At 43.3% G+C, this 144,179-nt stretch overlaps 2 protein-coding genes across 2 annotated transcripts; one reads left to right on the plus strand and one right to left on the minus strand.

Moving 5' to 3' along the window:
• Positions 1 to 24,406: 24,406 nt before the first annotated feature.
• On the minus strand, positions 24,407 to 86,413 carry EIF2AK3 (eukaryotic translation initiation factor 2 alpha kinase 3; the record flags this gene model as incomplete). The annotated part of the gene is made up of 17 exons (XM_079721444.1): positions 24,407 to 24,607; positions 25,913 to 25,975; positions 30,556 to 30,657; positions 34,590 to 34,757; positions 37,054 to 37,831; positions 39,285 to 39,434; positions 42,298 to 42,420; positions 45,747 to 45,859; positions 46,240 to 46,460; positions 47,999 to 48,121; positions 49,142 to 49,282; positions 50,258 to 50,420; positions 51,006 to 51,240; positions 52,855 to 52,985; positions 55,040 to 55,234; positions 71,516 to 71,645; positions 86,094 to 86,413. 17 exons carry the CDS (start codon positions 86,411 to 86,413, stop codon positions 24,407 to 24,409), a joined length of 3,357 nt encoding a protein of 1,118 aa, XP_079577570.1.
• Positions 86,414 to 108,901: 22,488 nt separating this feature from the next.
• RPIA (ribose 5-phosphate isomerase A) lies at positions 108,902 to 141,124 on the plus strand (the record flags this gene model as incomplete). The annotated part of the gene is made up of 9 exons (XM_079720600.1): positions 108,902 to 109,174; positions 114,752 to 114,812; positions 116,963 to 117,018; positions 128,858 to 128,917; positions 131,123 to 131,187; positions 132,424 to 132,492; positions 133,190 to 133,331; positions 134,957 to 135,056; positions 140,349 to 141,124. 9 exons carry the CDS (start codon positions 108,902 to 108,904, stop codon positions 140,441 to 140,443), a joined length of 921 nt encoding a protein of 306 aa, XP_079576726.1. The 3' UTR covers positions 140,444 to 141,124.
• Between the last annotated feature and the right edge of the window lie 3,055 nt (positions 141,125 to 144,179).

The raw sequence follows: 144,179 nt of genomic DNA on the forward strand, positions 1-144,179 counted from the left end.
ATGTTGCAGCAGCACCAGGACTGTGCTTGTCTGACCTTACTCCCTGGCCTGCCCCAGGGTGCAGCATCCCCACCATAGGAAGAGAATGGGAGGGAGGAAAGAAGGAAAACTGGTATGTATGGAGGGCCAGAATATGTGTGCTGTTTCATTTTAAGAGCACTGCTGTAAGGAGTCTTACTGTTTTAGTCATTTACTTACAAAATGGAAAAAATCAGGTTTCGCATAGTCATCTGAATGTTGGGTGTGCTTGTAAAACTTGAAATGATATTGGATAACTTTTCACCTCAATACTCTTAATTTATTCACCACTCTCACCCTTGTAACAATCAATGGTAACCATTTAGAGGGCATCATTTCATATTTTTCTTCTTGCTCAGTGGACCTTAGTGAACACACAATGTATGAGTCAGTTAAGAGGGAGGCTAAGCTGCTGTAACAAAAGGAACCAAAGTACAGAGACTTGAACAACATACTAGTTTCTCTCCCATCTAACAGTTCAGAGGTAGGCAGGTGAGAAGGGGGATGGGAATTCTTTGCAGTGGCTTCCAGCTCCGTGTTCAAGGCAGCTGTTATGTACTAAATTGTGTCCCACACCCAAATTCATATGTTGAAACCCTAACCCCCAATATGATTTTATTTGGACATGGGGACTTTAGGAGGTAATTAAAGTTAAATGAGGTCATAAGGGTGGGGCCCTGATCTAATAGGATTGATGGCCTTCTAAAAAGAGGAAGAGAAAGAGAGCTCTACACACACACACACACACACACACACACACACACACACACACACACTCCGAGGAAAGGCTATGTGAGGACATAGCAAAAAGGTAGCCTGTAAGCCATGAAAAAAGGTCTCACCAGAAACCAAACCCTGCCAGACCTTAATCTTGAACCTTCCAGCCTCCAGAACTGTGAGAAAATAAATTTCTGTTGTTTCAGTCACCCAGCCTGTGGTATTTTGTTATGGCAGCTGAACAGACTCATACAGTGACTGACTCCATTATTGATATTTTTTAGTTAGCAGAAAGCAAGAAACAACCAGGGGGATTCAGGTCATTTCCCTTTTAGGGGAACAATGCAGAAATGATACCCTTCACTTCCAGTCTTGTCCTCTTGACCAGAGCTCAGCCACCTGGTCCCACCCAACTACAAGGAAGACTGGGAAATGTCATCTTTATCCTGGGTGGCCATGCGCCCAGCTAAAAGTGAGAAGTTAGTGCAGAAGGAAAGATTGGATTTTGGTAGATGATTACCATTTTTGCCACGATACATGAGAAGGCTTTCCCTATATAGGATCACGCTAAACACCAGTGCTTCCATAGGGAATCGTGTTACAATGCAGATTCTGGTTGAGTCAAGGATGGGGAGGAGATCTGCGTTTCCCACAAGCTCCCAGGTGAAACCAGTGCTGCTAGGAGATAGTTCACGCTTGAGGAATGACGCTATACGCAATACTCTGCATCTTTCTTTCCACACATCATTACTTATAGATCTAATTATTTTTAATGACTGCCTGATATTCCATTGAATTGATGGATTTTATTTATTCAACTATTTTCTTATTGGTGGATAGTCATGCTTTTCCAATTTCCTCCCAGCAAATACTGCTGCAATAACTATTCATGAACATGTATCTTTACAAATGATGCTTTGATTTCTGTAAGGCAGAATCATACAAGTAGCATTTCTGGGTCAAACCATATGGCTATGTAGTGTTAATAGGTACCACCAGAACAGCCCCCTTCCTATCAGCAGTGAGTATGAGTGCCTCCTTTCCCATCTCCTCACCAGCATATGGATATTATGGATCTTTAAAATTTTTGCCAATTTGATAAGATGGAAAATGGTATCTCATCATGGTTTTAATTTGGCTACTAGTGAGGTGAAGGATCTTTTTTACATCATTAGCTATTGGATCTTTCTCCCTTGAGTTATCTTTTTTTCTCATCAATTTACAGGAGCTTTCTGCACATTGGCCACAATAACCCTTTATCTAGCACATGCTTCAAATACGTTCTCTCTTGAGTTTTAAATATAAACATTTAAATGTGTAATCTGAATGTATTTTTCTCTAATATAAAATTCATAATACTTGCATTAGAAAATGTTGTAACGTGAAGAAAGGTTTGAAGAAGAAAAAGAAACTGCGAATAATCACACTGCTCAGTCAGTGACAACTTCTGTTGACATTTTGATGCCCAGAGTGGCAGGGTAACAGTTAAATCCTTGGGCTGTGGAGCCAGACAAAACTGGAGTTTCACCCACACCTACATTTACAACTTACCAGGTGAGGGGTATTCTAGAAAGTTATTTCATCTCTCCAAACAGCAATTTCTTCATCTGTAAGAAGTATTAATAATGATCATATCTTTGAGTGAACACAGCGCCTATGATATAGTTCGTGCTCTGTGAGATCTTTTATATGTATATTTTACTTATTTATATGCATATTTACAAATCATACACTGAATACGTAATTGTTGCATTAACTATAAACAGTGCTACTCAACCTTAAAACCTTATAAATATTATTGAATGAACATACCATAATTACTGTTGTTCAACATCCGAGTTTCCAATGATGTATTTTCTCTTACAAATAAGGCTGCAGAATAAACTTTTTTCTCCAATTAGGTAGAAAAAGAGAGATAAATCTACTGGGTCAAAATGTATGAATAGGTTCTTGATACATATTACCGAACTGCTTTCTAAACAGGTGTATTTTAAAAATTTTATTGAAGTATAGTTAATTACAATGTTGTGTTAATTTCTGCTGTACAGCAAAGTGATTCCATTATACATATATATACATCTTTTTTCATATTCTTTTCCATTATGGTTTATCACAAGATACTGAATATAGTTCCCTGTGTTCTACAGTAGGACCTTGTTGTTTATCCATTCTGTATATACTAGTTTGCATCTGCTAATCCCAAACTCCCAATCCATCCTTCCCCACTCCCCCAACCTCTTGACAACCACAAGTTTGTTCTCTATGTCTAAAAAGGTGTATTTTTAATATTAAGGGATCATTACTAATTTTGTTAGGTGTGATCATGGCATTTTGATTATGTTAGAGATACTTCATTTTGAAATATTTACAGGAGAGATGATATCTAAAATTTACTTTAAAATGCTCTAGCAAAAGAAACAGCATCAGTAGGATGAAGAATAATCAGTGAAACAATTTTAGTGACAAAATAAAAGTTGACCTGGGTGATGGGTGTGTGGAAGTTCATTACCCTACTCTCTCTACTTTTGTGTATGTTTGAAATTTTCCATTATAAAACATTAGATCAGAAAGGTAGGGAGGGAAGGTGGAGGAAAAGGAAGAAAAAAAGGGAAGAAGGAAAAAAGAGGGATGCACTCCTTTTTTTTTTTTTTTTTGCTGTACACGGGCCTCTCACTGTTGCGGCCTCTCCCGTTGCAGAGCACAGGCTCCAGACGCGCAGGCTCAGCAGCCATGGCTCACGGGCCTAGCCACTCCACGGCATGTGGGATCTTCCCAGACCGGGGCACGAACCCGTGTCTCCTGCATCGGCAGGCGGACTCTCAACCACTGCACCGCCAGGGAAGCCCGGATGCACTCCTTTTGACTACCCCTAGCCATTTATAAGTGTGTCTAATTCATAATATTCTTGTCATCCTCACTATTCTCATTAAGAAAGAAAAAGAAAGAATGAAATAAAGAATGAAAGGAAGAATAAAAGAGAGAAAAAAAGAAAGAGGAAGGAAGAAAGAGAAAGAAAAGAAGGAAGGAGGAAGGAAAGAGAGAGAAAGACTGAAAGAAAGAATGAGAAAAAAGTCTGTTAGTTTGATAGTATAGCCTTTTTGACCTATGGGGAGGTTGAACAATTTTTTTTTTTTTTTTTTTTTTTTTGCGGTACGTGGGCCTCTCACTGTTGTGGCCTCTCCCGTTGCGGAGCACAGGCTCCGGACGCGCAGGCCCAGCAGCCATGGCTCACGGGCCCAGTCGCTCCGCGGCATGTGGGATCTTCCCGGACCGGGGCACGAACCCTTGTCCCCTGCATCGGCAGGCGGACCCTCAACCACTGTGCCACCAGGGAAGCCTCGAGGTTGAACAATTTTGCAAATGATCTTTATCTCTTTACTGAAGTATAGTTGATCTACAATGTTATAGTTGATTTCAGGTGTACAACATAGTGATTCAATATTTTTATAGATTAAGCACCATTTAAAGTTATTATACAATGTTGGCTATACTCCTGTGCTGTACGTTACATCCTTGTAGCTCATTTATTTTATACATAACAGTTTGTACCGCTTAATCCCTTACTCCTGCCTCTTGCCACTCCCCCTTTCCTCTACCCATGGGTAGCCACTAATTTGTTCCCTATGTCTGTGTGGTGTGTGTGTATATGGATACAATGGAATATTACTCAGCCATAAAAAAGAATGAAATTTGCCATTTGCAACAACATGGATGGACCTGGAGGGTATTATGCTTAGTGAAATAAGTCAGACAGAGAAAAACAAATACCATATGTTATCACTTATATCTGGAATCTAAAAAATATACAAATGCATGAATATAAGAAAACAAACAGACTCACAGCTCTTTATCTCTTCATCAGTTGTAAAATGCTTTCTTGCCTGTGTGTTCCCATCTCCTTTATCTGTTACAATCCTTAGTGGATCTCCTTTTTTTTAAAAAAACTATGCTATTTCTTTTTTTTTAATAAATTTATTTCTTTATATTTTTAATTTTTTTGGCTGTGATGGGTCTTCATTGCTGTGCACAGGCTTTCTCTAGTTGCGGCAAGTGGGGGTTACTCTTCGTTGCAGTGCGCAGACTTCTCATTCTGGTGGCTTCTCTTGTTGTGAAGCACAGGCTCTGGGTGCCTGGGCTTCAGTAGCTGTGGCACGCGGGCTCAGTAGTTGTGGCTTGTGGGCTCCAGAGCACAGGCTCAGTAGTTGTGGCACACGGGCTTAGTTGCTCCACAGCATGTGGGATCTTCCCGGACCAGAGCTCGAACCCCTGTCCCCTGCATTGGCAGGCGGATTCTTAACCACTGTGTCACCAGAGAGGTCCCTTAGTGAATCTCCTTTATCCATGGTACCTTCCAAGATGTCCAGAAAAAAAGTATCTGGGAATGAAATTTCACTACTTCTCAATACTTGTTAATAAATAATATTTTCGGGAGGGAGGGAGATGCAAGAGGGAAGGGATATGGGAACAGATGTATATGTATAACTGATTCACTTTGTTATAAAGCAGAAACTAATATAATAAATAAATAAATAAATAAATAAATAAATAAATAAATAAATAAATAAATAATATTTTCTTTCCAGTGTTGAGTCAGGTAGATCAGCTGACCATTTTGAAACATAGTTACTTCCACAAAATGACTTAGTTGAGGTAAAAACATTAATAACAATAGCTACCCTTTATCAATCACTTATCGTACGCCAGGCTCTGTGTTGCACACATCACGGGCAGTATTTCATCCTCACACACAAATAAAGAAACAAAGGTTCAGGGAAGTAGGTTCAGTGCCCGGCCCGAGGCCACACACGGCAAAGCCAGAATGTGAATCCCAGACTTATCTGAGTCCAACCCTAAGGTTTCATTTGGGAATGTCATGTGTCATTCTCTTTTTTCTGAATGAATGATGGAAAGCCCCTTAGTACCATAGTTCTCTTGCTCCTTTATGTCCAAATTTCCTTGATAAACCACCCATTGGTGTGAATAACTGCCTGGACCAATAAGATGGGCCAATGCGAGCGGTCTTTCAGGAGTTCTTAATCCGAGGTGTTCAGGAGGTCATAGCCTTTATCTCAGCCTTACAAGGGGTGTGAGTGGCTGTGCTTAAGATAGAAAATGGATCACCCAGACATGCCTGGACCGCACCATGGGAGTGGACAGGGCAAGAAGGTTAGCTGGGCCCTGGGTCCCTTGGAGCAGGAGAGGACAGGGGAGGGGAGCCCAGGAGGGATCTGCTCAAGAGAGGAGGATGAGACCCCAACAGGCTGCATTTGAGGTGCTTGCCCCACCTTCCCACAGAGAGGCCGGAAGGCTGATCAACTGGTCTCTGTCTCGGCAACAGCCACTAGAGTCCCAAGATCCTGCTCCATGAATCTCTGAATTGGCCCTCTGTCCAGAGGCCACTGCAGAAACATCCAGCTAGCACCCAGGAGCGCCCCCTGCAGGTCCTCCCCGTATTCCTCCCAGAGGAATCGGAACACAGGACAGATTATTTCTCATCTCCCTGCATAACCGCCCCTATGGGGTTGCCACTGCAAAGGCCCTTCGTATGTGGCATCAACCTTTCCAACACACACACACACACACACACACACACACACACACACACACACACTTCCCACCTCTGTGCCTTTGCACTTGCTGTCTACTAGAAAGCCCTTCTGTTTCCCCCAGCTGCATTTCTGTCTCTTCCAAAAGGCCTGTCTTGATAATCTCTTGTCCCCATCAGTTTGGGTTCCCAAGTCCCTTCATTCCTCCATCCCTTAGAGAAGTGCTATGAGGATTACATGAGTGAACACCTAGAGCCTGGCAAACAGCAAAGTCTCAGTAATTGTAAGATATTTTTCATTTTTATTCTCTTTAGAATTGTTGCTGTCTTATTTATCCCTGAGAGTATTTTATTTATCTTGGTGGCTCCTGGCACCTGGCACATAGCAAGTGCTCGATAAACACTAAAGGGATGAATGGTGGAGATGGGGCTTTCCAAGGGGAGGCACAGCAGTGAGGTGGCCCCAGGCCTGACCTCCGGGCATTTCAGCAGCTGCTCACCAGCCTCTGGCCTCCAGCAGCTTCAGGCTCCAGGCGAACTTGTGCGTCCACCTTCAGCCAGGGAAGCTCTCTGCCCCTGGCCATGTCAGGTGAAGTTACCTGGGCAGACGTTCCCAAGGATGGCCCACAACTTTGCCACTGAATTCTACTCTCTACCAATCAGAGTCATCTTTGGGAAGAGCAGGATGGTGGGAACTCCAGACTGGGTTTGGTGCCCCCCTCTGTCCCCACCCCGTGCCTTCCCAGTCCTGAAGCTAGCCTGGACTGTCTGACCAACGGACCCAGGGAAGCCTGCTATGGGTCAACAGATATTTCAATATTCTCAGTAGAAGACTCTTAGCTCCTTGCCTAGTTATTCCTGGGGCAGAACATGCCTGGATGCCAGCAGCCACCCCATCTGTCTTCATCGATCTGCGTTTTTAGAGCTCCCTGAGGTCCCTGAGCATAAGGGTAGAGCACAGAACCTGGAGAAGGGGCTGTGGAGGTGCACCCAGTGTCAAGCCAGGCACATGCCCTATCTTACCAAATACCCATCATAACCATTGAGATAATCCAGCGGTCACCCCCCTTTATAGCCGAGGAGACTGAGGGATCAGGTGATTTAGCCAAATGTCACAGGACTTGAAGCTTGGCTTCTTTCTTCCGTGAAATCTCACTTTCATGAAAATCTTCAGTTTCCTCATCAGTAAAATGAGGATAATTACACCCATCTTACAAGATACAAATAAGAATGTACATGATAGCACAGGGAACTATACTCAATGTCTTGCTATAATTTATAAGGGAAAAGAATCTCAAAAAGAATATATATATGTATGTATAACTGAATCACTTTGCTGTACACCTGAAACTAACACAACATTGTAAGTCAGCTATACCTCAATTAAAAAAAAAATAGGGCTTCCCTGGTGGCGCAGTGGTTGAGAGTCCGCCTGTTGATGCAGGGGACGCGGTTCGTGCCCGGTCTGGGAATATCCCACATGCCACGGAGTGGCTGGGCCCGTGAGCCATGGTCGCTGGTCCTGCGTGTCCGGAGCCTGTGCTCCACAACGGGAGAGGCCACAACAGTGAGAGGCCCGCGTACCGCAAAAAAAATAAAATAAACAGGTGTACTTAAGAGAAAAAATAAAAGAATGTACATGAATGGACTTTTAAAATTTTTTGGTAAAAGTTAATAAAGCGTTTTGCTGCACTTGCTTGAAGACTGGCCACTGCCCGACACTGTGTCCCCCATCCCCACCATGATGTCAACCTGATGGGATGTTTTTGTCATTCCTTGGCCTGGGGAGGGGCCCTGATGATGAGGCTGCAGAAACAGGACTGGGAGGCTCCTGAGATAATGCTAACAGCCCTTACATGTGTATATCCTTCAGAGTTTACAAAACACAGCCGCAGATGTTATCTCCTGCGATGCTCATTTCATCTCCAGGAATTCTTACCCCCATTTCACAGAAGGATAAGTAACTAAGGCCAGGTGGGGATGCAGAGCCCAGGCTTATATTGCAGTGTGCCCTCTTCTGGATCAAGTGGCCACCCACTGCTGATCGTGGACTCTGAAGACATGCCTAGCAGGCGATCACATCTGAGCACCTTGATAAGATGCTGATTCCTCAGCCCCACCGGGTGTGGATGGAGAGTCACCGGGTCTGGAGCAAACTCCAAGCATCTGCATTTTTATCCAGTTCACCTGGAGGTTGGGTCGCTGGTGCTCTGAGAAGCAGCAGAAGAGGATGCAGCGTCCCTGGAAGTGGCAGTGGCAGACAGTAGTAAATCTCTGCTGGAGATAAATCACGAAGCGGGTGTGCAGGGTTGGCATGGAGGGGGTGGGGGTGGATCAGAGCAACACCTATTGTTTCTGGCTGCGCTGCCAGGCTTGTGGGATCTTTGTTCCGCCACCAGGGATTGAACCCTGGCCCTTGGCAGTGAAAACGCCAAGTCCTAACCACTGGACTACCAGGGAATTCCAACACCTATTTAAATATCTCAAGAGTGTCTTGGCTAAGCAACAAGCCAGAAAGTGTGCATTAATTTCCAAACATCAAAAAATATGTATATTTCACTTATAAGAAGTACTTAGTGTAGTTAGACTCAGAGACAGAAAGCAGTATGGTGGTTGCCCAGGGCTGGGAGAAGGGGGAAAGATGATGATGAAAAAGTCCGAGAGATGGATGGAGGTGATGGTTGCACAAAGTGTGAATATACTTAATGCTACTGAACTATACACTTAAAAGTGGGTGAAATGGTAAATTTTATGTTATGTGTATATTTCATCACACACACACACACACTATATATATATATATATATATATATATATATATATATATATATATGAAAGGGAAGCTGTGACATAAAACCTGGAAACTATAAATTTAAAAAATTAGCACATTGCCTACATAATAATTAAAATTTCTGCATGGGAATAATACCATAAACAAAATCAAAAGGCAAAGAACAAGCTGGGAAAATATTTGTAACACAAATGACAAAAGCATCCGAGTCCCTTACACACCAAGAAGAAAAAGGCCAACAATGCAGAAGAAAAATTATTATTATTATTTTGATTTTTACTTAATTTATTTTTTATACAGCAGGTTCTTATGAGTTATCCATTTTATACAATATTAGTGTCTACATGTCAATCCGAATCTCCCAATTCATCCCACCACCACCACCCCCCCACCCCCTGCTTTCCCCCCATGGTGTCCATACGTTTGTTCTCTACATCTGTGTCTCTATTTCTGCCCTGCAAACCGGTTCATCTGTACCATTTTTCTAGGTTCCATATATATGCATTAATATACGATATTTGGAGGAAAATTATTTTTGAAATCAACGATTTACTCATTTAACAAATATTTTTTAACAGTATATGCCAGGCACACGTCTAAATGCTGGGAATACAGCAACAATAAAAATAATAATAAGACAAAGAGATTCCATACCAGATGGGAAAAATGACAATAAACTAAATAAGGGAAGTATATAATATGTTGGAAAGTAACAAGCGACCTGGAGAAAAGTAAAGCAAGCCCAGAGGGTAAGAGGGCTGCGACCTGGGCACAGGTTAAATAGTTTCGTCAGAGCAGAGCTCACTGAGAAGGCAACTTTTGAGCAAAGCAGGAAAGGGGAGAGAGACCTTCTCACGGAATGAGTGGGACCTACTGACCAGGCCAAGGCCCTGAGGGGGACGGGCCTGGGAGGCCAGTCAGGGCAGCAGAATGCGGTCAGAGAAGACACGTAGGACTGTCCACAGTCCTGAGCCGTTGCAAAGGCTGAGCCGTTGCAAAGGCTCCGAGCCTTATTCCAAACGAGCCGGGGGCCACAGGGAAGTAACAAACAAAGGGATGACATAACCCGACTTCTGTTTTAGAAGGATGACTTTAGGGACTTCCCTGGTGGTCCGGTGGTTAAGACTCCGCTCTCTCGATGCAGGGGGCACGGTTCGATTCCCGGTCGGGAAACTAAGATCCCGCATCCCGCATGCCGGCACAGAGCGGCCAAAAAAATAACAATAATAATAATAATAAATAAAAGGATGACTTCGGCCGCTGGGTTCAGAAAACCCTGGGAGGGCAAAGGCAGAAGCCGTGGTTGATTAGGATAATCCAGGCAAGGGTTGGTGGCGACTTGGACCAGAGTGGCAGTTGCCAGGTGGGGATGGTGGGAAGAGGTGGGTCTTGGGGGCGTGTGAAGGTCCAGCCAATGGGGTTTCCAACAGATCGGGGGTGCGGAGGGCGTGTGAGAGCAGGAGACGTAGCAGTGGTGACTCCAGTTTTGGGTTTGTGCAAACTGGAAAGTTGAGCGGCTGCTCACTGAGTTGGAGAGGACAACAGTCAGAATGGGTTTGGAGGGGAGACCAGTTTGGCTTTGGAAATGTTAAGTTTGGAACTCCAGGAGGACATCCGATTGTGGATTTGAGGAGGTGGCTGGCTACGCTGGGGGAGAGGTCGGCGCAGAGGTCAGGGGCGGCTGGAGACAGAAACGTGGCAGTTAAGAGCCTACGGACGGTACTGCAAACCAGGGCACCTGACCCCATTGGCAAGGCATGGAAGTAGCCCAGGGACTGAGGTCTAGGTCCAGGTTGAGAAGTCACGGAGATGGGGAGGCGCTGGGAGGCGGGAGGAAAACCAGCGGAGTGGGCGTTCTGGACACCCCAAGAAGAGACGTGTCAGGGAGGAGGGAGCTCTCAGTGGACCGGCTGGGTCAGATGCCGCCGCTGGGCCTGGAAGCATGAGGCCTGAGGACGAAACTTTGGGCGCAGTCACAAGGTTATGGTGACCTGGCAAGGAGCCTGGGCGTGAATGGGGGAGAAGAGAGGGTGGGCAAGAGGGAACGAGGCAGAAGAAATGGGGGGAGGAGATGGGCAAAGACATGGCAAGTTCACAGAAAAAGACATATGCATGGCTTTTAAACAATGGAAAGATACTGAACTTCATAATCAAACAACAGAGGGAATTCCCTGGTGGTCCAGTGGTAAGGACTCCGCACTTTCACTGCCGAGGGCCTGGGTTCGATTCCTGGTTGGGGAACTAAGATCCCACAAGCCACGTGGCAAAAAACAAAAAACTAAACAACGGGGCGGGGGGGAATTCTTTTTACATCTATCAGATCAGGAGAGATTAAAAAATTGATACTATACTGTGGAAACCCAGAGAAGCCAACTGTCACCCATTGCTGTTAGGACTTGGTATTAGTACAGCCTTTCTGTTCAGTAAACTTAGACTTCAACCCAGTAATTCTGCTCCTAGGAATTTGTCCCAATGGACAGAGTCACATGGATGCTCAGTGATTATGTACAGGCATAATCACAGCATTATTATTTACAATAACAAAGCCCTGGAAGAAATCCAAATGTCCACCAACCGGCCATCAATGGAACACAAGCTGCGACGGACTAGGAAACAGGAAAGTGAGTGCGTATCATCTCCTCCCATCCATAAGGCCTACTTATCCTTTTGCACTGTTGGAAATTTTGACCGCACACATGTACTGCCTTAAGAATCAAATTTAAAATAAAAACGTACACAGTGGGGTCACATCAGGTAGATTTGGAAGGGACTTCCAGGTTGTCTAACCCAGTGGTTCCCCGTCCCCCTGTTCCCCCACCCCCATCCATGGCTGGGCTGCATCCAAATCACCTAGGGGCTTGTTAAGATGCAGAAGTGATGTGCAGAGTCAGTATCTGGGGATCTGGATTACACTCCTCAGGCTGTTCTGAAACACAGGCAGGAGAATGCAGTGGGCAGTGGACTCACCACCGTGTACAATTCCCTGAAGAAACTGAGGGCCTTACAAGTGTCAAGCGCTGTTCTGGGGGCTGTTTTCCCCACAGCGAACAGCCAGGCAAGAAGGCAAAAAGATCTCAGGGGGCTTCCCTGTCCATAAGAAGAGACACCTGATACAGTGATACAATAGCTAATATTAACTATTTTACAGAAATAACTTATGCACTTAACAACCTTATAATGATAGACACTATTCTTTTTTTTTTTTTAAGATATTCACCATGTATTTCCTCTTTAGTTTTTTTTTTTTAATTAATTTATTTATTTTTGGCTGTGTTGGGTCTTTGTTTCTGTGCGAGGGCTTTCTCTAGTTGTGGCGAGCGGGGGCCACTCTTCATCGCGGTGCGCGGGCCTCTCACTATCGTGGCCTCTCTTTGTTGCGGAGCACAGGATCCAGACGCGCAGGCTCAGTAGTTGTGGCTCACGGGCCTAGTTGCTCCACGGTATGTGGGATCTTCCCGGACCAAGGCTCGAACCTGTGTCCCCTGCATTGGCAGGCAGATTCTCAACCACTGCGCCACCAGGGAAGCCCTAGGCACTATTCTTATCCCCATTTTATAGATGAGAAAACAGAGACACAGAAAAGTCACACAGCCAGTGAGGGGCTGAGCTGGGACTAAACCCAGCAGTCCAACTCTTAAGGTTATAAACACGATGAAATAGAAAGTATGTGGACTGACAGAGGCGGGGGTAGTGGGAGCACACCTCTGGGTCTGGTGCTCAGAGTGGACCCCTCTGAGAATCAAAGGACAGGAGAGACGCATGGCAAACTCAAGGCCATCTGATGGGGAAGACAGATGGCTGCACTCATGGAACAGAAAGAAGGCCAGTGTGACTGTGGTGGCTGAGAATGAATAATTAAAGGACAGACGGAGTATCTGCTCACTCTAGAGCAGCACTTTTCCACTGGTGTGATTCCTTCTTCAGGTGGCAGGGAGCACACTGCCTCTTCCATTACACAACCGTTCTGTTCTTTAGGAAATCCTTCCTTGGGTTGATTTCCTCCAATAGCCATTTTCTCCTCTGTATTAACAGAGCCCCCAAGTTTTCTAGCTGAGCCACAGCCACCTAGAATAAAGACTACATTTCCCAGCTTCCCTTGGATAAAACGTGGCCCTCTGACTACATCCAGCCAATGGGCCTTACCCAGAAGTGATGCATGCATCTTCCCCTCCTCCACCCTGTAGTTTGGACGAACTGTGAGCCAGTTGGACCACGTGGGTGGGATGAGGAGACTGGATTCCTGAGTGGTACACAGCAGTCACATCAGCTCTGGAATGTCTCATGGGAGAGAAATAAATCACCAGTGGTTCTCCACCTTGGTTGCACATTAGAATCAAAGGGGGGGGCTTTATAACAATACTGATGACTGCCCGCCTTCCTCAGTTTCTGATGTAATTGGTCTGGGGTGTACCCTGAGCTTTCGATATTTCAAAAAGCTCCCCAGCCAAAGTTGAGAACCCTTGTTTTATGTTGATCTGGGTTTGTGTGACACACACCTGAACTTCTATCCTGATATGTCCAAGGAGGGTTGGCTCTTAAAAGCTGTGCCTGTAAGACGGTCCCACTGCTCTCACTGGACAGGCCTTCAAATCTGAAATCAGGTGACACTCCTCCTAATGACATCATGCTCAGCTCTTCACTGGGATGAGGACTGATCAGGAGAAGAGTCACAGACTGAAATCCTGAGACTTGATCTGGGAGGAGGACTTTCCAGGGGCTGAGGGCAGTGTGGGTGACTAATAGAGAAGCTGGGGACACAGCAGCTTGAGGGAAGCCCAGTGGTTCAGTCATTATTCCTGAACAGAGTTGGCACATGGAGGTTCTCCAGAGTTGAGGCTTAGCTGGGTCAGTTGGTGGAGGGCTTAGTATGCCAAGATCATGAGTTTGACTTTTAATGTGAGGATGCCCAAAACCTGTCAAGGATGGTAAGCAGGGAATAAATAGCATAGCCAGATTTGTGCTGTAAAACATTCTCTGTCGTGTCATCATGAATTGGTTCAAGATTGGAGGTGGGGAGACCAGTTTGGGGATCTGGTGAGAGGTGATGGAGACCAGTGAATGACGGAGACTCGAATCTGAAGTTTCACTAGATGCCTCACATGGTTGATTTACTTTATGCTTTTAATCCACCTGGAGTTCGGATTGTCTGCACTTACACTGCTTCCAGGCCAGTCCTCCCTCAGCCTATGCTTGTCCAGATTTTAGGGATCTGGACAAAGAGGTATAGCTCCCTCCAGAAAAGCCTTTCCCCTTAGGAGTGGATCAGGAGATGTTGGCAGAATTAACCATGGCCCAGCTGCTTTTGATCTCGTAGGTGGCAGCCCAGAGTTCCAACCTGTTCTCCAAGCTATCAGAATGAGGTCAGGCTACAGGAGGGATGTTGAAATAAATCTAAAACCTCACCCCAAAGCAACCATACTCCAATCAAAATTAATTAAAAAGAAAAAAACTCACCCACATCTACCTCAAACATTAATTTGCATATGAATCACTGGGGGCTCCTGTTAAAATGTGGATTCTGATGCAGCCGGTCTGAGGTGTCGAACCTGAGATTCTGCAGTTCTGCCAATATTCATGGGCCAGCAGCTATACTGTGAGTGGCAAGGCCTGTGGCTCTCTGCCTTGACTGCATCTGGGAATTACCTGGGAGCTTTAAAAAAAATCCTGATGCCTGGGCCTCACAGACAGAGGGTGTGGTTTTCTAGGGCTAGAGTGTGGCCTGGATATTGGTATTTTTAAAGGTCCCAGTATTCTAACCTGCTGCAAAGACGGAGAAAGCAGAGCTTTCAAAATCACCCAGGGAGTTGTTTTTTTTTTTTTTTTTTTTTTTTTAATGTAGGTTCTAGGATAACCACTCCTAAAGCTTTTGTTTCTTTAAATCTTGGAAAAGGCCTCCAAAGAAATGTGCATTTTAGTAAGCATCCCTAGAGATTCCGCTGCCGTGAACAATGCTCAAACTGGAACCCTACCCTCACCCCGCCTCCGATGTTGCCCAAAGGCAGAGATTATCAGAATCAGATACAGTGGGATTGGACCCCCAGGCTCAGTCAATAGCTGCATAATAGCAGGTAAATCTCTTTAAAAAAACAAAACAAAACAAACAAAAAAACTTATTTGCCTTTCCCACTAAGATGAATATACTTGTGTGGTTATTTCTGTAAAATAGATTCCACAAGGGGAATTTCTGTATCAGGAGGAATTTGCTTGCAAATTTTGACAGTTACCCAAAATTCACTGAAATGCATTCCTCTTTGCATTCCTAACTGTGTAGAGGAGAACTCTTTTGTATTACACTTGCACCCACACAGGGAAATCTTTCAAATTCTTGCCCTCTGGTAGTGAAAAAATGGGATCCCCGTTGCTGCTCTCATTTGCATTTCCCTGATGAGCAGCGAGGTTGAGTTCTTTTCATTCATATATTTACTTTAAAATATTTACAGGGCTTCCCTGGTGGCGCAGTGGTTAAGAATCCGCCTGCCAATTCAGGGAACACGGGTTCGAGCCCTGGTCCGGGAAGATCCCACATGCCGCGGAGCAACTAAGCCCGTGCGCCCCAACTACTGAGCCTGCGCTCTAGAGCCCGCGAGCCACAACTACTGAAGCCAACGTGCCACAACTACTGAAGCCTCCGCGTCTAGAGCCCGTGCTCCGAAACAAGTGAAGCCACCGCAATGAGAAGTCCACGCACCAAAACAAAGAGTAGCTCGTGCTCGCCGCAACTAGAGAAAGCCCACGTGCAGACAAAAATAAATAAGTGAAAAGATTTACAATTCTCCTTGTTTGCCTGATTATACCTATTAGGGCTAAATCCTCCGACTTAGTAAGTTTCAGTTTCCTCCTCTATAAAATGGAGGCGATAATATCTCCCAAGGTGGTTGTAAAGATTAGGTGAGATTTCACGAATATACAGTGCCTAGGAGAGGACTTGGTATACAGCAGGCGTTCCAGAAATGTTTGCCTTTGTAACTTGCCAAGGCGACCGGGTCCATTTAACCCCAGGGAAGGTGGGCGGGCGGGGCCTGGTAATTCACAACGGGCGGTGGCCCGGCTCCCTAAGCGCAGCATCCGGGCCGCATCACACCCGCGCAGCCGAGGTGCCCGCTGCCCAGTCCGTCCTCCTGCATCTGCCCCACTAAGGGACGGGCCACTGGACCCTCTCGACGACACCCAGGCAAACCCCAAGGCCCGCGGAGCCCCCCGCCTTCTCTCGGTGTCTTGTCGCCCCCACGTGGCCAGTCGGAGCTCTTCTTTCTCCCAGACCGGTCTTTGCATCAGTAATTCCTGGCGCCGCTCCCGGCTTCGCCCGAGCCAGACATCCGGCCCCGGGCCAGAGAATGATGTCTCATCCACATATCTTTGATCTCCAAACCCTCTGGCCACCCTGCGCCACGGCTCCCCGCGGAGTCAAACGGGGAGGGGGAGGGGGACTCGCAGGCTACCCTGTTGACCCGCAGCTTAGCGTCAAAGTCCTGAAAGAAAGGGAATTTTCAGCATCACCCCCACCTGCCCGGCCCTACACTACACCCCTCAGCTAACAAAAGACGTCTCTTGATTACTTTAATAATAATCATACTTTCATCTTAACCTAACACGTTACCCTCATATAATCAACTGTCAGCCTCTGGTCCTTGTCACATGCATATTCAATGTCTGTATTTTTGCCGAAACATTATAAAGTTTTATAAGCTACATATTTTGCTATGTGATCTTTCCTTCTTCCTTCACCTACTGTTTCCTTTCTATTCCTTGAGGACAGTAACAGCCAGGGGTTCTTTCTATACCTCCCCACCCCCGCATCGTGTAATCGTAGATTTGCATTTATGCACATATTTGTATGACTCTTTAACCCAAATTATGTCACTTAATCCTCACAACGACTCTGCGACAAATTATGCCCATATTAGAGTTGAGGAAACTGAGGTTATTTCATTTTAAGCCTCTGTTTATTGAATGCTTACTACTTAACGGGATTCTACGCTAAATGTTATATATTTTATCCCTTAATCTTCACAACGTGTTACTTGCAGTTGAGGAAACAGATTAGAGGGCTCAAGGAAAATTATAAACAAGTAAATAGTAACACAGCTGATTGTGACTCCAAAGCGCAGTGTCTTGTCACACATCACTCCCCAAAATGCCCTCTAGGTTGAAGGGCATTCAGAGAAGTGACACTGTTATGTTAAGAGGGTGGTGGGACGATAAGTGGATTATTAGGAGCTTCCTGTTGCTGTTGTGTTATTTTAATAATTGTGTTGTTTGCTTACAGATAAAACAGCAATGAAAATATCCAAGTTGCAGACCACATTACAGCCTTCTAAACTATAGAGCAGGATACAAAGATGAGATCAATTAAAATGTAAATATGGTTTATTGGTTTCCTTTTTCTTGTTTTATTAATTTAATATTATTAATCCTGAGAGTACTGCATCAGTAGTTGGAAGAGGTCAAACCATAGTGAGATGCAGGTTGGAGTTAATAATCTCCCTTGGGCTTCCCTGGTGGCACAGTGATTAAGAATCTGCCTGCCAACGCAGGGGACACGGGGTCGAGCTCTGGTCCGGGAAGATCCCACATGCTGCAGAGCAACTAAGCCCGTGTGCCCCAACTACTGAGCCTGCGCTCTAGAGCCTGCGAGCCACAACTACTGAGCCTGCGAGCCATAACTACTGAAGCCCGCACATCTAGAGCCCGTGCTCTGCAACAAGAGAAGCCACCGCAATGAGAAGCCCGCGCACCGCAGCAAAGAGTAGTCCCTGCTCGCCGCAACTAGAGAAAGCCTGCGTGCAGCAATGGAGACCCAACACAGACAAAAATAAATAAATAAATTTATGGGGAAAAAAAAAATCTCCCTCGACCCTCCTCTCCCACTCCTCTCTCCTAAGGTAACCGGTGTGGATATTCCTAAACTTTATGCCCATGAAAATATTTAAACAGATACAGGGAATTCCCTGGCTGTCCTGTGGTTAGGACTTTGTGCTTTTACTGCCGAGGGTGTGGGTTCGATCCCTGATCGGGGGAATAGATCCCTCAAGGCGTGGGGTGCAGGAAAAAATAAAAATAAACAGATATAGAAGCCATTACATTTGTTTGCAATCATACTATTCCCACTCCTCTGCAACCTGCAAATTTGTCATTTATCTGCTGAATAGACATTTTAATCATTCCATGAGGCTGCTGACTCATTTGCATAATATCCAGCCATTTATCTATTCAGCCATTACTGTATTTCTTCAAAAGCTCCTTTTGGAGACAGAACACCCTTTCCCCTTCATTACTTCTCAGTATCAAAGCCTTTCCCTGCCTCTGGACACATTTGTGACCTTTCTGGGAAGTGCAAATTCCCTCAGGCTCTTCCTGGAGGCGTCTGAACTCTGGGCCAGGGAACTCTGCATTGTCTGGGTTCCTCTTCCTTGCCCACATTCTGGCTGCTAACAAGAGATGGGCTGATCCCAACGTCACCGTCATCTTTCCTGACGTGCTCTCTAGGCAAGCTCTAAAAGCTCCCGTCTTTTCAGGAGGTAGTAGACAGGGAGACTCCCACTGCAGCAGCCCCTGAAGAAATCCTTCCAAACTCAACACTAAAGAGTGGTGACAGACGAGCCTCCCCTGGGCTCCTGGGGGCCGGCACAGCTTTAGTCGCTGGACAGGGGGTGTCTTCTGGCCCCCACTGACCAGGCTCAGGCCCTCTGCGCCTCTGCTGGGTGAAGGCCTCTCTATCTCCAGCCACCTCTCCCTCACTTGCTGCAGAGACCCTAAAATCTCATCACATCCTTCCCCGGCTCAGAAACTTTCAATGGCTTCCCATTTTCTCCCGACTAAAGCCCCAATTTTTTAACCACAGAGACCTAGGAAATTCATCATTTTCGAAGGGAAACATCTGTCCCCAAACCACACCCTCTTTCTTCTAGACTCTATGGGAGTTTCCACACCAGAAATTCAAGAGCTATCTTCTCCTTTACCTATTACTCACTTAATTCCAGTGTCCTGGGCTTCCTGCCTCAAAAATAATTCTCAGGTTGCTCTAATTCTCTCCACTGCCACTACTGACAGCTCTCTTTCTCATTCCTACCCTTCCCCACCAAGCCTTCGCTAGGGCTGTTCCCACTGCCTTTCCCATCGTTGTCTTTTTTGTCTGTCGAAGATAATTTTATTTTTTCACCAGATGAATGTTGAGCCATATTGTCTGACAGTAAATAGCAAGACATGCATCTATAGAACTACTTTTGGTTCATGCTGTCAATGACTTAATATTTGCCATTACAGAAACACATGGATCCAATTAATTTAACTGCAGGAAATTGCAAAGAAGAACTAAAACAGTCTTATTTTATTCCACTAGAGATTATGATATGGTGGATGAAAATATTCCTCATGACCTCCAAAGGGTTTACAAGTCCATCTTTTCTTAGCGCACCAGCCCGTGCAGGGGAATCAGAGAAGGAAGCTACTCTGCTGCTCCAAGAAGCAGCGCTGAGCCAGGGATGAGGGATGCTAAGGCTGTTGGAAGTAGCCAGGCGCATAATGTCCTAGGTTTATTGTTTTAAGTCACTGTCTACTTGCGGAATTTAAAAGAATCTCATGGCAAAAGCATTATGGGACTTGGTATGGTTGAATTTTTTCGTATCTGGTATGTTTATGTCAGTCACCGTGGACCTGCTTGTTGTGTGGTTCTCGTGATGTCTGGAGGAGGGGAATACCTTTACAGGTGGAAGAGTGTTTTCTTTTTTAAAATTTACAATGTATTTTTATTGCCATCTATTTGATACACAGTATGGATCCATATTTATTTCTTATGGTGCATCAAGCAATTCATGGGTATGGAAGAGTGTTTTCTATCCCAGCCCTCAGCTACAGATCTTCCTTGACTTAGGATGGCATTACATCCCAATAAACCCATAAGTCGGAAATGCATTTAATACAGCTAACCTACCAAATATCATAGCCTCACCTACCTTAAACATGCTCAGAATATTAGCCTACAGTTGGGCAAAATCATCTAACACAACGCCTATTTTATAATAAATTGTTGAATAGCTCGTGTTATTTATATATTTATTTATTTGGCTGCATTTTGGGTTCTTCATTGCTACGCTCAGGCTTTCTCTAGTTGAGGGAAGCGGGTGCTACTCTTCGTTGCGGTGCCTGGGCTTCTCATTACGGTAGCTTCTCTTGTGGAGCACGGGCTCTAGGCTCGCAGGCTTCAGTAGTTGCAGCAGGTAGGCTCAGTAGTTGTGGCTCACGGGCTCTAGAATGCAGGCTCAGTAGTTGTGGCGCACAGGCTTAATTGCTCCGCGGCATGTGGGATCTTCCCGGACTGGAGCTCGAACCCGTGTCCCCTGCATTGGCAGGCGGACTCTTAACCACTGCGCCACCAGGTAAGTCCTACATGTCATTTATTGAATACAGTACTGAAGTGAAAAACAGGATGGCTGTCTGGGTACAGCACTGTTGTAAGTGTATCATCGTTTCCCCTCCTGATTGGCTGGCTGACTTCTGCTGTCCAGCATCATGATAGTTTATCTACCACTCGCCTGGGAAAAGATCAAAATTTTAAATTCGACGTACAGTTTCTACCAAATGTGTATCACTTTTGCACCACTGTAAATATGGAAAATCATAGGTGGGGAACTTCTGTATTTACTTCTAGGGGAAAAGGTGAAAATGAGCCTCCTGGTGGCAGCTGCAGTAGTTGCAGGGCTAGAACCTGAAGGGGGAATAAGCCAGAAAACGTCGAGTTCCTGCTTCGCCCTTGACTTACTCCAGGAGTAAGACTGAGTCGCTCTATGGCCGGTGGTTGGATTGGAAGCTTGTTCTGTCCCCATTTACTCGGAGAAATAGAATCACTTTCGGTGTAAATGCATCCAAAGTATCACTGAGAAACAATCTGGAAAAAGAAAACTGTCCGAACATCCCAAATGTCTGCTTTTCTGTTCTCCTAGGAGGCAAAGGGCAGGCTTGGTAGCTCGTTTTCAGAATTTCTCACAGTCTTCCTGGCCTCTGGACCAGCACTCCCATGCTGCTGCCTTCCTGAACGAGGGAACCTGGAAACTAGAAGCCCTGCGGGCTTGCGTGGCTCCCCCATGGGGATCTCTTCCCTGCAGGCCAGGTTGGCGGCCGGGGATGTAACGCACTCCAGTAAAAGATGGAGAGGGAGGTAGGCTAAAGCAGACAGCATCAGACAGAGCCACATGGATGCTGAGTGTCCCAGCCCACTTCTCCTCTCATTTAAATTAAACCCTAAGGTCCCGTTCCTTTAGAAAACTTACAGGATTTGAGATTTTTATGTTTTTTTAAATTTTTTTAAAATTCAAACAGAAAGTCACAAAAATTATAATCATCCTCATCTGTTCACTCAGTCCCATGTAATTAATTTTTTTATCTTGATCTTTTGTTAGCACTTTTATGAATTCATCAGTCTTCCATTAGAGTTCTGAAAATGCTTATTCATCAGTTCAGCAGTATCGTCAGTTACCAGAAACCTGTACTTGTCAGAGTCTTTTCCATGAATTCCTTGAAGATGAAACCCTTTTATAGGAACATTTTTGCAAAAGCATCAGAGTACACCCAGAACTGTCTGTAAATGACAAAAGACTTAAAAATGGCCACGGTTAAAGATTTTATGAAAGTTCATAATAATTTATCTGTTTTTAACATCAGGATTGTTCAGCCATCTTTTCTCCTTCACTTTGCCAAATATTTATTGCAGTGACTGGTGCATTTCTTTTCCTCCTTATTTGGCTATTTCCTGAGGGCTGCAGCTATGTGAGTTACACGTTATGTTTTCCAAATTCAATTCGACAAATATGTAATCAAGTACCAGACATTATGATAGATGTTACTGGGCTTACAAGAAGGTGTGTCCCTACCCTCTGGGACCTCAGCTATTTAGAAGATTGATTTGCACCAGCTACAGGCTCATCGGCAGTCTGACAATGGTTAAGAGTTATTAAGTACAGGGCTTCCCTGGTGGCGCAGTGGTTGAGAGTCCGCCTGCTGAGCCAGGGGACACGGGTTCGTGCCCCGGTCCGGGAAGATCCCACATGCCGCGGAGTGGCTGGGCCTGTGAGCCATGGCCGCTGAGCCTGCGTGTCCGGAGCCTGTGCTCCGCAACGGGAGAGGCCACAACAGTGAGAGGCCCGCGTACTGCAAAAAGAAAAAAAAAAAGAAAAAAAAAAAAGAGTTATTAAGTACAAAAAAAGCGACAACTTGAAGGGAGGTAGGGTTTGGAGTCGGGAGAAAGGGCTCTGGGTGAGAACGCAGGAGACTCCATTCTGGCTACCACTGAGGAGTTGCTAGGTCCTGCTGGCCCAGCCCCTTAACTTCCCATGGCTGTTTTCATCCTAGTAGCCAGCAAAGGCACAGGCGGAATTAAAATGAAAGAGGGCCTGATTATATCATGTAAGATATTTGCAAACCTTTAGACAACTTGGTGCAAGGGAATAGACAAAACCCTGACTAGGAATTGGAATTCCTGGCATCTGATCCCAGTTCTGCTCTGATTGGCTTTGTGATCTTGGGCAAATTACACCTTTCTGGACCCGAGTTTCGCCATAAGAAGAATAGCAATAATAACACCCACCATGGCGTTATTATACCATTTTCATAGCTAGCTCTCAGGGTGGTCGTGAGGGTCAAAGGGTCCACAGCCGGGACTGAGTGGGCAGACTGGGAAGAAATCAACAGGATCCCTCACTGGGGTGAAGAGGAAAAGGAAAAAGGTAACTGGAGCAGGCCGACCAAGAGATGACGAAGAGAGATGGGCCGGTCAGGAGCCAAGCAGAATGGGGAAGAAAGACAAAGTCAGAGACTCACAGCGAAGTGAGAGTGAGGCCAGAGCACACAAAGATCTGTGACATGTGCGTCCAGCTTAAAAATCGCTCCAACTTTGTGGGTCAGACATTACGTATCAGTAAGGTGGAAATAATCATGCGTTTGACCCTTAAAGGTTGTGTCTAGCTGGTTTGTGCCCTCATGCCACATGCCTCTCCACCGTACACGTCAGACACACTGTGATCCCAACACAACTGGCATCGCCAGAGCCTTTGCTCTTCGAGGTCTGCCTTTAGGGCAGGGTGTTCTTTATGTCCCTGGCACCGAGTAGGAACTGAGCTAGTGTCTCTGGATTATGAGTCCAGTGAACTGTGAAAAGGACTTGGTCCTGTCAAGTCCTTGGGAAATGACAAGATGCCTGTTTAGAACAGGTTAGGAGTAAGCTTTCTTGAGAGTAGGGTTATGACTGTTCTTAGACCTATGATCCCATTTTATAAATTTGAAAAGCTACCATTTCAGGGCTGGTTCCCCCCAAAATAACAATCAACCATAAATCATTTTTTGAAGTTTTATTAAATCATTTAGACTTGAAAGAAGTCACAATAGTTAACGCACTTAAGTGCGTTCTATACACCACCAACCCAAATGGATTGAGTTCAGAATTTTTATAAATAAAAAATAAACATATTTACAGTGAAAAATAAAAACATGTTAGCAAGTTAGATGATTAAACTGTTATCTACAGTCAGTTTGGGGAAAATACCAACCTACAGTATTATATTTAAGACACTTAAAGATTTCATTAGATTTTAAAAGTCCATAATTGAAGAAGTTAGTTATAATACATGATTCATTTCTTACTACGGCTTTTTTCCTCCCCAAACCAGAACTTTTGACCAATTTACACAAAAAGCTTCATTTTCCCTTTACTGGAGGTAAAAGTACAAAAAGCTCTTAAACTCTCCCTAGAACCATCTAAGGAATAAAGCTATTTAATGCTACAAACGTCACTAGAAAACTAGCTATGGACATAAACCACTATACAATTTGTGCTACTTGTCCTCCAAAATAATGCAGATTCCTCATTTACCCACCAGGGACAAAAATGGAGTCAGCTTTTTTGGAAATCAGTTTCAAAATCACCACTGTATCTCTAGAAAGTGTATTTCTAGAACAGTCTAGTTACTACATGTAGGGACTTTCATTTTTCTGTACTACAAAAATATTTCCATTTTATAATTCTCTCTATACATTTGAGGGGTTGCTTCCACCTCCTTAGACAAAACGTGAGGGCTAGGATGCTTGGCCGGCCGATTTCAAGAGACCAACAAAGGAAAAGGACCACGTGTGATTTAGTGACAGCCCTCTCCTTGAGCAGAGCAAAAATCAAGAGTTGGCTCAAAGGTCTGAGCTCCAAAACCCAGTTTAAATTTGATTTAGAAAAAGTAGTCCAAAATGAAACCGAGCGAAGAACGAAATTTTCAAGTTCACGATTTTGGAAATCAACATTCCTTCGGAGTGGGCTATTCCGTGTCACCCGTTAGGAAGGTGAGCAGAGCTTAAGGCTAATTGCTTGGCAAAGGGCTATGGGAGCTGCTGGAGTGTCTTGACTGTTTTGTTCCTGATGAGCTCATGGAGCGAGACCTCTGTCTGAGAACTGTTTTTCCTGGAAACTCCAAGTCCTCGAATATAGCATTTTCAATAATGTTTGCAGCTTCAGGCCGTTCCGTAGGGGATGGGGACAGCATGTCTTGCACCATTTCATACTGAAAGATAAAAAACTGTTTTGTAATAAAAGGGCCACTAACCAGCTGCCTAATTCAGAAGTCAGCCAAATGTTTCTATAACTATATTAAGTTTGCGAGCCAGTTTCTGACACAACTTCTCAACTCTGCTACTGAAATACAAAAGCAGCCACAGGCCATATATAACCAGGTGGGCCTGGCTGTGTTCCCATAAAACTTTATTACCAAAATAGGCAGCAGGTTGGATTTGGTCTGTGGGTCATAGTTTGCCCAACCCCTGCTCCAAACACACATGGACCATTTTGGGGTAATTGGTTGTTTTCTAACATATAATAAAAGGTCTTCATTCACATCTTTGAAACGCAGGCATACACTGACTTTTAAAATAAATTCATCTTACAATTGTATGTGAATGTACAATTATCTCAAAGATTTCAATTAAAAATTAACCATGCCAGTGATCAGTACCTAGCCCTGTTTACTGATTTTTTGAACCCCTTTAATATAACATGGATTCTGATGAGCCCCCCCAGGGATTGATTCATCGACTTTGCAAAATACATAAAAGAATAGTTTTTATATATTTCATTTTAGGCCGGCATATCTCTATATTGTTATAAAGTTCATTTTAAACGCAACCCTTCGTTATAATACTAAAAGATCATTTAGACATTTTCCAACTTGATGATTAGCCACACAGTCTCATTTACCTAAACTTAATTTACTAAGAAAATTCAAGATTTATCAACACATAAATTTTAAAGTGAAATCTTTATGGACATATTATGAAATAAACAAAAGCTGCAAAAAGAAACTTCAAAAATTCATTACACACAGTTTTCACCATCAAGACCAGCTTAATTTTCCCTTTCCACTCTTCTGGACCATTTACTGTGTCACTCTGAGGGGCATAACTCCAACACACAAAATCAGTGGAAATTAGTGACTTTTTAAAAAAAAACAAGCCAGTTTTTAAGATCTCTCCCAAATTCACTAAGATAAAGAAATTAATGGCATGATCATAATGGCAACTCTACGGCTGTGAGGACGAGCTAGGAGTCCAGCCTTATGGAAACGCAAGGTTGTTACAATTCCCAGACGGGATGTCATGCAGCTTGGAGCACAGTGCACTGGGCTCAGGACCTGGGACCGAGTCACAGCCTTTGGTTTTAACAAGTTGTGTGTTCTTGGGATCAGGTCCCTTTCCTCTCTAGACCTTAGGCTTCCTCATCTGTAAAACGGGGAAACTGATGAGCTGACTGCTAAGGACGCTTCACGCTCTAAGTAAGATTCTAAAGAAAAGAAAAGATGAGAATTAATACCAACCTCACGAGGATATTTCTGAGTAAAGAGTGGTGGAAATTTGAGATCTCTTACATCAGTTAAGATCTGAAAAGAAAGAAAAGTATTACTTATCTTTAAATCTATTTTGATATGTGGATCTATTTAAACATAGAGAGATTTTTTTTAATTTTATTTATTTTATTTATTTTTGGCTGCGTTGGGTCTTAGTTGCCGTGCAAGGGCTTTCTCTAGTTGTGGCGAGCAGTACTCTTCGTTGCTGCGTGCGGGCTTTTCTCTAGTTGCGGTGAGGGAATTCTCCAAGAGCCCTATTCTTAAATATGAATGGACAGCTAAGGATTATCAGCATGAGAAACATACACACACACAAATCATTAAAAGACTCAGAGACGTTGGTAGGGAGGGAAGTAAGTGTGACTATAAGGGGGTAGCAAGACGGAGTTCTCTGTGTTGATGTGACACTTCTGTATCTAGACTGCAGTGGTGGTTACACAAACCTATACTGAAATAATATAATATGGAACTATATACATACACTGTACCAATGTCAAGTTTGTGTTGTACTGTAATTATGTCAAATGTAACTGTCAGCAGAAAGTGGGTGGAGGGTATCTCTCTGTCTTTGCAACTTCCTGTGGATCTATAGTAATTTCAAAACAGAAAGTTAAAAAAAAAAAAAAACCCAGAGGAAAGAGACAATATGGGGGAAGAAAACTTAAAATATATACATACACGTAATTGAGATTCTCAGCAATGTGAAGATACTGAATTCATGTAAACAGAGCAAAATACTATAAAAATGGAACAATCTTGGACAATAAAAACTGGATTGTCAAAATAAAGGACTTAGGAAAGTTAGAATAACAAGTTAAGGAACTCCTGCAAAAAATAGTACAGTGCTTCCCTGGTGGCGCAGTGGTTAAGAATCTGTCTGCCAATGCAGGGGACATGGGTTCAAGCCCTGGTCTGGGGAGATCCCACATGCCATGGAGCAACTAAGTCCGTGCGCCACAACTACTGAGCCTGCGCTCTAGAGCCCGCGAGCCACAACTACTGAGCCCATGTGCCACAACTACTGAAGCCCACACGCCTAGAGCCCGTGCTCTGCAATAAGAGAAGCCACTGCAATGAGAAGCCTGCGCACCATAATGAAGAGTAGCCCCCGCTCGCTGCAATTAGAGAAAAGCGTGCGTGCAGCAACAGAGACCCAACACAGCAAAAAATAAAATAAATAAAATTTTTAAAAAATAGTACAAAAAGACACAGATGGAAAATAGGAGGGAAAAAAATTAGGCATTTTTAGGATTAAGTCAGGAGTTCCAGGAAAAGAAAAAAAATAGAAAAATTGGAGAATTTATCAAAAATAATATAAGAAATTTACTAGAACTGAAGGATTCACCTCTTCTAACTGAATCTACCAAGTGCTAAGTACAATGGTGGGAGGGGGAGAAGATCAGTGAAAGGACTAAATTTTATAACAGCACTGATAAAACTAAAGCCCTAAAGATTCCAGAAACGAAAATGTAACAGGTCCAAGATACCCTATATTAAAAAATCAGGCATCAGAATGGTTTCTGCTTTTCAACAGCAGTGCTAGAAGCTGTAAAGAAATGGGGCAATGCTCTCAAGGTTCTGAAGGAAAGTTATTTTCCATCTAGAATTGGAACCTGGCCAATTTATCAGTTATGTATGAAAGTGGAAAAAAAAGGTACATTTTCAGATACCCAAGGACTCTAAAAATTTCTTTCTCATACATTGTTTCTGAGGAATTTACTGCAGAATGTGCTCCAGCAAAATAAAAGAGTAGTGCAAGAAAATAAAACAAAGCAAAACATGGAAGCTAGGAAACAAGGGATCCAAGCCAGGAGAGTAGGGAAGTGCATCCTTGGATGACAGCTTATAGGAGGTCTAGGGGGCAACTGGTCCAGCCTGGAGAACAAAGCTTTGAGAAGAAAGACTCCAGGGGAAAACAAATCAAATCAATCAATCAATCTATCAATCTATCTATCAATCAATCTATCTATCTATCTATCTATCAGGATAAGCTATACTGAAGCACAGAGAAAATATTGTTTGATACGTGACAGACTTTTGCACATTTGTTAAAAATTACAGCAAAGGTTCATAGAAAACTAAGCAATTGAGAAAAGGCAATTCTGAAAAAAAGGATTGTATCAGAAAGAAAAGAAAGTCACGGTACATTATCTGGTCTAGCATAGAACAATATTTGCATGGCTTAATTTAACCAAAAAATTTTTACATAACTACATATTTTAGAAAATGTGTTTATTGAAATAAAATTCACATAAATAAAATTCACCATTTTAACCATTTTAAAGTGTATGATTCTGTGACTTTTATTCTATTCACAATCTTGTACAACCATCACCACTCTCTAATTCCGGAACATTTTCATCACCCAAAGAAAAACCTTGTACTTATTAAGCAATCACTCTCCATCCCCTTCTACCCCCAGCTCCTGGCAACTACTAATCTACCTTGTCTCTATGGATTTGCCTATTCCGGACATTTTGCATAAATGGAATCATCCAGTATGTGGTCTTTTATGTCCGCTTCTTTCACTTAGTGTGATGTTTCCAAGTTTTACCTGTGCTGTAGCATGTATCAGTATTTCATTTCTTTTTCATGGCTGAATAATATTCACTGTATGGGTAAACCACATTTGCTTTGCCATTCATCAGCTGATTGACATGCGGGTTGTTTCTACTTTCTGGCTATTATGAAAATGCTACTATGAACATTTGTGTACAAGTTTTTGTGTGGACCTATGTTTTCATTTCTCTTGGGTATATACCTAGGAGTAGAACTGCCAGGTCATATGGTAATTCCATGTTTAACTTTTTGAGGAGCTGTCAAACTGTCTTCCACAGTGGCTGCATCATTTTACATTCTTACCAGCAATGCACAAGGGTTCTAATTTCTCCATCTCCTCGCCAACACTTCTTTTCCATTTTTGGTTTGTTTTGTTTTATTCTAGCCATCCTAGATGGTGTGAAGTGGTACCTCACTGTGATTTTGATTGCCATTTCCCTGATGAATAATGGTGTTGTGCTTATTGGTCATTTGTAATCTTCTGCAGAGAAATGTCTGTTCAAGCCCTTTGCCCATTTTTTAATGGGGTTGTCTTTTTGTTGTTGAACTTCAATAGTTCTGTATATATTCTGGATACTAGAACCTTATCAGATACATGATTCAAAAATATTTTCTGTGGGTCGTATTTTCACTTTCTTTTTTTAAATAAATATATTTATTTTAATTATTTATTTTTGGCTACATTGGGTCTTTGTTGCTGAGCGCGGTCTTTCTCTAGTTGTGGTGAGTGGGGGCTACTCTTTGTTCCAGTGTGTGGGCTTCTCATTGCAGTGGCTTCTCTTGTTGTGGAGCACGGGCTCTAGGTGCACAGGCTTCAGTAGTTGTGGCTCGCCGGCTCTAGAGTGCAGGCTCAGTAGTTGTGGCACATGGGCTTAGCTGCTCCGTGGCATGTGGGATCTTCCCAGACCAGGGCTCGAACCCGTGTCCCCTGCATTGGCAGACAGATTCTTTTTTTTTTTTTTTGGCAGGCAGATTCTTAACCACTGCGCCACCAGGGCAGCCCTATTTTCACTTTCTTGATAGTGTCTTTTGATGTCCTTATAACTACACGAATTTTTTTTTAAATACTTGGTTTTTTAAATTCATTTAAATTTATTTATTTTTGGCCACACCGTGAGGCATGTGGGATCTCAGTTCCCTGACCAGGGATCGAAAGTGAACCCGTGACCCCTACAGTGGAAGTGCGGAGTCCTAACCACTGGACCACCAAGGAATTCCCCATAACTACTTAAATTTTGATGCCATATGATTCCTGATCCTTTAACGTATGTTGGGCCTGTTTTATTTTCCTTTCTGGAAGCTTTTAGTGCCTTTACCTCTGGTATTCTGAAATTTAGCCACTTTGATTTTTAAATTATTTTCTTTTTTTCTATTTATTGTATAGAACACTTGGTAGGTCCTTTTGGTTTTATGTGAGAACTACATTCTGTTCTACCATGGCCAGGAGTCAACAGATAAGGTCTAACACTGATAAATTAAGAAATGGTGATAAGGACATAAACTTTGCAAATACGGAAGTAAGTACAGGGACAACAGCTGGAAAAGTGGAGGGTAACCACTTATGAAGTATGGGGAAGAATGCGACAGAGGTCTACTTTGAAAAGACTTTCAGTACTGTTTTCCTTAAAGGCCATCATCTTGGTTTATTTTGAGAGGGAAAAAAAACCTAATCATACTTAGTTTGCCACCTTTTAAGTGTGTGAGTGTATGGCCACTTGTCCTCTGGAAAATGCTTCTCTGACCAACCAACACCGTCACCCTCACTCCCTTACCCTGTGCTTTGCACTTACTGCAAATTTGAGTGCAAGATATCGTTAAGTTATGATGAATTTAAGCAACAACAAGGAACAGACAACTCAACAATTTTTGAAGACTGAGCTTTCTGTGGAAGCAAACAGTTGACAAATCCTTTCTGCGTCACTCACGTGACCTCTTCTACATCAACCAGTCTGCTGGTATTAGGAGTAAGTTACTCTTCTTCTAAAACTCTTTCTTTTGTGAATTTAAGATTTAATATTTTCTTTCTCTACCTTTTTTGAGGGGGGAACACTTACCCTGACCCTCTCCATATGAGTGCCGAATGGGTACAGCAATTCAAAGAGAATGAGGCCTAAAGAAAAGATGTCCACTTTATGAGAGTAGTTGTTGCCATGAATCTGAAATCCCAAACAAAGAAGAAATATTAGGAAAACATCCACGGAGATAGTACAACGGATAATACGGCATCAGTGAATCCAGATATTCACTCAGTCTCTTCTTGGTTTAAGTGTACGGGGAGAAATGTTAGCTAAGAGTTAAGCATCTCTCAAGCCTCTTTTCTTCAATTCACCACAGCAAGAGTAATTAAAGTACTCAGCATTACAGAAGGAAGCCCAGGTATAGCTCTGAGATATGCATCAGTAAAATAGGCCCGGCAGAAACCTGGAGCCAGGAGCCAGGAAAAGCTGCTCCCCCTACCCCTGGGGTGAAGTTTTTCAAAGCGAGCACTATCTAAAGCAAATCTCTCATTTCTAACCATCTTAGTCCTCACCTATTTTTATGAGAAAATCTTCATTACTCCAAACCACTAATCAACCGTGGTTAGCCCTCATTACGGCACTTAATTATGGACTTCACTGCATTCTTGGTTGTATTTTTCATGTGTGTTATTTCTTATTCTTCACAACTAGATTATAAAGTCCTGGAGGGAAGGGAACTGCTTCTTTTGAATTCTCACCATCCAGCATTGGGCTAAGTACAGAGAAGGCCCTCAATAAATACTTACTTGTTAAAATGAACAAACGAATTACAACCCAACTACTCTATTAAACAAAGCCTCATTCAAATTAGAAGTGACCTCCTGGGGACTCAGAAGAACCCTTTTATTTGGGAAAATAACTCTAGGCACATAACGACATTTGGCAAAGGCCAAGGAAGCCCTCCCTTTGGGAATACTCACACCAGCATTTCTTGTTGGGGGGGTCACAAGGTATTTGTCAGGGATGAGGAACCCTTTACAACCTCCTCTCTAAACTACACTTGATACCTGTCTCCCTGGTTCCTTCTGAGACCCAGCCTGCCTTTCTGCTTATAGACTATCAGGTGGGAAGTTCCAGTGACTGCATCAGGCTACACCATCTTCCTCTCTTGCCTTAGCTGTTACTGGGGTCTGGGAAGTATTCAAAGAAAATATGTTCAAAACAGAGTTTACAGGGGTACAGTGAAAAGGACACCTCATACACTATCTGGAGAATATTAATTAACACACCTTCATGAAAGCAACCTGGCAATAAATGTTTACTACCATTTAATGGTTCTATTTAAATTTCATCCACCCCAGGGGTAGATGGAAATGCAGACAGAGATTTGTACACAGGGATGGTTATCACAGTGATATTCCTAACAGCAAAATGTCTAAGTCACTAAAACATCCAAAACAAATGTTTCCCTTCTTAAACTCACTTTTAATAGGTAACACATTCACATGATTCAAAAAGAAGTATACAGTCAAGCTTCCCTCCTGTCCATCCCTTATCTGCCCAGTCTCCACCAGTCACTTCTCCTCTACCTACCACCCCCAAAACTATTTGTTTCTTGTACATCCTTCCAGAGTTCTTTATATAAACATAAGCAAGTATATAGCTATCTTTCCCTCCTTTACACACTATACACACATTTCTGCCCCTGGCTTTTTTCACTTAAGAGATTCTTTTTTAACTTTTACCTACCTAAAAATGCCGAATTTCTTTTATACGAATAACTTTATGGCCAGAAACATGATTTGTGGGTCACAGCTATTTTTCATCCAAACTGTAAATGTTGATTTATTGTCCTCCAGGGTTGAGTGTTATAGAAAACAAGCTCTTTAAGCTGTAACGTGCTTTTTTTTCGTACCTAAATACTTACATTATTTTTCCCTTATCTTGAAATTCAAGATGTCTAAGTATAGGGTTCTATTAAAAAATTTCTTTAATTAAATAAAAAAAATAAAATTTACGCATAAAAAAGAAAACACGTGAATAATGCAAACAACTCAAGAAGTCTAAAAGGATACTGTACAACAGTAAAATAAAGGCCAGTTCCTGTGACTGGTCTCTGATATAACCTTCCAAAGATAAACTAATCCATCAGTTCTCAAAGTGTGGTCTGTGGATCCCTGGGGACTCCAACACCCTTTCAGGAGGTCTACAAAGTCGAGACTGTTTTCATAATAATTCTAAGACATGATTTGTCTTTTCACTGTGTTGACATTTGCACTACTGAACCAAGGCAGCAGCACCGAACCATACTAGTAGTAATTATGTTCTTCAATGAAAGGAAGGAAGAAAGGGAGGGAGGGAGGAAGACAGTTTCACTTAAAATGTCCTTGCTGAAGCAGTAAAAATTATTCATTTTATTATATCTTCCCCCTTAGGTATGCATTTTTTTAATATTCTGTGTGACAAAATGGGCAGTATTCATTAAGCATTTCTGCTCCACACCGAAGTACAATGGTTGTCTCAAGAGAAAGCATTTGTGCAATTGTTTGAGTTACTATATGAACCAGATGCTCTTTTCATAGAGCTCCATTTTGACTTGAAAGAACAACTGGTAGACAAACTGTGGTTATTCATACTTGGATACCTGACAGATATTTTCTTAAAGATGAACAAAGTGAGAATGGAACTTCAAGGAAGACTGACAGTATTTGTTGACAAAAATAAAAGTTGAGCTTTGAAGTGAATGTCAGAATTTTGGAAAATTTGTGTCCATCACTGGGAACCTGACAGCTTCCTAATACTTAAAGCCTCTTCTGGTGAGATTGGTGGTGATATTAACCAGAGTGATTTTTTTAATACTGTATAGTGAATTGTGACAACTTTTGGAAAAGATGCATAACTTAGGGAACCAATAGTTTCCAAATGACCAATGCACAATTTTATAAAATCATGTGTGGGTCAAAGGTCCATTCAATGTGCAAAATGGACCAACGGACGTTAAAGTAACAGAATACAAAATGTTCACTGCTATGGTTTTAGATTCAGGGCAAATGACTCTTCAGAAACTTTTGCTTATTGTATTTTGATATGCTGTCAAAGAAGAATGCCCACAACTACCTGAAAATGGTATTAAAATATTCCTCCTTTTCCAACTGCCTATCTATGTGAAGTCAGATTTTCTTCATATACTTCAACCAAAATAACATAGTGCAAGGGATTAAATGCAAGAGCAGATATGAAATCTCTTTTAAGTCAGACAGTAAAGAGCTTTACAAAAATGTAAGTAAATGCCACTCTTCTCACTAGTTTTCTTTTGGAAAATATTTATTTTTCAGAAAATATCTTGAAGATGTGATAGATTTAATATTGTCATTTTTAACTGAATTAAAAATTTTACAACTTTCTGTTTTAATCTCTAATATGGCAAATACTGATGGATAAAATTCCTTAAGAAAAATTCTTGAGCTCTCTATCATGTTTACAAGTATAAACAGGCATTGATCAGAAAGTCTGAGAACCGCCGATCTAAGCATATGTAAGCTTGTGAATACCATCAGCGTAGTGGTGGCCAGGGATGCTGTGCTGAAGCTCCCAGGATGCCTTGCTCCCACCACTCTTCCAGTCTCTGTTCAGTTTATGGAACTTTTCCTTGGAAGACTAAGCATCCCACAAGGCAACATAGCTCAGCCTGTCCACCTTTATTTCCTGCCATGGTTCATTCTGGAAGCTGCCTGTGGATTATTGTAGAGAACAGCTTAGAACACTACCTCCAGCTGGCTCTGAAAACAGTTCCTGCATAGTTCACACAGGGTGAATGACAATTAAGTTTGGGAGGAGGACATTCAAAATCTCATTCTAAGTTTCTGGTTGCTGTCAGGTTCCAGTTCAGAGGGTGAGCACATTTCATGCATTTTTAGTATTTTTCTTCCTCCACACCCCAATCCACGTTGTGGAATTGTACCCTAGCTGTGTTGCCTGTGGAACACTTCTGCCAGTTTTCATCATTTTCAGCTTTTATTTTATTGGGTATTTTAAACACAGCACGGATGGAGATTCATGGAGCACATCTAGCTTGCTGCCACCCTAATTAAAAATCTATTTATTCCTCAGAAGGAAAACGAAAGGCGCACCTGTTCTGGGCTCATATACAGCTTGGTCCCCACTTGTCCTGTGTGTCTGGGGTACCCTGGCATTGGGGTCAGGACCAGCTGGTCTTCTTCATCCTGGTCCATTGCAGTCACCAATCCAAAGTCTCCAACCTTGACCACATCATCCACTGTAAAGAATATGTTGGAAGGCTGGAAAAAAATGAAACAGACAAAAGCATGGTGGGTGTGTATGGAGGAGAGACAGTGAAGAGAATTATTTAAATGACTACAGAAAATAAACACAAGACACTAGATATTCTCAAGCATGTTTCTCTTTACAATGGGCTAATATGAAAATAAAAACAATCCTTCAATGCTAGACAAGTACTGTGAGTAAAGAAGAGGCAAGGGTAGCAAAGGGAGTGAATATTTATTGAACATCTATTTATTCATTTAAATTTTATTTATTAATTTTTTGGCTGTGTTGGGTCTTCGTTGCTGTGCACGGGCTTTCTCTAGTTGCGGCGAGCGGGGGCTACTCTTTGTTGTAGTGCGGGGCTTCTCATTGCGGTGGCTTCTCTTGTTGCAGCTCTAGGCTCTAGGCACAAGGGCTTCAGTAACTGTGGCTCGCGGGATCTAGGGCGCAGGCTCAGTAGTTGTGGCGCACGGGCTTAGATGCTCCACGGCATGTGGGATCTTCCCGGACCAGGGCTCAAACCCGTGTCCCCTGCATTGGTAGGTGAATTCTTAACCACTGCACCACCAGGGAAGTCCCTGAACATCTATTTAAATAAATTCTTAGAGATTCACATTCCCTAGGGTCTAGGGTACTTAAACCTCAATCTCATTATTCTATATACTCTCCCTTGGCAAGCTCCTCTATATTTGTGACCTAAGCCATGATAATAATAATAATAATAATAATAATAATAATAATAATAATAACAAATGCATATATAGCACTTGCAATGAGCCAGAAGCTGATCTAAGTAGTTCATTACTATTAACTTATGTAACACAACGCTTTTAGTCCTAGTGGTCCCTCATTTCACAGATGTGAAAACTGAGGCCCAGAGAAGTTAAGTAAGTTGCCCAAGGTCACCCAGCTAGTAAGGGGTAGAGCAGGGATTCAAACCCAGGCAGTCTGGCTCCGTGAGAAAAGCACTTCTGCTCCACTGCCACGTGTCCAATTCTTGCCCTACGGTAGCTAATCACTACTATTTGGTGAATGAACGAAACAGACTGATCTTCGGGCTTGTGTCTGAGAGGGGAAGGTAGGCTGTCAAGGAGAATAAGAGCTCTTAACTACAATCTTGTGTTGCCTCTTCTAATACTCACAGGCTCCCATACACCCCACAACCCCCGTCCCGAGTTCTAAACTCTCATATGCAACTGCTCATAAGATACATCTAACCACAGGCTCCTCAAACCCAAAATCCCCTACATGAAATACATCGTCTTTCCCTAGAGCCTACTCTCAGCCCACGTGACCACCATTCATAGCCCTTGAAATAAGGGAAAAGGAAGCCATTTAGCTCACAAAAGTGACTTTCACTGGGCTTCAAATACTGCCAGACAGAAAACATTTTATTTCAAAACTCCAAAGTGCCATCATACAGTTTGGACTTTGAAACAATGAAGTTATTGCATACAACCAACATCTATAGTGATACCCTCCTACTTTCCCTCAAATAACCTTGTAAGAGAGACAGGATTAGACTGCCTTAAATTTCATCTTTCCTCCCCTCTCCGTGCTCTGCTGTCAGCTCTTATTTACCCAACACTAACAGACTTTTTTTTTTTTTTTTTGGTTCTCCAGCATCTTTCCATCCCCCTACGCTTCCACCAGAAGTATCCTGATGTGACTTTGAGGACTCTCTTCTTCTGGGCAGCAAGTCCATGGTTCATACGGGATGTTACCTAGAGGTTGCATCCAGAACTTGCATCCACCAATCAGCATAATCCCAGCCTCTGGCCAGGCGACTGGTTTAGGGATGCATATGTGTTCCTGGCTTATCGATTAGAAGAAAACCAGGTAAATCAACTATACTCCAATAAAAAATTAATTTAAAAAAAAAAGCTCATTTAAATGAAAAAAAAAAAAAAAAAGAAAACCCAGGACTTCTGATCAATAGCGGGGGAAAGTGATACTTTTCTCCCCAACATCTCCAAAAGACTTAAAACACGGAGCCCTGAGAACTTCTGGCAGCTATGTTGAGACTGATACGTGACAAACACGTGACCAAAATACAAAAAGGTTAGAGGGCCTAGAAGGTTTAACATTAGGCTCAATGATAGGTCAGAATGAACAGAATACATAGGTTTTCAACTGAGAATATGTATATATATAAAAAACTGAATCACTTTGCTGTTCACCTGAAACTAACACAACATTGTAAATCAACTGTACTTCAATAAAAATAATAAGTAAATAAATAAAATAAATGACTTTAATAGGAAAAAAAACCACATTGAAACCCTTGGGTGATGTTCCACAAAAACAGACCTTGAGGTCCCTGTGCATGAGCCCTTTGCCGTGCAGAAACTCCACCGCCTCCGCGATCTGTAGGAAGATGTGCAGACACACGCTCCTCTCTCTTTCCTCAATGGTGCAGCGGCTGTTCAGCCAGTCTTTGAGGTTTTCCTTTCTGCACAGCTGCATCTGGATGTAAAGATACACCTTTGGTGAACTGGGTTGGAGTTTTTCCACAGAGTTTTTAGTGAGATCTAAACTTAAAGTGGTTGGTCTTGAAGGAGAAACAGACAAAGGAGGTTCCGAGGACGACTTGCTACTGGAACGCGGGACTGCAGTTAGTTTATCAGCACAATGGTTGCCAATAGGCGGTCGGTTCGTTTTGGGCTCTTTGCTGGATGCGTTATCACAGCCGGAATCTTCAAATACTATAGAAGAGGAGGTTCGCTCCCTTGACCTTACATAAGGGGAAGCTTCAGAAGGACAAAGTTCAAAGGAGTGTCCCTCATCGTTGCCATCCCTAGTACCGTCTTCCCCCTCGCAGTCTGTAAGGCAGCTGTCCTGGAGGTTGCACGCCGCGTCCACCGACTCACTCGTGTCTCTGTGGCCCATTCCGGAAAATTCCAGAGGAGAGAACTGGCTCTTGGATGAACCTGTCTGGCCACAGGAAATCCCGACCGAAAAAGACCTACTGCTTCTTGGAGAAGGGGCTATGATTTCAATGCGTTCCTTTGTAGAGAAAGGATCCATTCTGCATATTTTAACGGATGGTGCATCCGCGGGACTAGGAGAGCTGAGCGGCCAGTCTGTGCTAAGAGTGGGAGAAGTACAAAGGGATGAGAGTGAATACATGTTGATTAAATTATGTGAGCTACATCCTTTGTTTGCTTATTTTTTTATTGATTGATTTTTATTGAAGTACAGTTGACTTACAGTGTTGTAACTACATGCTTTGTCTCCAAAGCTTCAACTATAATAAAGCCAGTTACCAAATGACAACATGGAAATTCAATGAAAACATGCCACAGGAGACAAAGAACATCACAGTCCATCCATTCCTTAATTGGAAATCTTGGTTTTACACTGGAAAACAGTTATCTGGGACTGTCATGCTCAGAACAGCCAAGGCCTATGTGCAAAACACAAAGCACAAAGGAACACCAAGGCCAGAACCCCTTGGTGGCCGTGATTCGGAAGCCCCCATCCAAATGAGGGCTTGAGACACAGGGTCACTTCACCTGGTCCTTCTGTGGTTTGGCTACTGGCTGTGTATATAAGTGTCACTGTAACTAGGTACCTCATGTGGATCTAGGGCTGTGTTTGGTACTTTCAGGCAGGAATTTTACTCCAGCTCTTTACTAAATAGTCTATTTGTAGCCTGCTTCCTTTTTGTTCTCATTTAGTAGTTTTTAAAAGGGCCTTCCTTCCTAGAGAATAGCATATTTAACATGGGAATTATCTTCAGGTTGCCTAAGTTCATGGGGTTTTTTTGCTTTTTGGTTTTTGGCCTCGCCGTGCGGCTTGCAAGATCTTAGTTTCCCGACCAGGGATCGAACCTGCGCCCTTAGCAGTGAAAGCGAGGAGTCCTAAACACTGGACCACCAGGGAATTCCCATAAGTTGATGTAATTTTTTTTTTCATGTGGACCATTTTTTAAAGTCTTTATTGAATTTGTTAAAATATTGCTTCTGTTTTATGTTATTTTGGGTTTTTTTGGTTTTTTTCGACTGCGAGGCATGTGGAATCTTAGCTCCCGGACCGGGGATTGAACCCACACCTCCTGCATTGGAAGGCAAAGTCTTAACCACTGGACCACCAGGGAAGTCCCAAGTTCTTGTAGTTTTAACTGCAAATAGTTTAAAACTACTTTAGAAAGGAGTTGTAAATTGCTAACTACTAAGAAACGAAATGAAAATTTAAAATAAAAAATGGAGACAAAAGCAGACAATATCTCTTATTGAGAAAGGCTACTGTAAATCCTTCAATGAATTATAAGTCATAGAGCTCTATCTACCAATGATTTTAGAAATTCATGTTCTGGACAAAAAAGAAAAAAAAGTTCATGTTCTAAAAACTAAATCAGCTTTTCACTTAACAAGTGACTAGAGAATGTTCCAAAACATGATGACAGAAACAGTAATCTGCTGTTATTTTTCTTTAAAAAAAATCATCTCTAAAGTTATAGAAAGGATATTTTGTTCATGTAAGCCAAAAACTAGCCTGAAATAAATACTAGTTTTTAAGTCTATATCTAACCAAGTTACCTTTCATCTTTCAGCCAAATTTCATCCATTTTTTCTTGCCACTTCTCTGGTGGTGCTTCCAACCAAGCATTGAAATATCTAACAATTCCTGGGTGTTCAAGCTTGGCTAAGGCTTTCACTTCTCGCATTACCTTTTCCCGAGCCAATTCCCTGAAACAGAGAAACAATGAAGACACTGAAGGTTGCTCGGATCTAAGAAGCAATCATATCCAAAGACAGTACGAAACAATAAAATAAAATTCTCCCTTGTTCTAAAATTGGAAACAGACGAGTCAGCCTAGTGGCATAATTCTAAGAAGCCAAAGAGTAAATAAGTCTTGTATTAGAAAAAAATATGTGTTTATAGTATTTCTTTTTTCTTCTAGAAATAAATGCTTACAAGTACATCTATCCATTCAAATAAAGAGTTCTTAGCTGACTAAAAATGAATGACTGAAGACCCTTGAAGACAATTGCTTAATGCTTGTTAATTAATAGGGGGATGAATAGGTGGAAGTGAAGTATTCAGAAAAGAGAGCTCAGCCTGGCAGCTCAGGAGGATGGAGAAGGACCAGCCCGACAAGGTACATACAACAATCCAAAAGGCTTGTACGAGCGCCTTTGTCTGTTTAAAGCCTCAACTACTGAATATCATAGGCAATGATGTTTATAACCAGAAAAGCATCTGGATTTGATCTTCTGCTTTGACAGCTTTTCTGATGGATCTAAGCTCACATTCTAGGGATCCCACCATCACCTGAAACAACATAATAAATATAAGTTATATCCTCTTCCGTCCCCAGGAGACAGTCAGCTACTCCCACTTTTCTCTCTGTGTTTCATTACTGTTAATGGTCCCACCCTGAGAATCCTGGTACGTTTCTGAATTTTCCATATTCAGTGACCAAATCCTATCAGCTCCTCCTTTTTAATTCCTGATACTCATTCCTTCCTCATCTACCTCCACGTCTGCTGCACTAATGCTCTGTATCTTAGGACTGAACTTCTGCAAAAAAAAAAAAAAATCTCCTAATGAACATGCTTGTCTCTTACTACATACCACCTCCACTTTGATCACGTTGTTCTTCTGCTCAAAGGCACAACTGTCTATGGAATAAAATCTAAACTCCTCTGCTTGGCATTTAAGGTGCTGGAACCCATCTTTGCCATCTTTCTTCCATACTCCCCTTCATTCTCTCTCTTTTTATTTTTTTGGCTGCACAGTGTGGCTTGTGGGATCTTAGTTCCCCAACCAGGGACTGAACCCATGCCCGCTGTGTTGGAAGGGCAGTCTTAACCACTGGACCGCCAGGGAAGTCCCTCCCCTCCATTCTTACCCTTGCTGCACTTGTGCCAGAATCCTCACTAACCTCTACATGCCCTGCAAATGTTTGCCTAGAGCCTATGCTCAGGCCATTTCATGTACTTGGCCATCCCTCCCCTACATGTGTGTCCACCAAGGGACAGGTTACCCTTGAACACGGCGCAGACAACTCTACCACCACAAGGCTGGCTTTCCTTGACTGCCTTTTGGCTACCTCTGCACTTTCTTCATGAGAAGCTACTTACTAAACTAAACCACAAGTCACAATCTTCCTGGCTTTGCAGTTATTTGAGTATATATATAAAGGTCTCCAATAGTTATAGATTCTTGAGGGCAGAAGCCTTTCTTAATCTTATATCCTATGTGGTACTTTGTACATATGAATATTTAAACTACTCAAAAATTATATACCAAAGCAAAGGATTAGTCCCATAGTACTCAGACTGTCCCATTCCTATGTCCCTATCTGTTGGACAGCATGTTTAACTGCTAATTAGGAAGACAGCCCAGAAATTAGTGCACATTTAATCAAGAATCCACAGGAGGCTTCCACAATAGATGAAAAGGACGGTGTTACTGAAAGCCCATCGTCTTAAGCATCACACTGTTCTGAGCCCAAAATTCCACTTCTAGGAATCTATCCTAAGGAAACAGATGTGATCAAAATTTTATATAAAAGATGAACAATGCCAAGTTTTGGGGTTTTTTTTGCCGTGCCGAGAGGCATGTGGGATCTTAGTTCCCTGACCAGGGATCAAACCCATGCCCCCTGAAGTGGAAGCACGGAGTCCTAACTAATGGACTGCCAGGGAAGTCCCCAAAGTTATTTATTTATTTATTTATTTTTGCGGTACGCGGGCCTCTCACTGTTGTGGCCTCTCCCGTGGTGGAGCACAGGCTCCGGATGCGCAGGCTCAGCGTCCATGGCTCACGGGCCCAGCCGCTCTGCGGCATGTGGGATCTTCCCGGACCGGGGCATGAACCCGTGTCCCCTGCATCGGCAGGCGGACTCTCAACCTCTGCACCACCAGGGAAGCCCCCCAAAGTTATTTTTAATTGCAACAAGTTGGAAACCTAAATATTTTAAAATAAGAAATGGTTAAATAAGATATGGCACAAGTATTAATTGGACTATTTTCCAGTCATAAAACACTTTCAATATATTTTAGCATTTCAATAACATACTCTTAATAGCAAGGAAAACACTGAGAATACAATGAAGGAAGCAACAGATAAAAACTGTACTGTATTGATAACTGTGCTACCAACTAGGTAAATTTATGACCAGAAAAAAAAAAAAAAACGAAACAAAAGAAAATACCCTAAAATGTTAGAAGTGTTTATTACTGGGTAGAGTAGACACGGATTGGTTTTTGTTTTAATACTATTCCTTATTTTCCACAATAAATATAGATTATTTTTAAATGGTGCTATGTATTAAAGTCTATAGTTATTAAAATGCACTATGAGAATGCCCTGAGTTGTTAAGAATCAAAAACAAGGGCATATTTTTTAAGTAGATACAAAGTGGTCAAAGTAGATGACATTTTTAAAAGATAGCTAGTTACCGGGTAGCACTGAGAATGTAAGATTCAGAAGGTCAGAAATTCTGTCTTCTATAGTCTCTATGGAGTATAGTAAGGACATATTGCCTATGAGATTAGATAATATAGTCCTAACTCCAAGTTTACTAAAAGTACCATCCATTACCTGTTGGGGAGACGGATTCTCTTGATAGCATAATTGCAGTCATCAACTTTGTTTCTAGCTTCAAAGACAACTCCAAACCCTCCACGACCCATACACTGAATCGGTTCAAAATCTGTTAGATAGCTTAAGAAAAAAAAAAAAAAAAAGTAAATTTTAGAAAGTTTGTAATAGTTTTAAATTTTGTACTAATAGTTCAATCTTATTTTATGATATATAAAAATGTATAAACTAAGTTTCCTAGAACTTATTTTAAGAGAGTGCAGTTTAAATTCTAATAGCATTCTTTGCTTTTCTGTCTGCATAAATGAAGCAAACACATTTAAATTTTGCCCCTGGGAATTTTATAAAAAATTTAAAAACGTCTGCTTAGTGGGGAGTCACTTGTTAATCACTTATTCTTACAGCCATGTTAGTACTGCTCTGTCCTATCCAATACTTTCCATCATCCATCAAAAGTTTATCCTTAATTCTCTAACCTTTTACCTCTTGTGGCATTCTGTATTCAAGTAGAAAATGTATTTTACTCTTATGCCAGTGCCTGTATATTTTATGGAAAAGATTTAATCAGTCCCATTACACTTATGTACGTTTTTAGCCAGAAATCTCTCTAGGAACCAAAGCTATCTGAAATTCACTGGGGTGCCTCAGGAGTCAGTGTGCTCATCACCAAAGGTATTTGGACAGAAGCTAACTCACCATCTGGCACTTACAGATGGACCTCCACTTTGTAGCCTATCTCCCCTGTTGACCTCTCTGATCTGCTCTGTATATTCCAGCCAACTTGCACCAGGCCCTCTCACAGCTTCAGGGCTTTTGCTTCTGCTATTTGCTCCAGTGGGATGCCCCACTTCTTTGGACTTAATAAAAAAACACTATTTTTTCTTTCATTCTGCTCATCTCACCACCTCTATAAGGCCTTCCTAGACCCCTATCTTAATGTTCTTATAGCACTTGGCACATACTACTTGGAACTGTTTAAACTTAGTCTCAATATTTTGCAGTTATTGATAAGCAGCTTTCTCTCTCCACTGCTACTGAATTGTAGGGACCTGGACTGCAGGAAAGAATTCTTTTTTCTCTTTGTATTTCCAAAGCAGCCTGGGCTCACCTGGCAAATAGAAGGTTTAACAAATATCTATCGAATAATGGATGAATTAATAAATGAATGAATGCATGCATGCGTGCTGTGGAAGACATTCTTCCAGCCATGTGAGGGGGAGTTGAATTAGATGATCTTTGGTGTCCCTTGTAAGGCTAACTTGATTACTTTATGACTTGCACACTCATATTCATTTAGCGGTTGGCTCAGCTTTAGAGCATGGTGTTAAGGAGGAGAGACAATAGATCCCAACCCTCCATGGGCCAATTACCTTCACAGAGAATGAAGAGTAATGATCTGTATCCCTAAGAATAGCTAGGCAAGGTACTTGAGTACAAATCCATCTCCCCAACTGCAAAAGCCCATGAAGTTCTTGTCCTACTCTTGGAGAGCCAATTGAATTATCTTCCTACATTAAAGAAAACACTCATATGAAAATGGATATATCTTTTGAAAGGAGAAACATCTTATATATGATTACAGATTTTATAAATATAAGTATCATCTTGCCTCAGGTCCCAACTTAGGACTTAAATTCATGACTGAATCCAGAGCTCACGTTCTTAGTAAGGCCTACAACATAGTAGGCACTCAATATACATCAGGTATTATACAGAGCTCCTGTATTTTTAAAAACAATCAGCTGTTCTCTTCATAGCGAATAACATGGAAGGAAAATTGAGTCTAATTCAATTTTAGAGGACATTATTCCAATTCTCTTCACAACAGCCTTACAAACATATGCTTAATCACCATACCCCACTCACCCTCCCATCTCCACCTGTCTCTTACTTACTCATGATTTATCATGACGCCCTCTTGAATCATCACAGCCAGAGTTAGTTACTTATAGCTCATGGCTTTTTTCCTTATATGTTTATGTTTTCTCTAGTATCACCTTCCCCTGTAGACTTTAAGCTCCTCCAGGGGATAGAACCAGTCTTTTTATGTCTCCCAAAGCCTGAGATACTGCACACAGTTGTTCAGAAAGATGTTGAATGAACAATGAATGGCTTGGGTAATGAACTGCCCATGGAGTTGATGGGCCCCTCTCCTCTCCCTCACTATAAGTCAGCATATTTATTAGCAAGGGTATTAAAGTCCTTACCACTTGCTAGTCACCTAGTACGTTTTGCTAAAACATACGGATTACAGCCAATTCTCAATTTTTGAGAAGATGGTATGAATGCAGCTTAGATTAAGTCCATAGATAATCAAAATAACCCACATTTTAGCTGTAATTTTCAATCTTTTCTGTCATAAAGCCATTTCCCTAGATAGTTATTAAGCAGTAAGTTTCATATAGAGCTTCTCCTTGTCCCTGTATCATGAAAGTGCTAAGCATGATATCAAAACGAAGGGGAAAAGTAGCAATAATCCATGTAAGAAAATTGAACCGCAGCACCATTTCTTGTCCCACAGAGCATCAAAATCTGTACACCTGACAGATCTGCTTACAGATTTCCTACTTTTATTTTACTTTTAAATTATTTGAATTGGCTGCTTTTTAAGTAACCCAACTCCCTCTTCTGTTTTTAAAAATGATCTATTCTATTGGTGTATTTCTCCCCAGTTTTCTGCTTCTTATTTTAGACAGAATAAGGATGAAATAAATAATTGAGGATTAAGTAACATAGAAGACTTATGCCATAGTCCAATAACATAAAAATTATTATTTGGTATTAATGCCAAGCCCAGTACATGGTAGACCCTCAATAACTATGTCATCTGAATAACAACTCAGTTTGGTGGCTGTAATTCTTTTCTTTTCCTTCCAGTTTTATTGAGAAATAATTGACATACATGGTGGCTATAATTCTAAACTTTTATGACACTCTACTTCTATCCCTCTTCTATGCCACCTTGAATCAGTTTAAGTAACTTGAGGGATATGCCTGTTTTATTTACCTAGTCATACATTAAAAAAAAAAACATTAAACAATATCCTAGTTTAGAGGTTGTTTCTTCTTTCTTAAGTGAAATACAGTCAGCATACAATATTATGTAAGCTTCAGGTGTACTACACAATGATTTGACACTTGTATACATTATGAAATGATCACCACGATAAGTCTAGTAATCATCTGTCCCCATAGAAAGTTACCGCAATATTATTAACCATATTCCCTATGTTGTATATTACAATCCCTGCGATTTATCATATAGCTGGAGGTTTAGAAGCAGATGTTGAATGAACAACTATTCTATTCTTCATCTATGTCACCCACCACTCACCCTCTCCCTTCTGAACCACCCATTCCTTCTCTGTATCTAAGGCCATTTCTTCCTGGATTTGAACAGTCAGCACCAGAAGCTACAGCATACATATATTTTATGAAAAGGCTCATACCGTGACACATATCCAGAATTTTTTATGTCATTCCAGCTACTGTCATTAGCTTCTCCACTGACAGAATCATATTTATTTTCAGTTTGACACTGAGTTTCAGATTCTTTCCTTTGCTGATAAGGTGGGGGAGAAAAAAAAAATCACTCTCAGTACAAAGCTGAATTGAAGTTAGCTAACAATACTAGGCTATAAGATAACACTGAAGAATAAATAATATTGAGAAAAATAAATGCATTACAAGAACATAAAACAACAGCATTTCCTTTGTCAAAGGGAAAGGGAATGATCAGGGTGGAGCCAGACTGCAATGGGTTGAGGAGTGAAGGGGACAAGGACGTGGAAGCAAGAGTATGGGCGACAATGATTTTAGGGTAAAACTTAAGGAAATGGACCCCTGGGTTCTCACATGCACACACGCACACGCGCACACACACCCTAAGTTTTCTATAGTCCCAACACTTTGAAAAAGATGAGGTTCTAAAAAATGTCTTACTCTGTGAGGATGAGGATGGAAGAGTCTGCGCACAATGAAAGTTGTTGCTACAATACAAAACAGAATGGTTCCAACTATTTCTTTCCACCAGTGTAAGAGGAGAACGGGATCCTTTTTGCGGATATTCTTGCTGTAATTCGGGTTGTCGAGAAATCTGACTGTGATCTGTGTGCTCCGTTTGTTCCTTTCCCTCTTGTAGTATGGCAGGTAATAACCATTATCTTCAAAAACAAACATTAAAAGGGTTTTTTTTAAAAAAGATAAACCAATATAGTTCCACCTTTAATTGCTAAAAATGATCTAATTTCCTATGACTTCTTTTTTTTTTTTTTTTCCGGTACTTGGGCCTTTCACTGTTGTGGCCTCTCCCGTTCCAGAGCACAGGCTCCGGACGCGCAGGTTCAGCGGCCATGGCTCACGGGCCCAGCCGCTCCGCGGCATGTGGGATCTTCCCGGACCGGGGCACGAACCCGTGTCCCCTGCATCGGCAGGCGGACTCTCAACCACCGCGCCACCGGGGAAGCCCTAATTTCCTATCACTTTTAACACGAATTCCTTTTTCTAAAGTTTCATCTCTTCTTTAGCACATTTCGACAGCCTCATTTATCCTACTCTTTCTTCTTTCTACACAAATATATTTTCCTTTATTCCATAAGCATCATACATTTTCTTTCTATTGAATAATAAGACTAAAAACAACCCTTAAGGGCTGGTCCATTCATTATCTCATTAATAATTCAATCCTTTAAATGCAAAAAAGAAAAAAAATTAGACAGTACTCAAACCTCCTCTGAGGATTTGAAACTTTACTTTCATTTAGCATCAATAAAATATCAAATTTTACCATGATGAGGAAAACATCTCCACCATGCTCTCTGGTTCCTTTCAGGCTGTCAAAATGAATTTGTCCTAGAAAGCAGCCTGTCCTTTTTACCTTCTATTTTATACCACATGGGCAGATTACACAATTCTCTTTTACCTTGTACTTTGATCAGTATCAGATAGACAGCTGTCTGTAGTTCAGAGCTCTCTGATTTTTGTTAAATCAATTTAAATTCTACAATAATTTCCCAGTTTTATCATCTAGGGTAACTGACGAGGAGTCTATGCTTTTGCCTAATGCAGATCTGAGCAATTTTTTTTTAATATCCAACTGTTCAAAAAACGTTCATATCTGAATATATCCTAACTTTAAATACACAGGAATGTGTTTCACGTCAAATTTCACCTATTGACTTTTGTACTAATTTTCCTCGTCTGAAAACAAAATTAAAATGAACCTGTCTTATAGCATTTTCACATAGCTCTATGGGAAACACCTATCTTCTTCATTATACAGACTGATATTATATAGACTATATTATATAAGCTCATATATATATATATATATAATGCTTATTGAACACTATTATTTGTCAGGCATGGTGCTAATTAAGACTGTGCATTATCTCATTTAGACCTTACAACAACCCAATAAATAGATATTAGGATTACTATATCTTTGTTTTACAGATGAAGAAACAGAGACACAGGTAAGTTAGGTGTGCCCAGCCTAGCATGTGGCAAAACCCTGGCAATCTGTCTTTGAAGCCTTGTACCCTTGGCCACCATTCACAGTATCTGCCTCCCAAGACATTTATTTTCTACCCTCCAACTGACTACTTTGCATTTGAATTCTATTCATTAATTTCAAATTAATAAGTTAAAATAAACAGAAAAATAAAAACAGCATTTTCAATCCAAGTGGAATCACACTTACCATATGGATACTGCAAGATTGAAAGTGCACCATTACTGTACTCTTCGTGAGAAAACTTATCATTACTAAGACATTTGTCAAATTCATCAGACCCCACCAAGACAGGAGTTCTGGAAGGAGAATCTAAAAGAAAATGGTAAAATCTTAACTGTTATGACTTTCATGAAAATGTGTGTGCCTCATTCATCCAAAAAACAGATACTCAAATAGCACAGCTCAGTTCAAATATGTAAGTCAAACAAATGGCCCAACGTTCTTTCTCTTGAAAAGCACCGTCTTGTAGAGAGATGAGTCATTTAAACGAGTAATTAAAATATGATGTGATATATGTGATAAAAACATATACATATATGTATATATATATGTACAGATATATATATGTATCTGTACATATACAAGGTACAGAAAGATAGCTGAAGGAAACAGATGGTTTAGTCTTTGAATTCAACTCAATTTGAGTGTCTCAGAGAACATGATGTGATAACCAGATGTCTCATAAATATTCTTTTTTTAAAAAAATAAATGTATGTACTTCAGGCTGCTTTTGGTCTTCATTGCTGTGCGCAGGCTTTCTCTAGTTGCGGTGAGCAGGGGCTACTCTTCACTGCAGTGCACGAGCTTCTCATTGTGGTGGCTTCTCTTGTTACTGAGCATGGACTCTAGGCATGCAGGCTTCAATAGTTGTGGCACGTGGGCTCAGTAGTTGTGGCTCACGGGCTTAGTTGCTCCGTGGCATGTGGGATCTTCCCGGACCAGGGCTCAAACCTGTGTCCCCTGAATTGGCAGGTAGATTCTTAACCACTGCGCCACTAGGGAAGTCCCATAAATATTCTTAATATAAATATGTTAAGAGCTAAATGATATCAAGGCATGGTCAGAGAATGGTTAAAGAGTTTTTCTAAGCTGTCTAGAGAAATACTTTATTGCCATTGATTTCTATAGAAGTAGCTGCTGTTTCAATGAAATCATGTTCTAAAGGATAATTAAAATTCATTAACGTCTGAAATACCTTCCCAGTTTATCAGAAAATATAGAGTATATAATAGTTGTGATCTCTGTGATATTCAAAACTAGGGCAAAGACAGTCATGATTAGGCCTCTGAACATCTTAATAACATTTATAAAAGTTCATAATTCACTTACGAATTAAGGGTTTCCATTTGATTGTTGGCAAAGGAATAATTGCATTTTCACTGTTGACAGATTCCAAGGCCTTGGGACTCGTAGGAAACTTTTCTGAAATTCTGACTGATGACTGCAGATACAGCTGGCCTCTGTACATCCCTGAATCAACCAGAACACGGTCAGTTAGGTTTAGAAGCAAGCACTGATGACTTTTTTTTTAAAGGTTCATTTTGATTTAATAAAATTAGATGAATTCCAGTTATTTATTCATGTGCTACATAGCTCTTTTCAAAGAATCATGCCTGAAGCACTCAAATTTGACCCAAAGGTTATTCAATAACAACATGGGAGGAAAGTTACACACAAGTTACAATGTTTCTCACTATATAATTTTTGGTAATTACTGAAAAACTCTTCCAGTAGGAAAATTCAAACAAAAGAAATCGTTGTACTCTTATGAAAGTAACAGCTTAGATGAGGCAACCTTTTCCTTAAGAAAACCTAAACACCTATCATTCAAGAGATACTGCTAACAATTCAATTAAATACTATCATAACACGTGTGACATGTTATTCTTTCAAATTCTTGCATTTCACTGAGATTGAGGGGCGGGTAGCACATTGACAGAGCTTAAAGAATTTTATGTGTATCTGACCACAAAACTAGTTCAAATAATTAGATTCGAGGGTTTTCAAAATGTAGTACATTGAAGGCTTTCAACTGCCAAGCAGCACACCAGAATTTTGTTTTAATTTTTCAGATAAGTTGTATAGATGCATAGAAAAAAATAAACATACTTTAAGGGGGAGCAAATTGATACAGATGCAAATACAAATGTAGAAAGTTTTAGACTCTGACGATACATAAGTAATGTGAAATCATAATGGCAACATTTTTAAGCCTTTTAAATATAGGTCTCAGAGAAAAAGAACCCGCTATAGTAATTAAAAGTTTCAGAATTGGATAAATGAAAGAAAATTGCAGGAACAGAAATCAAAGTACAAATCTTAAGGCCAGAGAAGGTACTTAGGAATTAAAACTACTACAGGCACACCTGAAGTAGGGAGAGACAATGTAGGAATAAAATCTAGATGTCAACATGTACTATTGCTAGATAAGAGATATCCACTCACCCAAGTAAACACTGTTTTCTGTGGCTCCTCGGGCGGCTTCTACGATGTCTTCTTCATCTTCTAAAACTCCATCATTAGTGACGTAACTTGTATCATCAAAAAGACTGATGGGAATGACTTTGCCATCCTTAACCAACCAGGCAGATGCAATGGGAGTACAAAACTAAACAAAAATGGAAAGGAAATTTTAAACCATTTCAAGCAGCATTTCTATGTATCCCAACTCCTGAAATACCCTTTAAAACCACAAATTTCTTTACAAATTTTCACTTTTCCAGCTTTACTGAGGTATAATTGACGAATAAAAAAATGTATTTATGGTGTACAGTGTGATATTTTGATATATGTATACATTGCGAGATAATTAGCACAATCAAGCTAATTGATATATCCATCATCTCACAGTTATTTTGTATGTATGTGTTTTAAGAACATTTAAGGTCTATTCTCTTCATTTCTGTTTAATATTCTGAAGAAACTCCATGATGTTTTCCATAACATCTATGCCAATTTACTTTCTCACCAACACTGCACGAAGATACACTGTTGTACACTGTTCACCAACATCTTCACCAACCTTTTGACTTTTTCTTAAAAGTCATTCTAACAGATGTAAAATCACAAATTTCTTAGAGCACAGAGAACAAGGTGAAAATCCAAAATGGCAGTCACCTCCTTCTACCCAACATGTTTGGTCAAACTGAGAAGGAAAGAAACATATTTATAAATTCTCAGTGGTTCTAGGTACCTGGTATTCCCACTCCAGATGTCCTCCTTTCTTACTAAAGGCCATAACTTTCCAATCAGCAACGGAGACCTTTATCACTGTGTCCATCACGGCAGCTTCCTGTTCTTCCACGTCTGAAATAATTTTAGACTGTTCTTTGTTTCCACTGGGCTTTAAGGTGCTTTCAATAAATCCGGCTCTAGCTTCCATGTCTGGAATATACCGAAGTTCAAAGTGGCCAACACTGAAATTCCACCTTAAATTTACAAAGGTGTGTTTTAGAAATTTACATTTAAATAAAGGACCAAATAATTAAAAACTCTTCTAGAGTGAAGAAGCAAACACTAAAATTTGGTGATGAGAAAAGGAACAACTCAACACAATCTTCTGGAAAGGAGCATGCTTGCTGATTTATGCCACAAGAGGGCGAAACTTGGTCCTGACCAACAGCTACAGGACAGATTTTTCTCTTGAAATTAACAAATGTTCACATTTCCAAATCAGGGTCATTTTCTCAAAACACATCAGTCACCTAAAATAAGGTAGCTTGCAGTCTGCCTTACTTCTTAATTAAAGCCTGACACATTTCGTTCAAGTGCAGAGAAATTAACATATCCCAATAAACCAATGCAAAAGGCAAGACAAAAGCTACTGATTTTAGAGTTTTATGAAAATACAGCCTCGAAAGGCAATGTGACCCAGTATACCAAGCCTGAAGGTCATATCACTTCAGCTTCGATCTCAAATCTCTACTGACTGAGATCTGACCAGTCATTTAACCTTTTCTGAGTTTCAGTGTCCATATCCATAAAGTGGTATTAGCAATGTTTCCTCTATAACTAATACATAGGAAAATCACTTATCTGTTGACACTATAATGGTCTTGACACTAAGATATAAAATGGCCCTAGAATTCTGACATCTGTTAAAAAATAGATACTTAACGAATATGGATCTTAGATGCCAGACTCTTCCCATTCTGATAACTCAAATTCTGTTAAGTTGAACATCTGCTTCTATGGTAGCTGAGCACCCAGCAAGCACGCAAACACTTAAGGAAACAGAATCCCATCAGGATAAAGAAGGTTGGGTTGTCAGCAGATGAAAAGTCCAGGGAATGGAGAAAGAATACATTCTTCACTGAATTTGAGAAAACAGTTTTCAGGAAAGGAAACTGAATTATACTGCATCAGATTAGACAACATCTGAAAGTCTGGTTCACTTTCAAAAGATAAAGATGGGATCTCAAATTCTTTTTACTGTACAGCAATTTAAAATGTAAATATTAGGTTTTGAAAAGTCAAGCATGTGATTTACCACCAGCATATCTAATTCAATCACATTACTTTAAATGTAAAAATTTACATTATTTGAAAAAGGAAACAAAACAGTATTTGACCAAATAAATTATACTTTAACACTTTAAGAAAATACACTGAAATATTATTTTATAATTGAGGTGGTAGTCACACAAACCATGAAACTACCTACTAGAGAGAACTGCAGGGTCAAACAGACCCAAGTGAAACAAAGCACATCAGCTTTGTCTTAAGCGTTTTCTGCATTCAAAGAACTTTGATCAGTGAGATTGCTATGAAAAATATCATTAACCTAAGACTAAGCTAATATATAGTCACTGTATGGGACTCCTCTTTGTTACCATATCCTGAAGCACATGGTGAGAAGTTCAGTTCAGGATCTGTTAATAATCATGAAGCTGTTTTAAATTTAGGGGCTTCATTTCTCTTAAAAGAGTAGTATGCTTTTGGGGAAACAAAATAGTTCAGAAAATCTCCACAAAGAAAAAGCTGATGAATGCTGGCCTTGCTGTACTTCTAAACATCAACAGCAACATTATCTGAATACACACTTCTCACTGCCACTACGAGGGCCGACGGCTCTAACGGTTTTCTGGGTGCGCTGCAGAAGCAGGATGTCTTCTTGTTCCATTTCATCATTATCCCATTGGCGACAACCCAAAGCTGAACAGATGTACCTCACCTGAAAAGACAGATGTAAAATTAGTAAAGAGAACAAGTTACAGGAGATCAGAGACAGTAAAAGACTCTCAACAGTTTTATAACAAGTGAAAGGAAATTGAGGAAATGTGTAAAAAGTAGCCAAGCATGAAGAAGCAACAGCTAGGGGGCTTCCCTGGTGGCTCAATGGTTAAGAATCCGCCTGCCAATGCAGGGGACACGGGTTCGAGCCCGGGTCCGGGAAGATCCCACTTGCCGCAGAGCAACTAAGCCAGTGCGCCACAACTACTGAGCCTGTGCTCTAGAGCCCGCGAGCCACAACTACTGAGCCTGCGTGCTGCAACTACTGAAGCCCACGTGCCTAGAGCCCGTACTCCACAACAAGAGAAGCCACCGCAATGAGAAGCCCGTGCACTGCAACAAAGAGCAGCCCCCGCTCACCGCAACTAGAGAAAGCCCACGCGCAGCAACAAAGACCCAATGCAGCCAAAAATTAATTAATTAATTAATTAATTAAAAAATACACAGTTTCTGTAAAAAAAAAAGGAAGCAACAGCTATACTGTATAGCACAGGGAACGCTACTCAATACTCTGTAATGGCCTATGTGGGAAAAGAATCTAAAAAAGAGTAGATATATGTGTATGTATAACTGATTCACTTTGCTGTACACCAGAAACTAACAAAACATTGTAAATCAACTGTACTGCAATGAAATTTTTTAAATAAATACACAAATAACCTGAAAAAGAAAAAAAAGCAACAGCTAGATTACCACCAACTCCTAAAATTAAACATTTAGAACCATAAAAGTACCAATGAATGTTTATTTTGGGGAATAAGTCTTACTTTGAGCATTTCCATGGAAGAAATGGATAACTAGTTGTGATCTCTTAGTAATAATATCAGTAATAAAATTCTCGGTGAATTAAAAAAAAACACATCAGAATTTCCATATGACGGAAATATTTAGTTTTAAAAAATCTGAACCTTTTCTAACAGCTGCAGTATTTTCAAGTACTTCCTTCAAAACTTCACTCAAAGGAAAAGGAAGATTCTTTGGATGATGTGACCAATATCCTCACAGAAAGAAGCATACCTGCTAGAATACCAGAATTTTGGAGCAGCACATCAAATCAGAGAACCAGGTGACGGGGTTCAATTCCATTGTTTTACAGATGAGAATACTGAAGGAAACAAAGGATCACAAGGCCGCCTCAATACAATACACAAGCAGGTGGCTGGAGAGGGCAGAGAAGCTTGCAAAGGGCCTACGGGCCTAACACTCAGACAAGGGATCCTTAAAGTTTGAAAAACTTGAGGGCCAAAGATCTTTTTTCTATTCTTCCTTATTTTCGTCTTACGTCTATATACAAAAAATATTCAAGTATCAACGTATTAGGGGGTTAAAAAGAGATTTTTACCTTTCCAAAAAGCATGGTTTTAATTAGTTATTCCCCATAATGGAGTTATAAGACCCAATCTTAGAAGTAGATCATCTCCTAAGAGCTAATAATGGAGAAAGTCTAGGTCATTAACAGTATGACTTTTTCTTCACACAGATCCAAGTCAAATCTGACCTTGGAAGATTCTGAACCTTTGAAAGCCTTGGTTTTCTCATCTGTAAAATGAGTACAAACTTGCCTCTTGGATCCTCTTATGATAGGCTCAAACTAGAGAAATAAGTAGTAGCAATTATTCTTATCATCAGGATTATTATTATTCTTTGGAGGTTTCCTCATCTATCCAAATGAAAATTATAAAATGTAACCATTAGAAATATTGTGATGATTTCAAAATAAGGCATGAAAAATGCACCTGACATACAGTAGACCACAGTTATTAATTCTCTTCCTCCTGCTATTCCTGGCTCTGCTGTTCATTCTGTTATCTTGGATAAATTTAGTTTCTCTTAATAATATTCCCCCTTTCTACTTCACAGTTCTTTTATCAAAAGAAATGATATCCTCAGGGGAAAATTATTATAAAGCTCAACCAGTAATAGTATAGTTTAAGAAATTATCTCTTCTATTCCTATTTATTTTGATTTCTCCCCAAACTGAACATTTTTACTCACCTTTCCGCTATATGCACTGAGTCCATATGTAGTGAGAGACTTTCCTCCAACCAAGACAACATCATCTCCAAATTTATAAGAAGATTCAAGAAGCGATTCAACTGTAAATGGAACTGTTTCCATCCTCTCACGGTCCCGGTCCCACTGGAAGAGGTCTCCATCCAGGGAAGGAATGATCATCTTATTCCCAAATACCTAAAATAAAAAGCTAACTTTTAAAAGGATTTTATGAATGGATAAAGAAGATGTGGGTCATGTAAACAATAGAATACTACTCAGCCATAAAAAAGAAAGAAATACTGCCATAGTAGAGATAATCATACTAAGCAAAGTAAGACAGAAAGAGAAAGACAAATATCATATAATATCGCTTATATGTGGAATCGAAAACACGACACAAATGAACTTATCTACGAAACAGAAACAGACTCAGAGACATAGAGAACAGACTTGTGGTTGCCAAGAGGGAGAGTGGGTGGGGAGGCATGGTTTGGGAGTTTGGAATTAGCAAATGCAAACTAGTATATATAAGATGGATAAACAACAAGGTCCCACTGTATAGCATAGGGAACTATATTCAAGATCCCGTGATAAACCACAGTGGAAGAGAATATGAAAAAGCATATATATATGTATAACTGAATCACTTGGCTGTACAGTAGAAATTAACACAACACTGTAAATCAACTATACTTCATTAAAATAAATCTTAAAAAATAAATTAATAAAAGGATCTGAACTGTAAGAGTAGGAAGTAAGAGCCGTAGTCTCTCACCGGAGGTCCTCAGGCCTCCTGAGCAGCATACGGAACTGCTCAGTTCATCCACCAAAAGCAACTTAAAAGAGCCACCCATCTCTCCTGGGACCCACAGGTACACTCCAGTCTCGTTTTCCTCAAACTCTGTTTGCCACGAGCCAAGCGTGTTCCATAACAATAAGGGAATTACTAAGGAGAGTTCTGTGACCAAGTGAGTTCAAGAAGAGGTTACTGGGCTTCCGTGGTGGCGCAGTGGTTGAGAGTCCGCCTGCTGATGCAGGGGACACGAGTTCGTGCCCCGGTCCGGGAAGATCCCACATGCCGCGGAGCGGCTGGGCCCGTGAGCCATGGCCGCTGAGCCTGTGCGTCCGGAGCCTGTGCTCCGCAATGGGAGAGGCCACAACAGTGAGAGGCCCGCGTACCGCAAAAAAAAAAAAAAAAAAAAAAAAAGTCAACGTCCATATATACACTACCAAATGTAAAACAGATAGCTTGTGGGAAGCAGCCGCATAGCACAGGGAGATCACCTCGGTGCTTTTTGACCACCTAGAGGGGTGAGATAGGGAGGGTGGGAGGGAGGCGCAAGAGGGAGGAGATATGGGGATATATGTATACATATAGCTGATTCACTTTGTTATACAGCAGAAACTAACACAGCATTGTAAAGCAATTATACTCCAATAAAGATGTTAAAAAAAATGTCAACGTCATACAAGATAAAGTCTGTGGGGAAAAAAATCCAGATTAAAAGAGGCTAATGTAACAAGTAAATGTATTACCTGACCCTAGACTAGATGCTGTACTGGGAGTGGAGAACGCTATAAAAGACATTATTTAGGTCAACTGATGAAACTGGAATATGGACGGTAAAGTGTCAGTATAAATTTATGAAGTTGATAACTGTACTGTGATTATGTAAGAGAATAGAGAAATTTCCTATTTCTATTAGGAAATGTACACTGACGCATTTAGGAGTGAAGGGCTACAACGGATATTTATCTTTAGATGTTTCAAGAAAAAAAGAATATGTATGGGGGTTTGGGAGATAAGAGAGAGAGAGACAACTCAAATGATAAAGCAAACACGTTCTGAGCAGATAAATCTGAGTATATAAGGGTTGGGGTTTTTTCATACCAAAAAGTGTACAACTTTTTGTAGTGTGAAATTATTTCCAAATAAGAGGTTAAAAAGAAAAGAAAGATACTCAAGAGGCTTGAAGGGGCTCTGTAATTAAACTCGGAAGGCTAGACCATTAAACTGAAGGCTCATCATAATTCTGGATATTTAAAGATCTCCAACTACTACTTTTATTAAAAAAACATTTGATTTTTAGTAAGCTCTCAAATGACATCAGTATGTATGTATACCACCTCATATTATCTTAGAATTTTAACATTACTATTTTATTCTTTGCTTTCTTATATTTCTTGATAACAACAAATAAAAGATTATATTTTCAAAAATTAAAACTTTTTATTTTTATCTTTTGTAGAATGTCCAACTTGAGGTTGTCATTAAGAACAGATTTAGGTCATAGTTTATATACCCTACAGTAACAGTATTGTAGTATTTAGCCAATGTGATCTCCCATTTTAAGTTACATATCAGTTAGAAAATCAAGTGTTTACTGTTCTCTACCTTCCATATCATGTTAGGTATTCTCTATTCCATTTACTAGAACAATAAATTCAAATTGTGATAAAATTTAAAAATAGGTATTGTCTGGTAATGTCAACAGTAGTACTGGTTGAGTACAAATAGGGACAGCAGGTGTGCGTCACTACAAGAAAGAGGAAGAGGGGTTAGTGGGTCTCTAGTAAACAAATAACATTTATTTTTACTTGTTTCTTTTTCCATTAAACAACTTCTTTTCCCCTAAAGAAGTAGCAGGCCCTTAGGGAACACAATGGCTTCTAAGTGCAACCGCCCCCAATCCCCCCAACAAAAAAACAAACCAGAAAATCCATCAAACAAATAGGAGCTAAAATTCATCATTGCTTCCCAAATGTAAAAGAAAGCAAACTTATCTGCAATTAAAAATATGGCTTAAACAACCAAGAAGATTTCACGTGACTGACCATGTTGAGAAAAACTGCCTTATTTTATTTTTTTAATTTTTATTTTTTTGTTTTTTGCGGTACGCGGGCCTCTCACTGTTGTGGCCTCTCCTGTTGCGGCGCAGGCTCAGTGGCCATGGCTCACGGGCCTAGCCGCTCCGCGGCATGTGGGATCTTCCCGGACCGGGGCACGAACCCGTGTCCCCTGCATTGGCAGGCGGACTCTCAACCACTGCGCCACCAGGGAAGCCCAACTGCCTTATTTTAAAAGAAGAGTGCAAAACCCAAAACAAAAAAGCATTATGATCCAATACTCAATCATGTCATATTCCTGGACTGTGATTTTAAAGTTTACTTTTAAATAGCTGCTCTTCAATAATTGGCTGCTAATGACTCATACCCACGGCTGCTAACCTCTGCACCAATCGTTGTGAAGTCTTTCAGGCTGCATCTGTGAAAGCAGATGGTGATTTTTCCTTGAGAGCCACAAGAAGAGATATATGCCTGCAGTTCAGGTAGAGAGATGACATCACCCCTCAGAAGAGCATTACCTCACCCTCCCAGCATAGGAATGAGTCACCCGGAGAGTCAACTGCAAATCTCTTGGTATAAAAAAATGTAGGTTATGGTGATGCATTTTCACATTCCACCGATTTGCCTCTGGAAGCAGCTATTTGTTCTGATTCGCTGCTCTGCATCTCAAACTAATTATGTGACTTGCTTCCCACTTCAGTCATTTTTAAAAATACAAATGCTTGTTATTTGGGGGTTTTTCCTCTATTTGTTTTTCCCTGTTAATAATTTCAAAATAAAAGGTTTGTCAAATCAGCTGGCAAACTCGGTCCCTAAGATCCAATCAAGGTCTTTAACCACGCAATCACAAAGCAGTTTAGTAAAGTAATTCAATTACCATTTCTGAACAAACTCTAACTGGCATAATGAATACCAGTGGCTCATGTAATCAAGGACTCTATTTGAAATCAGAATGTGAGATAAGAACTCTATTTTCAAGTGGCAGAAGGAACTTCAACTGAGAAAATAAAGGAAGTACTACTACTAAAATGAATATAACCAGCAATAAAAACAAAAATTCTTCTAATATGCAAAAATATATTTTCATTCAGTTCTTCCTTCTTTTTCTATGCAACTACCTCCCCACCCACCCATCCCCAACCTCCCACCATCAACACATACACTTTTGAGGGTATATTCAACTTGATTTTAACTTAATACGAAAGTTTTGAAACATAAAATGTAAAGAGATGAATATAATAAACCCCCATGTATCTGTCACCCAGTTTCAACAATCACTGACATTTTGCTACTCTCCACCCATCCACTACACATATTTGTTAATGAGAGTATTTTAAAGTCAATCACAGGCATCATGTCATTTCACCTATACATACTTCAGTATTCATTGCTGAGAAGTAACTACCATGCCAATGTTATATCTAACAGAATTAAGAGTAATTCCTTAAAATCATCTAATATTCAAATTTCCCTGATATTGCAAGACATACTATATAACTGGTTTGCTTCAACAAGGAACTTAAACTCCACATATTATACTTGATTCTTTTTTTCCCCTATAAAGGCCCCTTTCACTCCTTTTTCCGTGCATTGATTTACTTGAGAAACCAGATTATTCACCCTACAGAATGTCCCACAGTTTGGATTTTGCATGTCACTTAACTTGTTCCTTTATTCCCTGTATTTTCTAAAAAAGTGTAATTAGGACTGGAGCTTTGATCTGATGCAGGTTTGATTTTTTTGGACAAGACTACTTCACAGGTGGTGCTATATATACTTCCTATTATAACAGAGGTCAGCAAACGACAGCTCACGGGCCAAATCTGACCCAGTGCGTGTTTCTGTAAGCAAAGTTTTATTGGAACACAAGCATGCTCATTCATTTCTGTATTGTCTATGACTGCCTTCCCACTACAACTACAGAGACCATATGGCCTGCAAAGCCCAAGATATTTACTATCTAGCCATTTACAGAAAAAGTTTGCCAACCCCTGAGCTGTCGTATTTGTTACTATTAATCAATCAGTGGATTTAAGGGAGTCAGCCTGATCCCTCCATTTTAAAGTGTCCCACCAACTTTTCACCATTTTAGTATCAACTGATGATCTATTACTTCAGTAAAATAATAAAATAATGACTTCTAATTCTATCCTTCTTTCCACATTTATTAGCTAGAATTTTTCTATAAAGAAGAACTTTCCTCACTCGGCTTTGGAAGCTGGATTTGTATACACTCGCATTTTCTCAAGTAGTGACTCACGTTAAATACTTTCAAATCCACAAAGTTGTATCCAGTGTGTACCCTAACCAAGAAAGAGGGAAAAGGATCACCCTGGCCCTGGCAGTTATAAAAGCCAAGTCCCAAGTACAAGCTAAGCAGCAGTAAGAGTTAAAAGGGAGGAAGGGGGAAGAAACAGAGTGAAAAAGCATGTGGAAAGATGCAGATTCATGAGACAGAGATAAGGAAAACTGGGCACAGACTATCTGGGAAAAGGATGGAAAAAAACCAACTACTCTATAGAGTATTCAGGGAAGGGACACCCTTTCTCCATCCTACCTCAGGAACTCCAAGCATCTCTGGTATAATACAACAAATGATGCTTCCAATGATGACCTCAAGGAATTAGTTAAACGGTAAAAGTCACCAAGATTGGGAAGATGTAAAATACATGAAAAACATTCCACTGAAAGTGTTAAATTGTTGACTTTTTTTTGGTACCTGGAAATCCCCTTTGCCCAGAACAATTACTTTCCTTGCCATGCTAGCTGTTTTGGAAACCGAGGTAGGGCGAGGCAACAGCAGGCATCCAACATATGAAATGGAAACGTGTCCATGGGGAGGTGACTGCGGCTCATCCAGCCCCATCCCTGGGTCCCTGACTCCACCAGCCACTCACTAATGTGACCTTGGACAAAAACTTACACTTCACTCTTTGACAAAATTCCTCAAATTAACTTACTGCACTGGATCCTCTAAAGCACTCTCCACAGCTTTATGAAAAGGTATGTCTTCTGGTCCGTAAACTACCAATGGATGTTTCTACCACTCTGGGGATCCACAGGCCTCCTGCTCTTCTCACTCCTTCTAGTGCCCCCCTCAATTCTTCCAGAATCAAAACAGAAAGGGTTTTTAACATTTTCTTTGGCTGTAAGACTTTCAATGAGACTTTGATGAATCACAGGGTTCTCTTAATGAGGCATCTGCATTGTTAAGTATCTATATTTAGAGAATATTTATAAAGAATTCACACCAACCAACCATTGGGGAAATGTGGAAGAAAGCAGGAAAATCCCTAAAATCCTACTAAAGCCAATCTCTCCTTGAAACCCTTTCTTCTCTCTGACTCCTCACTCTCTACCTGAATTTTAAAATGTTAGGGAGGGACGTCCCTGGTGGTGCAGTGGTCAAGAATCCGCCTGCCAACGCAGGATACATGGGTTCCAGCCCTGATCCGGGAAGATCCCACATGCCGCAGAGCAACTAAGCCCGCGCGCCTAGAGCCCGTGCTCTGCGACAAGAAAAGCCACCACAATGAGAAGCCCGCGCACCGCAACGAAGAGAGAGTAGCCTCGCTCGCCGCAACTAGAGAAAGCCCCCGCGGCAACCAAGAACCAACGCAGCCATAAATAAATAAGTAGATAGACAGATAGACAAATAAATAAACATACTTCTAAAAAATTTTTTTTAAATGTTAGGGATTCTGAAAGTTTGGTTGGAGGTCATCTTCTCACCCTACCCTCCTTCCAGGTGATTGCTCCTCTCAGCTCCCAGGGCACTAACACTTCTAACTTTTCTCTTCAGCCCAGACTTTCCTCTGAGAGCACCAGACCCACATATGCACAGGCTTTCTTAACATCTCTGCTTGGAGAACACTCAAGGTCACTCGGCACTCACCGCATTTAAACAAATTCATTTTCTCCCTCTCTACACCTGTTCCTTTTCTTTTTTTTGGAGCAGTCTCGGAGGACACTTTTATTTTTATTTTTTTATATATTTTTGGCCACACCAGCGGCTTGTGGGATCTTAGTTCCCTGACCAGGGATTGAACCCGGGCCCTCGGCAGTGAAAGCATGGAGTCCTAACCACTGGACCGCCAGAGAATTCCCCCACCTGTTCTTAATTTACTACTAATTCCTCCTTTGGTCTTTTCATTTCATAAAGACGTCCCTCCTTAAACTTCTCTTCAATCCATCATTTACTTCACTCACTTCCTCGGTCACCTTATCATCCCCATCTGTACTAGACTGGTCTCTTAACTAGTCTCCCCACTTCTGCTCTTCTTCCTGTTCCAGTCCATTCTCCACGGTCAGTAGAGACTGACTATATATGTAGTCAGTAGTCAGTAGACTACAGGAGAGACTGATTTTAGAAGGATTTTAGGGATTCACCTGCTTTCTTCCAGATTGATCATTCCTGCTGCAAGGCCTTGATGCCAGCTGTTTCCTCTCCCAGAGCAGTCCTTCCCAGGCTCTCTACCCATTTCTTGCAGCTCTTTCTCCTCACAGGATCTCAGTCGTAAACATAATTTCTTCTGAGAAGCCTTCTCTGACTTCCCAGCTTGGGAGGTCAGGTATCCTTGCCAAGTCTCTCTTAGTTCTACCCGTCCTTGTGACAGTTACCACAACTCAGTTATGATACTGACACTATAATCATTTCACATCCAGCTCCCCATCTGGCTCCACAGTGTCATGTAAGTTCCATGATGGCAAGGATCTCATCTGTCCTGGGCATTGCCGTACCCCAACGCACAGCCCTGCAGGATCCCCTGCCCCCTTAAAGACCAGTCCAGTTTTGGATGTGGTAAGTTCAAGTACCTTTGAGTCTCCCACTAGGGTTAAGAAGCAGTTACGTGCTCACAATGGGCTGAGCGCCATGCTAAAGTCTGCTCTCTATATGAGGTCTTTGAGTGATTATTCCTGATAAAGCACATGAAGAATTATAATGATTAGAACTGAAAATGCAAACACATTGGTAAGTATTGAGGTATTTCAAAAGGCATGAAATATTGGAAAGGGGGCAAGAAATAAGCACAAGGATCTAGGGTTGAGTGTCCGTTTTACTACATCAGACAAACCTCTGAACCATTTTGAGCCCCAATTTTCTCATGTGGAAAATGGGGGTTAATAAGAGTATTTTATAAGGCTATGTTAAGGAATAAATAAGAATGGACTTGATGTCACTTTGCAAACTATAAAGTGCTAGTCAAGCAATACTTGTTAAGTAGATGTAATGATCCAGGGCTGCTATTTTGAACCTCTAAGGTAATTCGTGTGTGAGTGCATATATACATATACTTGTTAAAGAAAAAAGTTAAAAACGAAAATGCAAACTCTTAATCTGACTATCTATAAATTCATCATGAGCCTTCTTTTATTCTCAATAAGGAAACTTCAGAAATGACTATGGTTCGTTAACACTAAATTTCACATATTGCAAAAAAGCTTTTAGAATTCAAATAGTCGCTCCAAAAGTAAATTCAAGGAGAGAGCAGAAAGCTTAAGTATGCCATGTCAATAACAGTTGGCCCTTGAATGTGCGTTTGCACTGCATGAATCCACTTACAAGTGAATTTTTGTCACTAAATACATACTCCAGTACTCCATGATCCACGGTTGAATTTGCGAACGTGGAAACGTGGATACAGAGGCCCACGGAGAAGTTATGTAGGATCTTCCACTGCATGAAGGGTTGGCACTCCTATCCCCAAAGCTGTCCAAGAGCCAACTGTATCTCTTTCCCAATCCTGAATCCAGAACATCCATCTAAAAACAAAGTCTTAAAACTATATGAAGATGAGTTTGATATAAGAATTAAATACATCAAACTGTGACCAGTCTCTGACTCACCAGAAATCTCTATCAGCCCTAAAATTCTCCTTTGAATATAGAAGTCCTGAATGTTCATAAAGTACTTTATTGGCCAAAAAGACAAACAATATTAAAGAGAAGTTAACAGGCATATCTTTGTATATTTTAATTCTTCAAAAATGTTACACTGTATATCGAACACAAAATGGTAACTCTTAAAGTAAAATGAGCAACTGACCAGACTACTAGTTAACAAAATTGACTATTTGTGACTTTATGAGAAAAAAAAAAGATGTTCCAACATTGTTGTGTTGAGGAAACAATTTTTTAAACATTTCCCTAGATTTCAAGGAAAACACTGAAATTACCATGACGGGGAAAGTAAAAGAAGCTTATCTGCTGAAAGTAAAGTGTTCCCAGGAATCATACCTCAAAGACTAAGGAGGAGGCATCATGGTTAACAACTAGTTACGTGATCTAAACATGAGGGATTATGAGATCTTTCAGTAGATCTGGATATTAGTCGAAGAAGGCATCCCATGTGACATGCTTAAAAGGAAACGTAGGTTAAAAAAAAAAAAAAAAGAAAGAAAATGCAGAAGAAAAAAGAAATCCTGAAGTGAGTTGGTATTTATGATCATCAAAGACTGAATTATTGACCAAGAGCAGTGAGATACCAAGTAGATAATTATTATTTCATTCTTTCTTTCCTTAACCTATAGTCAACCTACAAAACAAAATACCTCCAGGAAAACTACCAGGTTAACTTTTGAAGTATACTTTTTGCATTCACGGTGAAAAATACAGATTTAAGTACCTATCTTTGCCATCACTTAGATTACTATTCATTCATAAAGGAGATAAATAATGTGCACGAGAAGTCAATTTTCTACAAAACAGAGTCAAATCAATTTCTCACTTGGCAACATGCGTGCTGGAATAAATAGATTTAGTTCACAGCACTGTTTTCAGCCATGCTAAGGGATTAATAAAACAAAATTAAATCAAAAAACTGTTTCATTTCTATAATTAAAAGAAAAGCAATTAACCTAAGCAATTATTTAAATATTGACTTGCTCCGTGACTGACAGTGACTTTTCCAAATAAACCACCATCTTAGATGGTGTTCATCCAAGGCTCAAATTGTGCTAGTTTATGTACAGATGAAAAACTGCCAAATGACCAGACATCTTTCAGTATAGACTATCTTTAAAACAGATTACAGATCCTCTTTTAATAAAGCAATATTCAAAACGGTCTACTAATGGACCCTTGGTGAACAAATCAAGTAGCCATTACAAATGTACTCTTTTCAAAAGGTCCCCCCCAACCTATGAAGGTCCTTCTTCATGGCTGCAGTCTGACTCTGCAGTGCACAGGCTGCAAAGCTTCAGCATCAGAGTTGTCTGTTTCTGCACCTGTCTGAAACAGAAAGGCGGTGTGTCCCTTGGGGAGAAACATGCCTAAAATAAAATAAAACAAAACCTCAAACTCTAACTATAGACTTATAAGAGAGTTGTTTGTTCTTTTTAAGAGGAAAAAAAAAAAAAGGACATTTTAACAGAAAACTGAAACAAAAAACAAATATGGTATCTCTAAATAAAGAAAAGGTAAAGGTATTGTCTAAGGACAGACTAGTTATATATACACAATTATAATATGCATTCTAAATACAGATAAGGAAGAAGGTCTTTGTATTTACAAATGTGTTCCAAAACACAGAGAAGTAGACAGTTCAAGGATATTATGTCTACTTAGATTTGGTGAACTATGATCCAAATGCCACCCAGAGACCCCAAAGAAAAACTATGCTAATATGTCACAAAACAGAATTTTAAGACAATCAATGAGGAACCACTGCCAAATCTCCTTAGTGCTTTTTCAAGGCTGAATCTGCATATAAATTAACAGTGGAAAGCAAATCAGATTTTACCTCAGGTGGTCCTTCTGAAAATTAAGAACAAAATTCTTAGCTATGATCAAAAGTATTAGATTTAGAACCTAGGGGCACATGTTAAAGGTAACAGAGTAAACCTTAGGTTCATCGTTTATTCTAACACACACACACACACACACACACACACACACACACACACACACACACACAGTTTTAGCTTGGTTTATATCAGTATTCTTTTGAGGAAGCTTATAAATACCTAGTCACGAGGAAAGGGTGGCAAGTCAGATCTGTGTCCCATGGCACCTCAACCTCCCTGCAGCATACAATGCATCATGGAACCGTCAATCTCTCTTATCCTTTGGGAACTTATTTTTTCCTTAACATAATCAAAACATGACTAAAGCAAAATAATAAACTATTTTATATGCTTTTTGATCAGAAAAGCTTAAGGACATCATGAAAGCAGGCTGAGAGGCAATGAGATATGTACCTAATGGTAATGAATTTGTGCCATTTTTAAAAGAATCCTTAAACATAGTAAAAGGGGACGTTAAAAAATTCCTCTAGATAATTTATATGGGTGTTTCATGTGTTTGATGGTACCTGAGTCCTGAAGTTAGGACAATCTTTAGAAATTTAGTCCCTGGTGGTCCAGTGATTAAAACTCCGCGCTTCCGCTGCAGGGGGTGTGGGTTCAATCCCTGGTCAAGGAACTAAGATCTCACATGCTGCACAGCACAGCCAAAAAAATTTTAAAAACAAGAAGAAGTAATTTAGTCCAATCCATAATTTTACAGAGAAGGAAATTAAAGCTCTACTGAAATAATTAGTCGGGTCACACAGCCAGTTAACAGCAGCATCATGACTAGAACTGAAGCCTCTGAATCCCAGTGCCTCCTCCACACCACAAAGTTCCTGTGATGCTTTTACTTTATTATTCTAGCAAAAGTACATGTGATCCATAACCAATTCCTCTATCATTAATAACTTAAAAATTATTATACAGTCTATCAAATCCTTTAGCCTTCAGCTTCTCATTAGATAAGTCACTTTAAGAATCACTGCACAGAGAATACATCTTCCCTGGCCTTCTGGGTTTAATTGGTTTCATCTTTGTACCACTCTTGATGAAAGGGTGGAGAAACTGACATTCTAATAGAGGAGTCTCCAAACGGAGCCTCCAATTGTCACCTGGGTGGTTCCTGCTCCATCTCCCCACCAGTTCCTGCCTGCTGTACCCAGCTCTCCTCGGCACACTACCTGTCCTAGCAAACGCTGAGCTTCAGACAGAGAAAATTAACTATTTCTCCCAAAAAGTTAGGGACCGTCATAAAATTGTCTATCAGCAGCATTTACAAGGGTACTGCATCCAATCCGGGGCATTTCAAACAGCAGTTTTTGTTCCTCTTTTGGTGGTGTTTTGTCCAGCTTCTGAACATAACTTATAGATACTGAGCGATACACACCTTGCTGAATAACAGGTGACCCAAGCTCTCTCCTTGTTAATGTTTATAACCTTACGAATACTCTCATAATGGTGATATTTCTATTATATACTAGATTAGTCGTTCTCAAAATGTGGTCTGTGGATTCTGTTTGAGGTGCAGAGGGTCAAATGGTTTTCATAAGAAGGTGCTATTTGCCTTTCCCTGGGGTGCTATTTGCATTGATGGTATAAAAGCAACGGTAACTAAAGCATGAATAAGGTACCAAACTCATAGTCCTGGCATCTTCACTGTCACACACTCGCAGCAAAAAAAAGAAGAAAACAGTTTCACTCGAGAATGTTCTGATGAAACAATAAAAATTAATTTCATTAAACTGTGACCTGAGTACATATATTTTTACTATTCTGCCCGACTCACCAGGAGGTGTGCATTAAGGACTTCTGCCACAAACTGAAGCATGTTTTGAGGAAAAGCACTTGTGTGACTGAGCTTTGAGCTGAAACTGGTGGCATTGCTCACAAAGCTCCATTTTTACTTGAAAAATTGAGAGAAAAGCTACAGTGATGAGACTTGGGTATTTGGCAGATGTTTTCTCAAAAATAAAGTGAAACTCTCACTTCAAGGAAAACAACTGACTGTGTTAATGATAAAATCCAAGTTTTCAAGCGAAAATTAGAATTTTGGAATAGCTGTATCTACCCATGTGAGCTTGACAGCTTCCCAGTACTGGAAGACTTTTCTGATGAGATCAGTGGTGACAGTAAAAAATTTGAGTTTACAAAGTATTCTATAAGGAAGTATGTCAACATCTGGAAGATCTGTATAACTCAATGAATCAATATTTTCCAAATGATGTTAGAAAATCATGCACGAGTAAAAGGCAAGACAGACCAATGGATGTTACTGGTACAGAGTACAACAGTTCATTGATATGGTTTCAGATTCCGCGGTGCAACTAACCTTTCAGGAACTTCCACTTGTTCTCGTGTAGAACCAAAAAAGAATGATCACAATCAACTGAAAAGGCTACTAAAATACTCCCTTTCTCCACCTACATATGGATTTCATTCTTCATACAGTTCAACCAAAACAATGCAACATATCAAATGCAGAAGCATATAGGAAAATCAAGTTGTCTTCTATTAAACTGGAAACTAAAGAGATTTGCAAAAATATAAAACAATGCCACTTTTCTCATTAAATTATTTTTTGGGGAAATACACTTTTTCTTTCTTTTTTTTCTAAAGATTTTTTGATGTGGACCATTTTTAAAGTCTTCATTGAATTTGTTACAATATTGCTTCTGTTCTGGTTTTTTGGCCCCAAGGCATGTGGGATCTTAGCTCCCTGACCAGAGATCGAACCCACACTCCCTGCACTGGAAGGCGAATTCTTAACCACTGGACCGCCAAGGAAGTCCCCACTTATTCTTCATAAAAATATATTATTTATGCTACGTGCAGTGCAACGGGGTTCATTTTTAAAAATAATCTAATAATAAGTGTTTTTAAAATATCTGTTTTAATTTTTTTTTTTTTGTGGTACGCGGGCCTCTCACTGTTGTGGCCTCTCCCACTGTGGAGCACAGGCTCCGCACACACAGGCTCTGCGGCCATGGCTCACGGGCCCTGCCGCTCCGCGGCATGTGGGATCCTCCCGGACCAGGGCACGAACCCGCGTCCCCTGCATCGGCAGGCGGGCCCCCAACCACTGCGCCACCAGGGAAGCCCCTTAATTTTTAATATGGCTTAAGTTTAGATAGATATAACCCATGGGGAAGAAAGCTCTTTGGATCTCTTCGTAATTTTTAAGAATGTAAAGGGTCCTGAAACCATAAAGTTTGAGATCCACTGTACTGGATGAACAGCCTGAGTTGTAAAGGGGAGGAACATACAAGATGTAGAAAGAGCTCCAGAGCAGGTGGAGTGGAGTACAGTCAGGCAAGCCTGGTTTAATCCCAGCTCTACCATCTAGTCGGTCTGTGACTTCAAGCAAATAACTTCTCTGAGCTTTGTATTCCTCTTCTGTAAAATGACACCAGCATATCAACCTCAGGAGGATGGCTGTGCCGATTACACTGTGTGTAAAGTACATTGTGTGTATATTACAGCTCTGGGAACAATGCTGTCATCAGCATATCTACACAGTAAACACACAGTCTCAAGAAATGGTCCCAAGAACTTAGGGCAGTAGTGATCTAGTAAATTATTTTGTGTGTAAAGTAGGAAATTAAAACCTAGATAATGCAAAGAGGTCTCAGAATTCTTTTCCTGAAATGGAAAGGGGTCAGTGAGCTTTTCATTTATTGTGTAAAGGTGACACAAACTTTTAAAATATGTTTGCAATTCAACATTTCAAAGCATTCTACCCAAAGGATCAAGGGTTGGGGGTGAAGGATACTTAAAACAAGAGAGCCCTAACAAACCACAGAAAATGGTAAGGACTGGGGATGGTGAGAATATTCAACTGTAGTTTAAATAACAGCTAATATAATTGCCATTGTAAGAAAATCTTCAAGCTCGACTAGCTGCTTATAATTTAAACACGCTCAATGGCACTCAGGTTATTACGACTATTTGTCATATCATGCAATTTATGTTCTTGTGAGTGTGCATATTTTAGTTTATAGAAACACACATGCTTTGCACCACTACCACACACTATAATATTACCTCAGATGTAAACAGCTTACAATCTTCTGATTTTGCTCACCACCTTTCAGGTCTAGTTTGAAAATAAAGCAAAATGTGCATACCCAAGCATAATCTTAGGAGGACACAAATAAATGAATATTCAGGTCTGAGTAGTAATTCATTTGACTATGACATCCAATTCAAACTTTTTAAGGCAATTTACAATCAAAGTGTTATTTATATTAATAATTCACAAGTTCACGATTCTCAACAGATGTTTCCGGTATACTGTCCGGTAAGCAACAGGCACTCTGAAAGTCTAGTCAAGGCGTAGCACACAGCAAGTGTGGAGGCTAGGCAGTGCCATCGCCCTAAGCACCTGCCCGGGTGCCCCAGAAAGGAATCCAGGCTGGATTTTCTAGAGAGCAGCTGGGTCACTGGGAGCAGTTTTCCCATCAGAAAATTCCATCACCACTAATCAGGTCATTCTCAAGCCCCTCATGTTAGGTTTTGTCTTTTCCAAACTTGATACCAGCTAAGAAGCTTTTTGAAAGGGAAAGATTGATGATGAAAGGTAAAAAAAAGAGTACCCTAGGGAGTATCCCATAAGGACAAGGTAGAAGGCTGAGGGTATTCTGGAAAACAGGTGACTGCTTCCACGTCAGTAGTCGTAACTCAAAAGAGGGACTTATTTTAAATGATTTAAACAAGAGGGCAAAGCTCCAGAAAAGGAGAGAGATTTAATCTATTAGAGTCTAGACAAGAGGTCAGGTTGGGGGCTGTGTTTAAATGAGGGGAGTCTAGACTTCCCTCATTTAAACACAGCCCCGGGCTTCCCTGGTGGCGCAGTGGTTAAGAATCCACCTGCCAATGTAGGGGACACGGGTTCGAGCCCTGGTCTGGGAAGATCCCACAGGCCACGGAGTAGCTAAGCCCATGCGCCACAAATACTGAGCCTGCACTCTAGAGCCCGCGTGCCTAGAGCCCGTGCTCCACAACAAAGAGAGGCCACTGCAATGAGAAGCCTGTGCACTGCAGCGAGGAGTGGTCCCCCGCTCGCTGCAACTAGAGAAAGTCTGTGCGCAGCAACGAAAACCCAACACAGCCAAAACTTAATTAATTAATTAATTTTAAAAAATAAATAAACACAGCCCCCAACCTGCCCCTCAGCAAGGTGGGCAGTGTCCTTACTTTACTGATGGTGACACTAAAGCTCTGAGGGGCTAAGTCACCTGCCCAAGTTTTGGAGTCATATGCCAGAGTAGTTTTGGAAGCAAGGTCTCTTTTTTTGCAAGTAATCCATTTTGTCTAAAATTACATGCCAAGAAAACTTCAGATGAATTATGTTTACAATTAGGATGTACAACTGAGGGAAAATGTAGTGAATAATTTATGGCATGTTGCAGCATGCATTCCTAACTATTAAAACACAGTTATTTATATTTGTTTTATTATGTCTAGGGACCCTGTGATGATGATGAGGAGGAGGATGATAATAGGAAGAAGAAATTATCATCATGTTACAGCTCAGATAATGAGATTTACTGATATAGCAGATAGTATCCTCAATTACTCATTTATATAATTAACTCATTCCATGTCCAAAACAATCCTAAGAAGTAGGTGACATTACCCACCTCACTTTATAGGAGGGAAACTGAGGAATAGAAAAGTTAAGTAAATGCCCCAAGGGGGACATAGCTTGTCAGAGACAGACATGCCCTACACTTAGGCAATCGGACCCTGAGCCACAGCTCTCTAAGCAAATACCTACTATTAATAGCAGCAATTGATGATTTTAACCAAGTTTTCCAGTCAACACGTAACAGAAAATTCTTACCTCCGGTTTGCTAAGGCTGGATGACACCAAGGCACCAGATCCCACGTCCAAATCCCACTGCTTTTTACCATGGTTCTCAGGGTCCAAGGCAGCAATTCGGCCATCTAAAGTGCTGATAATCACTAAGGATCTGTAAATTTAAAAATTAATAGGACAGAGTTAAAAAGATATCAAAGAGGGGCTTCCCTGGTGGCGCAGTGGTTTAGAGTCCGCCTGCCGATGCAGGGGACACAGGTTCATGCCCCGGTCCGGGAGGATCCCACATGCCACGGAGCGGCTGGGCCCGTGAGCCATGGCCACTGAGCCTGCGCGTCCAGAGCCTGTGCTCCGCAACGGGAGAGGCCACAACAGTGAGAGGGCCGCATACCGCAAAAAAAAAAAAAGATATCGAAGACATACACTCAGAAGGAACCAGCCTCTCCCCAGGCCTCCATCTGTAAGGGTGGGGGGAGCACCTCCTCACCACACTTGTAGCCTTTCCACCACTCTCTGTCTTGAGCCCTCCAAGACAACTGCACTATGCCCTTTATGCGTTTGTTCCACTTATGAAAAGCCACAGGCTCCGAGGTCACCCCTCCTTCCCACTCTAACCCCCACATGGAATTCGACATGCCCTGCCCTGTCCTCTCCCATTTCCCCACCTCCTAAAGCCTTCACCCTGAAACAGTGTCCCCTGAATGTTCATTTACCTCCCTGCTCTGACAGAAACCTGGCTCTCCCTGAGGACACTGCTTCAGAAGCTATGAGACTTTTCTTCTCCATAACCCTTACCAGGCCCAGTGATGGCGCAGGCATACTCCTGGCGCCTCGCTACCATTTCTGAACTATTTTCTTTCTCTCCTCTCTAAAAATCCTCGGGTTCAGGTCATTCCATCCATTACTCCTCCTAATAATTGTCGACTGACCCTTGGGTCACGAGCCCCATCCCTTGAGGATTCTGGCTCCTGGTTCACTGTCACTATTAACATGTTCTGTGGGTTTTCATCATCTGTCTACCTCGCCTCAGTCCCTAAGCCCTCGTCATCACCAATCACAACTTCCCTGTCCCACTGAAATTTCAAGCATTCCAACCCCATCACCAACCCCTCTTTTCCAGCCCACCTCCTCTTCTTCCTTGACTCCAAACAACCTGTGACCCCACCAGAAGCCTACCAGCCATTGAGCCTACCACTGTTCCCCTGAACTTGACTACCATTATGCCTTCACTTCTTTCTTATCCAGTTTAAATTCCATAGTCCTTCTTCTTTTTTTTTTTTTTTTACTTTTTGGCTGCACCGTGCAGCACGCATGGGATCTTAGTTCCCCGACCAGGGATCGAACTCGTGCCCCCTGCAGTGGAAACCCGGAGTGTTAACCGCTGGACCACCAGGGAAGTTCCCATAGTCCTTCATTTTAAGCACTTTCTTGCTCATGCCCTCAACTCCCTACCAGCTCGCTCTCTTACATCTCACACTGAACTAGCAGAACTCCAACCCTGGTTCAATGAAACTTTCTGCCTTCGCTCAATCCTGCATCTGTGCGGTTGAAGAAAAATACAACCATGCTGACTGGTGTCACTCTACTCATGACCATCAACATCAAAAGGGCTCGAATGATGCTCCACAATCATAACACGTTTCCCTAGTCTATCCACTCTCCCACTGTCCTAGGTTAACTATTTCACTTCGCCTTTGCCCTCCAACTTCCTACCCTAGCTCTTCCAAGCTCGCGCATCTCAGGGACTATGCTTCCTAGATAGGTGTTTACTAAGGAAAACAGAAATAATCAAAAGAGATCCCATCATCCCATCGCTCCATGTATCAGCACCTGGACCCATGAAATCTACCTCCCCTCCTCTTACTGCAGGCGAATTGTCCACAACTCCATCCACTACCAGCACTCCCCTCAGGCAATGGGTATCTCCCTGTGCATACACAGGGACTCACTCCTCAAAAACCTCTCCTCTGGCTCTCCGGTCAGTTATTCCCCCTCCACCACAGCATTCCTCTCAGCCTTCAAACCTGCCATTACACCCCCCAACTTACAAACCAAACCAGATTAAATATAATGGTCCATTCTCCCCGCTCCAGCTTCCAATCCGTTTCTCGCCCCTCTTTGGAACAAAACTCCTTAAAGAGCTGTTCCGTAGTCTGTGGCTCCAAATCCTCTCCCCGTTTCTGTGCTGAACTGTTTCTAGTCAAGTCTTCCTCCCTACTTCTTCATGGACAGGCCCCTGTGGTACTCACCACGGACCTTCACACTGACAAATCCCATGCACCTGACCATCCAGCGGCATGTGATCAGCTGCTTCTCCTGCTCTCCTTCAACTACTCTCTTTTTTTTCCTCTTTTATTGATTTTTTTTACTTAAGTTTTGTTTTCTTTTTAATTTAAGTACAGTTGATTTACAGTGTTGTGTTAGTCTCTGGCGTACACCAAAGTGATTCAGTTATACATACGTGTGTGTGTGTGTGTATGTTCTCTTTCATATTCTTTTCCAATATGGTTTATTACAGGATATCGAATATAGTTCCCTGTGCTCTACAGGAGGACCTTGTTGTTTATCCTCTATCAGCCACTCTTCACGCGGCTTCCAGGGCACCATCTTCTCCTGATTATTTTTTCTTAGTTCTATGCTTCCTTGTCTCAGTTTCATTTCCTGGCTCCTCCTCATCTCTCCTGTCTCTGAAAATATTCTCTACCTACACGTACTTTTCTTTGGTGGTCTCATAGATGAAAATATCATCTATATACTGCCAACTTCCAAATGTGTATAATGTGTATCTCTGGTTCCAGGCCCCTTCCCTGAACTCTGGGCATACATATATGTAACTGCCTGCCAGATTTTTTTTTTCTAATAAATTTATTTATTTTTATTTATTTATTTTTGGCTGTGTTGGGTCTTCGTTGCTGCACGCGGGCTTGCTCTATTTGCGGCGAGCGGGGGCTACTCTTCGTTGCGGTGCGCGGGCTTCTCATTGCGGTGCGCAGGCTTCTCACTGCGGTGGCTTCCCTTGTTGTGGAGCACGGGCTCTAGGTGCACAGGCTTCAGTAGCTGTGGCACGACGGCTCAGTAGCTGTGGCGCATGGGCTTAGCTGCTCCACGGCATGTGGGATCTTCACGGACCAGGGCTCGAACCCATGTCCCTTGCATTGATAGGCAGATTCTTAACCACTGCGCCACCAGGGAACTCCCACTGCCTGCCAGATTCAGATTGTCCTACAGGCTTCTCAAAGTGCACATATCCAAAATCAATATCCCCAGACTCATACCCCCAATTCCTCAAACACATCATGCATGATTTTTCCTCAGGGACTTTGCAGCTACTGTTCCTTTGCATCCTGGAACATATACCCCAGATACATGACAAGCTCTCAATAACTATTTGTGGAATGAAAGGGTTTCTTGAATAATTGTTCTAGGAACTTGTTAGGTATATCTGTCTGCTTCTGAAAGACCATGCAAATTCCAAGCACATATAGTTATGTTCCTGGTTCAGTTATCTATCCTACTTCATATACAATATATACAAATTCAAAGTAAAGCTACAAGTCGATTAAGACAAACCAGTTCAGGTACACTCATTTGAAACCTTTCAAAGAACTTCATTGTTTAGCAAATGAATAAACTTATCAAGTGAATAAAAGTGTTAATTTAGTTCCCCAACTATACACTAATTCTCACTTTGAATTTTTCGAATGGTAACTCAGTCTAAACTGTGAAAATAAAGATTTTTTGCCACACTACAAACTAGTAATTTTCAATAACACACCAAAAGAAAAGTAACAACTCAACTCCTTTCCCCATGTATTATCCTGCATTCTAAAGAGATCTACTGGGAGTTGGATGAGGAGGAGAATATGAACCAAAAAATTATGTTATGATGAAGGGTATAAAAAAATTCATACCTGACAAACCAGAATGGAAAAGAATATGAAAAGAATATATACGTGTGTGTGTACATATATATATATAAATATATGTACACACACACATCTGAGTCATTTTGTTATACAGAAGAAATTAATATAGCATTGTATATCAACTATACTTCAATAAAATTTCCAAAGAAAAACCTCATACCTTAGATGTGCCAATTTACAAATAAAAGCAATAGACTCTAATTCAGTTAGAGATGAAGGGTTCGGAGCCAAGTCAACTCTTTCCTAGTTCTACTGCAGAAAGATCCAATTTTTCTGTTCAATAATCATTAACCATAAATAAATGGCAGAATGAAAAACCCTCTAATTGAGACAAAACTTAGTAAACGCAAAGTGTAACCCATGAAGAATTAAGGAGACCATTGAAACACTTCAGATGCTATTTTTTAAAAATTCAGAACCAATGTTGTTCATTTAATCATGCTAGGCATTCCACTGTTAACAACAACACCGAAAAAGCTACACTTTTTCTGAATATGTAGTTATTTGTGCTAGAGGTTTATACGGAGAAAAATGGTAAAATTTTAACTTTTATTTTCAAAACAAAGAAAAACCCAAAAATAAAGTATGCATATATCTTATGTAAATATAAAACACATTTTAATAAGTAATTTGGAATTTAATATCTAACTATCACTGAAAACCTATAATGTGAGGTGTGCTTAACTGAGTCAAAGGTTCTGCTTTTTAAAATAAACAAGATATTTTCAGATGATGAACTACTATATTTAGAGAATATGTGTGAATTCTAGCAATAATTGAAAGAAAGACAAACATGCGGGCAGGCACAATTAAGTACATCACCCCCTTAACTGCTATTGATATTTAGTATAATCTGGTTCTTTGATTTCAATGGCGCATCCTTAATTCTTTTCACCTCTCTTAATGGGAATAACAGAAACTCCCATAACAAACCCTGTCAGGTATCAAAAAAAAAATTCTTCATTCTCCTCTGCTATACGTTATGGGCTCTGTCCCAGGCACGTCTCTGGAAAGGAGTTTCCCCTTCTGCCGGGGCTGGAACTGGGCAGCACCACTGGGCCAAGGAGATATGTAACGATTTAGACTGTTACACCTTATCACATTCTTGGAGAGAGATGCTCTGACATACTGTTGGTTGAAAGAAGCATCCAGGAGACAGACACTGCTGAAAAACAAAGTCCTCGGGGTGTATGCAGGACAGTCAGAGGTGGCAGTAAGATATGGCATTTAGAACAAACATCAGTGAGAGCTGAATAATGAGCCTGCCACCGCCCCCCAGCAAGAAACAGGGAGAATCTAAGGCCCTTTATCTCCCCACAATCCCTTCGCCCTATTTGGAGGTTTCTATGAGCAAGATGAAAAACTCTTAACTTATTTAAAGATCAAAGGAACTGCAGAAGCAGCATTTCCTCTGGAAAGAATCGGAGCTTTGAAGTCAGCCCTGTGTGCCCAGCCCCGTGGCTCTGCTCTTGTTCTGTGCACGGCTCCATTCGAGTTGCTTTTTCATGGGTAAAACACGACTATTTCACTCAGCTCAGCATAACTCAAATTTGCCTGATTATCAAAATAATCTGGAGTGCTTGTTAAAAACCAGTAAAGGTTCACAGGTCCCCTCCCCAGAACAGGGCTGGGAGACGACAGCTTATCAAGTACCTGAGGTGAGTCTCAGGGTAAGGTCAGTCTGGCAAAGAGTGATTTATCTCAAAGGGCTATTGCCTAGGAGTACAAAAGATCATCCACTACCTGGATGAAGACGGCCTATTGATCAACTCTGTCAGCAAACCCTTCTGAAACTTCTCTCACTTAACGCATTGCTTCGGTTTACAAAGGCATTTGTTTGGATGATTCAACAGCAAGCACCGTTCTCTCACCCATAACCCCATTTTTCAAAGCTCCTCTCAAGGGCCTCCCTGGTGGCGCAGTGGTTGAGAGTCCGCCTGCCGATGCGGGGGACGCGGGTTCGTGCCCCGGTCCGGGAAGATCCCACATGCCACGGAGCGGCTGGGCCCGTGAGCCACGGCCGCTGAGCCTGCGCGTCCGGAGCCTGTGCCCCGCAACGGGAGAGGCCACGGCAGTGAGAGGCCCGCGAACCACAAAAAAAAAAAAAAGCTCCTCTCAAGAAAAGTTTGCAATGACCTCATCCGATGGCCAGGTTCATCCCCTCATCAGGGTCATGCCTGCAGCGGCAGCTGGGACACTGGCTGCCTCCCATTCTGGCCCAGTCCTCGCCCCCGCCTCACCTGCCATCCCGACAGCTCTCAATCTCTAACAAGTAGGCCAAGGAGTTCCAGCTTTACCCAAAGCCCCCCGCTTACTCTATGTGTAATCTGACAGCTACTTATAACCAAATACAAAAGCTGTATTTTTTCTGAATATGTAGTCACTCGTGCTAGAGATATATACAGAGAAGAACAGTAAACTTCTAACTTTCATGTTCAAAACGAAGAAAAAATCCAACAATAAAATATGCGTATGTCTTATGTATATATAAGAACACTAGCTCTGCATTTTCAGCAGGGCATCACCACAAAGCCTTCAGAAAACTTCCCTTCTCTCTCCCAGCTTTCTGCATCCATCTCATCACTGAACATCTAAATCAGAAATCAGATCCGCCTCCTCCCTCACCCTCTACATTTAGACAACAGTCATGTACTCTGGGTTCTATTTCTATAGCTTCCTTTAAATCTTTTCATTCTTCTTCTGTCTCACTGCCCTTGTCCTACAACAGATTCACATGTCTCATTAGAACATCTTCAAAAGACTTTCTGCAGGGCTTCCCTGGTGGCGCAGTGGTTGGGAATCCACCTGCCAATGCAGGGGACACGGTTTTGATCCCTGGTCCGGGAAGATCCCACATGCCGCAGAGCAACTAAGCCCGTGCGCCACAACTACTGAGCCTGCGCTCTAGAGCCCGTGAGCCACAGCTACTGAGCCCGTGTGCACAACTACTGAACCCTGTGCACGAAGAGCCCATGCTCCACAACAAGAGAAGCCACCACAATGAGAAGCCTGCACGCCGTAACAGAGTAGCCCCCGCTCGCCGCAACTAGAGAAAGCCCGCATGCAGCAATGAAGACCCAATGCAGCCAAAAATAATAAATAAATTAATTAAAAAAAAAAAAGACTCTCTGCCCCTGGTCTTGTCCCCCTTGCTCTTCCGACAGTTTTTTTTGTTTTTTTCCCAACAGTTTTGTTTCTATAATAGAGATCTGATAAACTTCCGAAGTTCCCTGTGCCCAGTGAATAAAGGCCACACTGCTTGGTATGGCACATAATCTGGCATAACCTAGGTTTCTAACCTTTTGAACAAAGTTCCCTTGTTAATTTGGTTTTTGTCGCATGTCTTCAATGATTTCATGTGCCCCCAAAACATCACTTCTAATGGATTCCCCCCATCTTTAGAGGAACTATTTAAGTACCAATCAAAATATTCAAGACTTCTGGAAAGAAGTAGCTAAAATTACTAATTAAGTTTGGTATCATTCCAGTTCAAAACTGAGAAACTTGACTTTTTAATTAGCCTTCTCCTCAGTGAATGTCCAATTTCCATTAGGTTATTTGGAAAATAAGGACAATCTCATGGATCCCGCGTAGGCAGGTGCATAGGGGTCTAGGAGCCCTGGCTCAGAAACCACTGCTCTGAGCCCTTGCTCACGTCATCCCTGCAGCTGAGGCTGTCCTTGACACTTCACTTTCAAGGACTCACTCGCTTGACGTCTCCATTCTCTTCACTCTCAAACTCTTTTATGTCACTTTTCATCCATTCTAGTACAGCTAATTCTTTAACACATGTATCTCCCTCTCAGACTTGGGACTCAAGGACAGCCCAGGGGCCCATTTATTTACCCTCAGCACCTACCAGCACAGAGCCCCTAATAAAATGCAATAAATGTTGGTTGAATGAATAATTCTTGCTAGGGCAGATACTACTATTCACATAAAACAAAAAAGAAGCTAAGAAAGATGTGAAAAGATGCGACTTGCCTAAGGCACCAAAATAAGAGGTTTTGGGCAGAATTCTGAAGCATAAATTTCAGGGTTTTTAACTCTATCGTTCTGTTAGCTCTATGTCTGCATAAGTGGCAACTCCTGTATTACTATAATGTGCAGCTTGTATTCCTTCCAGAAGTCTCATCAAGACACCACATACCCTATTACTGCTTTGATTTTGCCCTTAACTGAGTAGAAATGACCTTAGGCCACAATGAATAACCAATTTTTAAAAAATTTTGTTTGCTCCGACTTCTGTCACCCAGAATACCTGGCTATTTACAATTAAGTTTCTCTGAGCCTGATAAGTAAATGCTGAATTCCTTCATACAGTAACTTTGAAGGGGTCTTAATGCCTGTATAAATTTCCCAGGTGAAACAGACGCAGGTGACAGTCGAACATTGTATCAATTAAATGGTTTCTACAGTAACAACTGCTTATTTTAAAATTGTACATTTCCTGTTGTGGGGAAAAAGAAGTCACAAAGTTAAAAATGTGATGGGGTTAAATCTGCTCTTTGGATGTAATCAAGAATCCTCTTCCTAAAATACATGCTGTCACTCAAGGAAGCATATATTCTTGTTGAAAAACAAACATACTAATTGGACTTTACTTCTTAGTCCTCACCTACAAAGTAAATCTTCGAATCAAACTTCCTTTATTTAAACCTGTCACAAGACTAGCCATGCCCCAAATCCAAACATAGTGCCAAAAATTACTAAACTCTGACAGATCACCTAAACCTTAAAGAAATACAATCTAAGTTTTCAATGTTATAAACCACATGAGAGCGGCAGATATCCTTTTCCAGTTAGATTAAAACATTTTTTGAAGCACTTTTTCTGCTTTATCCTAGGAAACCTTTTAAATAAAATGGTTAGTGACAGAGCAGGGTGAAAAAAATTAAAAATTAACCTCCCCTCTTACATTTAGTTCTGAAACCGACCAGCTCTCCTTTCTGTATTTTAAAATGTTTTGTAATAAAAATGTACAGGCAGCTCCTCTCTTACGAAAAAAGGAAAAAAAGCAGATGGAGTTTCCAGGCAGTATTTAGGAAATGAAGGAACATGTGGAAGCCACAGCTCACAGCAGCTGATAAAGACAGGTCGCCTTCTGCGCCCAGGAGTGTGAATACAATCAATCCTGTCACATATCATATCCAGAGTCCAGGTGTCAGTTAAGCTAAAAAGACAATTATAGGGGCTTCCTTGGTGGCGCAGTGCTTAAGAATCTGCCTGCCAATGCAGGGGACACGAGTTCGATCCCTGGTCCGGGAAGAGCCCACATGCCGCGGAGCAGCTAAGCCCATGTGCCACAACTACTGAGCCTGCGCTCTAGAGCCCGCAAGCCACAACTACTGAAGCCCATGCACCTAGGGCCCGTGCTCTGCAACAAGAGAAGCCACGGCAATGAGAAGCCCATGCACCGCAACGAAGAGTAGACCCCACTCGCAGCAACTAGAGAAAAGCCTGCGCACAGCAATGGAGACCCAACGCAGCCAAAATTTTTTAAAAATTAAAAAAAAAAGACAATTATAGACAGGAAGGATAATCCATTACTGACCTAAAGCATGTTTATTTTGGCTTACAGCCTGCCTTGATACTTATGGACAAATTCTTTCTTCAGTGTGATTTGTAGTCAACTTTAAAAGTCTGGGGTCAGAAAAGTGAGCAGATAACTGAGTTCCCTTTCAACAGTGTATCCTAAGACTCTATTATTCAATAGTCATTTTAGTTTAAAAAAAAAAAGGCTTGGTTATGAATCTGAAGATCTGAGGAAGACCACAGATTTCTGTACCATTGATTCAGACCAGATCAATTTGTGAAAGGACAGAGAGGAGAAAGAAATAAAAGGGAATTATATGGAGAACAGTACGGAGGTTCCTTAAAAAACTAAAAATAGAATTACCATATGACCCAGCAATCTCACTACTGGGCATATACCCTGAGAAAATCATAGTTCAAAAAGACACATGCACTGCAATATTCACTGCAGCACTATTTACAACAGCCAGGTCATGGAAGCAAGCTCTATGCCCATCGACAGACGAATGGATAAAGAAGATGTGGTACATATATACAATGGAATAGTACTCAGCCATAAAAAGGAACGAAATTGGGTCATTTGTAGAGACGTGGATGGACCGAGAGACTGTCATACAGAGTGAAGTAAGTCAGAAAGAGAAAAACAAATATCACATATTAACGCATATATGTGGAATCTAGAAATATGGTACAGATGAACCGGTCTGCAGGGCAGAAATAGAGATGCAGATGTAGAGAACAAATGTATGGACACCAAGTGGGGGAAAGTGGGGGGCGGGTGGTGGGAAGAACTGACATATATACACTAATATGTATAAAATAGATAACTAATAACAACCTGCTGTATAAAAAATAAATAAAGGGGCTTCCCTGGTGGCGCAGTGGTTGAGAGTCTGCCTGCCAATGCGGGGGACGCGGGTTCGTGCCCCAGTCCGGGAAGATCCCACATGCCGCGGAGCGGCTGGGCCTGTGAGCCATGGCTGCTGAGCCTGTGCTCCGCAAAGGGAGAGGTCGCAGCAGTGAGAGGCCCACGTACCCCCCCAAAATAAATAAATAAATAAATAAAATTAAATCATCTTACATTTGCAAAGTACTTTCAGGTTACAACGCATTAAATCCAAAAATTTCAGTTTACAGATGCACAAAGTAAAGAAGCACCATAGATGAATGTCAAATTTAGTAATACTTTTGTTAGAGGGAAATCAGAGACAAAAGGAACACATACTTTACAAATTAGTGTCATAGTTAAAACTAGTGCTTTACAACTTCTGGGGTTGTCAGATGTCAATATGAAGATGCTCATCCCATCACAAGAACCCCAAGTGACACTTAGCAGTTTGTTATTTGTGCTGAAGTCGGAAAACTGATAACTCATAACTTATGCCAACATGCGTGCATAAAACCAAACAGTGAGGTGAGATTTTGACTTTCTTCCCAACTTTCTGCACTGACCATCTCATTTAAATTTCAACTAAATGTAATATTTAACAGGACAAGCACTGACAAGACTGCTACCAGAAAAACAAGTTTATTTTAGCTACTTTTTAAAGGGGAAAAAAGTAGTTTATTCACTCATTCACGTTTGAGATGCAGAGTAAGCATTTAGACTGAAACCAATGAAAATTCCATCAAGAGAAAAAAAAAATGAACTAGCGAGTCTCATTCTGCTTCTTGGCATCAAAAGACAACATGCAAAAGCAAAGACCTTCATTCCCCATCTCCCTCTTTCAAAAAGTTTTGCAAGGACCATGGTTTTTCACAGCTGTTTGCAATAAAGGCTTGGTTAATCCAAATTTGTTCCCCTTATCTTCCTTCTTTAAAAGAACAGGATATTGGTCTATTATTATAGAACTGATACTCTCTTTTTTTTACTTTTTTCTGAAGAGCACTTAAAAACAAAAGTTTTACAAACATTGCATACTTGTCTCTTGTTGATTCTACCAACTTACTTACTCAAGATTTCTCAAACTTTCCACACTATCTTAAGTTACCAGGCAGACCCTTAAACCCTGGCCTGTCTCTTCCCAGCCAATTCTGTTTGCCAAAGATCACTTACTCTCTGGCAGGCAAAATTCCTCTATTTTCACTCTTCTTTCTGAGAAAGAAGTGGTCCTCTTGCTTGCCAGCTACCTTCGCCTCCTCTTCTACATCTTTCTTTTTCAACCTGTCTGTATAGGCTCCCACCCTCTGAATGTATAAAGAAGATCAGAGGCAGAGGTCCCATCAGGTTTAACAGTGAGGGACTAAGGAAGTGGAGCCAAAAAGGATGAATCTTTTTTTTTTTTTTTGGCTGCAGAGCGTGGCTCGGAGGATCTTAGTTCCCTGGGCAGTGGAAGCGCAGAGTCCTAACCACTGGACCACCAGGGAATTCTCCAAAAGGATGACTCTTTAACTCCTTCTATAATTGTACTCATCCCAAATCCCTCATCTTCTTAGTCCTCACCCTACGCCTCCAGCCTAGCCAGCTGTATCTTTGTCTCCTTTGCTGGTTCATCTTCTCTAAAACATAAGGCATTTCCTGAGATTTTTTTTTTTTTTTTTGCGGTACGCGGGCCTCTCACTGCTGGCGCCTCTCCCGTTGCGGAGCACAGGCTCCGGACGTGCAGGCTCAGCGGCCATGGCTCACAGACCTAGCCGCTCTGTGGCATGTGGGATCTTCCCGGACCGAGGCACGAACCCGTGTCCCCTGCATCAGCAGGCGGACTCTCAACCACTGCGCCACCAGGGAAGCCCATTTCCTGAGATTTTTATCATGAGTCTCCTCTTCACACAGTTTCAACCATTTACCCTGACGTCTCTCCAACCGCAGTTGCTTGTTTCCTACCTAATCTCTCCCTCTGGATGTCCTGCCAGCACCTCCAAGTCACCATGTCCAACACCAAACCCCTTACCTTTTGCTCCTGCTCCCTTAAATCTTTCCACTTTCCCACCTGTGCTCTCACCTTTTAGCCACCCTGTCTCCATCTTCAGATGGCGGTACCCAGGGAGGAGGAATCAATTCATTGGCCAGGAACAAATGAATTCTGCTTCCCATCTCTCAAATCTACCTCTTCTGTTCTATATCCACTGGACAGTACACCTCTCATTGGCACCGCTATAACACACTCCTTTTGGTATCCTTTTCTCAAGTTTTCAGTACACAGCATTGCTGGAGAAATATTCCTTAAGCACAAACTTCAATCCGGTCTGGCATTCGAGATACTCTACACCAAGACTTCTCAAACTGTAGTGTGTATGTGAATTGATGCTGATCTTGTTAAAACGCAGATACTCTTTCAGTGGATCTGGGCGGTGCCTGATTCTGGATTTCTAACATGTTCCCAAGTGATGACGATGTTACTAGCATATGGCTGTATATATACAATGTGCCCCAACCTATTTTTCTAGCCTTATCGTCTATCCCTCCCTGCCCAGCACACATGTATGTATGTCTGTACCTCTCTCATACGCACAGGTCACACACATACACACACACACACACACAGATGCACACAAACAAAATAATGTTCTCTAAACATACTTCCCAGCTTTTGTGCCTCTTGCTGTCTCCTCAAGCCCAGCCTCTGCCCATCACAGTTCTACCCACTTTTCTGGAAACAACTCATTCTGCCACAACATTTTCTCATCTTCTCTTCTACCTCACCTGGGTACCCCACCCAGTGGACACTACAAAAACCCTGGGACACTGATGGCACGTAATCTGCATGGCTTCTGCCCTGTAAAGTCATTATGGGTCCCCTTATTTAATCCTCACTGCTGAACTGCACTTCCTCTTGGAGGGCAGGGGCTATCTGCCTAACCTCTGTAACCCCAGGGCATCCTGGGGGCCTCTTAAGTGCCAATAAATACCTGCTGCAGTGGATGTGTATTTTAAGAAAAATGAAACATATTTCTCTACTTCATGTAACTTACTTTGAGCAAGTGCTTCAGAAGTTTCTTTAAGAGAGACAAAAACACTCTTTGTGGATAGCTAACTCATTAGCAAAACCTATGAAAATTTTGCCAGACGTTTGCCACTTTAAAAACATCTACATATAAACATTCAAGGGGCGCTTCTAGAATTTTAGTACGTATCCTAGTTATGGTAGTCTCCAGGAAAAATATCAAGGTTCTGATATTTAATTGAAAATTTAAACCTGATTTGTCATAACCTAGTAATTACCACATTGTAAATTTACAATACCCTCTAATCCAGATTCTGGATTAATTTACCTAATGCTCCTGTTATCATTCCATTTATTACATCACTTTCTCCCTGGGTGTGCTAAGATTAGCCATCTGCAAAATATTTTACCATTAAAATGCCTTACATTTGTGTCCAGACTTTGAAAAGTGCTTTAAAACCTGTATCTTGAAGTAACGTTTTTAAGGAGATGAAGCAACTGAACCAAGACAGCCCTATATTAAATGTTTATATAGTAAACCCTATAAATATCAAAGAACTACCAAAATTCAAGAACACACCCATAGCTCCTAAACTTTAGTGTGTTCAAGAATTGTCTGGAGTGACTGTTAAATTTGCAGATTCCAGGTTCTTACTCTGAGAAAGTCTAATTCAGTAAATCTGGAGTCAGACTTAGAAAACTGTACAGTTAACCAGCATCCCCAGGTGCTTCTGATGCAGGTGTTCTGCAGAACTCAATTACAGAAATACTGACCTCAACCCTGGTCCGTGGGCACTACAGGGATATGTTTACAGGGAAACGCTGAAATCTCTTTGTGAAGTCCTTTCCCCAAACAGCTGTCACACCAGCACAGACACAAGGTAATTCACAAAAAAAAAAAACATGGGGTCTGTAAGTTCCTTAGGGTACTAGTAAAGCTCGAAAGCAATGCAAGAGGGAAAGTGACGTTTCTTTCCCACCTCTACCTCCATTCTCTGAGCGCCCTCCAGGTACCTTCGAGGATGCTGCTTGCGCCTGGGAGCTAGAATCGGGCGCCGGGGAGCGGAGCGAGGCCAGTCTCCGGTCCAGGGGCTGGGAAGGCGGCCCCGCGCTCTCCCCCAGGTCAGCAGCAGTCCTCCGCCAGCGAGAGGCCGTGGCCGAGGGGGGACCGCGGCCACCAGATCCTCCGCGGCGCACGCGCATCAACAAGCAGACTCCCGGGGTCAGCGGTCCGGGTGCTCTGCCCGCGCCCCTCACCTGCGGCACGGCCGAAGATCGGCCTCGTCGTCCGGTTCCGGCTCCCGCGGCTCCTGCTCCCCAGCGGCCGCCGGCAGCGCCTCGGCGTCCTCCACCGTCACCTCCGCTGCAGTCACGGTGCCCGCCGCCTGCACCCGCACGGCCGAGGTTGGAGCGGCCGCGGCCCCCAGGCCGAACGCCGCCTCCACTCTCGATGCGGGGAGGTCGGAAGCGCGCCGCGCGGTCACCGTCCCCGTCACGAGCCCCAGGTGCAGCGGCGGCAGCAGCAGCAGCAGCAGCAGCGCCCGTGCCAGCGACCCCGGGCGGGCGGCACGCTCCATCAGCGGCCCGCCCCGCGCGCGGGCATGGAGGTGCAGCCGCCGGCGCCCGCCTCTCCCGCCGCTCGGAGCCCCGGACCAGGGCGAGGACTCGCTAGGGACCCCAGCCGCCGCCCCGACGGTGAGGACGTCCAGCCGCGTTCCTCAGGCCACGTCTTAGCCCGGCCTCAGCCACCGCCACCTGAGTGACAGCCTCCCTAGGACATCGCCCATTGAGCAAACTTACCCCGCATCTGCTCTTTGATTGGCTGCGGCCTCTGCCACTCTGGGCTCCCAGGCTAGTCCTGTTGGAGAAGGTGGGCTTTCCCTGGTTGTCAACAGAACGCCTGCCAATCAAATTGTATTTCCTTACCCTGAGGCCCGGCCCTCTTCCGGACGCGGTTACCAATGAGAAACGCTCCTCCCGGCAACCTTCTTACCTGATTGATGAGCTCCGCAGTTCCCAGAATACCTTTCCCTAGAGCAGATTGGCCATTGTGCTGGTTGGCCTCGCCCCTCAAAGCGAGGCGCTAGAGAACACTTGAAGATCACTGGTGAAAGCGGATGCCCCTCAAAAGTCTGAGATAACTTCTTCTTGATTGGTTGGAAGCGGCACTTAATACGTGGCAGATTCTGAATGTGGAGAGGAAGGTCCCAAGTGAAAGGAAGAGTGGGCGGCTAGTCCCTGGTGGCGGGGAGGCGGCCGACCTTCAAGGGGTTACCGCTGTAAAACCTGGTTCTTTTGGATAGGCAAAAGAAGAGCAGGAAAAATGAGTGACCGCACAAAACATGTAGTTCCTGAAAGTGGAAAGGGTAACGTGAGTTGGGGAGACGATCCTGCGTGTGTCCGCGATGGTGTTGAGAATTACGGCTGGTTAGAGATGCCGGTGACCTACGTGATCCAGTCTACCCGACACGCCCCCTTCCTCATTATAAAGGAGAAGGGGCCCTGGCCCGGTGCACTTACGTCATTTTTCTAAAGTCACATAGCTAGTTATTTACAGAACCGTGACTTTCATCCAAGCCTTCTGATCCTGGTCTGCCATGCTTTGAACCTCACTATAGAGCAAAGAAAGAGTTAAAACCGCAAAAGGCCAAACTGGAGAAGATTTGAATGTTCGGCTAAGGCTTTAGAACTTTCCATGCAGTTAAGGACACCGTGAAGATTTTTGAGTGAAGTGATAAGAGTTGTGGTTTAGGAACAACCAACTGCTATGGATTCTTCAGCAGTGTTTTCAAAAGAAGAGCATCAAAGATTAGAAGACTGGTTGGGCAGCTATAGCTGGGAGGCTATGACCCCATCAGAATTCTGAAGATTTTTTTTTTTTTTAAGATACCGGCATACAAACATGCTGTTAATTTCTTGTGTCCAAAAGCAAAACAAGCAAAACCCCCCACTTCGCCTTCCACTTCCCACATTTCATTGTTGTTCAGTACAGCGAAACTCTGAACTCTTTGTCTTTAATTCCTCTTCTTTTCTTGTCAAACACACTACAGTCGGGCTTTTGGGCACACAACTCCACCAAACTGCTCTAGCTGTGGCCACCGTTGCTAAATTCAAAAGACAATTCTCCATCTTCATTTTATCAGCTATAGTTAACCCAGCACATCAGTCTTTCCTGTATAAAAACACTTTTCATTGGTTTTCCTGCTTCCACGTGGGCCAAATCATAACCCTCATTACCACTCCCATTTTAACTTAATCTCCTCTTTGAAAGGCTTCTCCCCGAATAAGGTTACATTTGGAGGTACTGGGGGTAAGGACTTAAATTTGAGAGGGGACACAATTCAGCCCGTAACACCCAGATACTCGTGAGACTTGTTCCCTCACTTCCTTCAAGGCTCTGTTACCTTCCAAGTGAAGCCTCTCAGGACCACCCTTCCTAAACTCCTCCCCTGCTTTACTTCTCTCCTTAAATCTTAAAAACTCTACATACTTGTTCATTGTCTGTCTCCCTCCACTCCTATATAAATTCCATGAACATTTACTCACTGATATATTCAAAGAGCCTAAAAACAATACAAAGTGTTTAGTAAGTGTTTAATAAATATTTGTTGAATGAATGAACATCTGAGGACAGAAGGGAAAGGGATAAATGGAAGAGATTGTAGCTGTAGATAGAAGGGGGCGATTAAGGAAGCAAGATCCCAGAGTATCTGGAGAAGACAGAGACTGCTATGCCTTCCATGTTGAAAGCGGAGATTAGAGAGTACCCCTAGAGAATAAATTACTTTGAAATGAAGAGAAAATAGATGAGAGAGCTCAAACTAGTTGATCACTATCTACTCAACAAAACAGGAAATAAGATCTTCTAAGTAAGAGGTTATAAGAGGAATGTGTCAGAAAATTAAGCTGAGGTGAAAAATGATTGTTGACTACTTGTAATGGCTCATTTGAAATTAGCTAGTATTGATATATATATTTTAGTGGACCTAGTCCTCACGGTTTTGTAACTTTTTCAAAAAATGATCATGGCATGAGCAATAATCTGAGCTAATGAATTAGGGATCTGCTTGCCACCTGTAAATGATGTGGAAGTTTTGTTCATTCATGTGTTCATTTACCATTCAGGGAGTACCATGTAGCCACCTGCATGTAATGGGAATAAAGATGTGAACAAAACAGGCATGGTCCTTGCCCTTCTGAAGCTTAATATCTATCTAGTTAGGGAGACAGACACTACTTTAATAATATATTATTAAAACCAAGACAAGTGCTATGATGGAAAAGGCACAGGCAGCAGAGCAACGGTGGAAAATGTCAGGAGAGTCAAGCTTCACACTCAGAAAAAAAAACCAACCTGCAAATATTTCCATTTTGGAAAAAGAAGAAAAGTCCTGAGTCATGGTCATCAGAGTGGGAAGAAAATAGCTGGGAGGGAAAAGAGAATCTGCCAGTTCTAGGACAGCGTGCAGAGTCACAGTGACTGCATGGGAGCTCTGGAAACTGAGTTTGAGCACCTCAGGGAAGTGTATGAAAAGTTGGGACCAGGCGTGATGCTGATCAATGAGTCTGAGCCAGGAAAAGAAGCTGGTGTTTCGGTACATGAGCCAGGGATGATTTAGTATCATAAGCTCGGTCCATGAACAGAGAATGTCTGTATCTGTTGAGATTGTATCTGGTTGTAATTAATAAAAAAAAAAAACGGCCACATAATGGCGGAAACAAGGAAGGGATTTATTTTTCTTAGTGACACGGCAGTTCCACAATTGGTTTATTTAGTCTTACGCTCCTTCTGTTTTTCCATTCTTCATGTATGACTTTTTTTTTTTTTTTTTTTTTTTGCGGTACGCGGGCCTCTCACTGTTGTGGCCTCTCCCGTTGCGGAGCACAGGCTCCGGACGCACAGGCTCAGCGGCCATGGCTCATGGGCCCAGCTGCTCCACGGCATGTGGGATCTTCCTGGACCGGGGCACGAACCCGTGTCCCCTGAATCAGCAGGTGGACTCTCAACCACTGCGCCACCAGGGAAGCCCCGGAAAAGTTGATTTTTAAAATGACTTAAAAATTTTAAAAAGTAGACTTTAGTACTTTTTAAGAGCAGTTCTAGGTTTACAGCAAAACTGAGCAGAACGTACAGAGTTCCCAAATACCTCCTCTCCCCAAATCCCCACAGCCACCCCCTCTATCAAAATCCACACCCTCCCAGAGTGGTACATTTGCTACAATCAACGAACCTGCGTTGATTCATCATTATCACCCCAAGTCCAGTGCATTTACCCCGTGAACCCAGCAAGGAGGTTGAAAGGTTTTGGTTATACTGAGTTTGAGGACCTGAGTTTGGATTCCTTGCTCAGTATGCTGGGCATCAGTGAAGTGTTTCTAGTGAACAGGGGATTTCAAACGGACATTGCTGATCAAGTACAGGATGAATACAGGAATGATCGTTCTTTTCGCCAAGATAGAAACCGGTATTCGGACAAAACAGATATACACCGTAGGGCCCATCCTGCTGCAGACAGCTTTGAGGACTACCCGCCCAGAAGAATTGATGATAGCTTTGGACACAAATGTTGAGATCATTGTGATTCACACTGATACCATGATGGGTGTCAGGATGAGTAGTAGGATGGTTCACACCGGGATATGGATTGATATGGGGGCTGGGATTGCTATGATGACTGAGGCAGTAGAGACTATGACAGAGACTATGATTACAGGACAGGCAGTGGCAGGAAGACCATTTGGTCATGCACCATAGAGATGATAACTACAGAGAAAGAGGGGACCACTATGAAGACAGATATGACAGATGAGATGACCGGTCATGGAGCTCCCAAGATGAAAATAGGCATGATGATAGAGGTCCCCCCCGCACAGACCCAACGTGAATGTAAACCCTCAGGGTACTCTCAAGGAAGATGATTCCTCTGCTAGCACCTTGCAGTCCAGGCGAGCAGCCTCTGTCTGTAGAGGGGCAAAGCCTAACTGACACAGTCTCTAGACACGTTCCCCAAAACTAGAACTTCAACCTCGGGAGACACACAAAAGCTGCCCAAGTAAAGAAACTCAGGAAAGGGAAGGGTTGAAGAGAGGAAGTAAGTCATCACAGACGGACCTCAGCCACATCTGGCAGAAACGCACGAAGAAAAGAGAAAGAAGTCTTTAGAAAAGGAAACATTCAATACAGAGGAAGATTGTCGCTCTCCAACTTCCAAGCCTCCCAAACCTGAGCAGCCTCCAAAGGTAACGCCAGCCCCTCCACCAGAGAAGAATGCTTGGGGGAAGCTGATCTCAGAGCTCAGACATAGAGCAACAAGAGTAGTTCTGGCTCAGCCATCTGAGGAAGGACCAGCAGGAAAGGTGAAAAGAAAATAGATGGGTGAATGTCCCAGGAGGTCAGCATGGCAACTCCAGCCCTAATCCAGTACAGGGAGGGAACAAAGACGACCAGAGGAGTAAGGTGGGAAGGATGGTAAAAAGGATCAGGACTCCTGATCTGCGCCTGAGCCAAAGAAACCTGAAGAAAATCCAGCCTTCAGGTTCAGTTCTGCAAGCAGTCATGCTACTCTCTCCTTTGATAGTGAAGATGAAAATGAGGGTGATGGTTACAACGCATAGACCTCTACATCCTCTGCTTTCTCCTAGTCTCTCTCTGCCCTGGAACATTCGAGAGCACATCAAACCTGTATTCTGGCAAGATAAAATAAAACTCACCGTCTCCTGGTGGGGAGCGGGGGAGGATCAACCCACTAGGATGATTGAGCAGTTCTGTGACTGAGGGATTTTCCGGGACTGGGATCTTCTGTTTTAAAACAGGGAAAGTTCTGGGCAAACTAGGATATATTGGTCCCCTTTTATGGCAGCAAAAGACCAGGGATACTGTGCGTCTGTGTGTCTTATTTGTGTGTCACAGATAAGCCCTAGGCTTCCTTGTAGTCTCTGTTTTGCTGTATTTCCCACCTTTCAACATGGCCCCAACTCCACTCACTGTCTGATAACCCAATTTACAGCTCTGCTGCCTGCCTGCGCCTCCTTTCTGTGACCACAGTGGCTGTTACTCTCTGTCCCGGTAGTCGGACCCAATCTCTCTCCTAGGCTATGGCCCCTAATTCTTTTAGGACTCTGCCCTAGGATTTTGTATTAAAAAGAGGGTGATTATCTATCTATCTACCTAGATATATATAGATAGATAGATAGATTCATTCTATATATATAAATGTATTTCTATATAAATAAATATATATTTCTATACCTATCTATATCTGTATCTCTCTGGAAGAAGAAAACAGGTCCCAAGGTTGCTTCTGGAAAAGCAAACAGGTTGGCCAAGGCACCAGGGTGGGAGGATAGGAGGAAGACTGTTTCCTTCTTTTAGCAGCTTTATTGGGATGTAATTCACATAACATACAATTCACCTATTTAAAGTGTAGCATTCAATGGTTGAATATATTGACAGAGTTGTGCAACCAGGAAGGAGAATTTAAAATGTGTATCCTTTTGTATCTTTTGAAGTAGGTGCCCAGGAACAGTCCTCAGAGCTTTCTGAAAGACTGTCTCCCAGATTATAATCCTCAGGTTGGCTTGAATAAAATTTTCCATTTCTTGGTTAAAAAATAAAAATAAAATAAAATAAGGCCCAAGGCACACTTCAGGCCAAAGGACCCCTCAGGATTTTCACTGGTTGGTAACTTTTGTTGTCCGAGGATGGAGGGGAACTCCTCAAAAGTCCACAGCCTGGGATCCAGATCTTTCCCCTCTCGTCTCCCCAGGGAACTTGCCTCTTGTCAGAGCACTGATCTCAGCACAGCACCTTGTCAGCATGTTCAGGCACCTGTCACCAGGCATGGCATCCCAGGACAGGATGTGCGATCACAAGTTTAGTCTCATAGCTCCCTTCAACTTTGCCCAAGTTAGAACATTTTTTAAAAGGTGTTTATGTTTATCTTCAGTGTCCTTTCTTAATTCACTCTAATTTTCTACAGTGAACCTATGTTACCTCTCTCCCTCTCTCTCTCTCTCTCTCTCTCTCTGTCTCTCTCTCTCTCTCTCTCTCTCTCTATATATATATATATATATATATATATATATATTTTTTTTTTTTTTTTTTTTTTTTTTTTTTTTGCGGTACGCGGGCCTCTCACCGCTGTGGCCTCTCCCGTTGCAGAGCTCCGGACGCACAGACTCAATGGCCATGGCTCACAGGCCTAGCCACTCCACGGCATGTGGGATCTTCCCGGACCGGGACACGAACCCACGTCCCCTGCATCGGCAGGCGGACTCTCAACCACTGCGCCACCAGGGAAGCCCTCTCTTTTCATTTTGTAAAACTGAAACCCTATACTCATTAAACAATAACCTTGGCAACCACCATTCTACTTTCTGTCTCCAAGATTGACTATTCTAAGTACCTCATATAAGTGGACTCATACAATATTGTCTTTTTGAGTCTGGTTTATTTCACCTAGCATAATATCCTCAAGGTTCAACCATGTTGCAGCATATGTCAGAATTTCCTTCCTTTTTAAGCCAAGTAATATTCCATTGTATGTATATAACATATTTTGCTTATCCATTCATCCATTTATGGACACTTGGGTTGCTTCCACATTTTAACAATTGTAAATAATGCTGCTATGAAGATGGATGCTTTCAGTTCTTTTGTGTATGGACCCAGAAGCGGGATTGCTAGATCATATGGTAATTTGGGGGAAGGGAATGATCCTACAGGAAATCAGTGTTCCTCTATCAGCCGAGGAGGGGATGGAGGCTGGGCAGACAAAAACAACAAACGTCTATTACCGAGGAGAGGAAGAACTCTAGGGTGGGGCCTTAGCATGGCCAACTGTGGAGCTAGAGTTCCAGGAAGACTTAGTGGGCCTTAGAGGATCAATCTCTGGGGCTATGACTTGGGCCCTGGATTTTCTCTTCATTAGTGAAGCCTGAGAAACAAGAGCTGCACTAGAGAAATAGAGGCCCCATGACTGTCCTGCCTCTTCCTGTTCAATGGAGGTTTTAAAACTACCTGGACATTCCATGTACAGATGAATGGATTAAAAAAATGCAGTATAGGGACTTCCCTGGTGGTGTAGTGGTTAAGAATCCACTGCCAATGCAGGGGACACAGATTTGAGCCCTAGTCTGGGAAGATCCCACATGCCTTGGAGCAACTAAGCCCGTGTGCCACAACTACTGAGCCTGTGCTCTAGAGCCTGCAAGCCAGAACTACTCAGCCCACGTGCCTAGAGCTCGTGCTCTGCAGCAAAGAGAAGCCACTGCAATGAGAAGCCCGTGCACCACAACGAAGAGTAGCCCCCGCTCGCTGCAACTAGAGAAAGCCTGTGCGCAGCAATGAAGACCGAACACTGCCAGAAAATAAATAAATTTATTAAAAAAAAAGATGTAGTGTATACACACACACACACACACACACACACAAAAAAAAAACGGAATACTACTCAGTCATAAAAAAGAATTAAATACTGCCATTTGCAGCAACATGGATGGACCTAAAGGTTACCATACTAAGTTAAGTAAATCAGAAAGAGAAAGACAAATAGCATATGATATCTCTTATATGTGGAATCTAAAATATGATACAAATGAACTTACTTACAAAGCAGAAACAGACTCACAGACATGAAAAACAAACTTATGGCTACCAAAGAGGAAAGCGGGGGAGGGATAATTAGGAGCTTGGAATTAGCAGATACAAACTACTACTATATATAAAATAAACAACAGAGTACTACTGTATAACAAAGGGAACTATAATACTACAATATTACAACTATAATATTACAATAATATGACTATAATACTACAATATCCTATAATACGCCATAATGGAAAAGAATCTGAAAAAGAATATATATATATATATATATATATATATATATATATATATGTATAACTGAATTACTTTGCTGTACAGCAGAAACTGTAACTGAAAGTTGGGTCTGGCTGCTCACTGCTCAAAAGCCAATAGAGAGGCAAGTTTGGTGGAAAGGAAGGTTTGCTTTATTTTAGATGCTGGCAACATGGGAAGGGGGTGGGGAGGGCGGACTCCTGTCCAAAGGCCAACTCCTCCCCCCACCCGACAATCAGGGGGCAAGAGCTTTTATAGATGGAGGGAGGGGGCTACAGGCAGAAACAGCACAGTCGGCTCTGACAGTCAACTTGAAATTGGCCACACGGTGGTCTGATCAGCATCCTCTTGATTGTTTTAAGTACGGTTAATCTTCAGTTCCAGGGTCAGTTTATTCCCATTTCCTTGAGGCCAATTCTCGGAACTGTGGCAGCTTGTGTCATGGCCACAGTCTGGTCATCATGTAGTGAACTTCTTCCACCTGATGGGGGTTTTAGTATCTCTAAGACAGCTCAGAGGATATGGCTCAGGATATTATCTATAACCCTTAAGAAGGAACTAAAGGGCTTGACTTTGCTTACTGACTAACCTATTATTATTTTGTCCTGTTTGACTGCTTTTCTTTGCTTCTGCATTTTCTCACTTCTCTGACTAAACTTATTCTTTAGCTAAAGTTTTTCCATAGACGAAAGGCAGACTGAGGACATGGCGGGGCAAGGACCACAGGGTCCTGCTCCATTTCAAAACTAACACAACATTGTAAATCAATTGTACTTCAATTAAAATAAATAAATAGATAGATAGATAGATAGATAAATACCTGGACATTAAAAAGCAGATTTCAAAGTAAAAACAGAGAAGAAACAACACGAAAGATTCCTGGGCAGGAGGACATGCAGTGACTCATGGAAGCTCAAGGCAAGAGCTCTGCTACCTGCTCACGACAAAGAAGGTTCCATTCATTGGCCCAGTGGACGAGGGTTGTGTTTTCAGTCCCCCCAGTTCACCTGAGCCCACCGACTCACATAAATCCCCCAGTTTGAGAGGCTTATATGGCTTGTTGAGAGTTGTTGCACGGTGATGTTGAATTGTGAATATGTAGAATAATAACACTCCTGATCACAAAACCAGAGCATCTTAGATAAACTCAGGAGACTAAATGTAGGTGAAAGCTAAAGAACTTATTCAACGCCAGAGTGATTCATCCAGGAAGCAATGAAATTTTCTTCCTTAGATATCAGTAAATATACAATAAATTTGCAGCTAAAGATCAACTTCAAGATGTCTTTTCTGTGCTTCCCTGGTGGCACAGTTGTTGAGAGTCTGCCTGCCGACGCAGGGGACGCGGGTTCGTGTCCCGGTCCGGGAGGATCCCACATGCCGCAGAGCGGCTGGGCCCGTGAGCCATGGCCACTGAGCCTGCGCGTCCGGAGCTTGTGCTCCGCAACGGGAGAGGCCACAACAGTGAGAGGCCCGCGTACCGCAAAAAAAAAGATGTCTTCTCTGGGTGCCTCCAGTCCTAAGGCTTTTTATTCTCTCAAGAGCCAAAAAGTAAAAATAGAAACTAGAACGTGTCTTTCAATTATAATTTTGATGCGTCTTTGACATGTTGTGTAATTCTTGCCTTTCACATTCTAAAGCTTGGATTCTGAGATTTAGAGGATGGGTGGCTGTTATCTTTATTCATCATTTTTTTAATTTTTAAAAGTTTCTTTGGCTGGGCTTCCCTGGTGGTTCAGTGGTTAAGAATCTGCCTGCCAGTGCAGGGGACACGGGTTCGAGCCCTGGTCAGGGAAGATCCCACATGCCGCGGAGCAACGAACCCATGTGCCACAACTACTGAGCCCGTGTGACACAACTACTGAGCCCATGTGCCTAGAGCCAGTGCTCCACAAGAGAAGCTGCTGCGATGAGAAGCCCATGCACCACAACAAAGAGTAGCCCCTGCTCGCCACAACCAGAGAAAGCCCGTGCACAGCAACAAAGACCCAATGGGGCCAAAAATAATAAATAAATAAATAAATTTATAATAAATAAATAAATGATAAATATTGGTGAAATGATGTGAAATGACCAATGATTAACTGAATGACTAGAAAGAGTGGTGTTTTCCTACACTTGTTCTGGAATTGAGACCGTGGGGGCCTCCACCCTTCCCTTAGTGCTGAGTTCAGAGACCCCCCCAGGAACAGGAGTCACAGCCAGTACTACCCCACACCTTACAGCCTTCCCCTTACAACCACATTCTGAGAGAAATGATTAGCCACGGCTGAGCGAAGTGGATGGTTGTCAGCCCGCTAAGTTTGCTCTTCTGGTCCATCTGTAGAAACTCAGGCTTCCTCTCTCGCAGCTGTGCTTTGAGGTAAGGAGATGTTTCCATATTCTTCCTTTCCCAGCAGCCTGCAGCATCCTGGAATCCTCCCTTCACTTTGAAAGCAGCTTCCTTGCAGCTCTTGAATTCCAGAAGCAGGGAATGTGTGCTTATAATAAACTCCTCCTATTGGCTTGGTGATTATGTTTTCAGTAGTGTGACAATCACCTGACCCTGAAGGCCAGCCCCTGTTTCACTCAGAGAGGCCAACAGTGACTCAGATATGGATCTGTTTTTCTGAAACCCCAAGGCAGATGGGGCTGTGGCCAGGCTGCTAGTGGGTGGGGCACGGAGGATCTGTGCTTCCTTTACCAGTTTATCTTGGGAGAATTGGCAGAAGCTAAAAAGTGGAGATCAGAGAGAGGCTGTAAGGTGGAAGACTGTCCTCCACCTTATCCCTTTGACTACCTCTCCGATGACCATCTCCCTCTTTGATAAATTGGGGGAAAACTGCCCTTTCATAAGAAAACCTTTTTATCTTTTTTTTTTTTTTTTTTTGGCTGAGAGTCATGTGGGATCTTAGTTCCCTGAAACTTTCACCCATGTCCCCTGCAGTGGAAGCACGGAGTCTTAACCGCTGGGAAGGTTAAGGGAAGTCCCCCTTTCATAAGAAAACCTTGATCTTAATTCAGAAAAGAAGGCAGGAAGGGTGGTTTCCACACAGAGCTCAGGCCTCCCACATTTCATCAGAATTGTGTTTCTAAGTCAAAAGGCCAAGCACGTCATGAACTTGGATGTGTACCAGGTAGCCAGCCATAAGCATTTCAGCGGGGAGCCGAGATAACCCCCAACTAAAGGTTCTTTCAGGGTGGGAGAGAGAATCTTCTCTCCGAAGGGAAACTTTTCAAGCACAGCAAACTTCTGCCATGGAGGGGCGTCTACAGGCGCCTACTCAGCTCTGGTCCAGCCTTGACTACGGTATGGTATCACTCTGCAGGCATTTGGGTGTATTTCTTAGCTTGTGGTAATACCAGAGACTTAATTTTTTTCCTTTTGCTTGTCTGTGATGGTTAAAGGAGGAACCTCTAATTGGTCCTCTGTAAAACCAAAGCATATAAATAACCAAAACCACTAAGACAGAAGCTTTCAGAAAAGCCCTTTGAATGTAAACCCCAGCTCTTATGACTGGTTCTTAGTTCATATTAAGTTTCCCAGAGCTGTAAGGGCCTCACAGAACTGGTAGCCTTACTTATTTCTTTTTTAAATGCAAAAGGCCCTTTGTGCACACATACTAGGAAAGGACTTTGTACATACGCCTTTCTTGTCATACAAACCAAATAAATCCTTCTTTTGTGAACAAAAGATGGGCATGGACTTGATGGGTCCCAGGAGTGGTGAATTTGGCTGCATCACTGAACAGAAATGGTGGGAGATGCAGCTATAGAGCAGGCGACAGACTGTGAGGGGCCTCTCTGTTCTTTGAGCTTACACCTTGACCCAGATATTATATCAAAACTATAATAAGAGATAGCAAACCAATAACACGGAATGAGCCAAGGGTACCATCGGGAACACAGGCAAAGTGGGGTCAAAACAGATGTAGCTTACAAGGAGACAAGTGGTGGAGCCATAGGACGTCCATGGACAGGCCTGATGGTATCCAGGATCCTTGTAAGGACATGGACTTCCCCTATATGTGAAAGTCCCCCACCTTTTGTTTCCTGTTTTTCAAAGTCAAAGACCTTTGAACTGGCATCTAGCCCTTAAGAACTCCTGGAGGTATCAAATGTTTCTTTGGGGGATCCTGAAGGAACATCTTTCTAGAAGGGTGGGGAGACTCATAACTGGTATCGAAGAAGGAAGAGTTAAGAGATTAAGAAGGAGAAACTCCCTTATTTTCCCAGGATCCTATGTGAATGGGGGAGTCTCTTGAGTTTGGGATCAAGCTGTAACTTGGATCCAAGCTACCTCCTCTTTCTTCACATGTTGATCCCAACCTTAGGAACCAAGGAATTATTGCCAGACTTCTGAAAACCCATGTAATCACCAAGCCTTTGGCTGTAGGTAGAATAAATAATGTATCACACACATATATGACAATCCAATAAATGTAGAAATGGCATCTTTAATAAAATTCAAAGATATTTAAAATCACTGAATAATTTATAGCAGATTTTTCATTGTGAGTTTCATTTGGTTCACAAAAACTGGAAAAAACAACTGCTAACAAGTAGAGATCTACAAGCTTTTTTTTTTTTACATAAGTTAAAAAAAAGAGCCCTCATACTTAAGTATTGATATCATTGCCCACTCCTTCTTGAAGTAGGGATTGTTTGCTCACAGCTGTTTTAGAAGGTCTAATAGGAAGAGTTTGTTCACAGCTGGGCAAGTGAGGAAAAAGACCAAGGAGTCTAAACAAGGGTGCAACCTCAGGGCCCAGCTGCCTGCACTTCACGTGGAGATTCTTGGTTTAGTATCCAGTTTGGAACCTGGGTTTTGGTTTTATTAAGAAGGCTCCAGGGCTTCCCTGGTGGTGCAGTGGTTAGGAATCCTCCTGCCAATGCAGGGGACACGGGTTTGATCCCTGGTCCAGGAAGATCCCACATGCTGCAGAGCAACTAAGCCCGTGCGCCACAACTACTGAGCCTGTGCTCTAGAGCCCGCGAGCAGTAACTACTGAGCTGCGTGCCATGACTACTGAAGCTTGCACACCTAGAGCCTGTGCTCCTCAACAAGAGAAGCCACCACAATGAGAAGCCCACGCACCACAATGAAGAGTAACCCCTGCTTGCCACAACTAGAGAAAGCCCGCGTGCAGCAACGAAGACCCAACGCAGCCAAAAATAAATAAATAAATAAATAAAAATTTTAAAAATGCTTAAAAAAATGGATCTTTAAAAAAAAAAAAAAAGAAGAAGGCTCCATCCTGTCTCTGATTCAAGGTCAGAGAAGTACAAGAGAAGTCCCACTTGGAAGGTATCTGAGGTAGCAGCATAAAGGTAAAAACACAGACAAAACCCTGGACTAGAATACAGTCATTCACTCATTCAACAAACCGTCTTGGCTATCAATTATATGGCAGGTAGAGAACTAGAATCTCTGGGGATGATTGATACCACTCTTACACCCAGGAAGCTCACAGTTGAGTGAGGGAGAAATGCAAATATATTGGTGACCAAATACAAGGGTAAAAGTATCAGGATGAGGCATTGTCAATTAGGACCATGTTGAAAGTGACAGTGACCTATAAAAAAAGAGAAAGATTCAGTCATTTATCTTTCATTTCATATACAAATATTACTTCAGGCTAACCAAAGAGTAGACAAAGGAAGACTTATCTTTATAAACATCTGTATTTGTTCTATCAGAGCCTAAGTATGACACAGGAAATGACTTCATCCCACTGAGGTTGGAGGAGGGGATGACGCTGGTGACAGTGCCTCATGATTCACCCAGACTAGACTTGGGTTCTCCTGAGGGTGGCTGGATGGTTGCTGCCCGCCCTCCCCAGGTGCTGCCATTCGCAGGTGCTATGAGTCATTATCATGGGATGCCTGTCTGCTCCGGCTCTTGTTCCCTTCGAGATCAAACACACTAGCAACAGAGGCAATTGTCCACAGAGCCCTGAGCCTTGTTTCCCTTGAAAACCCGTCACAGTCACTGCAGCGTATCCATTACTGATGTACAGGCTGTGCGCGCTTGTCCACCCCACTGTCCCTCTTTGTTCCCAGCATTGGAACAGCTTTCCAATGACAGCTCCAGGTGACAGCTTTCTTGGCCCCGGTGATCCAAGTTTGCACAATCCTCATAATTCATTTTAAGCATGTAATTGGTGGTTGCTCTTACCACGCTTAACCGGATACAGAGCAGAATACAGAGCTATGTAATCCAAACACTCATTAGCCTTAGAGGGTTGTTGTGTATGTGTGTGTTGCAGTGGGCGGTATTGCTGAAGACTATGTGTGGTTGAGTATTTTTTTTAGCACCAGCTGAACAATTCATTGTCTCTGCTTCCCCCAAGTTTCATACCTGAATCACTGTCCGTTTGCCTATGCCCATTCCAAAGGTGAAATGGGGTTCCCAGAAGAGCAGGCAGCGTGATCCTTTGGGGGACCTGCTAAAATATCACTCTCTCTCTCTCTCAAGGCTCTAGCCTTTGCTACCAAAATTCTCCCCAACACCCAGCACCTGGGGCTGCACCCAGGATCCACTCCTCGCTGGAACCTGCCCACCCCATGGCCTCGCACGTGGGCAATGGGCACCCACCATGCCAGGGGAGGCTGTCTGGTCCTACATTCATGCTCCCATCCATTTCAAGGACTGTAGCAATTGCATCCTGAGATTCTGCAAGAAACCTCCAATGGTTTTCTGCTCAGCTCTGGCATCGGGCTGGACAGCAAGGGACAAGTTAGGGGGAATGGGCAGTGAGTATCCCTTCAGGATTAAGGGTGCTCAAAAGTGTTCCCTGTTTTCCTGTTTCTCTCCTTTTTCTTTCTTTTCTTTTTATTTTATTTTTTTATTTTTGGCCGTGTTGGGTCTTCATTGCCGCACGCGGGCTTTCTCTAGATGTGGTGAGCAGGGCCTACTCTTCGTTGCCGTGCGCGGGCTTCTCATTGCAGTGGCTTCTCTTATTGCGGAGCTCGGGCTCTAGGCGCGTGGGCTTCAGTAGTTGTGGTGCACAGACTCAGTTGCTCCGCGGCATGTGGGATCTTCCCGGACCAAGGCTCGAATCCGTGTCCCCTGCATTGGCAGGTGGATTCTTAACCACTGCGCCACCAAGGAAGTCCCTCTCTTCTTTTTCTATCATGTCTCCCTTCTCTCTCAAGTTTCCTTATTCTGCTGGCTCTCAGGGTGAAGCGGTGTAGACAAGCGTGTTCTAAGGGCCAGGTGTCTATCTTTGGGGGACTCATCCTGGATCCATACCACAGACTCTGTGAGGCCTGAGGCTGAGTGCCTGAGCTTCTTCTTAGCTACAAAGCTGGGCTTGGGAAAGTGGGGTGACATTCTGGTTGAAGCTGTCTTGGTGGCGGCCTTCTTCCCTTGTCCCACACCCTGGACCCTCAGGTGATGGCACGGGGGTTCTTGCCAGTCTGACACTATGAGTTAATGCAAACAGTGGGCGCCTCCCCAGTGCTCTCCACTCTGCCCACAGCAGCCAGGGTGATCTGTTTTGCAGCAAGAACTGTATGATGTGCTCCCCGCCACTCCAAGACCCTCCAATGGCTTCTTTTTACTAAGAATAAAATACAAACTCTGCACCAAGGCCCGTAAGACCACACCTGACCTGGCCCTGCCCACCTGACACACTCACCTCCTACCCTCCTTCCCCTTTTCACTCTCCTCCAACCACACAGAGTGTATTGTCATTCCACCAACACTTTAAATTTCTCCCTGCCTCAGGGTCTTGGCATTTGCTCTCTGTCTGCAAGCCTTTCCCCCAGACTTTGCATCGCTGCTTCCTCTCAATGTGGGGCTTAGTTCAGCTGCTGTGTCCTCAGAGTGGCCTTCCTTGGACTTGATTATATTTCCCCAGGCCTTGCTGACTCAGATTTGCAGGGGGACACCACCCCAGGGTGCACAGGATGGATTTAGGTCTACCTGACAGCTAGTCGTGGAATCCTGGTTGGCAGGCCTCATGACAAGCCAGGCTTAGTGGCAACCCAGGAAAAGGTCACTCTGAAATCCCCTCAGACTAGGAAGAAGAGCAAGGTCATCCCCAGGTAGGGGATGCAACCATTCCATTTTGCCCGGAACTGAGGGCTTTCATGGGATGTGGGATTTTCAGATCTAAAGCTGGGAAAGTCCTGGGAAAACTGGGACAGATTGTTTACCCTATGACCCCAGATATTTTGAGAAGGTACAGTAGTTGGTTTGAAATCCAACTGAATCACTTTTGCCCACTTGGTCTTATCCTTTCTAGCTTTGCCCAGGCCATAGCAGTTTGGGTGCAAAGTAGAACAAAGGCTTTTTGCAACACCTTGTGTGATTCATATAGGAGGATTTGATGGAAAACCACCTTGCAATAAACACACACACACACACACGCACACACACAATCTAAAAGCAACAGTGCCATACAGCCTACGGCTCTGGTCCCTCAGCCCTTCACACAGTTATCTGTCATATGAGCTTGATAAATACTTGATATACTGTTGAACCAAGTTTAACTGAGTACAGGGTTGGATCATATTCAAAATCTCAGGGCCAGAAAATCTGGAGAAACTGGGCTGTTCCAGAAATTCTTCACAGCAGTAAACAGAACAAGACTTCATAGTGGAAATGTAGCGGGTTACCATCACCTCTGGTGACCAAATTGATCTTTCAATAAAGAGGATGGTCTGCCACCTGGTGGTAACTCTTAGCATTGTTCCCTGGTAAACCACAATTCCTGTGTTGGGTGAATTTATTGGGCATAGAATTCCTGAAGGAAAGGTAAGGGCTGGGCAAGTCCCAATTCTATGACTATATTTCTAACCACTAAAATAGAGAAACCTGACAAATGTTTTAATGATTTTTGAATTCTTTTATATAAGAAATCTCATAATGGGATAAAGGAAAAGATAAAGAAAACTAAAATCTGTGGCATACTGAACGTGAACTAAACATTCTATATAAATTTCTTCACCTCACAACAACCTTGTAATATGGATAGTATTATATCTATTTTACAGGTGATGAAATGGATACTCAGAGAGGTTAAGACATTACTCCGAGATTAAACAAGAAAATAATGGGTACCGCACAATTCTTCCTGGCTCCAAAGCATGAATTCAGGCTGTTACACTGCATTTTGCCAAACAATTAAAAGATCACTTAAAAATTAACTTTAGGGCTTCCCTGGTGGAGCAGTGGTTGAGAGTCCGCCTGCCGATGCAGGGGACACGGGTTCGTGCCCCGGTCCGGGAAGATCGCACATGCCGCAGAGTGGCTGGGCCCATGAGTCATGGCCGCTGAGTCTGCGTGTCCGGAGGCTTTGCTCCGCAACGGGAGAGGCCACAGCAGTGAGAGGCCCACGTACCACAAAAACAAAACAAAACAAAACAAAAAAATGTCTCCAGATATTGGCAAATGTCCCCTGGTGGGGGGCACAAAATCACTCCGAGTTGACAACCATTGCTGTAAAGATTTCAAAACGCAGCTTGATCCTTACGCAAGGAATGGCTTCACACAACAGTAAGAAATTGTCCTATACATATTGTTGGACCATGTGGTCAACCAGAAGGAAGACTTGCTTTTGGTAAACGGCCTGCTCTATGCTTCCTTCTAGTGCTAAGTGTCTAGCAAGGTCAGAACTCTGGTATATTAACCACGGCTCATTTTGATCACTAGACCATCAGAAATAACAAGGTCTCATTCTCTTCCAAGGCTTTAAATCTCAGTCAAAATTATTAGTAGGCAATAAAGCTGTTCTTGTGGAAAGGAGATGAAGGAAGTCAGGCCACAAGTTGAGGCTCCAAAGGCCCATTCTAAGGTTGTGAGAGTTGGATGCTAAGAGAGTGTGAGCTTGAGTACCTACTTCTAAATTAGTCTAACTCCTGAATAAAACTAGGGGAATCTGGACTCTAGCCTGAGGTGTATTTGAGCTAGCCCCACGCCAGTCTCTGTCAGGATCCTCAAGTCCATTCCAGCATCTGTACAGTCTTCCCTGGGAGTCCCCTTCCCAATGAACACACTGAAGAAAAAGAGGGAGAAGGGAGTGGAAAGGGAGGTGGGGAAGTGGGGAGGGAGAGAGTTTTCCTTGCTTTACTGAAGCCCAGGCAGGCACGCATGCTGGCTGTGTGTCTCCCTGGGGGAGCCTACATCCTGGGATTGAGGGAGTGGCCAAGGTGCCTTGTTTCCTCTCAGACTGGACCACACTGGAGCCATCAGGGAGGCGAGGTGCTCAAGGCCCTCCCTCTCACTATCAATAACAGTGTTGGAAAATGGGCTCTGTGATCCTTCATTCTGTCCCTGAAAACTCTTTTCCAAGGATATTAGGGCCCATGAAAGAGGGGAAAATGAGCCCCATGTGGTTCTTTCCAGTGTGAGTATTCTAGAAAGAAATAGAATTTTTGGTGGTTTGTTAAGATTATAACACAGATTGATCTCCCCTCTGTGAGACCCTGAAAGTGGTCCAGCAGCCAAAACTTGGACTTCCCTTCAGTTACTACTTCTTCATTTATAGAGTTTTTCCTTCCTTTTTTCCCTTATTAACTATTTTGTCTTAAGGCCCGTTGCTATTACTTGTGACTTTAAGGAGAAAAAACATTACCTGTGTTTATACAAAGTTTAGGGCTATATTGTGTGTGGGAAGGCAATTAATACACATCCATCCAGGTGATTCTGTTAGATCAAAGTTTGATCCTAGAGTCACTGAAGGTTTGCAGCCCAGCTTCACCTATGAGCAGTGTGACCTTGGGTCAGTCAGGACTTCTTTCATGTCTTATCTGAACAATGGGGATAAGAGTACTCACTTGGAGTTGTTAAAATTAAATGTGATAACATCCGCAAAGCATTTAGCATGATGCCTGGCACTGTTAATACATATGCAAATGCAAAGTGTCATAGGAACACGATACTCGAACTATACTAAGGCTCAGCATAATCTCAGCCCCAAGAGCCGCCAGTGGAATTTCAGATTGGCCGTGAGAGTCACTGGGTACCGTTGGCAGACCTAAGGAGAAGGGTTAAAAGTGAAGGCAGGAATGAGAAATGATTGCAAGATGGAGAGAAGAGAGACAAGAAAGAAAAAAACAAAACAAAAAGAGGCACAGACAGGTGGACCTTTTAGAACACTGCTTACTCCCAAAATATTCTATGAGGAATAGACTGTCTGTGCTATCAAGAGACACACACAGTCTCACAATATTTTGAGAGAGACAGTCACATGAATAGAGCAAGGTGGACTATCACAGAGAGGGTAGAGGTGAGTCGAAGCGCAGCCAACCCCGGTAGCAGTGGGGTTCAGGGTTACAGAGTAATATGCACAAGAGTGGAGACCTTAGGAACATCTGAGAGAAGAGTACAGTGTTTTCCAAGACATGGAGTTAAGAGCATGTGTGCAGGAATTGAAATTCTGTACAGCTGAAGGTGAAGTGTGGGGTTAAGCATGAAATGTCTCTGTTATCCAGTCATGCTTTAGGTATTTGTTATGGACCATCTACATGTCAGACACACGGAGGATACTGTAGAGGAAAAAAAGCAAATTCCCTCTTCCCAGAAATATTATTATTATTATTATTATTGGCCATGCCACACAGCTTGCAGGATCTTAGTTCCCCGACCAGGGATTGAACCCAGGGCCATGGCAGTGAAAGTGCCGAAGTCCTAACCACTGGACTGCCAGGGAACTCCCAGAACATTATTTTCTAGAGAGGACAGATGACAAACAAATACAAAACCAAGTAAACATAAATAATCAAGGAAAGTTCTATGAATGAAAGGAAACACTGGTAAAGTGATAGAGGATGGGTGGGTGGGAACCCAATATAGATAGGGTAGTCAGGAGGACTTCTCTGAGGAGGTGGATTTCAGCTGAGTCTAAAGAATAAGATGGAGCTGGCAGTGCAGAGAGGGGCAGACAGACAGGCAGAGCAATCAAGATGGTGGGAAGTCCCAGTTCAAATGCTGGAGACTGGGGGTAGCTGGGGGCGGTGGGGAGTGAGGTGGGTAAAGCAGAGATTGGCACTGATATTTGCTCCAGTAACCTTTTGATGGAGAAATCTGAAGTGGGGGAGACTGCCCCCAAGAGGATGCAGGAGAGGCCACAAGTTTGTAGAGACCAACTGTAGTGAAGATCCAAGTATTTTTCTTTTTTCCTGCATCTTAGCCAGAACTTTGCGCTAATTTCCAAATTCTGCCTAAAACGTAGGATTCAAGTATCACCTCAAATAACTTTTCCTCCTGCAGGCCAAGGTGGAGGTGGTTGAACTATGGGTGGGCGATTGTAGTGGGATCAGTTTCGAGGCTGTCAAGCAGAAAGAGCTTTATTTGGGGTCTTAAGAATTGCAATTCGGGAGACACAGATTCAGGTAAAACTCAAGAGTGTTCTGGGGAAGAGAAAGAGCCAGGAGCTTATACGGACAAAACCACAAGGTTATAAGAGCTGTCTAGCAAGAATTGTAATTGACTCTGAATGCAGGTAAGAAAATATTTGTCCTGAAAGAATAGGCTGTCACGAGTTATTTTAGGGTAAGGGTCCCAATAAGTAGATAGGCTGTCTGGAGTTATTTTAGGGTAAGGGTCTGATAAGTATCCTGAGCTTCTGGCAGATGTTCTGAATGCCTGCTTTAAGACAGAAAGTGGTCAGCTTAGATATGCATAAATCACACTTCCACAACGGCCTCCTGACTCCATTTTAGAGAACTCTCTTACCGACTTCATTTTGATTTTCCTTTCAGAAGGTCCAGGGGCTGCCAGCCTCAGGGGTCATGGCAAAGAGAATCCAGGTGACCAGGGCGATAACACAACTTTTACCGGTGCCTTGCACACAGAAGAGGGAGAAGACCTGAAGTGACTTTGAAGGAGATGAATTCATGGCAGACAGAATGGATTCCACCAACATGGAGGAGTAGCACAAAGGCTAGTGCTTTTCAAAGACCTCTAAGTAGTTTATATGGCTGGTGTTAGCAATAGCTTTCTCACCTGTAAAATGGGGACAATAAGAATTCTCTGACCCTCCCTATTCCCTCTGTAAACAAACAAACAAAAGGACAAAGAGTCTCACTCATCATCCAGTTACACGAAGGGCTAAGTCTCAATCCTGCAGTTGCCCCACCAACAGTGCACCCTGAGGGGAATTCAGGATGAAGAAAAACAGTATGAAGCATTCTGTGTTTTGGATACATGGCCCCTGGGTAGTTAAGATGCATATCTAAGGAAGAATTTCAATGACCCTAGATTCTTGGATCTTCCCATATTTGAGAAAGCACTAAAATCATTAACTTGAGATATATTCAATATATGTATTTTTAATTATTAGCAGTCATCTTTTACCAAAATGTATGCTTAACTACATTTCCTAGATCAAAAATTCGTATGTATCCATATACATATATATGTATACATATGTATAAATATACTGGCCCCTCCCCTATCTCTTCGTAATAGTTCCACATAGCTGAGAGGTTATCTCCCAGGCTAGAGTCCCTAGTAAGGTCCCAGAATAAAACTGAAAGTCACTGCTCTTACATCGTGCGTTTTTTTTTCGTCCACACCTACAGCAAGACACTTTACAGGTAGAAAAGAAAAGAGAAAGCTGTCAGGTTCAGTTAAAGCCCTTTTTAAGACAACAAGTATTGCAGGGTTTCTGCAGGTCACACGTATGTTCCCAGCCAGGCTCCATCTGGAGGGAAACCGTGCCATCCAACGCTGCCCAGTGCAGAACAACATCTAAGGCTGGGCGTTCTAATTTGCAGCCTTGGGCCTGCGGTGGGGGGCGGGGGGGTGCCCTAAGGATGTACTAAAGTGGGAGCCGGAGCCCCCAGGTGCGTTTCCCTGTGGCGTCAGTCTAGAGAAGTCACTCCCAAAAGGACATCTCTAGAAGAGCGACTGCCCTGAGGCCTCGTCCACCGCCACGTTCCTAGTTCTAGAAAAAACAACAGGGTCAAGTCTAACACTCCCTTCTCAGATGCTGGGGCAAAGAGAAAAATCTCCAGGATTGACCCCACCGGGGCTACTTGGGCGGTACAAGCCGTTGCGCCAATGCCTGTCGCCGAGATTTGCGAACCCGGTCGCGGAGCATTGTGGGGCTGGTAGTCCAGGCTGGGGCACGGCTTCAGGCCGATGAAGCCATAGAACTACATTTCCCAGGAAGCCTCGTGCTGCAGCGGACGCGGACCTAGTACGTCAGCTACCAGACTTCCGGCAGAGCGGGAGGCGGGACCGTGGCGGAGGCTGGAGCGGGGCGGCGGGATGCAGCGACCCGGGCCCTTCAGCACCCTCTACGGGCGGGTCCTGGCCCCGCTGCCCGGGCGGGCCGGGGGCGCGGCCTCTGGCGGAGGCGGGAACAGCTGGGGCGTTCCGGGTTCCCACGTGCAGTTGCCGGGACGCGCGCAGTTCGGCGCTGGCAGCACAAGTACAGCTGGCGGGGACGCTAACAGCGTCTGCCCGGCCCCCTCCACGATGTCCAAGGCCGAGGAGGCCAAGAAGCTGGCGGGCCGCGCGGCCGTGGAGAACCACGTGAGGGTGAGCAGCTCAGGACGTGGGACGCCCGTGCTCGGCCTGATGGGCTCGCGCTCTGGGCACTGCCGGGTGCGCCTAGTTCCTGGCAGGGAGGGGGCTGCGTGAGAGGGGAGGGGGTTCGCATTTTACCCGCCTTGAGACCTGTTCCTTCAAGGCCTTTTAGATGTGGAATCGGTTGGGGCCGCGTCCCCTAAAGTTGTGCTATCTAAAGACTGCTTGTCAGGCCAGCTAAGTTTGCAAAGTGGAGCCTGGTGGTGTGCGTCTGATGTTTGGAGTGGGGTTAGTAGGGACTTAGCGTGTGGCTTCCTTTTCGACAAATAAGAGACTGGGACTGCGAGAGGTCTTCACTCGCTTCACTGCCCTGGGAAGTCGGTGGGGAGCTGATTTTAAAAGTGTTTTGAAATTTTACTCCAGGAAAGTGCTTAGCTGGGCGCGCACCCGCTCCTGAGTGTACTCGCTGGAGGGAAGAGGAGACTGAGCCGAAGGAGAAACCCAGGCTTTAAACCTCCTCCTTTTGACAGGGCTCGGGTGGACGCTTGAAGTCTGGAGGACCCTCTTCTTAAAGGTCGGGATGTGGAGATGTTTAGCTCTTACGGGGCGAGGTCGTGGCCCTACTTGTTTGCTGTGTTGCGGGTGTGGTCCTCTTGGGTGGAGTCTTTTAACCCGAGCGCATTTGCTGTCAGTTATCTTAACTGTAATACCGGCGGCCAAGTGGAGTATCTCTGCCCTTAGGTGGAGTTTCCTTGACTTTATTGACTTTTAGTCCTTCTTTTCTGCTTCCTGGAAAGTGGTATCAGGTTCCCTTTTCTCTAGTGAGGCTACTTCATTCTTTACATTTGGTAATGCTTTCGTGTACAAAGTTATTTTGCCTAGATAGATGTTTGATCCTCCCACCGCCTGGCTAAGTGGGAGGGGCGAGTGTGGTAACCTTTGGCTCAGCGTGTTCAGTAGGAGGAATGACCAAGAATCCTCCAGGTCCCAAACCGAGTGACTTCCGTTCCAGTGCCCTTCCACCAGTAACACAGCTGCTCTGTTCTGGTTTAATAGTATGGTTAGCAATAGGATTTTCTATGGGGATTCACAGAGATAATGTAAAATGTGTAATCTGGCTCTCCTTTTGGGATTCACGTGCCTCAGCTGCAAAATTGGGACGGTAAGATTATGTATTTGGTTAAATTTCAATTTGCAAGCTCCCACCTTAGGCCAGAGCCGCAAAACACTGGATTCTGGCCACATTATTGCATGAAGTTTACCAGGCAGTCCTGGGGAGATCTTCATAGGCCTTTTGGGGGCACTCACCCCAGTCTGTTACACCCACTTTCCTTTGCAAACTTCTTTTCTGAGATGCCAGCACTACTTGAATTTTGTATTTTCTGCTTTGTAACTTTGTTTCATTCATTTCAGGTATTTGTTGAGTGCCTACTATGTGTAGGTAGGTAGTAGGTGTGGTGGTCAGAAATGTGGCTAAAGGGAGGAGGAGAGGCTGGTCCTGGATACTTTGCAGACAAGATAACTCAATTCAAAGCCACAGGTTTATTGAGCATAAACTTAATTCACAGCCACAAGTTGATTGAGCATAGTCCCGTACCTCATTGTCAAGGCTTAGCTGCTCTCTCCAGGGTGTATCCTTTTTTCCATCTAAGGCCAAGTTTTCCATTAGCACTTTGTGTCTTGAAATTGTTTACTTGTTACACAACTCAGGTTTGGCCGCTCACCCCTCCAAAGATAAGTGTTGGTTGGAAAGAAAAGGTTACTTTATTCTGGAGGCCGGCAACCTGGGGAGAAGGCGGACTCCAAGAATCAACTCCAGGGGAGAAAGGGGAAGTTAATCGCAGTTAATCATTTGGGGAGGGGTGGTTCAGAGTCTTATCTTCCACTGAGTGCAGACTTTCTTCTGATCGGTTGACGGTGAGGTAACTGGGTGATGGTTAGCCTGAAGTCTTGCGCCCAGCCTGAATTTACCATCTTCCACCTGGGTGGGGCCTTAGTTCCTGTACAAGAACTCAGAGTTGTATTGTTTTGTATATTCCTTGAGGAGGAACCGGGACCTTGCCTGTCGCAACACCATTGTTTCTTGACTGCTCCTCCTTTGTTTCTGCAGTCCCTTCCTTCCCTGATGAGCAACTGTTTGAAACTGCCCTTTGGAACTCAGGGGAGGTCAAGGAGGCTGAAAGAAGCCTATTTCCTACAAACAGGAGACGAAGGACACGGAAAGGATTTGTACGGGAGGACCCCATAGGGTCCTGCTCCGTTTCATACTCACTTGTGTAAGTTTATCAAGCTAGGTTGTGTGCGAGGTCCTGTTGGTTCCACCTTTGGAAGGTTCTTAGAACTGACCCTTCCTGTTGACCTGCCAACTTTCCCGGTTTAGGCTCTCCTCGTGGCCAGAAGATTGCAGTTGCCCTTATCTTGTCCCCTCTGTCGACCACCCAAGTGGTGCATTATCATCTTCTGAAGCTTTAATCTACTCTTGTCACTGTGCCCCTCGGGTGGCCTCATCCTAACCTCCATAAGACACATCAGGAGCATCTGTTGTAAACCAGTACTGAGGGAGGTGGAGGGGATACACAGAGAAGAGGCTCTGGTTCTTGTCCTTAAGCCCACAGTCTTGTTTCTTTCTCTGCTCCCTTCTCTCCCACGTACCAGAACATTGAAAGGACAGACTACTGGCATAGAGTGTGTGTTTTAGTATCACAACCCTTGACCAAGAGTGCTTTTTCTTGTCCGCTGCTTTTGCCTCTTAAAATCATATATGTCCTTCAGGGTTTGGTTCAAAGGCCATTCTTCCTTTCAGTTTTTCCTTAGCCTTGTAGGGGAAGCAGTTCTCCCCTTTAATTCTGTAGCACTCCATACCTCTTAGGTGCCTTATGCCGCTTAGGGGTCTTTATGGTCTAGTTATGTGTATGTGTGTCTCCCAGCTCCCTGAAGGGTGAGCTTCTGGAGGGTAGTTAACCTTATTTTCATTGAGTGTTGGTCACAGTGGGGCCTTCCCAGTAAATGCTTGATGAATTGTGTGGAGTGTGGACACAAATAGGGAGGTTGTGGGGTGAATCTCCCTAGCCCATTGGTGTTCCTAGTCCATTGGTGACTACTTGCATTTCTGGGTGGGTGGAAAACTTGGAGAGCTCTCAGCTGAAGCCTTTGGGTAGCCACCCGGGACTCAGATGTGCCTGTTGCAGGATGGGTCACCATGCAAGGCCACGCTCTCCTGAAGGTCCCTAGCCTCCTTTGTTTGTTCTCTTTGGAGCCTGAGCTTAGCTTTTTGGCTGGCTTAGCTTGAAGGAGTTGGTGGGCAGTGGTTCCAGTTGGTCAACAGAAGAGGTGACCCTGCTGGACAAGGTGACCCAAGTTGTGATGTTGCACGTATGACCTGTTGTCAAGTATTGCCATTAGGAGGAGGCTGCTCCTCCAGGAGAGCCTGCCTGGTAGCCTCCTGCTGTTGGGCCACGTCTGTTTAGCTTTGGCTGGTACACTGATTCTTGGCCAGTCATTTGATTGCAAGGTAGCAGGACCACAGCGTTGAAGAGCTTTGGGCCTGGCAGGCCTGTGCTATTCCTGGCCTCTTCCTAAAGCCAAGGGAGGAGCCTTGCACAGAGCTTTTGTGACTCACCCAGGTTCATCTGTGTGCCACCTTCCTGCTGGGTGACATGAGTATGGTAATGAGGAATCTGACAGTTGAATTACTGTATAGCTAGAGCTCACAGCTTCAGGTTGGGTGTGAAGGTCAGGTTGAGCCTACCTAGTCAAGACATTTCCTTGTTACTTGAAGGTTTGTACATTTCCTGATATTCAGCTATTTTGTGTTGTGATGTAGCATTTACTGGTCTTGAAGACCTTGCTATTGAGGTTTGCCCAAGTAGCTAAATGGCTATTGGATGCATTGCCTTCTTGAGGGCATCATCACAGGTGAAATCCTGACCTAGCACAAGCTCTGTTTTAAGGCCCCTTGGTGTTATTTGGTGACTTTGAAACTTTGAGCAAAGGCACACACCCCTGTAGGATCAGATACTACCTGCAGATTCTGGCATTTCATTGAAAGTGTGTCTAATAATCTCTTGCTCATTTCTAAGTCTTAAATTTTTCCTTAGGGCGTTGAATTCATCTCTAAAGTGGGGCTAAGGGCCTTGAGGTCACAAGGGGTTGTTGTGAGATTTGACTTATATTAACATTTATGAATCTTCTTGGTAGGTGCTTAACAGATGATATTAAGCTTTGGCTTGTAGCTGTTTTGCCCTAAACAGGCAGGAGATTACTCCCAGGAAGTTGCTTAGGAACCAAGCTTCACATTAGTTCCTGACTGTTTGTACTCTGACCTTGTTTTGCTGTTTGTGGTCTAACTGACCTTGGCTGGGCCCCTACTCTGCCCCTGGTCTACTCTGAGGTACCTTCCCCCTTTTCTTAAGATGATAGGCTCAGTAGTGTGATGCCTGTTTCTTCTCCCTTGTACTCAAGGTGTGGCTTCCTATATGGCAGACGAAGACGATTTCTCATGTTCCCACCTAAGCCTTCACCCTCTCCCCATTTTCTCTGAAGCAGGCTTGTGCAAAATGAGGACCCCTTGGGATCAGTAGGACAGAGTTGATGTGATTTGCTATTCAGGGTTGCTTCAGACTCTCTTCTGTTGACTTTGGTTGGAGCTCTGGATGGTAGGCTTGATGTGTCTCTGAGGTTTGCTGTGATGCCACCAACTTGATGGGGACTGTGGTCAGTCCCTTCTTTTAGATGTTAGACATGTGTGAAAAGTCGCTGAAGCCAGAAACCTCTGTTTTCTGCTCTTAACGTTCAGCTAGGCTCTGTTTTTCTCCTAGGGTCTTTCCTTTCTGATCGTGCTCCTGGGGATGGCCAAAAATCATTCAGCGTTCATCTGCAGGCCATTTCTGTGAGGCTGACTTAAGTTGCTGTACGTTGTAAATAAGCCAAACCTTTTGTGTTGATAGGAGGTAGGGAGTGTTAAAAATGAGACACCAGACCCAAAATGGAGTCGCTTATGCCAAGCCCCGCATCACCAAACAATACCTAATTACACTTTTGGCTCTCCCGGAAATGGAATCTTAGCTCCGTCAATCAGGAATCACCTGATCAGCACTATTGAGGTCATCTGCCTGGTAGACCCCTGCCGTCCCCTAAAGGGAAGTAACCTTACAATAACCAGCTTGCTTTTTTGCCCAATATAACTTCCTTGTCCCCACTTGCTTCTTGCTATAAAAGTCTTAATTTTGTACAGCTCCTCAGAGCTCCCTTCTGCCTGCTAGATTGAGTGCTGCCCAATTCACATTGATTTTTGCTGAAATAAATGCTTAAAATTTTTAATAGGCTTCAGTTTATCTTTTCACAGGAGGAAATGGTGATATCATTGCCAGGGATGAAAGGAGGAGGGCTCTGCTGATAAATTGCCCCTGGGCACCAGGACATAGTACAGCTTTGAGGTTCAGTGATTATGTTTCTGTGGGCACAGTACCTTGCACCCAAGTTGGTGAATTGCTGTTCCTAATAATTTTATAGCTCTAGGAAGTGGGCTGGAGAAGGGAGTAAAACACGGTATTGATAAGTTTTGGATTTCCCTCCTTTTTTTTTTTGCAGAATAACCAAGTGCTGGGAATTGGGAGTGGTTCTACAATTGTCCATGCTGTGCAGCGAATAGGTATGTTTTCAGGCTGACTCCTGGACGTTTGCGTGGGGTGATGGGGTGGGGACATAGAGGAGAGGGAGGAAGCAGGGCACAGCTTGGCACCAGCTTTGTGGAGCCTGTGGTCAGGTGAGCGTTTCTGCTCTTCTCTGAGGGGGATTCTTGGGCCTCTTCACCCACATTTGGGGTTGTCCTGGCTTTGTTTACTCTGCTGAGCTGGGTGAGGACCTGGCTTAGGGTGAGGTCTCCACAGAATCTTAATTGTCATCAGTGGTGTGTGTGTGTGTGACCTCATGGATCCCGAGGCAGGCAAACCCTCTAAAGCCTGCGGTTTCTCAAGCAAACAAATCGAGGTCGGCCAGGCCAGCGCAGGCTCGGCCTGTCCGTGACCCTGCAGCTGGTGGCTGGCTCTGCAGATGCCGACTTCATTCTGAGTTGGGTGTCTCTGGGCTCAGGAAAGGCTCAAGAATGATCAACCCTGGTGGCTGCTGGACAGGTTTGACCGCCCTGCTCTTGTTTGTGAGACCAGAGCCCAGAGGAGAGGCTTGCCTGAATGTGGATCTCCTCTGGTAGGTGCCAAGGGGCTGTGCTCAGGGGACAAAGCCCAGGAATGCTTTGTCTTCAAGGAATGGTTGTGGTGCGGGTGAGATGGCTTCTGAAAGCCTCAGTGCTGCACACCTTTCTGCCTCAGCACTGAGTATGTGAAGGATTTTAGGGCACAGGGGGATTACTGTGGATTTCATAATAGTGGCATCTGAATCTCCCAAGGTGTACACCCAGTCATTAAGGAGACTTGAAATTTTTAATAAGACAGGTTTTCCCTGTCGACTGAAAAAAAGTGCACAACCTCAAAGTTGAGAATTATGGTGTGTGTGTGTGTGTGTGTGTGTGTGTGTGTGTGTGTTTTGGCCATGCTGTGTTGCACGTGGGATCTTAGTTCCCCGACCAGGGATCAAACCTGCACCCCCTGCAGTGGAAGCGCAGAGTCCTAAACCATTGGACCGCCAGAGAATTCCCCAAGAATTATGTTTTATTTGGGGGTGTTACTGAGGACTTAAGCCTGGGGTACAGCCTCCCAGATAGCTCTGAGGGACTGTTGAGGAGCCAGGATATATAGGAGTTTTTGCAAAAAAACCCTGAGCAGTCAAACATCAAAAGATTACAGTTAATTAAAGAAAAACCAGACATCTCAAGTTAATGAATGTAGTGCTTTCCTATGTATGGAAGATGCAAGGGTCTGGGCTCAATGAAATTATTCCTTTGATGTGCACCTTAATCTAGAGCCAGTATCCTGTTTTTTCCGTCCTGAATTCTCAGGGGTGCACCCCCTGGGGGCAGCTGCAGTGGCTGAGGGCGTGATGGCTGCGACATCCTTTGTTTTCTGAAATGACAGGAGACGTTCTTTGTCTGCATCCCTTAAGACTTTCCTTTTTGTTTTTTGGGTTTTTTTGGCCGCACCATTGGCATGTGGGATCTTAGTTCCCTGACCAGGGATTGAACCCGTGACCGGGTAGTGAAAGCACCGAGTCCTAACCTCTGGACCGCCCGGGAATTCCCAAGACTTTTCTTTTTGTTTAAATCAAGTTTTCCCGAAAGGTACAAATCCAAAGTGAATAAATAAACCCTCTTTAACCACCCCCTGGGGTCTATAAAAGATTATATATTTTTTTACTAACTGTAAAAGTCAAATTCTACCTTTTCTCTGTAAAAGCCTATATAGGGAAGTAGTTAAGACTGGCACTAGACTGCCTGGGATCAGATCCCAGTTCTGCCGTTTGTTAACTGTGTACCAGTTACTTTGCCTCTCTGGGCCTCAGTTTCCTCATCTGTAAAGTGGGGATAGTACTTGTACGTTATCTTTGGGTTACTGGATTAGAAGAGTTCACGAGTACAGAATTCTTTGAATGTTGCCACGCACATACTAGCAAACCCTGACGTTGCTCTTTCTGTGGTTAATACTTACCTCCTTAGGCTTTTTCGTCCCTGTCTAGTGACCTGTGAAGGCCGTTTACCAACTTTTCCGCAAGGGTGGGGACATAGAATGAAAGGGACATTTCAGTGGGGGGAGGGGTTGGACCTTTTCTGTTGGATTCGAGCACATGTGAGTACAAGGAAAATAAGGAGAGGCGAGAGAAAAACCACCAACGCGGCTTTTGTCTCCACAGCTGAAAGAGTGAAACAAGAGAACCTGAACCTCGTCTGTATCCCCACTTCCTTCCAGGTATGTCCTGCTTTCCATTCTGCACCTTGGCAGTTGCCGCTGAATCTTCTGGGTCCCTGAGGATATAAGGGTGTGGCTCTGGGGTGTGTACCAGGGTTGTTCGGGGCGAGAGAGCCAGGAGTGGGAGAGCAGTTGATTGACTGGAGATTGCTCTTTGGAAGCATGGTTTTAGACGTGAATATTTTAGCGTATCTTGTATTAGGCACCACGGAGTATGTAGAGATAACCACATGGTCTCCATCCTCAAGGAATATTATCTCTGTTTATAGATGAAAAAACTGAGGCTAAAGGGCATTAAGTGATGTGTTAGAAATGCAAGCACAGTAGTGTGAGTCCATGTCTAATGCTGTTCCACCATAAAATAGTAGGGGCTGGTGAAGGAAAGCCATGGAGCCACTTAAATACAGGGAGAGATAAGAGAATAGTAGACTTCAGGGAAGGAGGGACGAGAGGTGCCTAGACAGAGCCCCATGCCTCACCTGGCTGTCGTGGGGAGGGTATGTGTGTCGGCTCTCATTGGCTTCGTCGCGGGGATCCTGTGAATTGGGGTTAAAGGTTGGCATTGCTGGTGATTTGTGCTCCTGTGATGTTGTGGACATGGTTTTGGACAGCTAGGTCTTAAGAAACTCTCAGTCCTGGAGGCAGGATGTGTCAGGTGTGTGCCCCAACCTGTCAGAGGAGGGAGTGGAGGAAGGATTCCAGGTAGGCAGGATAGGAAGTTAGGATCGTGCACGCTGTCAGAGCTGTTTTGAAGTTAAATCTCTTGGAGGCTCTGACAAGCTGCCCGGACACCCAGGGGACTGAAGACAATACCATAATTCCTGCTTCAGGCTAGAAAAGGAGTGGTTTTGCCTGACCTTTCTTGCTTTTGAAATCCTGATGTTCTGAGGAGATGCTCTTAAAGTCAGAGGGGTTGTGATGGGTTGCCTTGCCCTTGAAAAAGCTAAGTGTCTGATTTTTCCAAGTGACTTGATCATCTAGTATTTTTATTTTTTGTTTAATAAAATTATTTGATATTGGTGCTTATTTTTAATTAAAGTTATACATACACATAGATTGAAGAAGCAAATAATTCAAGTCATTTTATTAAAAAATAAGACACTCCCTTCACACCCTCCCTGACTCCTGACCACCACCATTTCTTGCTCTTTAGATGGACATACTTTTAAAACTCTTTTAGCTGATTGGGTATTTGCTCCAAAGTCTGGAAACTACATGCTTTTCTTGCCATTTAAAATTTTTTTTCAACTTGAGGTAATAATTCCACGCTGAATGGATGCAGGGAAGACGAGCATTCGGTTATCTCTTCCCTCCTTGCTCTCCCAGGTCAGACACCCTTCTCCCAGTCTTCATTACAGTTACGTTTTTGTGAGGCCTCACTCAGTGTTTACAGAATCGTGATGTCCAAGCTACAGCTGAACTGTGCAGTCAGCTATGATTACGCTTCCTTACCTGCTCATTATTTTGTTTTCCTGAAAGTTAAGTAAATGATGCCTTTGTTTTTTCCATTTCCTTGGTTGTCTGCGGACTCCTTACTAATTCAACCCCAAACTCTTAACCTGGATGGAAAATCTCACCTCATTCTGGCCCAGTGGATATTCTACTCCCATCAGCTTCATCTTCTTGGTATCTGGTTGGTAGCAGCTGCTCTTGGCTGTTGTCTTGGGATCTCCCTTTGCGGTCAGGAACTTTCCTTTTCTGTCTCCTCTTTTGGATCATCCTGTTCCTCCTCACTACTCCCCCATACCCTTTGGTTTTGTTTCCTTCAGTTTTGGTGAATCACGTCCTTTAGGTAGCTACCCAAGTGCACGGGATGCAAACTTGTCAGCACTTTGGATGTCTGAAAATGTCTTTAGCCCCTCTGGAAGTCAGTTATTTGGATAGAGAATTATTTTTTAAAAAATATGTAATTATTTATTTATCTGGTTGCGCCAGGTCTTAGTTGTGGCGGCAGGCGGGCTCCTTAGTTGTGGCTCGCCCACTCCTTAGTTGTGGCATGCGAACTCTTAGTTGTGGCACGCTTGTGGGATCTAGTTCCCTGAGCAGGGATTGAACCTGGGCCCCCTGAATTGGGAGCGCGGAGTCTTAACCACTGTGCCACCAGGGAAGTCCCCTGGGTAGAGAATTCTGTGCTAAATCACTTCTTGGTACTCTGTTGTATCTTCTGGCTTTTTTTTCTTTTTTTCTTTTTTTGGCCGCACTGCACAGCCTGCAGGATCTTAGTTCCCCGACCAGGGATGGAACCTGTGCCCCCTGCAGTGGAAGCATGGAGCTCTAACCATTGGACCGCCAGGGAATTCCCTCTTCTGGCTTTCAATTTGCTGTTGAGGAGCTTGCTGCCATTCTGATTCTTGATCCTTTGTATAAAACCTATTTTTCATTCTCTCTGAACTCTTACACCCTTATATTATCTTTCCTTTGTCTACAGTGTTCTGAAATTTCACCGTGCTGTGTCTAGGTGTGGGTTTATTTTTGTCCACTATGCTGGGACATGTCATTCTACAAATTCACACTCTTCAGTTTTGGGGATTTTTTCCCCCTATTATTCCTTTAATTTTCTTTTCTCTGTTTTCTCTGGCTCTGGTCTTTCCTTTTAGGGTACTTGTTATGTCTTTGGTGCTAGTGGCCTGTTTTGTCCTTTTGTCTTCTCAGCTTTACCTTCTTCTAACCCTTCTGTTGAGCTTTCTTTGCTCTCATGTATTTAATTTCAAAGAGCTCTTTTTTTTTATTGTTCTCTGAAAAGTTTTTTTGTTTGTTTGTTTTTGTTTTATGGGTGCAGTTTTTTTCAATTTCTTCTCTTAGCTCCCTGAGGATGTTAATACTTTTGCTTTTGTTTTAGGATTTCTTCTCCTATATCTCTTTTCTCAAAGTTGTTTTTTTTTTTTTTTACAGTTTGTTGGAGGTATAATTTACATATAAAATTTACTCTTTTTTAAATATCTATAAAAATTTATTTATTTATTTATTTAAATATGGCTGAGTTGAGGCGTTGTTGCTGCGTGCGGGCTTTCTCTATTTGCTGTGAGCAGGGGCTACTCTTCGTTGTGGTGCACAGGCTTCTCATTGCAGTGGCTTCTCTTGTTGCAGAGCGCAGGCTCTAGGCGCACAGGCTTCAGTAGTTGTGGCACGTGGGCTCTAGAGCGCAGGCTCAGTAGTTGTGGCATATGGGCTTAGTTGCTCCGCGGCATGTGGGATCTTCCCGGACCAGGGCTCGAACCTGTATCCCCTACATTGGCAGGCAGATTCTTAACCACTGCGCCACTAGGGAAGCCCCCAAATTTACTCTTTTTAGCGTATAATTCTGAGTTTTGACATAGTCATGTAACAACCAACACAGTCAAATATTGTTAGAATGCTTTGTTCTTTTTTTAAAAATTCCAGCTCATTTTGAAGACTAGTGGACTAAGAAGCTGACTGGAAACCAGCTCTCGGGGTGAGGGTGGTCCTTGCTCTCGGCTTGTCTGCCAAGAGCACTCCTGGCAGACAGATCATTGGGGAACTCCTAGTGTCAGATCATTTTTTTTTTTCCCTCTGGCTGGTCAGGTTTCCCAGAGAAGACTGCCCAGTGCCCTTTTAGGAGGGGTGTGCATGGCTGCCTGTGTCCTGGGAGCCAAGTAAGAGAAGAGGGCTAGAAGACGTCTGTCATTATTTGGGACATAACCCCCGTTTTCAGTGTAGTGCCTGTGGTAGATGGGGAAAAAGGTGCCTGCTACATTTTGCAGTATTTCTTTGACTCTGGGCCTGATCGTGTGACGTGTTTTGCCAATGGGATGTGACCAAATGGCAGGCCATCAGTGGCTTGAACAGTGAGTGCTTTTGGTCTGTGGCTTGGCCCTTTTGCTGCTGAAACCATTCTGCGGCCATGTGAACAGGCCTCGGCTACTCTTCTGGAGGATGAGAGGCTCTTTTAAGCCTCTGAGTCTTGGGGTAGCTGCTACACAGCAAAAGCTTGCTGATGTAGTACCCCCATCTTCAGCTGTGCCTGGCAGCCCAGTCCTGAGACCTGCTGTTTGACCTCCAGAGAACAAACATGCTGCTTTGGGAGTAGTGGAGAAAGATGAGGAGCTATAACAGCTTCTCCAATAGGCTTTTAACCAGTCTTGCCTTTTTCACTCCCACCGTTGTTGTCTGTTTTCTGAACTTCACAGGGCTGCTGAGTCCTTGAACCTTTTGGGAGGTTCTGTGCCCTTTATTTGGTCGCTTCTTAGCTTTTTCCAGTACTGGTTTAGGATACTGGCTTAGGATTTCTCTTTCTCATTTCTGCCATTTACCATTGTCCATCAGTGATCTAGCTTTTAGAAGTTGGTTGGTGTTTTTTCCTCTTTTTGGTTTATGCCATTGAGAAAAATTCCTTTATTGTATTATAGATTTAGAGAGGTTTAGGGAAAGAGCTGAGCTAAATACAGGTGTTCAATTGCTATCTTTTTTTTTTTTTGCGGTACGCGGGCCTCTCACTGTTGTGGCCTCTCCCATTGCGGAGCACAGGCTCCGGACACACAGGCTCAGCGGCCATGGCTCACGGGCCCAGCCGCTCCGCGGCATGTGGGATCTTCCCGGACCGGGGCACGAACCCGCGTCCCCTGCATCGGCAGGTGGACTCTCAACCACTGGGCCACCAGGGAAGCCCCAATTGCTATCTTTAATTGGAAGTTTGATCTGTGTTTTTAAGACAGCGTCCTCCCAGCCCACCTATATGTTGTGGTGGTTAGTAATACCCATGTACCCAGACTGGAAAATGCTGGCCAATTCCAGCTGATCAGGTAGAGGAGTCATTCACAGTTCGCAGGACGTTAAAAAATTCACTTGTTCAGAGTTACTGTTTTGTTCCCCCCCATCAAACCCAAACTTATTTTGTGTTAAGTTTAGTCGGCTGCAATCTTCCTGAAATGATAGAAAGGCAATCAAGGTATTTCATATTCTGCCTTTTAAACAAGTAAACCCATAAGTGTTTAAAGGATGTTTGTAGATTTTCCCTTTAAAGTTAAAAGCTTTTGGGAGAGGAAGATTTTAAAAAAAGGATTTAAAAGCCAGATCTGGGGCTTCCCTGGTGGCGCAGTGGTTGAGGGTCCACCTGCCGATGCAGGGGTTCGTGCCCTGGTCCGGGAAGATCCCACATGCCGCGGAGCGGCTGGGCCCATGAGCTCTGGCCGCTGAGCCTGCGCGTCCGGAGCCTGTGCTCCACAACGGGAGAGATCACAACAGTGAGAGGCCCGCGTACCGAAAAAAAAAAAAAAAAAAAAGCCAGATCTGGTCTAGGCAAAAAAACGGTGTTTGTCCATGCTGGCCTTCAGTCTGTCTACCTCTGTTAGTTGATAGAAGGGGAAATGCAGCGTTTTCAGGTATTGTGAAATTGATGAAAAACAGGACTGCAAGCCTGCCACATGCTACTGTCCTTGATCACACGAGGCATTTGGGGGCACCAGCTGTGGGACTGCAATGAGAAGGCATTGCTTCCTGTCTTTTGTTTCAAAAGTACAAGCTAATCATTAGCTTTCCTGCTCCCTGCACTTTTAAGAGCTGGAAGAGACAGCTGTTTTCTCTACACCCTCAGGAGCCCCTTAGCTTGTGAGCCTGGAGTGTCTGGTGTCTAGCAGGTACTGATCTCAGTTGAGCAGCTGTGTCTGCATTAGTACCGGCTGAGCCAGTGATGGGTCCATATCTCCACAGTAGGGCTGTAGTGTTGAATTCAGTGGATTCGTTTCCCAGGGCTGCCATAACAAGGAACCACAAATTGAGCGCTTAAAAAACAAATTTATTGCCTCTCATTTCTAGATGTTGATTGCTTTAGAGACTGTGAAGGAGAATCTGTTTCGTCTTTCTCCTAGCTTCTGGTGGTTTGCTGGCAATCTTTGGCATTGCTTGGCTTGTAGGCACATATCCTTGCTCTCTGCCTTCTTGTTCGCATGGCGTTCTCCCGGAGTGCCTCTGTCTGTGTGTACAAATTGCCCTTCTAAGGACACCAGTCCTATTGGATTAGGGCTCACCCTCATGACATTCTGACTTGATTACCTCTGTAAAGGTCCCATCTCAAAATAAGGTCACAGTGAGACTTACTAGGAGTTAGGACTCCAACGTACCTTTTTTTAGGGGAGCACAGTATAACCCATAACACTCAGGGAGGAGGATGCTCATGCCACCTGTGATGATGCCTTCTCTCTGTGTGCAGAGCCATTCGCAGGGGTCTTGTGGGGAGTCCGGTCAAAGATGGGGAGAAGGGAGAGTTGGAGGACCTGCTGATGGAAGCAGGACTGAAGGGTCCCACCCCAGTGGGCTCTTTGAGGTCATTGCACAGGGTCCTCCACATTGTGAAGGGGGGGATACAGACGATTTAAAGGGAGAACAGATCCTGTCCTTACGTTACTGCTTATCGTCTGGGAGGACACGGGGCTTGTGGAGGTTGGGGTGGCCTCCCAGCCACATTAACATAGACACACGTATCTGCTGGGCGCCTTTCATGTGCGGACTCTGGACAGGTATTGAGACAGGCAGCTGGTGGTGGTGGTGAAGAGGCACATTTCAGTCAGCATGGTGATCGCCGAGGGGTTATCTTTTTAAAGGGGTGTGAGGCTCCTTGTGCACGGCGGGTGCTTTTCAGCATTGCTCGTGCCCAGCGTGGTGCCCGGCTCTTAGCAGGCACTCTGCCTGTTGGATGAATAAATGCTACATTTATGTGTCATTTTTTACAAATATATGGTAGAGCAGAAGTAGAGGTAACGTGCCTTTTGGAGGAGGGAGAGCCCACTCCTCGCACAGGGGATTGGGGGCTTCCTGGAAAGCCGGGTGTGAGGGGCTGGAGTTTGGGAGGAGGCAGGGTATTTCAGGTAGAGGAGGGAATGCCAAAGAGCTCCTTTTAAAATTGTATTGTTAGGGCTTCCCTCATGGCGCAGTGGTAGAGAGTCCGCCTGCCGATTCAGGGGACACGGGTTCGTGCCCTGATCCCACATGCCGTGAAGCGGCTGGACCTGTGAGCCATGGCTGCTGAGCCTGCGTGTCCGGAGCCTGTGCTCCGCAACGGGAGAGGCCACAACAGAGAGAGGCCCGCGTAACGCAAAAAAAAAAAAAAATTGTATTGTTAAAAACGTTATGAATAGCATAGTATTATTATGTGAGATGACTTCAATTCCATTTATAAGCAGAGGTCGTCCTCTCCTTTCCTTTTTCTTCTACATTCCCTTTGTTTGCCTTATCTTCTGATTTCCTTCCAAGTCCCTAGACAGGGCAGGAGAGCAGGAGACTGTATTTCTGGTCCTTGCCTTGTCCCTAACTTAACACTGAGACCTCTCTGGGCATCCATTTCTTTCTTAAAACAGGAGTTTGCACTAGGTAACTTGACTGAACTCAAAATAATTAATTATTCACTCAACTATTGGCCTAACTGACCCTAACTGCTATAGGGTGAAAAGTGTATGTGAAATGTGCTCTCTGGTTACAATCTAGATGGAAAGACAGGACATCCTCGTGAAAAAGTAACACTGGCAAGTGGTGCAGGCAGTCTTAGAACTTAAATGTTAAATTAAGATGATATATTTATACAGGATTTTTCCCTATAGGAATCATGATAGAGCAGTTTCCTGATGCCCAGTGTTCACGTAATACGTTTGAATGCAGTTTAGTATTGTTTCTAAAGTAGTACATAAAATTAACAGGAACCGTAGTATATAACACAGTTTTATTTGCAGGATAGAGTATCACACCGAACTTTATGCAGTTCATAGCATTATTCCAACACCATCTGTATTAGATATCTTTGCTGGAACAAATTACCCCCAAACTTAGCAGTTTAAAACAAACATTTATTAGCTCCTAGTTTCCAAGGGGCAGGAATCTGGAGTGGTTACCTGGGGGGCCTCTGGCCTCGGGTCTCTGGGGAGGTTGCAGTTAAGGTCTTGGCCAGGGCTGGAGGCGTCTCAGCTGTGCTTGAAGGATCTGCTTCCAGCTCCATCTTGTGGGTGTTCTGGGCCTTAATTCTTCACAGCCTGTGGGGTAGGGGCCTGTCCCCAGGGCTGTCTCCATGTCTTCAGGACTTGGCAGCTGGTTTCCCCCAGTGTGTGTGATAAGAGAGTGAGGGTGAGAGGGAAGGAGGGAGGGAGGGAAGGATCTTGTGGGAGCACGGCCCCCCCTTCTTTATCACAGAAGTGTCTTGCTATTGCCTCTGCTGTGTGCCACTGGTAACACAGAACAGCCTTGGGACGTTGTGGGCAGGGATTCCCCAAAGGCACGAATACCAAGAGGCGTGGGGGACTTTGGGGGTTCATCTTCCAGACGTTCCAAATGTTTTTATAGCCTTAGGATCTGGAATTAGTATGGTTTCTCCAATGTTACGTTTGGAGAAACCTAGGAACTGAGAAATAATCCAGAAATACCATTTTTATGGTTGCTTTCTCCCTTCATTATATATTTCTCTTTAATAGGAGCAAAATCATGGGTTTTTTTCTTTTGAACTTTTTTCAGTCAGCATTTTATTTTAGCTTTTTATTGTGGAAAATTTCAAACTTCAAAAAGGATAAAGAATAATGTAATGAACTTCCACGTACCCATCACCCAGTTTCCACAATTATCAATTCATGGCCAGTTTTGTTTCATCTGTATCTCATTCTCTTTCACCTTTGTTATTTTGAAACAAATCCCAGGCACAGTATGATTTCATTGTATGTATTTTATTATGTCTCTCTGAAAAGTAGGGAGACTTTTAAACATCTCAACAATACTAAAAAAAATCAAACGATAACCTTTAATAGGATCAAATAAAAATCCAGGATTCAAATTTCCCCTGTTGTCTTATCCTTTTTTTACAGTTTGTTTGATTCAGGATCCAAATAGGTCCCATATATTGCAAATTCCAGGGTCTTTGTATTTTACTGTTAAAGAGTCTTAGGATTTTGGATTTGAAGATTGACATTGGTCATTATGCATCTGCATCTTTTTATAGATGAGAAAACTTGCCAGGGGTCATGTGGCTGGTTCATTTAAGATTAGAACCGAGACCTTCAGATCCTACATTTCAGGTGCTTTTGACTTGAAGCAGAAAATATTTTCAAGACATGGCTTTTGAAAAGAAGTTTTCCATCCTTTAGTTCCTCTGCGTATTGTAAGCAGTGACACGAGCACGGATCCTTATCACTTGAACTTGAGTGGTCAGACTCAAAGGTTCATTTATTCCAGCGACAAATTCTGCTCTGGGCCCTGTGGTGGTGGTAACCCTCCCCTTCAGGCAGCCTCTGTGAAACGCATGTCCGTAGAGTCGGTGGTGCTGACTTTTCCTACCAACATCCTAAATCTTTCCCAGTCTGGTGCTCTCAGGTGCTCTCACCTAGCCATTCTGGAGGTCCTGCCTTTACATAGTCTTCTGAGTGTATGTATTCTTTTGCTTATTTTTATTCAGCAGTGTAGCCTGGAAATCACTGTATCAATTTGTAGTGATCTTCCACAGTCTTTTTTCATACTGTTAGATTTTTTTTAGAGACATTTCTAATATTTTGTAGATTTGGCTCTTAGTTTAGGAAATTTTAAAAACTGTTAGTTCCCCCTTTTCCAGGGGGAATATGTTCCAAGACCCCCAGTGGATGCCTGAAACCACAGATAGTACTGAACCCTGTATACACTGTGTTTTTTCCTATACAGCCATACCTATGATAAAGTTTAGTTGATAAATTAGGCACAGTAAGAGATTAACAACAACAAATAATAACATAGGACAATTATAACAATACACCATAATAAAAGTTACATGAATATGGTTTTTTCTTTCTCTCAAAATATCCTACTGTACAAATTTAATGCCTTTTCCATCTTAACTAGGCACTTATGCACTGTAGTCTTGTAACTTTTGCAGTTTGAGATGCAACAGCAAAATTAGCACAGATTTCTTTTTCCTTCTTTAACTTCATGGATGGAAAATTCATTCTTACCATAGATCTTAGCAGCCTCAGCATATAACTTTTTTTTCTTAACTTACTAAATTGAGGACTTTCACTTTTTCACTTAAAGCACCTTATGGCTTGTCTTTGGCATATCTGAATTGCCAGCATCACTATTGCGCTTTGGGACCATTACCTTGGAGATATTGCAGGTTTGGTTCCATTCCACCATAATAAAGTGAGTATGATATAAAGCGAGTCACATGAATTTTTTGGTTTCCCAGTGCATATACAAGTTATGTTTATACTGCATCATAGTCTAGTAAATGTGTGATAGTATTATGTCTAAAAAAGCAATGTACATACCTTAATTAAAAAATACTTTATTGCTAGGGACTTCCCTGGTGGCACAGTGGTTAGGAATCCACCTGCCAATGCAGGGGACAAAAGTGCGAGCCCTGGTCCGGGAAGATCCCACATGCCATGGAGCAGCTGGGCCCGTGCGCCACAACTACTGAGCCTGCGTGCCACAACTACTGAAGCCTGCGCGCCTAGAGCCTGTGCTTCGCAACAAGAGAAACCACCGCAATGAGAAGCCCATGCACCACAACGAAGAGTAGCCCCCATTCTCTGCGACTAAGAAAGCCCGCGCACAGCAGTGAAGACCCAACGCAGCTATAAATAAATAAATGAACGAATAAATAAATAAATAAATAGACTTTATTGCTAAAAATGCCAAAACAATTACAGTAGTAACATCAAAGATCATTGATCACAGATCATAGTAACAAATATAATAACAATAATGAAAAAGTTTGAAATATTGCTAGAATTACCAAAATGTGACACAGACACAAAGTGAGCAAATGCTATTGGAGAAGTTGTACCCCTAGACTCCTTGGAGTCAGGGTTGCCACAGCCTTCAACTTGTAACAAATGCAGTACCTGCAAAGTGCAGTAAAGTGAAGCACAATAAAACGAGGTATGCCTGTATTAGGTAAAGTAAGGGTTACTTGATACACAAGCACTGTGGTACTGTGATGGTCAATCTGATAACTGAGATGGCTTTTAAATCACAAATAAGCAGGGTACGCTGGACAAAGGGATGAGGGCTGGACAGAGTAGATGAGGAGAGATTTCATCGTGCTACTCAAAATGGTGTGCAGTTTAAAAGTTGTGAATTGTTTCTGGAATGTTCCATTTAATGTTTTTGGATCAGGCTTGCCCCTGGGTAACTGAAACCGTGAAAAGTGAAACCTTGAATGGCCGTGGAGGGGGGAGGGGGGTGGTGGTGGGGAGGGGGTGGTGGTGGGGAGGGAACTACTGGTACTGTATTACCAGAGGCTTTGGGAGGCCATGACGCTACCTTTATTTATTTATTTACTTATTTATTTATTTATGGCTGCGTTGGGTCTTCACTGCTGCGCACAGGCTTTCTCTCATGGCGAGCGGGGGCTACTCTGTTGCGGTGTGCAGGCTTCTCATTGTGGTGGCTTCTCTTGTTGTGGAGCATGGGCTCTAGGCGCACGGGCTTCAGTAGTTGTGGTGCATGGGCTCAGTAGTTGTGGCACGTGGGCTCAGTAGTTGTGGCGCACGGGCTTAGTTGCTCCGTGGCATGTGGGATCTTCCCAGACCAGGGCTCGAACCCTTGTCCCCTGCATTGGCAGGTGGATTCTTAACCACTGCGCCACCAGGGAAGTCCCCCATGATGTTATCTTAAGTAACAGGTCACTGAGGAGGAACTCTTAGCCTAGCACTGGAGCAGTGTTCACGATGTGCTGTTTACCTTCCTCCAGCTTCTGGAATGAATTAACTTTTGCTGTTCATGGGGCTAGATCTCCTACCTCGTGGTGGACCAGGTTGGATTTGAGAGGAAGCCTTGGTGGGTCTCAGTGTCTGACACTTAAATCCAAGAGGATTCTGGGGATTCTCGCTGTCACTAAGAGTTAATGATTATGTGTGCTTTCTCCTGTCCTCCACAGGCCCGTCAGCTCATCCTGCAGTATGGCTTAACTCTCAGTGACCTGGACCGACACCCAGAGGTAAGTAGAGAGAGGCTGCTGGGTATTTTGGTCTCCTTTCTTTTTTTTAAAAAAAATAGCTGTCACTTGTTCATGGGCTCTGGATATCTTGTTGAGTCTAGGAGAAAAGTCAGTTAGTCATACTAGCTTTTCTCCTAGGACTTTGAATATTAACCCTGGCTGAGGTCAGAAGAGAAGAGCTTGTTAATTTAGAGGACATTCCCTGTGGTTTCACCGAGAGGGCTCAGGGACCCAGGGCTTCCTGCAGCCCTCACACAGATGTGTATATATACGAGCAGGGCAGCCCTCAGAACTTATCGCCAAGTGGAGAGAAGAAGTATCATCTGAGGCAGCCATGGGTCTTTGAAAACAGATTAAAATGCAGTTGTGTGGTAAAGGTGATTAAACACACAGGCAATCTGGAGGAGACTGAAGTTAATGAGAGTGAGCAGCATGCTCACAGCTGGCGTTTACTGAGCCCTGACTGTGTGCCAGTTACCATGCTAAGTGCCGGGCTTGTATTAAACCACAGTCGTCCCTGGGTATCTACGGGGCAATGGCTCCAGGACCCACTGCGAGTACCAGAATCCACAGATGCTCAAGTCCCGTAGTTGGCCCTCTGTATCTGCGCTTCAGCATCTGTGGATTCAACCAACCGTGGGTCACGTACTGTAGTACGTATTTAGTGGAAAAAAATCTGTATAAGTGGACCTGTGTAGTTCCAACCCATGTTATTCAAGGGTCAACTGTATCTAATCTAAGCTCCCGTAGTCTTGAGGGTGGGTACCATTATTATCTCATTTTACAGATATGAGAAAGGCACAGAGAGGGCAAGGCATTTGCCTAAGGCCATGCTGTTTGTAAGTGGCAGAGCCTGAAAGTGAATCCAGGTGCTTCTGGCTCTAGAGGATGCTGCTTAGAAGGGTGTTGTGGGAAGAGGTAAAGTTTGAGCAGAGCTGTGAAGGCTAGGTGGCAAGGGCAGGAGAGAACATTCCAGAGAGGGGTAGATGGGAACCATGGGAGCGGTCCCAGGCTGGCATGTGTGCAGTGCTGAGACTGGCTGGGGTGTCTAGGACCGAGTGAGTGGAATGGCACAGCAGGGGGAGGGGAGAGGGAGAAGGAGAGGGCAAGGCTGGATTGGAAGAGTGAGGTGGGATTCCGGCAGCTTGAAGACAGACTGGATGGTGGTCTACTAATCCACTGTGTCATGGGACATGTGGGCCACAGATGGGTTAGTAAGTACCATGGGAAGGGTTTGTTCGGAGATATCAGTGGGTAAAGCCAGGGCACAGGAGGAATCAGCTGTTCAGCGCTGTGGGGGGAGTGGCTTGGGCTGAAGGTGGGTGTGAAACCCAGACAGAAAAGGTTGCCGCCTTCCAGGCCCCAGAGAGCTGCCATGGTGCAGAGTGGGGAGGAGCATCGCAGGCTGCACCTCCATCCTGTGGAAGGGTGGAAGCGAGGAGGACGCCGCGTGGAAGCTTTGCAGGCCCTGTGCCACGCAGCTGCCAACTGCAGCTTGAACTGGATTTGCACCCTGAGGTTTTATACTGCTCTTTTAGAAACCATACTTGGGGCTCCCACGTTGTCTCTGCAGAGTACCGGGAGTGACGAGAAGTACTTCTCTTTCTTGATTTCAAATTTTGAAACATGAATGAACCTATTCCCTCCTTGACTGCTTTTGGGCCTGGCAGTGGAGCTTCCTGTAAAGGGGAGTGGGCAAGCCCAGACAGGTGCTTTGGTGGGTCATAGCGGGGGTACCTCAGAAAGTTTCCAGTTCTGTAGTGCATCAGATGTGTGTCAGCATGCCAGTATTTTTGCCACATTAGTACGGAAACTTCTGGATCAGTGTTCCTCAGCCTTTTCTCCATTAATGCCCACCCCCAATGAAATTTTAATCTCACAGGTATACTGTATACCTCCTTCTGTACTTGGAGGCGAAGTCACTCACGTTGAGATTGCACGCTCTCCATAATTCCACCTCATCCACAGAGAAACCCATCAATGAGTAAAGGGAGTGTAAAGTGGTGGATAAGAGTTGGACCCAGGTGTGGTTCCCCTATTTGTTTCCTGGTGACCTTAGTGGAATAGCTTAACCTCTCAGAGCCTCAGTTTCCTGACTGGCTAAATAGGAAAAACTGTGCCTGGCTAATAGGGCTGCTGGCACCTGATGCGCTATGGCATGTTCAAGCTTAGTGGTTTTTATATCTTTCCTTACCCTCAACACAGATTGACGTTGCCATCGATGGCGCTGATGAAGTAGATGCTGATCTCAATCTCATCAAGGGTGGTGGGTGAGTGTTGTGGGGATTTTTTTGCAGAGTATCTGCCAGTTAATCCTTAGCAAAGCAGAGTGGAATACAGAATAAACACATTGCCGCTGCGATGTACATGAGTTAGTCTTTCTACTCGGATGTGGATAGCATAAGGCTGTAGAACCAGCCTGGCATTTCTGGTTGTTAGTAGCAATCTGGTGACAGGAACCTGGGCCTCTTCAATGAAATTATTCATCTTGAAGGGTTCTCTTTGCTGCCTTCTACTGATTCCAGCTTTAAAAACTGTACAGGCTAAAGCAAACATATTACCAGGACTAGATTACTAGGTCTGTGGGCTCTGAGCAGTTAGTGATGCATGTATTCATTCATTTGGAAAACATTTATTGGGTGTTTCTTAGGTGTTGATTTTGGGGGGTTAGGAAGTGGTGAGTTGAAGGAGGTGAAGTCCTGGTCTCCTGGTTCTTATAATGAAGCAGACTATGGAGTGACACAAAATTTGCTTAAAATCTCACTGTCCTCTCTCCACTTTATAACCCTGGCTGTCAAATTGCAGACAGGGCAGGTTGTTCAGAGCTTGTCCTTACTTCGCAAGTTGCAGAACCTCCGCCTCATGCCACGCTCAGATGGCTTCTCCCCAGGCACAGTGCTTCCTGGCAGATGCATCTTAGATGGGATTATGCCCGCTGCCTGACTGGGAACCATTTCTCCCAGACACAGGCTGTGTTTCCGTAGTCCATTTACTGGAAACAGCCTGTCTTAGCTTGGGCTGCCATAACAAAAACCTTAGACTTAGCGACTTAAATGGAAAAATTTATTTCTCACAGTTCTGGAAGCCCTGGGCTTGCAGATGGCGGCCTTCTCAGTGCAGCCTCCTGTGGCGGAGGGAGAGAGAGTAAGAGAGCTTTCTGGGGTCTTCTTAAAAGGATATCCGTCCTATCAGACCAGGGCCACACTTAAACGATCTCATTGAACCATAATTACTTCCTTAGAGACCCCATCTTCCAAGTATAGTCACATTGGGGGTTAGGGCTTGAACAGTTGAATTTCGGGGGAGGGGCAGGGAGACACAAGTCAGTCCGTTGCACAGTGTGATGGAGTTGGGGGGGGTGTTCCTTTAAGAATTGAAAATGAAATTTCTCTTTAAGTGCCAGAATTGAGTGGATTTTGGCTTCCCGTATCTGACCTTAGTTCCCAGATTCAGTTTTTGTCTTACTTACCCCTGTGTTCATTTGCTGCTTCTTCCTCATCCCCCAGAGGCTGCCTGACCCAGGAGAAAATTGTGGCTGGCAATGCCAGTCGCTTCATCGTGATTGCCGATTTCAGGTACGATGTTCGGTGTTCTGAACTGTCTGCCGAGGAGGTGGATCGGACCCCAGGCTTCATTTTACAGAGGAGGAAACAGGTGGAGGGAGGGGCTTTCCTAACAGTCTGTGATGGAGGGCAGTGTGTGGGGGATTATGCTCTGCTTTCGTGCTGAAGTTAGGCACTGCTATTTCACGTGTCCACTGGAAGGAGGGCAAACAGCCCGTCACCCTCATTAACAGAGCGCGTCCTTACTTATCGCTCGCTCGCTCCTAGCAAGGAGCCTCAGAAGAAGCAGGTCAAGCCCTGCCCCTGGGCAGTGACCCAGCACCCCTGCAGCCTCTGGGGTCACACGTGACTTGTGTTGTGGACAGTCTTTGACCAGGCTCTCAGATTCTCCTTCAGGGAGTCTGATAGAAGGCACTTCTGCGAGCATGTTAATTAAAAAAAAAATGACAGCTGTAAGATTATGTTCTTCACAGCTGTATATGACAAGTCAGCCATATCCAGGTTTTAACATTTTTGTCATATTTACTTACAAAAGCTACTGCTTTTCTTAAACGGTAAAACACAACCAATGCATTTGAAGCCCCGTGCACGCGACCCTTCTCGCTTCCCTTGTCCTCTTACCTCATTATTACCCCCATGCCTGCATTTGCTGTGTCTGTACCACTGAGCTTATTTACATGTGTTGCACTTTCTGACACTTTCTTTCCAGGAAAGATTCAAAGAACCTTGGGGATCAGTGGCACAAGGGAATCCCCATCGAGGTCATCCCGATGGCCTACGTCCCAGTGAGCCGAGCTGTGACCCAGAAGTTTGGGGGTGTGATTGAACTTCGAATGGCTGTCAGCAAGGCAGTAAGTGGCCAGGGAGGTTTCTGGAAGGCATTCCAGGCTCTCAGGGCTGTGTCCTCCTTCCTGCTTCCATTAGGTCTGTGCCTAGGCTGGGCAGGTGGCTTCTGTTTATTTATTTTTAATCAGCCTATTGGTTTACTTTTAGAGCGCTGGCTTTATCAGTTTCCACATTCAAACTCATGTAGATAAGACGATACTTAATGCAGTGCATATTCTCTGTACAGATGGGCGTATTTTCTGTCGCTCGGGATCTGTGCTCCTTAGGTTATCTGGTCTTTGTACCTGAGGCCTGGATCTCTGACTATCAGCTGCTAAAAATGGGTTTTGGGAGGCCCACCTGGGGCAGAAAGTTATTCAGGTTTCATGGTGTAATTTTATTTTTCCTCCTCTTTTCTCATTCTGTGGTTAAATGAAGTAGAGTTTCTTGGGAGACGTGAATTCCTCCCCATTTTCTTACACTTAAATAAACAAAAAAGCAACAGCAATACTCCAAAAAATAACTGTAGTTGCACACAGAACTATATATAAAAAGTTTGGAACGTACAGAAGAGAAAGCAAATTATCTGTAACTCTACCCTGATGAACTTTTATTTTGACGTGTTTTCTGCCTGGTGTTTTTGTGACTTTTACAAAATCATAATCCTAATCATACTGGTTGTACAGAGCTCTGACTCTGGCTGAAAAGCCAAGAGGAGATTGTTGGGGTGCTCTCTCATGGCTGGGGTTCCTCCACACAGAGCCCAGCATTGTGCCTTCATGGGGTTCTGAACTGGGCTCCCACCCCTTCTCCAGTTTGCAGAGGAGTCCTCATTTCCTTGCCTTTGACTGTAGTGTTCTGTCAACACTTATGCTCCTAAACGCTTTCTAGTGCCCAAAGCTGTTGTGGAATTCTGGATTACTTAACTAAAACTACCCCCAGCCTGTATGACCCCAGGACCCATCTCTGCTCCCTGTCTTTTGGATGGGTCTGCCCCACCTGGGGGAGCATTGTCTTATGTTGCATTACTGATGGTTCTTTTTTTTTTTTTTTTTTTTTTTTGCGGTACACGGGCCTCTCACTGTTGTGGCCTCCTGTTGTGAAGCGCAGGCTCAGCGGCCATGGTTCACGGGCCCAGCCGCTCCACGGCATGTGGGATCCTCCCAGACCGGGGCACAAACCCGTGTCCCCTGCATCGGCAGGCGGACGCTCAACCACTGCGCCACCAGGGAAGCCCCTACTGATGGTTCTTAACATAAAGCTGTGGGAATGTTGAGCCGTGTTGGTAGTCTGTTCTGTAGTTTTTCACTCTAATAATAGCTAAGAATCAGTGAGCCCTCACTGTGGCTAACGCTTACCCATGTGGCTTACCCACAGCTGCCTGATGAGGTATGTTTCATTATCCCTTTTTTGCCGTTGAGGAATCTGAGGCTCACAGAGGCTAATGGCTCCTGTGAGATCTATGCCTGGATGGCTTCAAGACTCCAGTTCTGACTCCCAAGTTCCTGCCTCCTAGAAAGCACGAGGCAGGGGTACCGGTTGGAGCGGGTTCATTAAGATACTTGTCTTTGGTTATCACCTCCATTCTCCTGCTCTCCTCTGCCTGCCTGTATCTGCATGGCCTCTGTAAGTGTGGGGCATTATCTTCTAGGGTCCTGTGGTGACGGATAATGGGAATTTTATCCTGGACTGGAAGTTTGACCGGGTCCACAAATGGAGTGAAGTGAACACAACTATCAAAATGATCCCAGGTAATGGGCCTGGCGTTCACTGAGCACAGGCGCCCATGCCCTTCGTAGCTGTCCCCTGCCTCTGGCTGTGGATGGATGTGGGCTTTGCAAGACTTGGTTGGAACGAATTTCCTTCATGCTGTGTTTGGAATTCCTAACTTCACGCCTTTGCCTTTTCCTTCCGAGAAGAGTTATTGCTCACCTAGCAGCTTCCTCGGTTGGCATTTCACAACCCATTCAGTTGGGGTAGGCCTGGAGCTGATGGGGTGTCAGATGGGGCCTGCCTTGAAATAAGCCCACCCTCTCTGCGAAGAGCCTTTCCTTTCAGGAGCTTGACTGCAGCCTCTTTGATTTTGGCATGTTCTCTGGGGGAGAATGACTCAGGTCACCCACACATTAGATTCCTGCCACAGGCAGGGTGCTGTGACACGTGTTACAGGGAGTTCTCCTGTCAATAGAACGTGGGCTCTGCCTCGGGGAGAGTTGACGTGAACCTGGGGAAAGCTGTGGGGGGCTGCCTAGAAGCTGTGCCTACAAATAAGATGGAATGTGCAATACCAAGAGTCTAGAGCTGCTGCTTCTGCGAAGCGTGGGGAGGTTCACGCAGGAGAGGTGACTTTGGGCCTGTGCCTCAGTGTAGATGATCCAGACACTGTGCTACGTGTTGAGAAGCGTCTCGTTTGATCCCCCAATTTCATGAGATAGTTACAGAGGAAGACACGGATCGAGGAAGGGTACGTGATTTGCTCAAGGGCTGCAGCCCCGAGGTGGGAGCCTGGGTTGTCTGCCTCTAGACCCTGAACTCTTAGCCCTTCCTTCGTCGAGAGCCAGGTCAGGAAGGGGTTGTGTGACATGGACATTGGGAGCAGTGGGGTGTCTCCAGTCCACCTCGTGCCAGGGATCTGGGCCCTGGGTGAAGGCTGGGTGGGCAGTGTCGAGGTGAGTTACGAGTCCAGGCCAGAGGTGGTACTGAGGGCTCGTACGAGGGGATTAAAAAGAGGAGGCAGATGTGAGAAGTATCAGTCTTACGATATCGAGCGACTAAGATTCCAACGGGGAATATTCCATGACATGAAGTATTCTTGGGCCAGAGCAAGCTAATGGGGCAGATGAAGTCAGTTTAGTAGATTGTAGTGGCTAGGGGTGGATTCTGGAGCGGACATCCTGGGTAAGGATCTAAACCCAGGCCTGTTCTATCAGTATGACCTTTGTGCAGTCAGTTAAATCTCTGCGCCTCAGTTTCTTCCTCTGTAAAAGAGGCTGCTGTTAGTACCTACCTCATAGGATTGTTGGGAGGAGTAAATGAGTCAAAATGGTGCTCAGCACACATGGGAATATTTGTTGAATGAGTACATCCCTAGGAAGGAAGTATACTGTCTTCATCATTAATTAAGTTGCTAGATTACATTCCGATTTACCCATGCTATTTGGTAATGAAATACATATAAATATATAAAATGAAAAATATATAGACCTGTAATAAAGAGCTAATTCTCCAACCTTACTTTAGTCCACTATTTTAGCCTTCCATTGACAGTCTTTTTCCAGATTTACTATGTAAAGAAGATGGGTTGAATTATGCTTATTCCCTTACTTGGTGTTAACCTTTTAGTGGAAGAACTAAAGAGCCAAGAAGGCAGGAGGAAGAGAAGCCATAGAGGTCACTGTTAGTAACATGGGAGAATTAGCCCCAAATGAGAATACAGACAAACCCAGGGACGGCACAGGAAACCGCTCACCCTTGCTGGCGCTGTTCCTCTGTAGGTGGATTTCTTGCAGTGTCCACTAGGTAGCTCTGTTGCACCTGTTCAGACCTTTCTTGGTGTATTGAGACACTGAGATCTCCTTGGTGAGCAGATTTCTCCCACGCTTCGCTCTCCACCTTAGTAAGTAGACGCTACATCCTAGAGAAGTTCAGAGTTTCATTAGGAACTTAAAATGAAGAAAACGAAAAAAGAGAGGCTAGATGTTAAATTATTTAGTGCAGTGCCACCAGGATCATCATCAGTGAGGTTTGTTCTCTTTCTCATTCTCTTTTCTCTTCCCCTTTGGTCTCTTAAGATACTTGCTGCTGGACCATGATCAAGGGAGGAAAAGAGGGCAAGTTTCCCTGTCTATCCTGTCACCCTGCCCTTGTCCCATGTACGTTCCTTTATGTGAGGACACTTGAAGGACAGTTAACCTGGTCCATGGCTGGTCACGCCCTTGGATGTTCCATTGTTTGCATGCAGAGCAGAGGTTCTCGCCCCCATGTTCACACTGAGCCACCTCTGCCCTTTCCACTAATTGGGAGGGTGGGGGTAGGAATGGGTCAGTCGCTCCTAGCATCTCAGTAATCTGAAGAGAGGTTGCTCTAAGATCAGACCTTAGACTGCTGCCACGCATCTCTGCTCTTTCTTTGAAGTCTTTTCTGGAGCCAGTTTGGCTTTTTCTTGGATCAGGCTGTCACCTTGTATTACAGAATTTTTGAAAAGGATGGGTCTTGAGTGGCCACTTGGCATGTCTTTGGGAGGCCCCAGTCGTGGTGGCCCAGCGTGGTGCTGGGGACCTCTGTTTCAGCAGCTCCTTTCTCTACCTGATGGCTTTTTATTTCCGGTAGATGATTTTATTTGTTTATGTATTGGGGGCTGTCTTTAAAAATTTTAATTTTGTTTATGCTTTTGAATATATGTAGTTCAAAATTGCAAAAGTAAACAGTGAAAAGTCTCTATCTTCTATCCCTTTGCCCCTCCCCCTGTCTGGAGGCAGCCAGTGCTGCCAAAGTTGTGTGTCCTTCTTGAGTTGATCTTTCATAAACGCAAATCAGCCCCACCCCATCTCCTTTTACGTAAGTGACAGCACACTAGACACATGGTTTGCTTCCTACTTTTTCCCATCTTGAAGATTATTATGTAATGGTTCACAAAAGAGCTTCCTCATTTTTTTAAAAAAATAATTGCATGGCATTCCATTTTGTGGCTATCACATAATTTATTTAACCAGGTCCCCACTAGCAGATATTTGTTTCCAGTTTTTTGTTTTTTTTTTCAGAAGGGAATTACCAGATCAAAGAAAAAGTGTATCTGATTTTGCTATTGGTGCAGAATTGCCCTCCATGGATGGCACCAGTTTACCCTTCTGCCAACAATGTATGCAGGTGCTGCTTCCCCTATACACTGGGTCCATCAAACTTATTTTAAATTTTAATTTTATTTATTTGTTTTTGGTTGTGCTGTGTGGCATGCAGGATCTTAGTTCCCTGACCGGGGATCAAACCTGCACCCTCAGCAGTGAGAGATTGGAGTCCTAACCATTGGACCTCAGGGAATTCCCAAACTTTTTTTTTCGATAGTTGAACAGTATATTAAGTCCCCTGCATATGGACGAGTTCTGTTCCAAGAGCGCATTTGTAAGTCCGATTTGTTCATAAGTCCAACAAAGTTAGCCTAGGTACCCAACTAACACAATCGGCTGTATAGTACTGTACTGTAATAGGTTTATAATACTTTTCACACAAATAATACATAAAAAGCAAACAAAAAATCAAGAAAACATCTTACAGTACGGTACCTTGAAAAGTACAGTAGTACCAGCTACATCACTGCTGCTTTTACACTTGCTTCCAGACATCCTGGGCTTGAAACAAAGCTAGTATACTACTGTACCCTATGCAGTACTGTACAGTAAAGTACACAAAAGCACAACCACTTGTAGAGGATACACGGACGTAGCAATGTATGCCAGACATGTGAACTAACTTATGTGATTGGACATGCGAACGCACGTTCACATCTTTGAAAGTTCGCAACTTGAAGGTTGCATATAGGGGAGTTGCTGTATTATCTCACTATAGTATGTGTATATACGTAAATATTTTCAGTGAAGGTTGCTTACAGTTGTAGTTAATTCTCACTACTGAATAGTATACCATCGTATTTATGTGTGTGAAAAAAAGTTTGCATTTGGGTGTTTCTAGTTTTTAGCTATTAGTAAAAGTGCTGCTGTGAACGTTCTCATACATGTCTTTTGAGGGCCATATATATACCTAATATATACCTTATATACCAAAGAGTAGAATTGCTGGATCATCAGGTATGAATATGTTCAGCTTTAGAAGATGTACCGACAAACATCTTCCAACGTAGTTTTGCCAGTTTACTCCTACTGTTAGTGTGTGGGAGTGTCTTTGCATTCTAGTCAAATTTCATTATACTCATTCTGGTGAGTGTGTTGTGGTGTCTTGTTTTAAGTTGCATTCTCTTTTGACTAGTTTGAGCACCATTTTCTATGTTTTTTGGCCATTTTGGATAAACTTTTTTGTGAAGTACCTCTTTAAGTCTTTTTTTTAAATAAATAAATAAATTTTCTATTTATTTTTGGCTGCGTTGGGTCTTCGTTGCTGCACACGGGCTTTCTCTAAGCTGCGGCGAGCGGGGGCTACTTTTCATTGTGGTGCGTGGGCTTCTCTTGTTGCAGAGCGTGGGCTCTTAGGTGCTCGGGCTTATTAGTTTTGCTCCGCGGCATGTGGGATCTTCCCGGACCAGGGCTCAAACCCATGTCCCCTGCACTGGCAGGCGGATTCTTAAGCACTGCGCCACCAGGGTAGTCCCTCTTTAAGTCTTCTGCCCATTTTTCTACTAGGTTGTCTGTCGTCTTATTGATTTGGAGAGTTTATATATTTTGGTGTGGTATATGCATTGCACGTATGTTCCAGCCCTTTGTGGGAGAAACTTTTAAGGCTGATAGTGTGATTGAGGATAACTGGAAGTGGGGGTACTTCGAGTAGTCCTGGGGGCCTCTCTGGAAAGATGACCAGTCCAGACTAAGGCAACAGTGTGAGCAGAGGCCCGAAGGCCAGGAAAAGCTTTGCACATCTGAGTATAGAGGGAAAGCCAAGATTGCAGGGGAGAAGGGATTGCAAGTAGAAATAAAAGTAATCAGAATCTCTTTTCATTGTCATGAGGGAGGGAGGGCTTTAGACTTGTCATTTCTTTCTTTTTTTTTTTTTTTTTGCCGTACGCGGGCCTCTCTCTGTTGTGGCCTCTCCCGTTGCGGAGCACAGGCTCCGGACGCACAGGCTCAGCGGCCATGGCTCACGGGCCCAGCCGCTCCGCGGCATGTGGGATCTTCCCAGACCGGGGCATGAACCCGCGTCCCCTGCATCGGCAGGCGGACTCTCAACCACTGCGCCACCAGGGAAGCCCTAGACTTGTCATTTCTTTGTCCAGTGCTGTTCATGGTAGTTGCTCCTACGGACCCTGCCCTGTGATCCTGGTTTTCTTCTTGCCTCGGGAACCTGAAACTTAATGCTCCCTCCCATCCTTCGTCCTGCAGGCGTGGTGGACACAGGCCTGTTCATCAACATGGCGGAGAGAGTCTACTTCGGGATGCAGGATGGCTCGGTGAACATGAGGGAGAAGCCTTTCTAAACTGGCCCTGCAGGAGCGGAGTGTGTTCCCCTTGTGTCCCCAGCCCGCCGCCGAGGCGGACATGCCTCTCCAGGAGCCTTTGCCTTAATGTATCTGTGCCAGGTGGACACTTGGCAGGGAGTGGGGTTGAGGGTTAAATCTGGTCTTCTGAAGTATTGTTATTAAATGTCTTTTTAAAAAGAGAAGTATAAACATATATATTTTTACTATTAAAAATACTCCATTGTTTTTTTATAAAGTAGAACTTGATTTCATGTTTTATATGAAACATTTACCAAAACAAAGGAGGACTGTCTTTTAAACTTTTAACTTGAGCCTGCTGGTTATGGTGAAGCCTCTGAATATTGGGTTTGCTGAGAAGTGTAAATCAAACTTTTCTTTAAACTGGTGAGATGAAGGGCCCGGCCAGCAGCGATTCCCTGATGCCTTACTGGAAACACTGGAGTTTGTTTACTTTTCTACCACACTGTTTTATTTTTAGTTTTTGTTGTGTAGACGCACAATGTGTAGTTACGTGTTGTAAGATGTGAATGACAAGTCCGGCGAGTGTAGGGGTGTGGTGTGTGTGACTCAGAGTGTGTAGACCACCAGGGGGGAAATATGGGGGCTCTTCTGCTGAGAACAGGGGGTTCATTTAGACCCCGCTTGTTGGAATCCATTGGCTGGAAGTACTTGGCCGTACTGCCAAAGCACTGCTGTGAAACACCTTTAAATGATTGTCTTTTCGTCGTTAATATTTTTTTTGTTCCTTTATTGTTATTTGCATGGTTCGGCATCAGAAGTTGTTACCTCTTTATATTGTTTGAAGGTTGAAATAAAACAGTATGGTGCCATTTTGACTGTTTGTCTTTACTATAGAATTTTTGTCAGTTTTGCAGTAAGATAGGAATCAGTTTTGCTCACCAGTTCACATTGGATCTTTGATAAAGGGTAGAATTCACTCAAGAAATCTTGAGCCAAAGAGTAGACAAATATTACCTTTATTTCTGAGAGAGCTTGATGTCAGTTTTATTCCAGAGACCTCTGTCAAATAAGACATTCGTTTTCTTTATTAATAGAGGATAACACAGCTGAACAAAATCACAAATTATCCCCAAGTTTCACACCAGTCAGACTTTTGATCATGGAAGCTGACAAGCAGTAAAATGGGTAACCTGACTTTTCTCTGTATTGTCCCGGTCTGTAATCTTCACAGTGTGCCTGACGAGCAGTGAACCGTCCAGAAAGCCTCAGATGGGAACGGAAAGGCTGTGATCAGCTCAGTGATGATTCTAGATGGGACTCAGGAATCCATCCTGTTGCAAAGGTGTTTGTGCTGAGAGCCCTGACCCACCCCGGCCACGTGCTGACTTCGCACGATCCTTAGACAGTCATTTCACTCGCCTTGGCCTCTGTTCTGAAGCTTGGATTATAGCTGCCGAACTTAGTGGCGCTGGAATTCCTGCTAAATCAAGTTGCAGAATAAAAGTCAATCAGTCAGGACTGAGCACTGACGAGGCTTCCTTTGCTGAATTCCTTCTCTTCTTTGCTCTTAAGGTGATCTTTAAAAACAGTCACCTTACACATTGTTAGGAAACCTGTTGTCCGGAGTGCTTTATTTTTCTCCAAGACTATTTTGGTCTGGATGATAGGTAACTTTTGCACAAAATGGGCACTAGGTCGTAGCTGAGAAAACTTGATAGAACGGATTTTTGGAATGATCCTTTAAAGCTCTCGGATTAAATTCAGGGATAAAGATAAACAAAGTTAAACTGGGCTTCTGAAAAACGCCTGTATGCTCCACAGCACATGTAAATCCTCAGAGGGTTTCATACGCCTTCACACCTGTGACCCAACTGCAGTTCCCTTAAGTGTGAATGTGAGGTTTTTCTTCTCTCGAAGAAGAAAAAAACACCTGCTGTGCTTCAGGTACGCATACAGCAGTTTGTTCTAGAGGTCAATTTTGATTAAAGTTTCTTCAATAAAATTGTTAGTAAATGTGATCTTGTTGGATGGACACAATTTGCAGGCTTGGGATTGGTTGGAGGGGCACAAGGCAAGCTGCAAGTCCGGTGTGTTTGGGAAAGGTTTATAACCAAGTTAAGCTGCCACCTTTCTGGGAGACATCAAAGGGGAAAAATAATCACTTGGATTTGAATCGGATCGATTCTACTTTGGTTTCAGCTAGAGCTCATCAAGTTTTGATACGCTTCAATCATCAAGTGTTTTTCAATCAACAAGTCCCCATCACGTGCCAGTTCTTACTGGGGAATAGTTGGGGGCCGGGGTGGGGGGAGGGTGGGGACAGAGACGAGACACCTCCTGTGCTCCAGATGCTTCCAGCCTTTTGGGCGAGACAGATTGACAGAGGAATTGTGAGCACAGTAAGGAGGAGGGGCCACGAGGTAGGAAAAGTTACCAGGTGACTGGTGACAGAGCCCTACCTGTCCTCACTCACTGTGTGCAGGTGCTGGCCTGGGCCTTTGGCCTGTTGTCTCACAGCAACTTGGTGGTGTCTGTTCTTTTCATTTGCGGAGTGGGAAATGGGCTCAGTTTACGTAACTTGTTCAGGTCATACGCTGGAAAGCAGGCCAGACTTTTCTGGCTCATAATTCCAGGTGGTTGTAGGACTCTGAAGGGTTGGCGTTCTTAATTGTTGTATCCATCATCTGTAACTTGAATCACATGTAATTTGTAATTTGTTGAAGTACTGAAGTTAGTGAATGGTTTATTGTGTATGTCTGTATGTGTATAGACTCGTGGGTAATCCTATAATATTAATAAATTTCTGTTCTCTAATGAGCTTTCTTTTAATGGGAGAAAGGAGTACGACATTGTACAACCTAGGGTTGGCTGTGGGAAGGCCCTTGTAGGGGTTGGTCCTTAACGCCACCACTGATTTTCTCTCCTCCCGTGCTTGTTTCCTTTCTCCCCTTTCCAAGATATACACACAGTGGCAACCATAGGCACTGCTAGCCTGGGAAGGATGTTTACGGCTAAGGGTTGTTAGTTCCCTGTAGCCAAAGACTCTTCAGAACATGTAGTTGAACAAACTTGGTTTTATTGACCCACTGAGTGAAGGAAGTTGCATGCCATGGGGAGTCTTTGTCCAAAGGTGTTAGGACTTAGAGGATTTAGGCTTATGCCTGGGGCTTTGGGGGAGGGCTTTGTACTGGATTGGATGTCATCAAGAAGCAGGAGAGGGCTTCCCTGGTGGCGCAGTGGTTGAGAGTCCGCCTGCCGATGCAGGGCACGCGGGTTCGTGCCCCGGTCTGGGAAGATCCCACATGTCGCGGAGCGGCTGGGCCCGTGAGCCATGGCCTCTGAGCCTGGGCGTCCAGAGCCTGTGCTCCGCAACGGGAGAGGCCACAGCAGTGAGAGGCCCGCGTACCGCTAAGAAAAAAAAAAGCAGCAGGAGAATTCTGTGATCGGACATCTTAATTTTCACTGCGACGGTAAGAAGAACGGAGTGAGGCTAAAGCTGAGATTGGTAAAGAAGCAGCAGTCACACAAATAGCAAGGAGAGGGGGATGTCTGGTCCTATTTCTGGTTTGGATGATCATGTTTTGTCTCTTATGGAGACACGAAATGATTATGGAGTCATCTCATGTTTGTCCTCACAGTCGGAGTGGCTTTGTCTGATGGTGTTCTATGATATTGTTTATGATGCACAGGAGAACACAACAGCCTTACTGTGGGGTGCCAGGCCAGCTCTTAGCAACACCAAGACTGGGCTATAGAGCCTGGCCAGTTCCCA

The sequence above is a fragment of the Hyperoodon ampullatus genome (assembly GCF_949752795.1).
Source record: "Hyperoodon ampullatus genome assembly, chromosome: 15".
Classification (NCBI taxonomy): Eukaryota; Metazoa; Chordata; class Mammalia; order Artiodactyla; family Ziphiidae; genus Hyperoodon; species Hyperoodon ampullatus.